Source organism: Pinus tabuliformis, chromosome 5_2 (genome assembly GCF_031772625.1).
Source record: "Pinus tabuliformis cultivar Carrire ecotype Pingquan chromosome 5_2, CPIR1, whole genome shotgun sequence".
Lineage (NCBI taxonomy): Eukaryota > Viridiplantae > Streptophyta > Pinopsida > Pinales > Pinaceae > Pinus > Pinus tabuliformis.
In genome coordinates this window covers 745219334-745363512 of record NC_142306.1, presented here as the reverse complement: position 1 = coordinate 745363512, position 144179 = coordinate 745219334, and the positions used below count along the sequence as shown (strand labels likewise).

The 144179-nt window shown below is 38.3% G+C and overlaps 1 protein-coding gene across 1 annotated transcript; it reads left to right on the top strand.

Annotated features, from left to right (window-relative positions):
- The first annotated feature begins 26425 nt into the window (after window positions 1–26425).
- On the top strand, window positions 26426–123295 carry LOC149161383 (bifunctional nitrilase/nitrile hydratase NIT4A-like). Its single transcript, XM_089436981.1, has 5 exons — window positions 26426–27043; window positions 45427–45606; window positions 86883–87176; window positions 122199–122480; window positions 122776–123295. The coding sequence occupies exons 1-5, from the start codon at window positions 26920–26922 to the stop codon at window positions 122919–122921; spliced, it is 1026 nt and encodes a 341-aa protein (XP_089293107.1). The 5' UTR covers window positions 26426–26919; the 3' UTR covers window positions 122922–123295.
- The last annotated feature ends 20884 nt before the right edge of the window (window positions 123296–144179 follow it).

Sequence of the window (144179 nt, the reverse complement as noted above, 5' to 3'; positions counted from 1 at the left end):
CAGCCATGTATTCTGCCTCTGCCGAGCTGAGTGAAACCAACCTCTATTTCCTTATGTACCAAGAAATTGTCGTTGACCCAAGGTTGAAAATCCCTCCTGATGTGCTCTTCCAATCTGATGGACTCCCTACCCAATCTGCATTAGTGAAGCCTTGTAGCTTCACTCCCTCTGTTTTTCTATACCATAATCCATACTAACATGTGCCTCTGAGGTATCTCAATACATGCTTTGTCGCCTTCCAAAACATCTTGGTAGGTTGAACCATTGCTTGACTCAACTGGTTCACCGCATAGCACAAATCTGGTCGTGTGTTCATTAAGTACATCAATGAACCCACAAGCTGCTTGTACACATTAGCCTCTACCACTTCTCTTGAAGTAGCAACCTCCTTCCTCTAGTTACCTGCTAGCGGAGTCTGCATGGGCTTGCACTTCTCCATGTGGAATCTCCTGAGTATCTCGTTGGAATACTTGCCTTGAGACACAAACAACTCCCCATCCTTCTGCCACACTTCCATGCCAAGGAAGTAATGCATGAGACCCATGTATTTCATCTTGAATTCTCTTGCAAGGTCCTCCTTGCAGGACACAATCAACTGATCATCACCAGTCAATATGAGATCATCAACATAAAGTACGATGATCAATAGATTACCTTTCACCACGATGTGGTACAGGTTCGCATCCGCTTCACTCTTTATGAAGCCCAACCCGATGAAGTAGTTGTCTATCCTAGTGTACCAAGCATGAAGTGCTTGCTTCAGCCCATACAAAAATCTCTTGAGTCAGCACACATGCGACTCACGATCGAAGGTCTCAAAACTTTCTGGCTCCTCTATGTACACCTCTTCCTCAATCTGGCCATTAAGGAATGCAATCTTCACATCTATCTGATGGATCTTCCAACCCATCTGTGTTGATAATGCCAACATAGATCTGATAGATGAGTACCTTGCGACAGGAGAAAAAGTCTCATCATAGTCAATCCCCTCGACCTGTGAAAAGCCACGGGCAACAAATCTTGCCTTATGCTTCTCCACACTACCATCAACAGCTTGCTTTACCTTGTAAAGCCAATGGGAACTCACAACTAACTTGTTCTCCGGTCTCGGAACCACGTCCCAAACATTGTTATGAACTATGGAGTCATACTCCTCCACCATAGCATCAACCCAAATCGGTTGTTGCACTGCTTCCTCAAAGGAAGATGGCTTGGTATCAACATATTCCCCAACAAGGGCCATGTATCCAGTGTACCTCTCAAGTGACCTCCTCTGTCTGCACTGAGAAGATGGTGCTCCCACATCCTCTCTCACATCCTCCAACAATTTGTCAGCTTCTCTTGTGCACTTCCATCCATCTCTGAAAGACTCTACTTGAGTGGATGTCTCCACTCCTAGAACCTCTGCATGCGGCTACTCCACATCAATCTGAGGCTCCTCCTCCTTAGGAACCAACAGTTCCTCCACAGCCTGTAGTTGGATCTCCCTCTCAAGGGAAACTCGCACGGCCTTCTGCTCATCAAACTTGAGATCTCTACGAACCACTATCCTCCGACTGGTAGGCAAGTACACCCGATAGTTGTGAGGTGTATCAGTGTACCCCACAAATATCCCCAAATCTGTTGTTAGCTCAAGCTTCTTCCGTGCATCCTTTGTCACATGGAAATATACCAATGAGCCAAAGATCCTGAAGTGACCCACATCTGGTATCTTACCGGAGAAAGCTTCCTCTAGTGTCTTCATCCCAAGTATGTGATGCAGGCTTCTATTCTGCAAATAGATTGTTGTGTTGCATGCCTCAGCCCACAAGTGAAGTGGTAGGCCTTGGTCATGCAACATTTCCCGTGCTAACCCTACAATAGTTCTGTTCTTCCTCTCAGCCACCCCATTCATTTGAGGGTTATGAGGTGCCATCAACTCTCGTTTAATTTCTTCCGCTGCACAGAAGTCCTTAAACTCTTGAGAGACATATTCTCCACTGTTGTCACTTCTCAAGGCCTTGATCTTCTTCCCTGACTCTTTGTTGACCAAAGCTTTGAACTTACAAAACTTTGTGAAGGTTTGGTCCTTCTTTTGCATGAAATAAATCCGGCATTTACGAGAATAGTCATCAATGAAAATCACATAATACCTTTGCTTCGTTGTGGATGTCGTCGAGAATGGTCCACACAAATCAATATGAACTCGCTCTAAGATAGACTCTGCTCGACTGTCTCGATCATGAAAGGAAGACTTGGTGTACTTTCCCAAGGTACAACCTTTGCATGTGTCAACTTGCTCAAGTTTACCTTTGGGAAGTCATGTAGATATCTGTTGCATTATCTTCAAAGCCCCATGATGCAAATGACCCAACCGCCTGTGCCACAACTCGCCAATGTCTTGGCTTTGCACCAATTCTACTTTCGTACTCAATGTTGCACAATCATCTACCTCTAGTTTATAGAGATTCTTCACCCGAATCCCTATCCTCTTGGTCTAACTTGTGGCTATGTGTCTTAGGAATGCCTTTCCTTTACTGAAGACAACATCATAGCCTTTGTCCTCCAACATCGCGACCGATACCAAGTTCTTCTTCAGTCCAGGCACATACATCACATCTGTCAAGGTGAGAGGAGCTCCATGCTCCCTCTGAAAAGCAATCGTGCCCACTCCTGAAACACTATACCTTCCGTCGTCACCCATCTCTATGCGCATCTTGAGGTCTTTCTCCTCCAAGGCACTGAATAAATTTTTATCACCGGTCATGTGGAATGAGGCTCCACTGTCAAGATACTAGACACAACCCATCATCGATGACACCATGCATGTGATGAGGGTAAATTCCATTTCAAACTAAGAGGCTAATGCCTCACCTTCCGATCCTTCCGAGGATCCCTTCTTGGACTTCTTCGATGGGAAATTAGTCACATAATGTCCCATATTGTGACAATTAAAGCATCTTACTTTAGACATGTCACCCTTCTTCCCTCCATGAGAAGAATTCGATTTGAAATGGGAAGCCTTCCCCTTCCCTTTCCTTGCCTTAATTGCTAAGGCCAAATTTTCTTCATCAACGTTCTTGGATGAAGAACCATCTCGTGTGCTCCCCCTGATCTCCTCCTGCATAAGATCCGACCATAGTCGTTCCCAATCCGGCAGTTTCTCCCTTCCATTCACAGAGTCTTGGTAGATATTCCAACTCTTTGGAAGGCCAAGGAGAGTGAGGCTCACCATATCATCATTGGCAGTAGTTATTCCCACACTGTCAAGCTCATCTCTGCAGGTGGTGAGCTTGTTCATATATGTGGAAATAATATCACCCTTCTCCATCCTGATTCTTCAAAGCTTATCCTTGAGCGCCAATTTCCTCTGGTCGCTACTGTTCTGGTAGAGGTCCTTCAATGTCTTCCACATTGAAAATGGAGTATCCTTCCCATGGAGACTCGAGACAATATGGTCTCGAACTCCCTCAAGTATGATCTATCTCGCCTTTGCCACAAACTTCTTCCATTCAGCCAACTCTTGTGCATTAGTTGAAGCTGACTTTGGGATTTCTTGATCAATGAATTCCTTCAAGCCATTATCTTCTAATACAACCTCCATTCTTTCTTTCCATGCCATGTAATTTGAGCTACCTTCCAAGGCATACTCAAGTCTCAAGCCATAGAATGCCATTAGCCAACCTTGAAGTATGATATGAATTCGATTTGCACCTGCAACCCCAAACTTCAAACTTCGAATTCTCTTCTCAGTATACTATTCACAGCTCTGATACCATGTAGAAAATCTGTGATAGGTTAACCCGATAATGCAATATAAATCAAAGAAGAATATTATAACCTACTTCTACTATCAATTTGCGGAAGCTTAAAGATCGAGTTGAACAATATAACCAGAAGAAGAAGAATCAATGGCACAATACACATGAAAATACTTTGGGGAAAGTATCAGATATAAACCCCACACTATTGTATCATACATGGTGGGAATACATAGGAATTATACAAAATCTTAGCTCTCACAGCTAGCCAGCTCTCAGTACAATCCTCACAGATGCTCACAGGCAATCTTGGCTTCTCTCCAGCCTTCCTCTTTGCCCTCCAAGCTCCTATTTCCTTGCGTTGTTCCTTGTCGATGATTAGCCTATTACCAAGTGGAAAAAGAAGCCTTCAAAACTATGCAATCCTCAAGTATGAATCCTTGACTGCATGCATGAGTTTTCTCCATGAGAAAACACATGCAACTGATAGTATAATGTCCTTGAACATTAATCTCAACTGGGTCTTTCTCGGAATGGACATGCATGAGTTTCTGATGAGGGAAACTTCAGTTAACTAGAATAGCATTAGTTGAGTGCATTAATGCATCAACTGACTGTTAACTCACTATTAGTTCCTCAAATAGTTTGGAACTAATTTAACTAGACTTAAATCAGTAAACTGAGTTAACTAATTACAACTCAAATATAGCTCAATATTATCTCCTTAATTTAAGGGATAACTCTTGCATGACTTCAAAAAAACTTCTAACCTCAATTTATCCAACCAATTAATTTAAAATAAATTAATTACTTATTTCCAAGTAGTTGTTAAGACTAAATTCGATTTTAATTCATAATTTAATTCAAGGACAAGTTAAATTGGAATATTCTTGTTGCCATATTTCAACAAAAATCTTCTCAATGGTTTCTCTTAAGGCACCCTCTTTAAGGAGGATCTTCTTCATAACACTATGGATGGGGCAGTTATGAATCTTCAATTATTGAAAGGCTTGCAATATTCCTTTCCTAAGCAAGAAGTAGTCTTTGAAGAAGGGCATATGCTTGAACATGATTATTGGTTCTATGACCCAAACCCCATGAAAAATCTTTACTCAATAGTTTTATTGGGGTGAAGGATAACCCCTCTTGCCCTTTCCTCCTGTAAGGGAGGCATGGGGGTGGGATTTGATCCACTTATGTGTGCATGGGTCACGAAACCACTTAATATGGTCTCTCGATTAAGCCCTCATGGGAATTAAAACTTTCCTAATGGTGAAAAATTATATTTTACATCTAATTTGAGCCCACATTATATTATTATTATTATTTTAATTTTTCACCTACCTGTTCAGTACAACAACTTTCTCATATTGGGCGGTAGAAAGCTTATTGGTGCAATAAAATAGTTTTTGTTATACCCATCCACATACAATCTCCATACATATAGTCCATTTGTCATCAACCAATTAACTCCTCTCTCTTTTTTTGAAATTTTGGTGTGAATTGATGAAATCAATGACTAGGGAAAACTTATACTTGAATGACATGGGGTTGATTTTGTTTGCTGCCACTAGAACCTCGAGGTGTGCCCATGAGACTTTAATCACGACACACAAAGCTAGTCGAAGTTTGTACTAACAATGTCACAAGTAACACTTTGATATTACACCCTATTACAAAATAAAACTATACCCAAGAGAGTTGACTCTTAATCATGCAACTTTTATTTATTTAGCTTTCCCCTAAGTTCCTTTTTAACAGTGAATTTCCTTTTTAAGTTTTTTCATTTATAATAAATTTATTATCATAATTAATACTTTTATCATCAACATCTTATTATTATACCTACCGCAGGTATTGTTTATTTTACTTATCGTAGGCAGTGTATAACACATTCAATTTTTTGCTTAACTAGTTATTAGTTTGTTTTGACAAAAGAAATTTGCAATATTCTCCATAGTTTAACATTACAATGCGAATTTTATTAATTTTTAATAATTTTTTAATTTATTTATTTTAAATTTGATTGGTTCACATCTTATTTTGTAATCATTACATGTGTACATGATACTTGATCATCCAAGTTTTAATGATGTGTAAATTGTGACTTTGATGCCAGTTAATCAAGAGTACAAAGATGATCATACCTATGCTGAGAAGGTTGTTGCATAGATGAAAGTAGCTAACCAAACTTGGTTTCTTCATTTATGAACGATATTGATGATACCAATAATGAGTTTCGTAAGTCTTGATTGTTTGGACTACGAACTGGTCTGCAAAGTTCTATCCCATCACTATTCTAAAAACTAGGAGCATGTCCATTATGCACCCCTCAACACATCACATGGACCATGCCATGTATATTGTTCGGCCGCATTCCATCTCACCACAATTACGTGAGGTCATTGTTATACGAATTGTTTCCACGAGTTGCATGTCACGTGATCCTTTTCCAGCATGCCAACCATCGAGTTAGGGTTCCTAGTGGCGTTATAAGTGGGTTACTTTGATGGGTTGGGTTGATTGAATGATGCTCATGACCCTTTGAACCTTTTGGTTGATAGTCCCTCCTTTAACCTTCATCATTTGACATTGTGAACGAGTGTTTAGTTTTGCTTACAACGATCTAGGGTTATTCTGTAATTTTTCTTCAAGCCCTATACAAAACCTTAACACCACACCTTTTAACTGTGTGTTGTGGGTTTAATCATCATAGTGTTGTGGGTTTTCAAACCCTTTTTCCCTTTTATCCTGAGATAATGGTTTCTACTGTAATTCCCTACTTAACCTTATCATGCAAATTTTACTAGTGTTTAAATTACTTTAGAATATTGACTTATAATTATCAAGAAATATTGGTACATACCTACTGTAGGTTTTAACCCCGTATAGAAATTACCTACATACGATTTCTAAAAACATAGAAAATAAACAATGCGAGAGCATAACACATAAAACAAATATACACAAAGATTTTCCCTTGGATCCCAAAACCGGGACTACCATCTTGATTTTTCATTATGTTCCTTTCAATGTTATAATACATATTTATACATGCCGAAGCATCCAATACCATGGACCGAAAACCATCACGTCGAAAAAACATGTGCGAAAATCATGCACAAAACCATAAGTGGGTCCACCCAACGTAACAGAGGGTCCAAAACCAAAATTTTCTGGAGCGTTGCCCTGGACCCCATAAAGTGGGGTTACCGTACACCTCAAACCCCTTGTGACCACCCCCCCCGCTACACAATCGGCGCAACGAAGGGGGGCTCCGCTCCACCTCTAACCCCCCAGTTAACTACATGGGCTAGTCGTGAAAAGAATATAACACAACCCAACAGTACCTACAATGGTGAAATTGTAAATTTATTACTGATATAAATTTTGTTATTATTCAATTCCTAACTTACCTCCTCAAATTTAAATTTTGATAGGATATGGTCTCCTTCCATTTATTCCAATTTAAATATTCATATCTCATCCCCAAAATGTCCTTTCAAATTTACTTGGGAGAATACATGGTCCTCTCCAATTAATTACCAAATTATATATTCATATCTCATCCCCAAAATGTCCTCTCAAATTTACTTGGGAAAAGACATGGTCCTCTCCAATTAATTACCAAATTATATATTCATATCTTATCCCCAAAATGTCCTATCAAATTTACTTGGGAGAAGACATGGTTCTCTCCAATTAATTACCAAAATATATATTCATATCTCATCCCCAAAATTTCCTATCAAATTTACTTGGGAGAAGACATGGTCCTCTCCAATTAATTACCAAATTATATATTCATATCTCATCCCCAAAATGTCCTCTCAAATTTACTTGGGAGAAGATAAATCAAATGTAAGGATGAGGGGGTAGTTATGACATTAATGAGAGGTGGTTAAGGTGGAGAAGAGAGGGGGGCATAAAAGGGGAAGGATGAGGGGAGGAGAGGGGATCATTGGGTGTTGCTTTTGGTTTTGGTTTGGTTGTGGTTTTGGAGGATTTGTTTTGAGAGTAAGGTGGGGAAGAGGGAAGGGAGAGAAGGAGAGTATTGTTTATCTTGGACACGCCACATCTGGTTGGACTTGGGCTCGGAGGGCTAGAGAACTTGTGGAGGTTTCCTGGGCTAGGAAATACTTCCTAGTTGGTTGGGAGGTAAATCCGGTCAGTAGTCAAGAGGAGCATCCCAGCAGAATTAGGAGCTCAGGGGCATCTCGACCAGGCTATCAAAACAGGTATTTGAACAATTCAAAATGGCGAGGAAGCGAAGAAATCAAGGTCAGGGAGAGTCATCACAAGGACCTCCTACAAATAACCCATTACCTTCACCGGAATTGACTCTCATCTTGCGTTCCCTAGAAGCAATTGATGAGACTTTAAAAGGGCGCCAAACGAATGAAGTGGAAGTGGAGCACCCTCCATTAGGGTTAGGAAATCTTGAGGGATCAAAAGACTCTGATAGAGGACCTCCAATCGAGGACATTACTAGCGAGCTCCAAAAGATTAAGCTCCTGGAGTTTGCAGGAGGTCGTGCTAGTGAAGGTGCATAAGCCTGGTTAGAAGGAATGAGAAGGTGTTTCACACTAAGGGATTATAATTCCAATTCAAAAGCTAAAATAACAATATTCCAAACTTAGGGATAGTGCTCTGAATTGGTGGGGTAACTTAGAGCGTCAACTACACCTCACTCCGGACATAGTTACTTGGGAGTTATTTGAGGAAAGATTCAGGAAAAAGTACCTACCAACATATTATGAAGAACAACAGGTAGGATGATCCGGATTTAAACAGGAATGCAACAAATTACAGAGATAACCATAAATACAGAGATGCAATAGCCATAAACACATAGATGCAGCGGAAATAATGCTTCATTTCATTAATGGAAAATACTGAAATATGCTTACAACCAGAAACGGAAATAAACCAGCTAGGGCGATGGTAGCTTATCTCTGAGAAGAGATGTGCGGCTACATGCCTCTGAACTGTTCCGAACTGCGTTACAATGAGGCTCGAAGGCCTATTTATTGTTGAGAAACAATGGAAAACCCTTCACATTCCAAAACCTAACCCTAGAAGATGAAACGCCAAATTGTGGGCCCCGTTTGGGTAAATTGGTACATCAATTTCACGGGGTCGTAACTTTGGCATACGATCTCTGTTTGACGCGCACAATGGCTCGTTAGAAAGATCTATCCGAGTACTACCACTTTGGGAGGCAACATCGGTCCATGGACCCATGTTGCCCCAAATTCCCAAAAAACGTCGTTTAGGGCCTCAAAACGGCTCCGGAAGTTCAGGACCCGAAAAACTGCTAAAAATAGTAAACTGTGCTACAATTTAGGAAACTGAAAGAGCTGAAAGAGACAGTTGTGGGGGTCCAAATGGGATAGGTGGGTGGCCACCAACATCCACCTGGATCATTCCTCCCCCCTTAGGAAGCAATGGTCCCCATTGCGTTGAGTTCCTCCTTGAGATGAGGAAGCTTCTGCTGAGCTGGGTCTCTGGTGAGCTGTTCTGCACTCTCTGATGTGACCAGAAATGGTGGGAAGCATGGTCGACGATGGTCCACATTGAACACTCGGTGCAAGCCAAGGAATGGAAGAATGTTGTGCTTCGAAGCATTGTTGCCCGTAGCCTTGGTACTGGTGTAAGGACCATGTCGGAGTTGCCTGAGTTTCTGATGGGTTCTGGTAAGGCGTTCTCTCTGCAGATGTAACCAAACTTTGTCGTCCACCTGAAACTTGTGTGGTACCCCTGTGGGTGAGGAGAAGTTGTTCCTGTGTTCTGTCATGACCGTATCCCTTTGTTGCTGCTGCTGCTTGGAGGAACCCTTTGCAATGGTCATGGATGTAGCAACGATCTTCCCCTTACTTTGGGAGTGAACCAGACAGATGAATTTCCTGGTCTGTGATATGAGCTTGCTGCCTTTCTTAGCAGTGATCAAAGATGTGGCAGTAGGTGGGGCTACCTCTGGTATCCTGTATAGTGATTTACTCAAAGAAATAATGACAGCACGAGGCCTTGACTCATACACAGCATGTCGCCTCCACAAGTATGGCTGGCCTAATAATACATCACAAACATCCAGAGGTGTAACATCACACAATACCTCGTCTGTGAATGGTTTGATGCTGTAGGGAAGGCGGAACTGCTGGCGAACTTTGAGATCTCGTCCTTCATGAAGCCACCCGATACTGTACGGCTGTGGGTGTGGTGTAGTCGATAGGCCCAACCGCTTCACGACCTCTGCTGAAATGAGGTTCTTTTGGCTGCCACTGTCGACAATGAATTGCAGCGGCGAACCCTTCACCCACATCTGTGAGTGGAAAAGACGCTCCCCTTCCTCTGGATTTTCGAGCTCATCTCTCTGGATCTTGGCGGTGGCAACAGTGGCGCTGGGATCCGCATCAATGATCTGCTTCCCTTTGCCATTCCCCTTGTCGGGTTCTGGCTCAGGGTCAGAACATGCATCTGATTCAGAAGCCTTCAACTCAGCCACCAGTGACTTCTTGGTCCGACACTCACTTGTGTTATGAGTGGGACTCTTGTGGAACTCACACCACTTTCCTGTGTCCTTCTTCAGCTTCGTGGTGTTGTTCTTTTCTTGCGGCTTCGACGGGTTGTCTTGGGCCACCCCACCTTGGCTTTGTCCTTTGGGCTTCAGATTTGCAGATCCAAAGTCTCGCTTCTTCTGTTTGAACTTTTGCTCGATTTTGACAGCGTATCGGTATGCTGTGCCGAGTGAGGGGATGTTCAAGAACCCCATCTCTTCCTGGATGTATCTGTGTAGGCAGCCACGGTATTTGAGTACCAGATGCAGCTCAGAATCTTTGATACCCAACTGTGTGCGAAGGGTATGAAAAATGTTTGTGAACTCTGGCACATCTTGGTCTCGTCCCTGCCGCAGTGTGGTCCATTTGATGTATTTGTCCTCATAGCTTCCGACAGGGTAGTACTGCTCCTTGATGGCATCCCGGAAGTCATTCCAAGTGGGTGCGGCTGAAAATAATGAGCGTGTACTTTCATCCTTCTGCTCGCAGTAGGTTTCCCACTAGTCCTTGACGTGGGGGGCTGCTTTGAGAAGAGCGAAAACAATCTTTTCCCGACTTGAAAATTCGTGAACAGAAAAATACCCATCTAGCAGATTGAACCATTTATCTACGGCATCTGCGTCTATTTGACCCTCGAAGATGGGGATTTCAAAATTAACTTGTACCTTAAACGGTGTGGCGTTTCCAGAGTCGTTGTTGGAAGCCGATACGTCGCCTCTGGGTAGCTGCTGAAGGATCTGCGCAAAGCTATCCATCATCGCGTTCCTTTGCCGCTCGAGGGCTTCTTCGAGCAAGATTTTGATAGGATCTCCTGCCCCCTCGTCTTTCTTCTCGTCCGCCATGGGAGGCCGTCGGGATTTGCGAGGCTGGTCTTGTAAAGGTTCGACCAGTTCAAGCCCTAACTCCTTATATCCCGACCTCGTTGGGGACATGCAAAGAAAAACAGAGAAAAAGCAGACCGCTCTGATACCACTGATCCGGATTTAAACAGGAACGCAACAAATTACAGAGATAACCATAAATACAGAGATGCAATAGCCATAAACACATAGATGCAGCGGAAATAATGCTTCATTTCATTAATGGAAAATACTGAAATATGCTTACAACCAGAAACGGAAATAAACCAGCTAGGGCGATGGTAGCTTATCTCTGAGAAGAGATGTGCGGCTACATGCCTCTGAACTGTTCCGAACTGTGTTACAATGAGGCTCGAAGGCCTATTTATTGTTGAGAAACAATGGAAAACCCTTCACATTCCAAAACCTAACCCTAGAAGATGAAACGCCAAATTGTGGGCCCCGTTTGGGTAAATTGGTACATCAATTTCCCGGGGTCGTAACTTTGGCATACGATCTCCATTTGACGCGCACAATAGCTCGTTAGAAAGATCTATCCGAGTACTACCACTTTGGGAAGCAACATCGGTCCATGGACCCATGTTGCCCCAGATTCCCAAAAAAACGTCGTTTAGGGCCTCAAAACGGCTCCGGAAGTTCAGGACCCGAAAAACTGCTAAAAATAGTAAACTGTGCTACAATTTAGGAAACTGAACGAGCTGAAAGAGACAGTTGTGGGGGTCCAAATGGGATAGGTGGGTGGCCACCAACATCCACCTGGATCATAGGAGCCTTTCATGCCTTGGTACAGGGAAATCGTACAGTATAAGAATATGAAATTAGATTCATGGAATTGGTCAAGTATGTCTCCTACATGGATACTGACCAACACTAAGCAGATTGTTTTATTTATGGATTGAACCCTAGGATTAGGGCAATGGCACAGATGTGGAAAAAAATCTCATTTGTAGAAGTTGTGGAACAAGCTCGTTATGTCAAAGAACACTTAGACTTAAGGGGTGGAAACAAAACCATTTTTCCATGACAACCAAGGTTTATGGGGAAGGCCCCTCGTACCTTCCCTAGGGGAGGAAGTTTGAGGCCACCACCATATGGAAACAGGGTTGTACCTGGAGCACCGACAACGAGGATTTCAATGGTTACTAGTGTCGCTTCACTCGCAGCTTCAAGGGCGAGTCCAAATCAAGGTCATACACGAGGAGAAACAAGTAGGGGCAGGGGTCCCAAGGGAAGGAACTCTTTCCAAAGAACTCCACAACATTTGGTTCAAGGTCTACTACGCATCAATCGTTGGGGATGAGAGGGACCTCATTACCAACGTGACTGCCCTGAGTTACAAGCTGGTAACAACCGTAGAAGGAAAAGCACCAATGGGGGGGGCAAGTAGCCACCATCGAATCTATGTAGCCGTTGATAACTAGCAAGTTGAACACCAGTCTACCGTGGTAGAAACGTCAGGTATGATAAACAAAGTAAAAGTTAAAATTTTGTTTGATTCAGGTGCTACAGATAGTTTCATTTCATCAGTTGCATTAGAAAAATGTGGGTTGGTAGCCTATGAGCACGATGACTTTAAGCAAGTTGAGATGGCTTCTGGGATAAAACAAGCAGTATGACCTAGTGTTGACCAATGTCAGGTAAACCTCAGGTTGTGTATGACTAAGTTGAAGGCATACGTCACAACATTGGGGACATATGATGTAATTATTGGAATGGACTAGCTAGAAGCTCGTCGAGCTTTGGTAGACTATTTCAAGAAGAAGGTGATTTGTTTAGATGATGAAGGTAGGCCAATTGAGATGTTTGGAATCAAGAGAGGAGTGTCACTATGATTCATATCCATGATGAAGGTAAAACATTGTCTCCAACAAGGTTGCAAGCTATATATGGTCGAGGTTGTAAGTGACCAGAAAGGACCCTCCCTAAATCAACACCTAAATTTGTCAGAATTCAAGGATGTTTTTCCTAAGGAATTGCCTGGATTACCTCCTGTAAGGGAGGTTGATTTCACAATTGACCTAAAACCTGGTGTAGAACCAATATCTAAGACACCCTATAGGGTGATAACTCCAGAACTTTGTGAGTTGCAGATGCAGTTAAAGGAGCTCTTAGACTTGGGATTTATTAGACCTAGTATTTTTCCTTGGGGTGCACCAATTATTTTTGTTAAGAGCTCCTATGAATAGATTATAGGGACTTGAAGAAATCCACAATTATGAATAGGTACCTGATACCTCGAATAGATGACCTATTTGATCAAATGAAGGGAGCCACGATTTTCTCAAAGATCAATCTATGATCTGGATACAACCAGTTGAAGATTAAGGAAGAGGACATCTCAAAAACTACATTTCGAACTCAGTTTGGGCACTACGAGTTCGTAGTTGCTCCATTTGGTTTGACCAATGCACCAAAAATATTCATGAGCGTCATGAATGGTGTGTTTTGGAAGTATTTGGACCAATTTGTGCAAGTCTTTCTGGACGACATTCTTGTGTATTCCAAGAATGAAAAGGAGCATGAAAAGCACCTAAGGGTTGTATTGACTTGCTTAAGGGAAAGTCAATTGTATGGAAAATTGTCAAAATGTTCCTTCTTTTAGAAGAAGGTTCATTACCTTGGGCACATCATTTCAGGAGAAGGGATTTCAGTTGACCCAGAAAAGGTGAAGGCCATAATGGATTGGCCAGTACCAAAAAATGCTCATGAGGTACGTAGTTTTATGGGGCTAACAGGGTATTATTGCAGGTTTTTAGAAGGGTTTTCGAGGATTGCAAAACCCATCACCATATTATAGCGAAAGTGGGTTAGGTATGAACGAGCATATGAATGCGACATTGCATTCACAGAACTAAAGAGGTTACTAACTAGTGCACTGATCCTTCGAGTATCGAACATGGAAAAAGACTTCACTATCTGCACCGATGCTTCAAAGCAAGGATTGGGTGTAGTATTGATGCAAGAAGGCGGAGTAATAGCTTACGCATCTAGAAAATTGAAGAAACACAAAGAGTTGTATGCTACCCATGACTTAGAATTAGCAGCAGTGATGTTAGCTTTGAAACTGTGGAGACACTACCTCGTTGGGAGAAGATTTGAGTTAAGAACAGATCATCAAAGCCTGAAGCATCTCTTCACTCAAAGGGGTTTGAATGCTAGACAAAGGCGGTGGAGCGAATTCATGAGTGAGTATGATTTTGAGATCTCATACATCAAGGGAAAGGAGAATGTAGTGGCTAATGCACTATGCAGGAGACCACGAACCTTCTCGCTAGTAGCCTAAAAGTTAAATTTAAGGGAACGTGTGTTAGAGAAACTCTTTGAATATGGTTGGTATCTAAAGGTTATCTCAATAGTCCAAAGTGGGAAGCAGATAGAACCAAAGTTTGAGGGATATGTCCTTGAACCAGATAGAGTATTGAGGTTTCAAGGGAGAATGTACATACCTAAGGAAGGGGGTATAAGAAGGACCATCCTCGAAGAGTCACATAGAGCACTCTATTATGCACATCCTGGAGCAAAGAAGATGTATGCGAACACGAAGAAACTCTTCTTTTGGGCAGGCATGAAGCACGACATAGTCTAATTTGTCGCCAAATGTCTTGAATGTCAATGAGTGAAGGTTGATCATCGCCATCCAGCAGGACTCCTACAACCTCATGACATCCCTATGTCTAAATGGGAGGTAATTTCCATGTACTTTGTTGTGGGTTTGCCACTCACGTCACAGAGGCACAATGCTATATTGGTTATAGTTGATAAATTGACCAAAAGTGCCCATTTCATTCCAGTAAGAGACACTTACAATGTTACTGATGTGGCATGAGTTTTTATAAGTGAAGTTATTCGACTACATGGGTTACCCATAAAGATCATTTATGATAGAGACTCTCGATTTACATCTAGGTTTTGGACAAGTTTGTAGTCAGCACTAGGGACTCAGTTGAACTTGAGCACTGCATATCATCCAAAATAGATGGGCAGAATGAAAGAGTAAATCAGGTTATGGAAGACATGCTTAGGATGTACGTCATGGATAATCAGACTCAGTGGGAAAGGTACTTACCATTGGTAGAGTTTGCCTATAATAACAGTTACCACAGTTCAATCAGGATGCCTCCTTATCAAGCTCTATATGGAAGGCCATGTAGGATGCCGTTGAGTTGGGAAAAGTTGGAGGACCGAGTAATAGTTGGGCCAGAATTAGTTCAAGAAATGGAGGAACAGGTAAAGCAGATTCGACAAAGGTTAAAGGAAGCACAAGATAGACAGAAGAGTTATGTTGATTCACATAGGATTGATCGTAGTTATGAAGTAGGGGACCAAGTTTTTATTTGTATCCGACCCAACAAAAGCACCATTCGGTTTGGGAAGGGGACGAAGTTGTCACCTCAGTTCGTAGGACCTTTTAGGATCAAGGAGAAGATTGGACTAGTTGCCTATTGTCTTGTACTACCACCCCATTTGCATAAAACTCATGATGTTTTTCATGTATCTATTTTACGAAATTATGTTTCTGATGAATCTCAAAAACTGGATTGGAGGGAACTACAGGTCTCGGACATGGGAACCATAGTGGTCGAACCATTATGCATATTGGACCGTAGGGTTCGACAACTCAGACGTCGCATGGTGGACCAAGTTAAGGTCCAGTGGGACAAGTATAGCCCATGATCTACTACTTGGGAGGATGTAGAGACTATACATCGTGACTACCTCTCACTGTTTGAGCATCTGTGATGCCCATTTTTGACTTAGACAACTACCTATGCTAAGGTTCTATTTTGCAGTTCCATGTTATTTATTTATGAACGTTATGTAATATTGATGCATTTAGTTGGACACATGAAACTACTTATATAAATCATTGATGGATTTAGTATTGATGATGGAAATGTTTGATGTATGACCTAATGTATGAATCACTTGGTGATGAATTATCTAGTGCGTGACTTATCAGAATTATTGTTTTTTCATGTATGGCTCAAATGGATTTGATTTATTTAATGAATGACTTAGTGAAATTATGGTTTATTTCCAGTATGAACTACAAGATTGACATGTGGATACTAGACTTAATAACACGATGTTTAAGATCGCTTTTCTATATATCTTGTTGTTATATAAATGCATGAATGAGAGCTAACCCACATATTGGAAAGAACTATATGATAGCCAAGATCTACTCTTCCATTGGGGGAAGATCGAGACATCTCATGGGGAAAGGTATAATGTACATTGTTCTATTACATTTTGTATCTACTGGATATGCACTCTTATGACATGGGTAAAATGTGAATGGAAGGTGACAAGACTACCTGACTAGATTATTCGATGAGAGTATTGTTTATCTTGGACACACTACATCTGGTTGGACTTGGGCTCGGAGAGCTAGGGAACCTGTGTTGGTTTCCTGGGCTAGGAAATACTTCCTAGTTGGCTGGGAGGTAAATCCAGTCGGTAGTCAAGAGGAGCATCCTAGCAGGATCAGGAGCTCAGGGGCATCTCAACTAGGCTATCAAAACAGATATTCCTCTATTTATAGATTGCTCATATAAGTGATTGAAATGAAATGCTCACTATTTAATTGTAGGAAATAAATTTTAATGGTAAATTATCATCGATTAAATGTTTAGTTAGAAATAAATTATTTCCCGTTTTATTGTATTTGAAATTTGAGAAATTTAGTTCTATTATACGACCCTAGGATGGAGCCTTACATCTACGGTACTAGAACGCTCAATTTCAGGTAAGTACGTTGTCAACTTGTTTCTTTTGGAGTTAGCTACAAATTCCTTGTCTCTTTAGGCACAAGGCTAATAGTATTTTTTGTCCTTGTTGAGCAAGTTCTCTGAATTTTTTCTTCATTTTGTTTACTTGTGATATTACTGTGAAACCCCTTCCAACTATAAAATAACCAATTGCCCTAGAACAAAATTCTTTTGCTCAGATTTTGCATCCAGGTCACAAGCTTCTTCAGGGTTAGGGATATTTTCATTACTTGAATTATAAGCATTTATGGTAGTTCTTCAGGCTTATATAGGGTTCGTCAAGGCCATATATTTGGAGGATTATACATGTAACTTTCCATAACAAATCCTTTGGTTCTTTAACTGTGGAGATTTTCTCTTATTTTTTAGGTTTTCGTACCCATGTCGAGTAACTATCTTCTTCTTTTCAACATGTGAGTGATACGACTCAACTGTCAGAGCCCCCTAGCCCTTTTTTTGGTGCTAATAAATCTTACGCAATGATATGCTGTTGTGAAAGGCATCAAATCCTCTAACCCATCACAACTATACAAAAACTTGTATCATCGCAAGTAGCACCAAGGAATTCTCATGTTCTAGCAAAATATCCATATGAACATCTATAGATGTATGTATCCATATTAAGCCACTAAACATCTGCTTGAGAGCTCATATTAATATTTAGTTTATGTATGTGTGCTTGCTATAACCATATGCACTGAAAGTAAGATTTTTATTTCTTTTATTGTAATATAAAGTAAGCTTATATTTTTGTTTCCTTTTTTTTCAAATCAGGCAGTGATATATCATAATCAAAGTCTTTGATTAACCAATGTACTACTAGCAACACACTTATATACTACAAGTGTTATGTTCATTGAGTACTAGTTTTCTATATCTATATCTTTTTGTATTTATCTTTCTGAATGAGATAACATCATGCTAATGGAAAAATCAAACACTAATGTGTAAGTTATTCATTGAATCCAATTAGACAATTGTGTGATTACTCACCAAATCCAATTGGACAATTGTGTGATCAATGAAGTAAAGAGATTTTTTACTTTGAGAGAGGTTTTTCTTTTTTTTTTCTTTTTCTCATAAGACAAGTAGTTGTAGTAAAACATTGCAAAGTAATTTTCATTTTGGTGCATGTTTTTTTAACAATTTTTTTTAATAAATCTATTGTTTTTAGTAAGTGAAGTAGTGGTAGTCAATAACTCGTGGACCTAAGTCCCCTCATCACTCTCAAATTCTAATGAACCATATGTCAAAGACCTTACGATTAAATGTTTCTTTATCCCCATTGCAAACGTCGAGAAGTGAAATTTAGCAAGGTTGAATATGCATATATTTCAAGGTTGTTATCTTCATTTTCTGGTTTATAAAGTCAAATATTAACATCAAATGCTCAAAGGTGTGTTTTTTTTAGTTTCCAGTATGGGATAATTAATGAATACATCCAATTCTAGGCAACTTGACTAAAGTGAAAATGATGCTTTAGCTGAATCTCCTGCAATATATTAATGTTATATGTAATGTAGGTACCACCACTTGTGTGTTTATGTCTAGAAAGCGACATGACAAATCCATATCTAACCTTGGCTTGGGATTTTTTCATTCCTCTTTTTGGACACTTATGTAATTTAATATATTTTATTTTGCTTTATATACAACTTTGGAATCAATATATACGACTTTGCTTTATATGTAATTTGATTTTATATATGTATTTTAAATTTAAAATAATAATTATTAAGTACAAATTTATTTCTTTTGTTTATATACTTGTCCTATACACTTGTATGCCATATTTAATGCAATGGTCGAGTTTTCTTCAAAGTATATTTAATATTATATGATGTTTTTATAGGTCACATTAAAGTAGAGAAGACTCTAATCACATTATATATATAAAAGTTAGGATAGTGAAAGGGCCATTTCAATAGTTGGTTTTCAATGTGGTTGTGAATGTAAAGGACTACTCACACTCATTATATATATATAAGTTGGGATATTCCAAGGGGTCACTTTCATAGTTAGTTTCAATGTTATTGTGTATATAAAGACTCTAATCATGTTATATCTATAAAAGTCAGGAATAATCAAGGTTTTCAATATTAGTGTAGTTATTTTATTTTTTAATTAAGGAAGATTTTCCAAAAAAATCACAATGCCAATATTTGGTCAAGGCCTTTGGAACCAGTCAGTGTGGTTCATCTTCAGAATAAGATGAAGAGACAGATCTCAGAGGAAGGTTAAATAGGAAGATAGGTCATCCTAAGGGCTAGAGGAAAATGGTTAAATTTGACCAAGGAGGGAAATTAATATATTTAAGCAATTTATTTATTTATTATTATTCTTATTCTTATTTTTTTTAACCAAACGACTATATTTGACTAGGGTAGGCAATTCTAATTTGTTTAATTATTTAATTTCCCTGATTAAGTAATTTATTTATGCATTATTTTATTGTTATTGAATAATTGTTTATATGGTAATGAATTGGAAAAATAAAGATTAAAACTAATAACTAAAAAATAAAATAACTAAATCAATAAATAAATAAATATAAAGAGTGGAAAAAAAGAAAAAAAAGAAAAAGTAATAATCAAATTATTTAATGAACACCTTCTCTTCTTTATTTTTTTTTAACAACACCTTCTCTTCTAATTTCTATTTTTTCCCTTATTAATAATTTATTTAATTTTTTTACATCCTTAATATTTTTTTACATATTCCTCTTTTTTTTTACACGTTATCTTTTGTTTTCATTCCCTTGTTAAAATTCAATTATTGGTTTATTAATTACTTAATTAAAAAAATAAATAAAGAAGAGAAGGGGTTAAAATAAATAAATAAAGAAGAGAAGGTGTTCATTAAATAATTTGATTATTACTTTTAAATGAACACCTTCTCTTTTATTTATTTATTTATTTTTTCACTCTTTATATTTATTTATTTATTGATTTAGATATTTTATTTTTTAGTTATTAGTTTTAATCCTTATTTTTCCAATTCATTACCATATAAACAATTATTCAATAACAATAAAATAATGCATGCATAAATTAGTTAATCAGGTAAATTAAATAATTAAACAAATTAGAATTGCCTACCCTAGTCAAATATAGTTGTTTGGTTAAAAAAAATTTAAAATAATAATAATAATAATAATAAATTAATTAATTAATAAATTGTTTACATATATTAATTTCTCTCCTTGGTCAAATTTAATCGTTTTCCTCTAGTGGTTAGGATGACCTATCTTCCTATTTAACCTTCCTCTGAGATCTGTCTCCTCATCTTATCCTGAAGATGAACCACACTAAATGGTTCCTCTAGTGGTTAGGATGACCTATCTTCCTATTTAACCTTCCTCTGAGATCTGTCTCCTCATCTTATCCTGAAGATGAACCACACTAAATGGTTCTAAAGGCATCGACCAAATATTGGCAATGTGATTTTTTGCGAAAATCTTCGTTAATTAATAAATTATGGATCATAAAAGCTTGAATTCGAATATTTTATTTTTATTTATAAGTTATTTTATGTTAGATAAGTTGTATTTGTTCATATTAATATGATAGTTTTCAATGTTAGTATAGTTTTTTTTAAGATAAAATGCGTTTGTTCACATTAATAAGTTATTAGGAATGTGATTCTTAATTATATGTATTTTTAAAGTTTTATACAAAATTTCTTTTAGAAAATGATGATGCAAAATAGATCTTAATTTCCATCATCAATCTCACAACAAGGCTAGATTAGATGAAGTACCTTTTGCATTTTAAGAAATAAGAAAATGGGTAAACCATTTTAATCAAATCTATAACATGGAGGCTAGATTAGATGAAGTACCTTTTGCATTTTAAGAAATAAGAAAATGGGTAAACCATTTTAATCAAATCTATAACATGGAGGCTAGATTAAATGAAGTACCTTTTGCATTTTAAGAAATAAGAAAATGGGTAAACCATTTTAATCAAACCTTAACATGGAATCATTAACGTAGGGAAGATGAAAAGTGGTGGTTTGAGAAACAAATCAAGTTCACAGTAAGGTTATATCCAAAATTATTATGACTACATTTAATGGTAGGATGATTGAATAATTAGTTATTAAAATATTTTATTTACTAACCTCAAATAAGTATAAAATAATAAAGATAATAAATACATCAAAAGCTATTACATTCTTTTGCCTAAATGTAGTTGTATTCTTGTCGTAAATGTAGTTGTATTCTTGTTGTAAGATAGGATATATGCAATTTTAGTTTTTTTATTATTATTTTTTACTTTAATTTAACTATATTTAAATTAAGCGAGACAAAGTAGCTACTATTGTTTATTGTTTGTTACCTTGTTTGAAGTTTATTTTTTTCCATAGAATATTTTAATAAAAGATTAAATTTATTTAAATGTAATTGCTTTGTTTTACTTTTCAATTTAATTAAAAAATATGATTTACACAAATGTCATTAAATTCTTATTGCTTTATATTGTTTATTATACTTTTGTAGAAATAAGTCTTTCACATTAATTACGTTGTTAGGATTTGGTCGACGTTTCAAACCAACCAACTAATGTGGTTCATCCTAGGGCAAGGTGAGAAATCCATTGATCATAAGGAATAAATAGTAAGGATGCAACATTGCCCAGAGTTAGAAATCCATTGATCATAAGGAATAAATAGTAAGGATGTAACATTGCCCAGAGTTAGCCATTAGAAATTAGTTGTTGGTGAATTAGTTAGTAGGTAAAGAAATTTATTATTTTGGAATTAGGGGTGAGGAAAAATATTCTATATTTAGTTAAAAATAGCTATTAAGGAATAATTAAATATAAAAATAATATTTCAATATTATTGATTGATGTAGAAATAGTTTATACCATCTTATTTGTTATGGGTTGACTTATTCATAATAGAAAACTAGTTGTTAGGAAAATATATTTAATCCCAAAATAATTCATTCATTATTAAAAACATTAATTTCAATATTAAGATTATTTAATAATAATATCATGTTTATATTAACTGATAGAGGGATACTTAAATCTCTCAAAAAGGGAATCCAAGATAAATTAAAACAAATTAGAGTGAAATGATAACAGGAAAATATTTAAAGTGAAGCAACCAAAAAAAAAAAAATCAACCAAAATAAAAATATAAAAAAAATAAAATGTAAATATATATATAGGGAGAGAGAGAGAGAAAATAAAAGAATATAAAAATAGAAAAATTTGGATAATAATAGAAATAAAAATAGGGATAAAAAAGATAAAAAAGAATGATGAGTTATGATGAGAGAGCTGGAATCCAGCTCTTACTCAATTTCCAACCATCATCCCTATTAAGATTTCTGGTGTGCATTTCGATCTCAATTTCCTCTCTAAGCTTCCTCTGGTGGAAATGATTTATATTAGCCATAACTTTGGATGCATCCATAACTTTGGATTCATCAATGCAGACATGGTGCTTCGATTTTTCTGCATGCTCAGCTAAAGCTGATGAGCGAGAGCAATTGTGTTTGATGTATGCTGCATGCTCATTGATCCTCTGTTTAATAGATCTACTTGTTTCTCCAATGTAGGGGATACCACAGGAGTAGGGAACAAGGTAGACACCTTTCGAGTCTTTAGGGTCAATAGGGTCTTTAAGAGATCTCAAAGAATTTTTAAAAATTCTTTGAGATCTCTTAAAGACCCTATTGACCCTAAAGACTCGAAAGGTGTCTACCTTGTTCCCTACTCCTGTGGTATCCCCTACATTGGAGAAACAAGTAGATCTATTAAACAGAGGATCAATGAGAATGCAACAGACATCAGACACAATCCTCCCGCTCATCAACCTTAGCTGAGCATGCAGAAAAATCGAAGCACCATGTCTGCATTGAAGAATCCAAAGTTATCGCTAAGATAGATCACTTCCACCACAGGAATCTTAGGGAGGGGATTGAGATCGAAAGACACGTCAAAAATCTTAATAGGGATGATGGTTGGAAATTGAGTAAGAGGAGGATTCCAGCTCTCACATCATAACTTAATTTTTTTTTTTATTATCCAAAATTTTCTATTTTTATATTCTTTTATTATATATATATATATTAACTTTTTATTTATATATATATATATATATTAATTTTATATATATGTATATATTTTGTTATTTTTTTTACATTTATATATATATATATATAATTTTTTTTTTTTTGCTTCACTTTAAATATTTTTTTGTTATCCTTTGACTATGATTTGTTTTAATTTATCTTGGATTCCCTTTTTGAGAGATTTAAGCATCCCTCTATGAGTTAATATAAACATGATATTATTATTAAATAATCTTAATATTGAAATTAATGTTTTTAATAATGAATGAATTATTTTGGGATTACATATATTCTCATGAGAGCTAGTTTTCTATTATGAATAAGTCAACCCATAACAAATAAGATGGTATAAACTATTTCTACATCAATCAATTATATTGAAATATCATTTTTATATTTAATTATCCCTTAACAACTATTTTTAACTAAATACAATATTTTTCGTCACCTCTAATTCTAAAATAATAAATTTCTTTACCTACTAACTAATTCACTAACAGCTAATTTCTAATGGCTAACTCCAGGCAATTCCTTATGATCAATGTTGAAAAGTGTGCAACAAGAAGTGCTTGTTGAGAATGCAACAAGATGATGGAGCTTAGTGGAAAGGAGTCGCCTTCACTAAGTGGGTCCGCAGGCAAATTATGGTGCAAAGTCTATTTTTGGATCACAGCAAGAGTGATCACACCAGGAGCGATCACAGCAGGAGCGATCACCGTAGGAGTGATCACATCAGGAGTGATCAGTGTCTATTTTAGACTGCTAGTCAAAAATAGAAAAGTCAAATATTATTGTCTCATAATAATATTTAGACTATAAACTTTATCTTATCCTCTTGGAGCACTTCAGGTTGAGCTACAGATGTGGCACATGCAGCTGTCATAAGGAAATACGTTTTCTTTATGAGTCAGTTGAACTATTGCATGCAGGACATCAGTTAGAACTCATGTGGTTGAGTTCTGTGGAGTTGGATGAGCAGTTAACGGAGTTGTGTTCAGTTTGACTTAGTTGAACTAGTTGTATTTAGTCTAACTGATCAATAGACTAAGTGATGAGTTGTGTGAATTAGTTATTAATTAATTCACTGATTATTAGCTCATAATGCAACTGAAGAATACATCAGTTAACTCAGTGCATGTAGAGTTCAGTGGAGACAGGTGTTAGAGGTTGAGATTGCTATCAGTTGTGCATGAGATTTTGCACATGCATAGGATTGAGTTATGCCAATGATCTCTGCGTAGTGTGGGCCAATACCAAGTGAAATATAGCTTGTGCTCACGTGATTTACAGTGTGGGTGATTTTCACAAGGTAAATAGGAGTTTGGATCAGCCATTCTCATTCATTTTCTTGCAGGATTGTGCAGTGGAGGCATGCAAAGCAGCGGAGGAGATTTGAACTTGTGACTTGTTCGGATCTGAGCTAGTTTTGTGTGTAACAGGTGGAGATAGTACTGAGTAATTGTGAGGAGTATTGTACTATGTATTGTTACATGTTCTCAATCATTATAATATACATATAGTGTGGGGTTTTCAGCTGTATGCTTTCCCATGGTTACATATTGTGTTAATGTGCGCATGCGATTGATGTTTCATTGTTTTTAATGCTGCTAAATTGATGATCAACGTAGAGGAGGTTATGTATTATGCATGTATTCCGCAATAGTGTATAATCGGGATAATCTTTGTGAATAAGTGTTTATTATTCAAAATTTCTACAATCAATGGATTTCTCACCTTGTCCTGAGGATGAACCATATTAGTTGGTTCGAAACGTGAACCAAATCCTAACAAAGTGATGAACCATATTAGTTGGTTCGAGACGTGAACCAAATCCTAACAAAGTGATTAATCCAAATCCTAAAGTGATTAATCCAAATCCTAACAAAGTGATTAATTTGAAAAACTTATTTCTACATTATGGATCACAAAAATCTTAGATCTAATATTATTCTTTTCTTATTATATTTATTATACATTTTCTTATTACATGTTTGTTATTTTAATATGTATATTTAACTCTTATATATATTATACATAATAATTGAAAATAAATATAACATGACACTCTTATTTGATGTCTCTTTGTATTTATTTATTTATCATTTAATTTATTTACCTAAACTAATCTTACTTATACTAAATTTAATAAAAAAATCCTTTTAAACCAATAAAAATACATATATCATAAAACGAACTTCCAAAAATTTATTTAATTTATTTTTAAAATATTTTTATTTTTTTTTTTTAAAATGGGAGGGGCTAGTTCCCTTAAGAAGCATTTATGGGCCCTCTTTTTTTTACATTATATGTGTCAGAACAAGCTGACAGCCATCACATCAGGACTTTTCACATTACAACCACATATAGAGAAATATATGCTGCAGCGCAGCTGGAATATATGAGGATCAAACGTATATCGGGATCTAAAGTTGGTGGGGTGCGAGCCATCCGACTGCCCAACCAACAAGCCATGCACTCGCGTGCAATTTTATTTACCATTATTATTTTTATAATTTTTCTGAAAATATTTCATATAAATCAGGAATCACATAAGCCTTTGTTTTAATAAATTATTAATATTTGAAAATTGAGTTGTCTTTAGAGACTTTTTGGAAGCTTTTCCAGTAGGTTTTCCTTGTCTAATTTCTTTAAAATTCGGCACGAATTTATTGAAATCACAAGTTTAACGGGTAACCCCTGCAGAATCTAAGTGCCTTCAAAATTTTTGATGGTGCTGAATCCATATACAATCAAAAAACCAATTTAAATAATACAAATCAAAATTTCACTTCAAAATCTAAAAATATCAAATTCTAAACAACTCCTTTAAAAATTATTAATCATATTAAAATTTACATTTCAAATTGAATTCCAACTCTATTTGTATTTTTTTTATAAGTATATCACATTACAAAATTATAAAAAATTCAAATAAAAAATAAATTAGTTTTTTTTAAACATATTATTAATATTTAAAAAATGTTAATCCATATTAAAATTTACATTTTGAATCGAATTTCAACTCTATTTGCTTTTTAAAAGGGAGTTGTCTATAATGCAACTTTTTGGAGATTCCGACAGAATAAATTGAGGTTAAATCTTGATTTGTTGCAGTTAAAATGATTTTTTAACTGCATATTTGGATTCAGCACCCTGAAAAACTCGTGGGACGCTTTGATTGCAGAAACTAGCTATCAAACTTGCAATTCCAATAAATTGCTGTCGGATTTTGACCGAAAAAACTCACCGGAAAAACTTCCAAAAAATCATATTATACCACTCCTTTTTAAAGTAATAATACATTACAAAATGAGTAAAAATTCAAATAAAAAAAATATTACACATCACTTTCACTATCAGAACTTATACTCTCAACGGGACTCCCAACTAAACAATGCATTTTAAAACAGATGATGTGTTTCACCTGGCATTTCAGGTTACAGAAGAGCCAATGCATTTTAAAACAGATGATGTGTTTCACCTGGCATTTCAGGTTACAGAAGAGTCATCGAGGAGATTAAGCAAAACAGTACAGCAGGGTCGGATGTGATGATGCAGTGGAATGAATCCATGATTCTATTTTTATATTAGCGGTCCCACTTCATTGCCGTGGTGATTCTAATAGCAGATGCATGAGAAGTTACCACAACTGGCCCAGATTCAGAGTCAGGTTCGATACTAATTCATTCCTGGACGTGGACGAGTGAGCTCGGTGTGGGCTGTGGAAAATGACAGAAAATTAGAAAAAAGAACAGCAGATTTCATCCTGGACCACGAACAAAAGGATACACAAAATGAAAATGGGAGAGGAAGATGGTATATATCTGGGTGAGGTCTGCCACAAGAAGAATTATCATCTTCTTGTGAGTAGTATAATCGTAATTATTATCATCTTCAGCAGCAATGTCTATGACAAGCATCCCCGAAGTGGAAGTTGAAATGGGCTCGGCATCGCCTAACGCCAGGACTGTTCGAGCCAGCGTTGTTCAGGCCTCCACTGTCTTCTACGACACTCCTGCTACTCTCGGTATGTTTTCGTATCTATGTTACAAATTAGTCTGTGATAAGCCTAATTTAGAGTGCCCAGAGATTTTAATGTGGTAGAAAATATTCCAAGATGCAAACATGGTGTATCTGACAGTCTATTATCCTGTTTATTGTCAACATGTCCCATGGGCAAAATTTTACTACGAAAGTGATTCCTGTGGCAAGATGCCTCATGGGCAAAATTCTACTGCGAAATCAGTCAGACAGCTTAGACATCAGAGTTCCTTACTGATTACCAGCCTGAGTATTATCAGAAATCTTTCCTTGTAGTTGGAGATAAGACTTGTTTTCTTTTCTTTTTCTTTTCGTAAGTGAACCATTTATGTCGGCAGAGCCTGGAAAGGGTGCACTGACAATCAAACCTGAGCAGTTGTGTTTCTCTCACCAATCTACCACTAGACGACAGCCCAACCAACATACTTTTGTATCTTTTATTGTCTTCATTGTAGAGAGATGAAAGCTACAAAATGGCTTCATACAAATCTATCTTTCAAAATTTAGATGCAATTAATACCTATTTTGTTTAAAGCTCGGGTTTCTTTCCTCAAAACTGACATATAGATATTGACATAACTGCTGGCCGAGGAAAACTTCACATTGCCACCATACAAGTTTTGGGTTTCCTTAGGACATTATTTCATCTCGCAAAATCTTCTTGTGCTATTGCCATTTCCTCTAGCAAAATCTGTGTCAATTTTGACTTCTGTGATCGCTATATTTTTCTGTACATGCCTGCAGCCAGACAATCCTTTTTGGCACAGGTCTGCACATGGATACAGAGTCGTAAATGTGTATACGATTTCTGGCTGATATCCGTACTTTTCAGTCTGCAACAGGCTTTTTCTGCTCTTAGTTTCTATAATTCTATTTAGCCAATGTTCAAATCTTAGGTCATACATATTGGTACAAAATTCCTGGAATTTCATTTCTTGTGCTCTGATACCATGTTAAATTTACAAGAGAGGAGAGAGCAAGACAGGAGAGAGGAATATTGAAGGGGAAGAGATTATTGTCATGTGAATTTGCATACATGAACATGACAATCTCTCCTACTCATTTGCTCAATGCTGTGGTTTTCATAATTGCTGACCTAATAATGATTACTTGATTGACTATATTAAATAAACACGTTCCGTTAATGACGGACATCACTTAACACTAAATGTTTCTGTAATGTAATCTTATAGCCTAAGCAGCTAATACCTAAAGGTTAACACTAAATGTTTCAATAACATAATTTTATAGCCTAAGCGCCCAATACCTAAGGGCTAACACTAAATGGACATCAACACTAACACGGGTAACTGTAAAACTGCCAGTGGCAAACCAGAAAACCGATACTCGTTTGAACTTGATATAGTCATCATACTTGTGAGTACTCATTAATATTCATAAGAAAGGGGAGTATTGATTGGCCAATATGCTGTCAATGTGAGATGGTTGAGTATTGAGCTGATTACTTGACCCATGGGCTTTATTTCCATATTTGCAAGTATGACAATTATGCTTAGAACTGATGCTGTGTGACAGGTTCTAATGGATGACGTTGCCTCCTTGACACTGTTCTCTTTAAATGCCATTTTGGAAAAAGGATCATTTGCAAATTGTCCATTTAAAGTGTTTTTGCCATATTTTTGAATAATGACCCAATTTTGAGAGAGCTAACTTGTACAGCCTTTCTCTCAGCACCTGTAGCACTTCAAGATGTGAAATTTGGAGCTGTAACACCCCTGATCGATCATCTTTCCCATGGTGGTGATCTTCATTTGATTAGACCTCTCAATCTCCAAATCATGCCCCTTCTACAGTGCCTTGCAACCGTGTGTTGCTACAGTCTTCCAATGTATCTTTACTTGGCTATGAAGGACCAGCATGTCTCTTCGCTGCCCAAGCATCCCTTATCACTGATCAGATAGATAGGCTGACTTAATTTTTTTTGTTATTTGAGGACCTGGTTCAAAACTATTATGTTTTTATTGCTGTTAAATCTCAATTCAAAGAGAGTTGGTGAAGTATTTTGTGCAGCACTAGGGACACTAAGGATCTATTCCCTTGGCTACCATTTTGGCAAACAAGTTTGTTATTTTTTGACATCAATTGGAAGGTACTTTTTGACATTAAAAAGGAAGGTATTTGAATATTTAAGGGGGTAAACATTTTTTGGAGTGAAATAGTTTTTCCCAGTTCCACTTTTATTTATAGAGCTCGTGGTAAGTTAAGATAATTTATTAGTGTCCAACAAGTGACCATAAAGTGGGTCCATGGGATTCAAAAGTACACCCTTTGTGAATAAACAATGGGAGTGCAAAAGCAACTTCTATCACTACTCTAGTAAAAGCAGAGAATAAGCAAGCTAATTAATCAATAGAAATGCAAAAATATCACAGATACAAAACGACAAGATCAAAACCATGCCAAGAATACGATGTTGCTCTCAAAGCATGCTGGGACACAAAGTAGAGTGTGTAGAGGAAGAGGATGGCTCCCAATTTGAGTCATCGATGACTGTGAGGGGACCAATGTATTGCCTGATGATGTCCTTTGATGAATATCTATTGCTGAGAGGGCATGGTCATGTAATGTTGGAGGAGCCCTGGATTGATGAGGTCCATCTCTCCTAAAATCCAAGGTTGAGGTGAAGAATCTCTAAATTGAAGATCAATAGCAGGGGGGAGTCTGGAGAACAGTACTCTATGTAGATTTATATAGGACTTGGGACTTTGGGACCTCCTAGAGTTGATTTGTTTGGTGGTCTAGTGGGATATGTACTGGGATATAGAATAGGAGTTTGTCAATAGGCGCTCCTAGAACTTGGTCCTCTGAAGGTGGCAGGGTTGACAAATCCTCTTGGGGTGGGGAATGTGGTGACCTGTCTCAACTTTCAGCCCGAAGCTGATGGGAGCTCTATTTGAACTGGCAAAGGGGGATGCTGAGGATGCGCGTCCAATGTCTACATGAGGTATACTCAGGTCTAACAATCATACTATCAATCTTGGAGGCTTCTAGCTAGAATTTTCTTCGAGTTAATTTTAGCAAGAGCTATCTTGGGAGAAAGATAGCAATTTTGGAAAAGCAACTCTCTTATTTTTATCAGCCTTTAGGTTTAAAACACATCCACAAGCACAAGTAAGCAAGAGAGCAGATCATTAGTGCCAAGTTCTTCATCCTTCTCTTGCTATTGAATCTTCTTGTCGACGAGTCTTACAGTCTGAGTTTGAGAGCATCAGCTAGATATCTTTGTCAATCAACCAGGCCTTGAGCAGCGATTTTCAGGCTATGTTCTCTTCACTTCCTTGGTGCAAGCTTTGATTTGATTTGTATCAAAGCTTTGTATCTTACGACTCTGATTAATGAAAGCGAGTTTGTTTGATTTATGAGGTTGTTTACTATTAAGAATTTCTTTGTGTCTTTCTTTGCTTTAATGTCTCATCCTGGGGATTTTAATTAGCAAGACTTACTTTGTGATTAGGTCATTGATTTTCTTCTTTTCTCTCCTCTCTCATCACCCATCGAACTTGATACTAGTCACTTGTATATTTTAGAACATCTTTTTGTTATAATGATGGTCATATTTACATGTAGTCCTTTATGGCTAAGTGGCCTCTTTACTGTATCACTAGGTTATGGCTTAAGATCTGTTATGAAACCAGCTCAAGAAAAGATAGAAAGGAAAGATCAACGCCTTAGAATTCAGCCTCTTCGAGGGGGCAACCTCCTTTACATTACATAAATGAAAAATTCTTGGATGATACAAATGACAAAACCTCCTTTCTATATATAGGAGTCTAAGGAGTCACAATATAATCCAGTCGACCTAACAATAATAATATAAAGCCACAAAAATAACAATAGAGGGATTCTATGGGGCACAGAAATAACAATATGGGGGTAATAGGGGCACAACAATATAAATAAGGGGTATAACTACAATAGTAATGGGGTAATCACTAGTATTATAGGGACCCAACATGCCCCTCTCCTTCAAAAAAGTGTTGTCCTCAACGCTTGAGCAGTTCTGGATACTTCTGCATAAAATTCTCATCCTCCCATGTGGAATCTTCAGCGGATAAGTTCTTCCACTTGATAAGATACTCTGAAATTGATCGATTTCGTAGCTGTCGAGTTCTTGTTTCTGTGACTGCTTCCGGTTCCAATATAATTTTTCCTTCCTCGTCAAGTTCTGGCAATATTGTTTGAACTGGGAGCTTGTCGCCTATAACCTTCTTTAAACATGAAACATGGAAAACTGGGTGCAATCGAGAAGCTGCAGGAAGCTCCAATTTGTATGCCATAGTACCAATCTTTTGCAACACCTTGTACGGACCATAATACTTTGGTGATAATTTATTATCCTTCTTAGCTTGCTTTAGGGACATTTGCTTATATGGTTGTAGCCGTAGGAATACCCAATCACCTACATCAAAACTTCTTTCACTGCGATGTTGATCTGCCTGTTGTTTCATTCTATTTTGTGCCAACACGAGGTTATCCTTTAAGAGTTGGAGGACTTGTTGTTGATGTTCGATGTGATGTTCCACTGCCTGAACCTTAGAATTTTCTCTTAAATATGATGTGATGGATGGTGGTTGATACCCATAAAGTGCCATAAATGGGGTCATTTTTGTTGCTGTATGGAAGGAAGTGTTATACCACCATTCAGCCAGAGGCAACCATTTGACCCATTGTGTCTGTTTATCAGATACAAAGCAACGAAGATATCCTTCCAAACATTTGTTTACTATCTCAGTTTGCCCATCAGATTGAGGATGATAAGATGAGCTATGAGCTAACTGAGTACCAAGACAAGAAAATAATTCTGTCCAAAAATTTCCAGTGAAAATGGGATCTCTGTCACTTACAATAATCTTTGGGTTTCCATGTAGCTTTTGAACTGTTTCCATAAATGCAGTAGAAACTGTACTGGCTTTAAATGGATGTGATAATGCACAAAAGTGTGCATACTTGGTAAGTCTGTCAACTACCACCATGATGACACTCTTTCCCTCAGACTTGGGTAAACCTGTGATAAAATCCATTGAAACCTCCTCCCAACGTTGGCTTGGAATGGATAAAGGTTGTAATAGACCCGGTGTCTTAATTGTTTCAACTTTATTTTGTTGGCAAACCAAACATTCCGCCACAAACTTTTGAATATCTGATTTAAGGCCATCCCAAAAAAATTCCTTCTTAACCCTGTGGTAAGTTTTTAAAAATCCTGAGTGCCCTCCTAAGGGAGAAGTGTGCAATTCCATAAGAATCTTTTGTTTTAGCTGGGAATTCTTACAGAGGTATAAGCGATCTTTGTACCATAACGAATCATTTTTCCAGCTAAATGTATCAGAAGTACTGGAATCTTGTTGTAGCTTTCGAATAAGTGCCCACACTTCTTCGTCATTCTTCCATTCCTCCCTTGCTTCGTTTATCCAATCTGGTTGGATAATAGAAATGGCACACAACAATGCTTCCACATCCTCATCCTTTCTTGAGAGTGCATCTGCCACCACATTTTGCTTCCCTTTTTTGTAGATGATTTCAAAGTCATAACCCAACATCTTTGTGACCCACTTTTGTTGCTCTTCAGAGGATAATCTTTGTTCTAAAAAGTATTTAAGGCTATCATGATCCGTTTTTACCTTGAAGTGTCTTCCCATTAGGTAGGGTCGCCATTTCTTAAGTGCATGGAGTATTGCCAACATTTCCTTCTCATAAATAGCTTTGCTTAAAAACTTTCCCTTGATTGGACGACTTTCAAAAGCAATGGGTCTTTCATCTTGCATTAGAACAGCACCAATTCCATTTCCTGAAGCATCACATTCCACAATAAAGGTTTTTGTGAAGTCCGGTGTAGCTAAGACCGGTGCTTGGCACATTGCCTCTTTAAGATGTTCAAAGGCCTTTGTTGCTTCCGGAGTCCATGAAAATGAATCTTTCTTCAATAATGTTGTTAGAGGTGCTGCTATTCTCCCATAATTCTTAACAAACTTGCGATAATACCCTGTCAACCCAAGAAATCCTCGCAGATGCTTTATGGATGTGGGGATTTTCCATTCCTTAATGGCTTTAATTTTGCTAGGGTCTACCTTAACTCCTTCATGAGATACAATATGACCCAAATATTCCACCTCCTGGACTCCAAAGAAACATTTGGATCTTTTTGCATATAATTGTTTCTCCTCCAATAGTTGTAGCACCCTGTCAACATGTTCAACATGATCCTTCCAAGACTTGCTGTAGATTAGTATATCATCAAAAAATACTAACACAAATTTTCTAAGGAATGGTTTGAAAATTGAATTCATCAAACCTTGAAATGTTGAAGGTGCATTGGTAAGGCCAAAAGGCATGACCAAAAATTCATAATGACCCTCATGAGTTCTAAATGCCGTTTTCGGAATGTCTTCAATCTTCATTCTGATTTGATGATATCCCGAACGAAGATCCAACTTGGTGAAGTAAATTGATCCATGCAATTCATCCAGTAATTCATCAATGACAGGAATGGGGAACTTATCTTTAATAGTGAGCTTGTTGAGCTCCCTATAATCTGGACACATGCGCCATGATCCATCCTTCTTGTGCACCAATACTACTGGAGCTGAGAAAGAACTTTGACTCGGTTGAATTATACCAGCCTCTAGCATTTCTGCAACCATACGTTCAATTTCACTTTTTTGGACATAGGGATATCTGTACGGCCTGATGTTTGGAGGAACACTTCCTGGAATCAGATGAATAGCATGATCATGATCACGCATAGGTGGGAGACCTTTGGGAGTCTCAAATACCTTGGAATGATTGTCCAGGACTTTTTGGAGATCTGGAGAAATAGATGATTCCAATGTGGAAACATCTAGCGAACATAATTGTGCAATTACACCTCTTTGCTCCTTTTTTAGAAGCTTTGTCATGCCATTAGAGCTGATTATCTTTCCTGGTTTCCCTGCAATACCCCTTAATTCAACTTCCTTTCCTTCCACAGAAAATTTCATGAAAAGTTCTTGAAAATTAAAAGCTATTGTACCCAAGGATTGTAGCCATTGGACTCCTAGTACAACATCAGCACCTCCCATTGGAATGGAAAGCATTGGGCTAGTCAATACATATTCTCCCATGGATAGCTTGATATTATGGCACTTTCCAGAACAATTTATTGTTCCTCCATTTGCAATCATCACTTGACACTCTGGTGCTGGATATAGGAAGCAATTCAATTCTTTTGCTACCCTACAATGAATAAAATTGTGGGTGCTTCCTGAATCAATCAACACTATTACCTTTTTCTTCTTGATTTGTCCTTCTATCTTGATGGTTTGAGGAGTGGTAATTCCCGCCAATGCATTACAAGATATGGTCGGATTTATTTGTTCTTCATCTAGGCTTTGTTCCTGGAATATATCCTCTTCTTTTGACCTTTCTTGCTCCTTTTCTTCTTCCTCTTCACAATCTATGTAGAATAATTTCTTCTCAGCACACTTATGACCTTTTGTGTATTTGCTATCACAATTGTAACAAAGCCCTTTTGCTCTTTTTTCTTCCAATTGTTGTGGTGTCAACCTTGTAGGTTGTGGAAGACTATGGGCAACAACACTTCCGTCTTTATAGTTGTGAATGGTATGCTTCCTAGTTGCCATAATTTTGCTTTCCATTTTTCTTGCTAACCTGAATGCCTTCTCTAATGAATCAGGTTCCCAAAGGCGCACATCATGTTGGATATTATCCTTTAAAGACCCTATGAACACATCAATCCTATGCTCCTCTGGAATATCTTTTACCCTTATGTTCAATTTTTGGAACTCCTCAATGTGCTCCATTATTGAACCCTTTTGTTTGAGACTTATCAATTGGCTAAAAAAAGTGTTGCTTTTTGTATCCTCATAATGTGCTATCAATTCTTCCGTAAAAATTGCCCAAGTGATAAATTGTTTACGAGAACAAAGCCATTGATACCATACAAACTGATTTGGTTCCAAATATAAAGTTGCCATACGTACCTTTTGTGTGTTTTGCACATTATTGAGATCGAAGAATTGCTCCATCTGTAATATCCATGTGGCGGGATCCTTGCCATCAAACTTCCTCATATCGATTTTTGGAATATGGTGGGTCTTCGATCCAACATTAGAGTCTATGGAATCATGATTAACATTTCTTTTGTTCTCATCATGAGTTTCCTTTACTACCTTTTCACCATTAGTAAGTATTTCTTGTAGAAAATTTGTCAAATCTGTCTTCAAATCTGCCATGTCTGTCTTCAAATCTGTCCTTAAATCTGTCTTCAGATCATCCATCTTAGCTTCCATGCCCTTTATCTTAGATTCCACGCCATTTATCTTAGATTCCACGCCATTTATCTTAGCTTCTGTTAGCTTTTGTGAGCGTGACATTTGTTGCACTTGTTCTTGTAATTTTGATATATCATGTAGCATTTCTTCCTCTTCTTCATGAGTCATGCTAGAGCTTTCAGGTTCCTTACTAGGTGTTTGCATTTTCTTTCCTCGGGGCATCAGTTACCGATAATAATGCTTTACTATGCCCTTTGAATTCCTTCAAACCAAGCTTATACAAAAATAAAAAAAAAAACTACACACCTTTTTTCACTTTGTAGAAGCCTGATATTGAATCTGATGTATCTCTGTAATTTCGAATCATCCAGTTCTGAAATTGTGACCTGTAGTAGCCTTCTATGTCCTCTTTCCAATGCCACAAGTCTGATCCAAATTGGATTCTCCAAGGAAGAGTTATGCAAATCTCCCACAGTGACTTGATTATAGACTATTTCAGTAGAGCGAACTTGTATGAAGTGCCACGTGTCACTGTTTCAACCTTTGACTCTGAAAAATATATAAAAGAAACTACAGTCCGTCCTCTTTCTGTACCTTCTTACGAAATTTCAATCCGATGCTCAGAAGAAAGTTATGACGATTTTCCCCAGGTCACCTGTTTTGAATGTAATTCAGGAGTCTGCAAAAAGACCAACTTCCTCAGATCATATCTCCGAAAATATCGCGCAAAAAGCTCTGAAATTCGGACCCAAGGTTCAGCGCGATTTCTTCTCAAATGGGTTTTTTTTGCGACTTCTGAAACGTCACAGAAAAAAAGTTATAGCGAAAATGCCACGATGACCTGTTTGGAGCAGCGAAACCCTAGAATCCAAAGCTCTGATACCAAATGTTATGAAACCAGCTCAAGAAAAGATAGAAAAGAAAGATCAACGCCTTAGAATTCAGCCTCTTCGAGGGGGCAACCTCCTTTACATTACATAAATGAACAATTCTTGGATGATACAAATGACAAAACCTCCTTTCTATATATAGGAGTCTAAGGAGTCACAATATAATCCAGCCGACCTAACAATAACAAAAATAACAATAGAGGGATTCTATGGGGCACAGAAATAACAATATGGGGGTAATAGGGGCACAACAATATAAATAAGGGGTATAACTACAATAGTAATGGGGTAATCACTAGTATTATAGGGACCCAACAAGATCTAACCTAGTTTACATAATTTTACATTATTTCAGGTGATCAAGGTTAGCTACGCATTTATATGAGCTCATAACACCCTCACGGAGATGCCCCACCTCACAAGTTGTGTATAAATATACAACTCATGCCTCATTTGTAATGTCATTGCTTTATCTTTCACTTGAACATTTAGTCTATGGGCATAATATCTCTCTTGTTCATGGTTTCACGTTCTCTCTTTTTTGAGTGCTTCTATTGGTATGGTTTGCTCTTGATTAGTGTTGTTATACATTTGAAGTGTTTACTTGTTTGGATTATTATTTGCTGAATTTATTACCATAGATCAATGACTTCAACATGGTATCAGAGCCAATGTGTCACTTCCTTCCTTATCCAGTGCTGTCGTCATGGCTATATCTGGTCTAAAACTAGGATTTTCAACACCTTTTGGGACAATAAGAAATTACTACGGCTTTTTTCACCAACACCCTCCTCCTCGTAGTTTTTGGGTCTTTTCAACAAAGGTAAGGGAATTCTTTGCAGATTTGTGCCTCTTTTAGGGCAATGCTCTCTTCTTTTTCCCCCTTTCTAGTCTAAATTTTACGTTTCTCCAGGTATCACGGATCTGAAGCTAGTTTTTTTTTTCCCAGCTTTGTTTTAGGATAGCAACAATATTTAGGGTTTTTAAAAACTCTCTTCACCACCAATGCCCTTCCCTTATTGTGATTTTTTTTGGTTTTCGGATCTCCAACAGATTTAAGGGATTGTTTTTACATATTGATGCTCTTTGAGGGCAGTGCATGCTATCTTTTTCTCTATTTCAGCCAAAATCCACTGTTGTTTTTTGGAACAATGATGGAAATAGGTATTATGTAGTTTTCTCCTTTTTTTGAAGACATTTGTTGGTGGGATTATCATTGCTGAATCGAGAGTTTAGAAAATCCTCTTTAGCACCTCTAGGGGTCTCCACCTCTCATATTTGTGTTGGAGAATTGCTTGGTGGCAAAATTTCTGGGTTATACAATCTACTTGGGAGACTATTGACTAGTGGAATTAGCTGATTTCTCCAGCTATCACGGATCTGAAGCTAGGTTTTTTTTTTTTCCAGCTTTGTTTTAGGATAGCAACAATATATAGGGTTTTTAAAAACTCTCTTCACCACCAATGCCCTTCTCTTATTGTGATTTTTTTTTCTGTTTTTGGATTTCCAGCAGATTTGAGGGATTGTTTTTACATATTGATGCTCTTTGAAGGCAGTGCATGCTATCTTTCTCTCTATTTCAGCCAAAATCCACTGTTGTTTTTTGGAACAATGATGGAATTAGGTATTATGTAGTTTTCTCCCTTTTTTTGAAGACATTTGTTGGTGGGATTATCATTGCTGAATCGAGAGTTTAGAAAATCCTCTTTAGCACCTCTTGGGGCCTACACCTCTCATATTTGTGTTGGAGAATTGCTTGGTGGCAAAATTTCTGGGTTATACAATCGACTTGAGAGACTATTGACTAGTGGCATTAGCTGATCTGTAAATTGTTGTGGATATTCCACTGTACAATTCTTCGCAACAAATCTACTAAAATATATTAGAAAATCCTAAATTCACACTATGAGGGTTTATTTTCCCTTAGATTTATCGATCAATTAATCACTGTTTATGGTGTGTGCTTGCAAATTACAATTGTGTAGAAAATAGAGAACAACGAAATAAAACTCACAAACCACAAATTAACCAAAGATATAACTTGGAAATCCCTTTCTGGAGAAAACCTAGTTGGAAGGTGAGGCTGCTTTGCTCTCTTTCACTCAATGGAAAATGGAAGCAAGTACATAGAAGTTAGGCTTGTGGACCGTGGGCTACTGTAGTGCACAAATCCTTTCTATTTTCTCTCTCCCTATTCACTCACGGCTACTCTGCTCATTTATGGGACAAAATGCACTTGAATAGAATGGACCCCTTTTTACTCCTAGTGGCCTAGTTATAACATAGCCCGATAGCCTCCTAGTGGTTAAGGTTGCCTCCATCAACTCTTAATCAATGTTACAATATTGACTCTTCTAGAGTTTTCTTCATCATTATCACGTGTCTAGCTCCTTTACCATAAATAATGGGGGTTGATGTGACATCCTCTCAAACCATTGTGGAAAAATCTGGAAGGTCAACTTTCGAGTGACATAACTTTTGCACACAGACTCTGTTTTAAGTGAATTTTGCGCCATTGGAAAGATATATGTGTAGAATAACGTGAAAAGGTGTTGTGCTTAAGCAACAAAATTTTATCACCCCCACCCAAAAAATTAAAAAAATGCCATTTGATGCCTCAAACTGCGTTTGAAAGGTTTCTAACCCCAAATCACCAAAGAGGGTCCCGCTGGTTAAAATGGTCCCGTGAGCTGATTCCTCCACTTTTTCCACTCTGAAAGCATCAAGATGGATGCCAGATAAGATAATGATCTAATCAAGATCATTAGCCCTAAAGGTTGTGGAACGATGGTTTTTGGATCATATTTATTGTAGGATTTTGAACCCTTTTACATACCTTTAGTGGGCTCTCATGAAGTTTTCATGGAGACTTCTTTTGCTAGATAGATGGACTATTTCTTCAACATACATATAGTGGTGTACTTTGTCAATCAAGATGAACCAAATTCATAAGCAAACTTGGTTTATCATATTCAAAGGCAAGTTGGATTGTACTGGATCCTTGGTATTCAACTCCACCTTATATGTCCTTTCTTACTTTGTCGATCAAGTTGAACTAAATTCATAAGAAAATTGGGTTTATCACATTCAAAGACAAGTTGGGTTGTACTGGATTCTTGATATGTGACTCTACGTTATATGTCCTTTCTATTTTAGGGGTTGGTACCTGTTAATTTTAGATAACAATGGTATGTTCTATGCTTAAGACAATTTACTTCAATGTTCCTTTAGCAACACAATGACATATTTCAATTATATCCAGTAGCAATCACATTAACTTATCAACATTGATAGTAAATACAGATAGACATAAAATCATATGCAGAAGGCAAGCCAAGACAAGAGGACACATGATGTGGCGGATGCTAGGGACAAACCCCAATGTGGAGGAACCCTTTGATCAAATCTTCTTATTATTCTTCAATAGTTCAGTAGAGAGAGTACAAATTTCATAAATACAAGCCCAAAACAGATCTTTTAAATCAGCAGTCAAATCAGCCCTAACCAGAAAGTCAACTGTGGTCAAAGCTGCCCCAAAACATCCTCCAAACAGCAGTCCAATTTGGCCTTCTAGTAGAGTCAAAGTCAACCCAAATTCTTCGGTCAAACCTAGTCAAAGGAGAGAGAAAAACTGCCGCAATTTTTTGCAGTCAAACCTGAAGTCAACACTGGTCAACCTATCCCAAACTTCTTGATTTCTGTTCCAATAAATGCGGCCTAGAGAAATCAAACTTTTGGCCCAAAAACCGAGGTCAATGTTGGTGAAATCACCCTTGGTTAATGTTGGTCAATGCCCTGAAAGCTTCAACCTGTTTTGCCCAGAAAAACTTGGCCTCCTGCCACACGTTCAAAGAAGAGAAAGAGAGTTGCCTGCTACACGTGCAAAGAAAAGAGAAAGACCCCCAAACTGTCGAACCAAATAAGAGAGAGAAGATGATGTGATGAGTGATGTCCACATGAGGAAAATGTCCCCTCTATTTATACACTTCGTTGAGGGTGAAGAGACACATCTATTGGGTTTCATGAGCCTACATTTGATTGTGGCCAACCTTGGCAATTTGTCCAAAAGAGAGATGAATTCATAATTCCATTTTTTCTTGTTAGAATGAGATGATCTTTATATCAAAATTGTACCTCTCCAAAAGAGGAATCCAATGCAATAATCATCTCCATCATATGAGTTGTCCTAAGGTGGAAGTTGGGCCTAGTTGCCAATTTTAACTGTACCTTTCTATTGGATGTAATTGTTGGTGATGCAAGAGCTACCCTAGGCTTCTATAGTGAATCATAGTGCCTCTCGCAAGGATATGAATGCTTGTTTGCAAAGTGAGACCCCTCTCAACTGCTTTGATGTGATTTCCATGTCATAGGTTTGTGGGATCTGTCCCACTATTTATTAATGACTATGAATATTCTTCTTGGCTTCTTTAAGTAAATCAACTTGTTTGTGTGAATCTTTATCTTCCATATTGTGATACCTGTCCTTCTTGGAAATATTACATGCAAGATTGTTCTCTTGGTTTCTCTTGGATGTACTTTCAATGTTTGCTTCAGTCTCATGAATAGATTGTGCTCCCTAATACTCCTATCTGACCAACCTAGATTAGTGACTCTTATTGATATTTGTAGCTCAGGCAAGTACGTCTACACAAGACTTGTGTCTAGGCATGCAAAATTCACACACATTCTCATTAGAACACTTGCTCAAGTGTGAGCAAGTTGCTAATGTAACTTAACCTAAATCTAGCTTTAGGAAAAAGCACAAATTAGTTTGTTGGCTTATTGAGCTAAAAGAATCTTAGGAAAAGTAAAGTAATTTACTTTAGTGACTTCGTTTTGATCTTAGTCGTTGATCTCAAGTGAGGTGAGATCTACTCGACCGCTAATCACTTTGAGATTATGGTTAGGGTTAGGGATTTAGCTCGATGAAAAGTTATAAAACCAAGGATGAAGAGAGGAGAAAGACACACTACAACAACGTAAGATTGAGAGAGGCATCTCAATGAGCAATGTGCTAGGTCCAAAGGAGTACAAAGACGCTGGATATCAAAATCTGTACAAAAGATCGAGCACCGTTCTATGGCAGATTTGTCGGATCAAATCTAGGTTATTTGTATTCCGTATTTGCTCAGTTGTGCCATTATCCCAAGACGAAAGCCCATGTAAGTTTGGATTTTGTTCTAATGTAAAACTTGTTGGGCAGAATCTTTGGTTGTTGTTTTATGAGATCAATTATTTAAATTTGCTTCCGCTGAATTTACGTTAGGAACCTAGCTGTATATTTAATCATTAGATTAGTTTTTTGCTAGGAATTAAGTACCAAGCACTTGGTTTGTAGGAAATCTAAGATGGTGTCAGAGCTAAAACCCTGAAGAAAATCAATCTCGGAATGGAAAAAGCGAGGTTCATATAGGGTCACCATGGCTAGGTTTGGTTGCAATTGTAGGAGGAGGATTTTCTTTTTTTTTGAGGGGTTGCTTGGCCACGCGCATAGTAAGTCGCCAAACTATGGTGGAGCACGACGCAGGTGAAAGGTTGCTCAATTGAAATGAGGAATTGGTGCCGGCAGCAAAGGAGACATAAGGCAACAATAGAAGAAAGTCACTGCAGGTTCACGTAGACCTGGGCTGAGCGGCATAACTGTGTCACAAAAGTGGATGACAAATCACAGTGACTCGGCTGAAGAAGCTGTGGCTGTCACTGGTGGCGGTAGAGGTGAAGGTCGGGGGTTGAGAGATATTGAGTCAACGTATCAGCCACTGGACTTGCAACAAGGAACAAGAGTGTACTAGCACATTTTAATGGCCAACAATTGTAGAGACACAACACTTGGGTGACAACTGCTGGTCTGGGTCAGCCACTAAGAGAATTGACGTAGAAACATGAGTTGGTTGGGGCTGAGGAAGTAGCAAACAAGTGCAAGGGGACACGGGATTGAAGCTGATAACCACTATATATGAAGACTAATGTATTTGACCAAGTAAATATTATTTCAACATCCTCCTTGAGTATGCACTCGAGTAAGATAAATTGGCTGAATATTACAAAAAAGCCACCCTCAATAATTAGGTAGGATTAGAAACAACCAATCTTTGACAACATCTTGAACATTGCAAGGTCAAAAGAAGCTTGAAGTAGGAAGGCCATTGAAATCATAGCCGTGAAGAAACAAAAAATTCTTTGCCCCAATTGGTGAAGTGGACAAATATTTCCATCATTGAGCATAGGCACAAACGAACGAGAGTATGAAGATAATTCTTTACCTCATTTAGCTTGTGAAAATAATTCTTCCATTACCTGATTCCTGTAGCTGTAATGAGCAGGAGGGAGGTTTCTTTGGAATCCTGTATTTTCCTGGGATAAGTCCACTGTAGGTTAATTATGGCAGTTTTGTTGGCATGACATAAATCTGTGAATCAGTGAAAGGACCAGCACCTGCAAGGACGATTGTACTGAATTAGCTGAGTGTACAGATGGTAAACAGTAGAATGTGATGGCAGTATATTACTGATCAAGAGCTGGAAAGTGATATGAAGAGTAGTATCTGAATTTTAGTTTTGAAAGAAGCTGAAACAGCAGCCACAGGACTGAACATTTTATTAGTTCTGGTGTTGAAATGGAATTGGACAGTGGTTGCCAGTGGGTATAACTATAGTAGAGCATTTCCTATCACTAAATCAGCATTGAAATGAATAAGTTTGGCTGAGTTATTGGTTGTTTTCAAATGACATGATAAAGGTTTAACATTCAGCAGAAATAGTAAGTGAAATAGTCCTGTGTGGACGAGACAAATAATCAGCAAAATCAACTCTAACTGTAGCGAGTTCTATGACAGAACCAGAGAGCAAGTGAAGGTCACTGTTGATTGAGCATGCTTGGAGACAGTACTTGTAGGTGTTAGAGAGCACAGTTGGTTGCTTTACCCTGTATCATCCCTGCATAAGGGTTGATGTGAGCTTGGCTTGCTTTCCACACTCACAGTCAAGCAAATGGTGAAAATCCCTATCTGTGTTGAATATAGTAAAACGGAGATCGATGGCTGTTTTTAAATGATGAAGGAGAAAGCACAGGCTAACTTGCTTTGCTTGGTTACACAGAAAGCGAAAAAGGCTGCAAGGAAAAGCTGCTGTTCTCTGATCTGCATCAAATTGTTACCCAAAACAACAGTCTACTTTGCCATAAAAATGCATCCAAACAGCAGGAAAAGTCTTTCAAACAGCAGTCAAAATTGGAAACAGGAGTTTGACATAGGGAAAAGTCATAAAAAACAGAAAACTGTAAAAAGGATGCTTTTAGCGTGCAGGCAGAGTTCTTTTTTGCTTTGACATGCTTTGTTTCCTTTTCCTTCAAAAGTTAGGGTGAGTTGGTATGGAAGAGAAGCCTTTCCTATATATGCAGATTGGAGAAACAGTGTGAGGCTTGGACACTTTGATCCTGAGACAGTGTCATTGCAGTGGAATTATCTTCACTTTTCCACCCACCAGGCTTTGAAAGTTTGACCATCACCTTCATTGCAGGCAAGAAAATCAAGGTTAGCCTGTCACCTATCATTCACAATGATGTAGACAATCCCTTGCATAATAGGTGATCTAATACAGTTATGTTTTCATATAGTGACAGACTTCTGAAGACATACATTGAAAACATAATTTTTACTATTGGAACCTGAAGGATTGGCGTCCTATATCTGTCAAGTTGGTGCTTGACTGAGAGGATTGGTGTCCTTACCAAGATTGGAGTCTTGGGAAGTTGTTCAAGCTTGGAGCCTTGAAATATTTTTACAAGTTGGAGCTTTTCATCATTGTATTAGGGGATTGGTGTCCTCAAAACTATTATTAATAAAAAAATATTTCTTGTTTCCTATCTTCTGGTTGATAAATTGTGAAAAATCTTAATTGGTATTAATAACAATTGTAAAAGAAATACTGATTCACCCCCCTCTCAGTATTTCCAACAATTAATGTGTCTTCCTAGGCCAAAAGATAAATGCCTAGGAAGCACTTCATTGGTACCATTTTTTCTCAACAATCTGTCCCACACCACAACCATATACATATATTCTAACTGCCTTCATGCTCTTTACATGTCCATCTAATGCCTTATACACACTTTGGGTAAAGCCTAGTTGTTTAACTAATTCTATCCTTTGACCATTAATGTGTCGACTTCACAATAAATGCTCAATTACACCAAAAATTGGAAAAATTTGATGACCAGGCCAAAATCCCATACAACAAACAATAAACTGATTATCACTGATCAGAATGAGAGTTTCAAGAAGGTGATTCGCTCTTTGTATGCCTTCAGCTATTAAACATTTATCCTTTAAACAAGGAGGAATTATAAGTCAGCACCAGAATTTTATGACTCTTAAACCAAATTCAAAAAAGAAACAAGGCTGCTTATGCTTTAAACTCTCTGGACAAAAACCCAGTCCATGCCATATTACATGTATCATGCTTGAAAATATTTTTGGAAAGTATTTCTCGATGCAATTACTACAGACAGTTTCTAGTTCCTGCTGAAGAAGGCAAACTCATCCTTGAATCTGAAGGCATTCTATTAACATGTACAAAATTATTATGATTCAGATGAATGACACGCCATCTCATTAAGTGAAAGCACTTACCAGTTCTCGACGCTTCATGGGAAAGTGATGCATCTAAAAATACATACCCTTCTCTTCCTATGCTTTGAGAACAAAGCATTTTAAGGGGAAGGGCTTGTCATATATGTATCTAATAACCTACTAATAAAAGGAGTCAGGGATGGTCATTGTGACCTCTTCTCTTCACAAGTATACATGATCCTAGATATTTTATATCGTAATCGCCTTCACCTTTTATTTTTAGCTTAATATATATTATACTTTTCCTTCAATTTGGTGTCTGACAGATTATTGGGCAATGTTAATGTTATTGAAGAGTTCATTTGAGCAGGTTAGTTTTATTCTAGGTACTGACATGAACGTGGCATTGTAATGTGTATGATGTCTATAATTGTTGATGTTGAGAACGAAAGTGGCAGCCTCTTTGTATCCAGATTTGTATGTTTTAATTAATGGTTTGAAACATGAGTTAATATAACTTTATGATTATCCATCTTTAAGCTCTGTGTCTGTACTGCTTTGGACATTTTGTTCAATTGACTGGCTCACTGAATTTTGTTGTTGTCTCTCATCTTTTGAGCAGATAAAGCTGAAAGATTGATAGCAGAAGGTGCTGCTTGTGGGTCACAGTTGTTTGTGTTTCCCGAAGCTTTTATCGGTGGCTATCCTCGAGGTTCTAGTTTTGGTGTTGTAATGGATATTATATCTTTGAAGGGTCGAGAGGAGTTTCGTAAATACCATGCTTCTGCTATTGATGTGCCAGGTACATATTCTCTCTTCCTTCTTGCCCAAAGTGGAGGTTGGCTTACTACTTGCCTCAATTGTGTCATTAGAATTATCTAAGTTGGAGAGAGGTGGATCCACACTCATATAATGTATGTTCTCTAAGTGCTACTCGTCTTTCTTTATTATATATTTAATCAATAAGATACATAAGGTTATGTGCTACAACTTAGTTCCCTCCTCTTGTCCAATCAAGTGTGCTGGAGAGTTATGATGGTAGTGTGCTAGAGAGAGAATAACCCAAAGTAGAAGTGTGCTACCTAAGAGATGCACAAGTGGTCATAACAGAAAAAGATAGGTGCTTTTAGGCATAAACCTAAGTTGCATGAAACGCTGAAACATTTCGGAGTTTCCGAAACGGGTACGTTTAGAAATATCATCTCCAAAAAATGTAAATGTCAGCTGAAACACTGACTAAAACATCATATATATATATATATATATATATAAAGTTATAAATAAGTTAATAACACATTATCTTGCAAGTAAAAAGGGAATGAGACCCATAGATGACAATTTAGAAGGAAAACCAAGTCTATATTAACTCTCATAGATGATTACATGATGGTGGAGTTTCGGTCGAGTTACGGCCGAGTTTCAGAGTTTCGGGTACGGGTATCGAAACGCCGGGTTCTTAGAAGTTTCATGCAACATAGGCATAAACCACTATGTAAGAGATATCATGAAGATCACAAGATGATACAATGCAAATGAAAGTTCAGGTGTCTTTATACAGAGCTCAAGTAGGGCGTTACCACCAAGAGGGTTTAATGAGCCATTGAGCCTACATGTACAAGTTTGACTAGTTTGGTCGTAGCCACACCCTAGAATTATAATAAATGATAATGAATGATCAAAGGATGGCCTTAGCCATGATTGCAAATACATTCATAACACGTGAGTGTTTCATAGCCACATGTGAATATTACACCCATAATCCAACATTAATGGGCTCCTTGGAAGTTGGAACTCTTAAGCTATGTTTGTAAATGCTTTAACACAAGGAACAAACATAATATAGTTATGTTCAAGTTACTTAGTACAAAACTTTCAAAACTAAGCTGACCACTCTTAAAACTTCTACAAGGCATATTGTGTGGGTCCTACACCCAACATCAGTGGATACACATGAGGTTTCAAAATATTTGTAGAACATGTTTTCTCTATGTTTCTTTTTATTTGAACCGTTCTACAGCTAGAAAGAATAGAAATTTACTCCAAACACAATCTTTTATGATACTTGTTGACCCTGCCACCTACACCTACCTACAGTTAGTGAGAAAAGCCTTTAACCCCACAAGGTGTGGTTGGTGGCAAGAAACTAAGAGAAGAGGCTATCACCTATTCCCAACTCTCTCTGTTTAAGCTATCTTCTAGGCTAGCTATGGGCGGTAGTCCCTGAAGGAAAACTAAGTTAGAGATGTGAATTTTCTAGGAGAATGTTAAAATGAAGTGGAATACTTTCTTAAGATTACAAGCAAATATGATGTGAGCAATATGAAATGAAATAACCATTAACAACCATCAACACATGAGATAAGCATAAGCATATGAAAGACCAATGCCTTTTAAAGTATTGCTAAAAAATGAAAGATATTTGCTTAATATAAATGAATTGGTTTCAAATAAAGCACAAGTAATCCTGAAAGTGAAACAAGAAAATGTTAGCACAATGAAATAATCAATACAAGATATAAGGATGCCTTCAAATATATATGATCAATTGCTAAATCAAAACATACAAGGATATCTTGCAAAAGGAAAACAATTAGTATTCTACTTGCAAAATATAGATGAAATAATGCTTGCCAAAAAAAAGTATTCAATTCAACAATGACAAGTAAAATGATCGATTGCAAGTAAAACCATGAGATGTGTTAAAATGAAATGCACCTATACTAGATTTGGATGCAATTATCTTGGTTATTTTTAATCTAAAATGCCTAATCTAGGTGAGAAGTCCTCCTCTTGAGCTCTTACCAAAGGGTAAAAATTTGGGTGACTATAAGAAAGAGGGGGCGAGGGCACAAAGGTGTCATTAACGATACCTGTCCCTCGAGTCTTATGAGCCATCTTGTGCCTTCGTTCCTACAAGGGGACAAACCACCTTCATAACTGCGGGGTCACAACACTTTTATCTTACTTCATACCAAATGGAAAAACTTTCCAAGAAAGTATTTTTTTCCCTATGATTTCTATCAACCAAGCTTATGCTTGGAGGTTGATTTTAAATGTGCAACTAAGTTAAGATGCCTGCTATGATGTGCAAGTAAATTTGAAAGTGCTATGTAAAAGATAGAGATGCTTTAAACACAAGATTGCATAAGCTTTATAACATGTAAAATTAAGAAATGAAAGTATTTTCTTTGACTTATGATAAATTGATGATCCACCAAAAGCAAACTTGAAACTTAGGAACAATTGTTTTTGCATGTAAAATAAATGACAATGGCTGTGAAAAGTAAACTCAAGATTGTACTCAATTAGCTTGGCAAAAGAAAGAATGAAACTTCAACTCGAGAGATTTGCTTGACATAAAGTAAATGTTTGCTTTGAAAAGTAAAATTGCCCAAATACAAGATACATCAAAATTTAAGATGTGAATTTGTTGCAAAGTAATGAAGCATAAATGGACTTTAGACAATGCTCAAGCTAAATATATCAAGTTAAAGAGATTGCTTGCATGAAAATAAATTGCTATGAAATAAAAATTGTAGATTGTAACTTGTAGCAATTGATGCAAATAGTGCAAGCAAAATAGTAGTGACTTTAGCAAAGTAAATGAGATTGTATGGTTGTGTTAATTAGCAAATTAGAGCATGCATGTAAGAGAAATGAAATACAAGAATCAACAAGTCAACCACAAGTCCTCTCCCAAAGTGGAGAGATGGGGATGCCAATGGGTAGAACCCACGCTCCCAAAATCAGAAACTTTATTAATTTACAAGAGGCAAGAGACCATGAAGCCTCCTCCAAACACAAGGAACTTTTTTTTATAATGAAACCTTCAAAATATAGACTTTTCTCTGATGAGTTATTTCTGCATTGGAGGCCAAAGAAGGGCACAAGAAAATTCAATATTTTTACAAGAAGATAAGAGAGGCTAAGCCTCTTTGAGCCCACGACCAAGAGAGAGAAATGCAGCCCCAAATGGAACTCAACCTTGCTAAAGAAGAGTTCTCAATGCCCACGGCCAAGAGAGAGAGAATTGATCTTGATTTGAGAGCCCAAGGTCTTGCACACACTTGTTAATAGTTTCAAAGACAAATCCCGCACATTGTCACAAGAAATAAATTAGAGAAGGCTGGCAAAACAAACCAAGTATCAAGTCAATTTTTTTTTACAAAGTATGTGTACAATATAATCTACAAAGGCTAAGCTAAAGAGTATAAATAAACTCTCATTTTTGCCTAGCCATGATTTAGCTCTAAAATAACAACATATTAGCAAATGAAACACAATATTTGATAAATAAATATTGAATTATGAAACAAGAGATATGAGACCAAAACTAAAAAGAAAGCCATGCAACACAAATTTGAATGATAAAACTTTGACAATTGACAAATGTGGGTTCTCCTTGAGTACTTTCAAGAGTGGGTTGGTTCGCCCAAGAACTTCCCCTCACGCTTGAAGCTTGATCAAAGAAAGATTTAGCTCTAAAATAACAGCATATTAGCAAATGAAACACAATATTTGAAAAATAAATATTGAATTATGAAACAAGAGATATGAGACCAAAACTAAAAGGAAATCCATGCAACACAAATTTGAATGATAAAACTTTGACAATTGACAAATGTGGGTTCTTCTTGAGCACTTTCAAGAGTGAGTTGGTTCGCCCAAGAACTTCCCCTCACGCTTGAAGCTTGATCAAAGAAAGATTTGCTACACAACTTCACATGAACAAAATCCAAATGGGCTAAATCAAATGCAATGTAGAGAAAATTCTAGAGATATATATAACTTCTACTAAAACATTTCTCTATCTAGAGCAAGTAAATAATCCTTATGCTAATATGAGATAACTACATATCAACATAACTTGAAAAGTATCATGGAAATAATAGCATAATGAATCGAGTATAAATATAAGAGAAAGAATATCAAGAAGTTACCATACACAAGGAGAAGAACACCTCAAATGTAACCACAAAGTCTTTTGTATTAATTTGCAAAGAGAGCACAATCCAACATTGTATCCTTAAGCACAATAGCTCGTATTCCAAATTACATAGTGAAAGAACAAAACTCTTATTATATAGAAGCTTGGGAGCCAATTCCAAGGCAAAGGGTGTGTTGTCGCGCGAATTGACACGACAACGCTCAGACCGGGGGCTGTCACTCTGATCCCCGATCCCTCCGTTTAAGCCTGTCTCCCGCGGCTAAGGGGGGTAGTCCCTGTGAGATGATGAGGCCAACTGTCGACCAGTTGGTTGGGAGACACGAGACACGATTAAGATAAGCACTAAAAAGATTTAATTAATTGAGCAGACCAGTGCCTTAAGAGATTGCGGATAAGACGATTACTTGTTAAATGATATAAAAACATGGACCATGAACAACGATCATCTATCATCAGCTAGAATCAGCTAAATCACAATGCTCTTAGAATGACAAAAATGATATCCAGCAATTGAAAATTTAAAAAGATGAATGCTTTAAACCACCACGAATCATAAACCATTAACCAGATATCAACTTCGCATCTCGACTTGAAAATTCAGATCTCAGCGTGAAAGATAATAATTCCCGAAAAATAACTGGATCTGACAAAGAAAAAATTTTACAAAATTTTTCGAAATTTTTTTTTTTTTTTATTTTAAAACAAAATTTAAAAAATGAAATCTAAAAATTAGTCTAAAACTAAACTATTTAAAAAAAATAAAACTAAATCTAAATAAATCTTTTTATTTTTTACTTTTCATAAAAAAAAAAAAAAAAAACTAAATTAAAAGCCAAATAAGATAAAACCTAAACTAAAAAAAAATTAAAATCTAAGTTACATCTACGTTAATTCAAATTAAAAACTAAAATTAAAACTTTAAAACAAAACTATAAAATTTTTTAAATCTAAATCTAAAATCTAAAGAAAATAAACCAAAATCTAAAATCGTAACTATGCAAAAAAAAACACTGAACTAAATTAAAAAAATAAATTAAAATCTACAAAAAAGAAGTAACTCTAAACTATGGTCACGGATGCATATATATATATATATATATATATTTTTGATTTTTATTAAAAACAAAACTTTAAAAAAAATAACCTACGTCTAAATACGTGAAACGCATCAGAACAAAAATGCGAGATGTAACATGGGAACCCTAGCCGTAACAGTTGAATGCTATGACAGAATCGCTTCAGAAGTAATTCAAATGAGGGCACAGACGCAGAGATTTGAGAATCGATTTACCTGATACCGAATGATTGGAGATTACCTGAGGACATAGCAGAATGGATACCTGGTTTCCACGATTTGGCAGCGAAAATGATTTTTTTTTTGCAGGTTATTTTGACGGCGTGGAATGAATCAATTTTTTTACCTGCGTGACTGCTGAGCTGACGGATCTCTGGTGCTGTCAGTTTGAAAACGATGCTGGAGTAATCTTTTTAAACACAGTTAGTGCACAGCTGCGATGATGGCTCAGCTATGTATCAAGAAAATCGAAACGCAGAACGAGCATGGCATATCGAAAATACACCAGAAACGCAGGCATATGCATCATATTAAATCTGATAAAACGAATTACCTGAGCATATTCTGATTTTGGAACGAGCTCCTTACCTGGCTGCCGACGCATTTACAAGATCTACGCTAAAACAATGCTTGACAGGAACCGGCGTATAACTGAGCACTGAGACTATTACCCTTGAGCTGTAAATCGTTGAAGCTTATGATAACGGTTGCGTAAGAAAGGATACGATGAATCCTGGATCACCGAATCGCTGCCATTCTCATTTGAACGCAGAGCTGAGGGTTTTCGATCAGAACACTTAAACCGTAATACGATCCAACCGATGAAGAAAAGAGGCACCGTGACCCTGCAAAATTTCTTCCTTCAGATCTTATCTGTAACCTGCAAGAGAAAGAGAACTTAAGATGGAGTATGCCGGAAGCTAACCTAAAAACCCTAAGCCCTAATAAAAACTGTACAAAACAAGAAATTTGGAACCCTGGATTAGCTGATTAATGTACAAACTTGGCCCCTTAACAGCCAGATTCGGCAATGAGCACGAAAAACATTTCAAAGAACAGAAATTTCAGATCGTCACTGTGAAAAACTTCAGAAAATATCTCATGCAAATTAAAAAAGATAAACTGAATGATAAACCCAGGATCAAATCCAACTGGGCTCAGCAGAAAATGCTTGCGGGAGTTGGCCGGTTCAGCCGAGAACTTCCCCGAACGCCCACAAAATTTCCTTTAATGATGTTTTCTGCACAACTCAAAACAACTGTCAATAAAGAGGGCAAAAATGCTGCTAGATCTCAGGAAGTAATGGAGATACCTGCCATTACTTCAGAAACCCTAACAGCACCCAAACCCCAGCAAGTGAACAAGATACCTGTGCTCACAATGCTCTACAAAAAGCTATTATTAACGGCTGAAAATAACATATGCAGAAAATGAAACAATCTCACAGCATTTTAAGAGAGTAACACCAGCAAGATTTGGACCCCAAAGTCTTCTTTTATTAACCAGAAATCAGATTACACGAGAGCTTTTTCAGTACCGACTCACAGATCCAACTGATCTGAAATGACTCCTAGCACCCTATTTAAAGGAAATGATCCCAACGGCTAGTTCGAGTGATCCATGTAGAAATGATCTCGACCGTTGATGAGGATCAAGACATCTCTTGATCTCATCCGTCAATTTATTCACTTAATTTTTTATTATTATTATTATTATTATTTTTTTTTTTTTTAAATTCTTTATTTAAATTTTTAAATTTCTTAGTTTTTATTTATTTTATTATTTTATTTCATTTTTTAAATGGATCATCGAACCAAAACCTTTGGAAACATCACCTAGGACCTAGGACTTAGGACTCACGAGGGGATTTAAAACATTTTTCGACCCTCAAGACACATTACATCATGACTTTTACAACTTACATCTCAAGGGGACAAGCCCACTTAACACAGACCCTCATAACTCACCCAGTTCTGCGACACAACTATAATCTAGCAGATTAACATACTAGGATTCACCTAAAGTTCTAATGACAAAATCCATCCCGGCTTTGGGGTCAGGTTTGAAGGAAAACTCTGCCGATCCATGGATCGGTGAGACGAAAAACCTTCCGGGACATAGATTATCATAGAAAGTTAGGTCCACTTAGGCAATTTTACATACATGACTCTGATCTGCTTAGATTATTTAAAATTCATACATGCAGACTGGGTTTACAATTAGATTGATCAAGCTGCTGATGACTGCTGGATGGTACGAACACGCTGATCAGGTGCTGCCCCTTTCTTGCAAAGAAAAAGGGGGTGTACTGCATGGGTAGTTGACCGGTAGAGGTCAACATCTGGCTCTACTTGGGGACACGTTGCTGCTTGCAGGAATGTGAGAATCCAGAATCTGCATCCATACAACACAAAAATAAGTAGCGTCCATCCAAAAATCATCATATACTTTAAGCACAGGAAAGAAAAAAGCTCTTCATTTATTAACTATCTAAAGCAGAAATGAAAATGCGGAAAAACAAGGAGTAGGGTTAGAAATACGATACAAAAGATGCCCCATGGCATCAGATGTGTTCAATAAAGTGCATACTGAGCATTTGCCTGCTTTCAGGCAAATCTGTCGGCTGCTTGTCGGATGTACCATGTCCAATTCTGCATAAGGTAGGACTTTTTCCTATCCGAAAATCAAGCTGCTCACGGCCGTCTGATGCGTCAAATCTTCTTCTCTTTTTCTTTCTCTTACGCTTTTTCTTTCTGGCAGGTTCAATTACTGATGACCTGGAACTTTCTGTTTCAAAACTATCAGATGAAGTATGCGTGATATGTCTTTCTTTAGCCCGCATCTGATCTTTATCAATCTTAAGTCTGTCCGGATCACCTTCAATTAACCATCTTTCAATCGAATCAATAACCTCCTCATAATAAGCTGGAGCTTGTTGCAACAAATGAGAAGGCTCCTGATCTGTTGATGTTCCCTGGTTTCTCTCATTTTCCAATTGCTGAAACCTTTGAACCTGTATTTTAAATGCATCTATCTGACTAGAGTGTTCAACCTTTATAGCTCTGATTTGTCTGGCATGATGTTCTTCCATGTCTTTTATCACTTTATTGTTCTTTTCCTTTATGTCTATCAAGTAATGCTGCATGAAATTTATTTCTTCTTTATGATTCGCTTGTATGTCAGCCAACTGATTATTATGATTGAACGTCATGATAGTCATTTCCTCTTCCATAGTTAGTAACTTGTTTTGCATAGAGTCAATTTCCCTATCATGATCAACTTTCATGGTCACCATATTTTCCTCTAAGACTGACATCTTTCTTTGCATGATTCTAATTTCTGTTTCATAATTAGTTTTTATGGCCTCAATTTCTTTAGCATGGTGACTTTGCGTGACCTCAATCTCCCTGTTACGTTTTTCCAGGTGGGTGCATAAAGTTTTCACATCATTGACATAATTAGTTTGATTGATTTCCATATTTCTCACCAGCATCATTAGATCTCGTAAAATTTGCTTTTGCTCTTCCCTTTCATTGTCATTTGTCTCTGATTTTTCACTATCATGAACTTGATCTGCAATATTTCCGGTGGATGACACATTCTGACATGATGAATCGTCTTGGGATCTTTCAGCTGGACCTCTTATCAAATTACTTTCATTCTGTTGCACAATTTTAGAGGTGGAAGGCACGCTGTTTGGACTATCATATCTATCTTTAAAAGCATTGAGAATGTCTTGTAAAGAAGTGAAGAAATCATTAGGAAAATTATTAAACCAATTCAAGGCATCACCCTCTAAAGAATGGACAAATAGACGCATCTTGAAATCTTCATGATTATATTGAGGAAATCTACAATATAAGATCATTACACAAGTAAACCTGTTTAAATGCTGTCCAACAGTGACCGAATCACCACCCGATAACTTAAATAATTTACCAACGGCCTCTTTCGGAAGATCATGGAGATTATCAGTAAAATGACATGGTTTAAATGAATAATCCATGATGAACAATGAGGGATCAAAAGGATGATAGAACTAGATGCCTGCTCAAGAAAATCAAGAGATGAAAACAGTGGAGTCGCCACTTGAACAATGAATCTGATTCTAGGATCCAAAAGGTAACCACAAGCAAATATGAGGAAAGCTTCTTGTCTGGGAAAAATGAGAAAAGTGGAGTCGCCACCCAAACAAGAAACACACCGAAGAGACACTGATAAGGCAAAAGATCCAAATGATTACCCCAAAGGTTGAATCTGCCAGCTCAACTGAGAGATGAGAGATGAGAAGATGAATGCCGATGAAACACCAGGGACAGAAAAACTCTATCCCCGGCAACGGCGCCAAAAAATGTTGGCGTTGCCGGGCCAGATGAAGAGATAAGAAATGAGAAAAATGATTTGTCGTTTGAAACACCGAGAAAAAGTGTCCCCGGCAACGACGCCAAAAAATGTTGGCGTTGCCGGCTCAAACGAATGATAGACAGATGAACGATGAATGATGAAAAGATGTTGAAACACCAAGGACAAAAACTCTATCCCCGGCAACGGCGCCAAAAAATGTTGGCGTTGCCGGGCCAGATGAAAAGATAAAAATGAGAAGGAAGACTGTCGTTGGAACGCCGAGAAAACAATTTCCCCGGCAACGGCGCCAAAAAATGTTGTCGCGCGAATTGACACGACAACGCTCAGACTGGGGGCTGTCACTCTGATCCCCGATCCCTCCGTTTAAGCCTGTCTCCCGCGGCTAAGGGGGGTAGTCCCTGTGAGATGATGAGGCCAACTGTCGACCAGTTGGTTGGGAGACACGAGACACGATTAAGATAAGCACTAAAAAGATTTAATTAATTGAGCAGACCAGTGCCTTAAGAGATTGCGGATAAGACGATTACTTGTTAAATGATATAAAAACATGGACCATGAACAACGATCATCTATCATCAGCTAAATCACAATGCTCTTAGAATGACAAAAATGATATCCAGCAATTGAAAATTTAAAAAGATGAATGCTTTAAACCACCACGAATCATAAACCATTAACCAGATATCAACTTCGCATCTCGACTTGAAAATTCAGATCTCAGCGTGAAAGATAATAATTCCCGAAAAATAACTGGATCTGACAAAGAAAAAATTTTACAAAATTTTTCGAAATTTTTTTATTTATTTTTATTTTTTTATTTTAAAACAAAATTTAAAAAATGAAATCTAAAAATTAGTCTAAAACTAAACTATTTAAAAAAAATAAAACTAAATCTAAATAAATCTTTTTATTTTTTACTTTTCATAAAAAAAAAAACTAAATTAAAAGCCAAATAAGATAAAACCTAAACTAAAAAAAAATTAAAATCTAAGTTACATCTACGTTAATTCAAATTAAAAACTAAAATTAAAACTTTAAAACAAAACTATAAAAATTTTTAAATCTAAATCTAAAATCTAAAGAAAATAAACCAAAATCTAAAATCGTAACTATGCAAAAAAAACTAAACTAAATTAAAAAAATAAATTAAAATCTAAATTACAATCTACAAAAAAGAACTAACTCTAAACTATGGTCACGGATGCATATATATATATATATATATTTTTTTATTTTTATTAAAAACAAAACTTAAAAAAAAATAACCTACGTCTAAATACGTGAAACGCATCAAAACAAAAATGCGAGATGTAACATGGGAACCCTAGCCGTAACAGTTGAATGCTATGACGGAATCGCTTCAGAAGTAATTCAAATGAGGGCACAGACGCAGAGATTTGAGAATCGATTTACCTGATACCGAATGATTGGAGATTACCTGAGGACGTAGCAAAATGGATACCTGGTTACCACGATTTGGCAGCGAAAATGAATTTTTTTTTTGCAGGTTATTTTGACGGCGTGGAATGAATCGATTTTTTTACCTGCGTGACCGCTGAGCCGACGGATCTCTGGTGCTGTCAGTTTGAAAACGATGCTGGAGTAATCTTTTTTAACACAGTTAGTGCACAGCTGCGATGATGGCTCAGCTATGTATCAAGAAAATCAAAACGTAGAACGAGCATGGCATATCGAAAATACACCAGAAACGCAGGCATATGCATCATATTAAATTTGATAAAACGAATTACCTGAGCATATTCTGATTTTGGAACGAGCTCCTTACCTGGCTGCCGACGCATTTACAAGATCTACGCTAAAACAATGCTTGACAGGAACCGGCGTATAACTGAGCACTGAGACTATTACCCTTGAGCTGTAAATCGTTGAAGCTTATGATAACGGTTGCGTAAGAAAGGATACGATGAATCCTGGATCACCGAATCGCTGCCATTCTCATTTGAACGTAGAGCTGAGGGTTTTCGATCAGAACAATTAAACCGTAATACGATCCAACCGATGAAGAAAAGAGGCACCGTGACCCTGCAAAATTTCTTCCTTCAGATCTTATCTGTAACCTGCAAGAGAAAGAGAACTTAAGATGGAGTATGCCGGAAGCTAACCTAAAAACCCTAAGCCCTAATAAAAACTGTACAAAACAAGAAATTTGGAACCCTAGATCAGCTGATTAATGTACAAACTTGGCCCCTTAATAGCCAGATTCGGCAATGAGCACGAAAAACATTTCAAAGAACAGAAATTTCAGATCGTCACTGTGAAAAACTTCAGAAAATATCTCATGCAAATTAAAAAAGATAAACTGAATGATAAACCCAGGATCAAATCCAACTGGGCTCAGCAGAAAATGCTTGCGGGAGTTGGCTGGTTCAGCCGAGAACTTCCCCGAACGCCCACAAAATTTCCTTCAATGATGTTTTCTGCACAACTCAAAACAACTGTCAATAAAGAGGGCAAAAATGCTGCTAGATCTCAGGAAGTAATGGAGATACTTGCCATTACTTCAGAAACCCTAACAACACCCAAACCCCAGCAAGTGAACAAGATACCTGTGCTCACAATGCTCTACAAAAAGCTATTATTAACGGCTGAAAATAACATATGCAGAAAATGAAACAATCTCACAGCATTTTAAGAGAGTAACACCAGCAAGATTTGGACCCCAAAGTCTTCTTTTATTAACCAGAAATCAGATTACACGAGAGCTTTTTCCAGTACCAGACTCATAGATCCAACTGATCTGAAATGACTCCTAGCACCCTATTTAAAGGAAATGATCCCAACGACTAGTTCGAGTGATCCATGTAGAAATGATCTCGACCGTTGATGAGGATCAAGACATCTCTTGATCTCATCCGTCGATTTATTCACTTAATTTTTTATTATTATTTTTTAATTTTTTTTTTTTTTTTTTTAAATTCTTTATTTAAATTTTTAAATTTCTTAGTTTTTATTTATTTTATTATTTTATTTCATTTTTTAAATGGATCATCGAACCAAAACCTTTGGAAACATCACCTAGGACCTAGGACTTAGGACTCACGAGGGGATTTAAAACATTTTTCGACCCTCAAGACACATTACATCATGACTTTTACAACTTACATCTCAAGGGGACAAGCCCACTTAACACAGACCCTCATAACTCACCCAGTTCTGCGACACAACTATAATCTAGCAGATTAACATACTAGGATTCACCTAAAGTTCTAATGACAAAATCCATCCCGGCTTTGGGGTCAGGTTTGAAGGAAAACTCTGCCGATCCATGGATCGGTGAGACGAAAAACCTTCCGGGACATAGATTATCATAGAAAGTTAGGTCCACCTAGGCAATTTTACATACATGACTCTGATCTGCTTAGATTATTTACAATTCATACATGCAGACTGGGTTTACAATTAGATTGGTCAAGCTGCTGATGACTGCTGGATGGCACGGACACGCTGATCAGGTGCTGCCCCTTTCTTGCAAAGAAAAAGGGGGTGTACTGCATGGGTAGTTGACCGGTAGAGGTCAACAGGGTGACAATGCCAAAACAAATGAATGACAACCCTAAAGCACCTTCATGCAAATTCGAATTTCCCAAGTGACATCAAGAATCTGCCAAGCAAAATCAAATTCTATGATGAAATGGCAAGTGTATATGGGTGGGAACCAATGTGGTGACAATTTCCCACAAAAATCTCCACCAAATAGTCTCCCAAATCCTTCCAAATGTGCATTAACTCCACAAATTCGAATTTTCCAAGTAAGTAGCTTCCTCATTTATTGCCAGGAATTCGATTTCCTTGACGACATGTCCTTTCCTTGATTTTAGGAGTCCACATCATCTTGGGACTTCACTTTAATTCCATGATTTTCCACCTCATTTTCACATCATTTAGCATGCATGGATATTTATTTTTCTCCATTCATCTAATTTTTGGTTTAATTTATTGCCACTTTTTCCACTAAATTTAGGAAAAGTGGGTTTGAGGGTCTAGAACACATTTTAACTCTTCAAAGTGTGTCTTAGTAGAAAGTTGAGGGTGAGAGGCGCAATTTTTGTTACTAATACCCCATACAATTTCTCTAGACATCACTTTTTATATTTCATATACAATTTTTATTCAAATTTACGCCCTGCTGGAAATTTAAAAAATAAAAAAATGACCCCCTAGACCTAATCATATACCATAATTTTTTTGTGTGAGTATGGTAATATACATTGACTTTAGACACTAGGACTCACCCAAGGTCTCACCATCAAGTCGTACTCCAACTTTGGGATTTACTTGAAGGAAAAAACTCAATTAATTATTAAGTCCTGGTAGGGAGATGATAATTAACCAAGTGAAAAAAACCTCCTAGAGTAATACTCACTTGATGATAAGGTCCCAGGCTACCCAAGCCTGTTAAATGACTCGACTCCTCATATTGGTATCACTTTTGCATTGTCCCTGCAAGGATTGTGGAATTTGAGTACAACAAAAAATGATAAGAAGAAGAAGTAGAGTTTAGATGATCTCTGATGGCACAAGCAACCTTAGGTACATCCTTGGGCATGGAATCTTAAAAAAATCTACAGGTGCCACTCTAGTGGTCAACAATGTGAAAATTCCTAGACTTGAAGGAACCTCTAATGCAGCAAATTTGAATCTACTTCACCTGCTTGATCTTTAAATTATATTCATCAAGTTATTTTTCTGAATACTGAAACAATTTATTTTTGCAACCTACACTAATTAAAATTTAAATATTTGATCTCATGAAACAAAAAACAGAGCAAAGAACAAGATACATAGGACACACTTATTTTTGGACACAATAGTCCCCGGAAAAACCCAATGCGGTAAAACTGGTGCAACAACTCTGATGGTTTTATTATTATGTAGGAGAAATATCTGAATACAAATCTAGGATGCTCATCTAGCAATCCTTTACAGAGAATATACTAGCGGAAAATCTGAGTGAGTTTTACCTCACTTCTCCCGGTAGAATTTCGACTGATCCGGCATAACACTGGCTAACCCCAGCTATTTCTGCGTCACCTCTTTTTCCCTCTATGTCAGCTTTCCTGGCAGTTCCGGCAGTTCCGGACAGTTTCGGCTGTTTCTGTTGGAGATCAGATGCACAACAAACATAAAAGCATATACACAGCCATAAAATTCATGCACATGCAACACAGGAATTAACGTGGTTCACCCAACCAATCTGGGCTACGTCCACACAACATAGGCATCGGCAACCTTATTAATCAAATCAGGAGATTACAAAATGAAATCCTCACAAAACTCTCACCCTCATAGCAAACAATCCGAATGGTTGCTTGTTATATAGCAAAGAGAATCTAACAACCTCATTAACTCACTCACATCAAATATAGGAGGCATTAATCATCTCCCAACAACCTGGAGCTAATCTAGGAACTGAATTTCTATTGTTGTCACCTACAGAGATTTTTGCCTATTTTACTCCAAACAGAAAATCTCAACAATCTCCACCTTGACAACAATTAGCCTGATGCCCTGTTATTATTATTTTATCTTTTCTGCAAGCCAAGAGAAGCCAAACACCAGCGTAGCTTCTCTAACAAAACTGGTTTCGTGAACATGTCTGCACAATTTTCCTTTGTATGCACCTTTTCAAGAGAGACTCCCCTTTCAGTGATAACCTGTCTTACAAAATGGTACTTGATCGGTATATGCTTTGATTTACTATGATAGGCCGGATTCTTAGCCAAATGTATTGCACTTTGACTATCACAAAGTAACCTGATGTTGTCCTGTAACCTACCAAACTCACCAAGCAAACCTTTCAACCATACTGCCTCTTTGCAAGCATGCGAAGCAACAATGTATTCTGCTTCAGTAGTGGATAAAGCAACAATGTTTTGTAGCTTTGACATCCAGCTAATAGCTCCACCTGCAAGAGTAAAGACATACCCTGAAGTTGACCTTCTCTTATCCAAATCACCTGCAAAATCAGAATCAACATACCCGCAAACAGATTCACTACCCTTATTGTAAGTGATACAATAACTACTTGTGCCTCTCAAATACCGAAGCACCCATTTCACTGCTGACCAGTGTTCTTTACCCGGATTTGCCATGTACCTGCTGACAACCCCAACTGCATGTGAAATATCTGGTCGAGTACAAACCATCGCATACATTAAACACCCTACTACATTGGCATACGGAATTCGAGACATATAATCCTTTTCTTCATCTGTATTAGGACATAAACTCGAAGAAAGTTTAAAATGGGAAGCTAAAACTGACACAGGCTTCACATTATTCATACCAAACCTCAAAAGTATTTTCTCAACATACTTCTGTTGTGATAGCCACAGCTTACCATTACTCCTGTCTTTGAAAATCTCCATGCCCGAAATCTGTCTTGCTGCTCCTAGATCTTTCATATCAAATGTCCTTTCCATCTGAGCCTTCAACCTGTTGATTTCTTCTATGCTTTTGCTTGCTAAAAGCATATCGTCAACATACAATACCAAGATAATGAATATGCCATTATTCAACTGTTTAAAATAAACACAATGATCATATTCACTTCTAACATATTTCTGACTCAACATGAAAGAATCAAACTTCTTATACCACTGCCGAGGCGACTGCTTCAGGCCATATAATGACTTCTTGAGCTTGCAGACAAATTTCTCATTGCGATGGTGAACAAACCCTTCCGGTTGTTCCATATATATTTCCTCATCTAAGTCACCATGTAGAAATGCAGTCTTAACATCTAACTGCTGCAACTCTAAATCAAGCAAAGCCACTAATGCTAACACAATTCTAATTGAAACAATTTTAACCACTGGTGAAAAAATCTCATGAAAGTCAATACCGGCTTTCTGAGAAAACCCTTTTGCAACCAGCCGTGCTTTGTACCTGTCTTCCGTGTCATTCACACCTCGTTTCAGCTTGAAAACCCATTTACACCCCACAGTTTTCCTGCCTTTCGGAAGCTCAACCAGATCCCATGTACCGTTCTTACTTAAGGCCATCATTTCGTCCTTCATGGCTGCTTTCCACTTGTCACTATTTGAACCTTCTACAACTTCTTGATAACACAAAGGTTCATCATCATTAGCGGTCAAAGCAACTGAAGTAACATGATCATCATACCTTCTCGGAGGGCGTTTGATCCTTGTAGACCTCCTTAAGAAAGTTTCTGGTGCTTCCACAATTGGCTGTCTATCATCTGTAGGAACTTCTTCATGATCGCCATCTGAGACCTGTTCATGACCTCCATCTGAACCCTGTTCATAATCTGATTCTAAAACTTGTTCATGACTAGAATCTGAACTATGGTCGTTATGAGTATCATTAGAAATGCTGTCAAACTGAATGTGCTGGAAATCAAATACATCATCCTGTTTCAATCTACTATCTACTTCTAACTGTACAAGAGAGGATTCATTAAACTTTACATCTCTGTTGATGATGATTTTGCGGGTAGTAGGATCCCACAATCTATATCCCTTTGTTCCATCACCATACCCAACAAAGACATACCTTTTCGATTTCGGATCTAATTTAGTTCGCTGATTTTTAGGGACTAGAGCATATGCATCACAACCAAACACTCTGAGTTTAGAATAGTCACAAGGGTGTCCTTTCCATACCTCTTGCTGAATCTTGCAGCCTATCGCCGTTGATGGAGATCGATTTATCACATAACAAGCTGTTGCCACTGCTTCAGTCCACAACTCCTTTTGCAACCTGACGTTACTCAGCATACACCTTGCTCTCTCTAGAAGAGTCCTGTTCATGCGTTCAGCAACTCCATTCTGCTGAGGAGTATAAACCGTGGTCTTATGTCTCTCGATCCCTGCATCCTTGCAATAGCTGTCAAACTCCTTGGAGGTAAACTCACCACCATTGTCAGTTCTTAAACATTTTATAGTTCTACCAGTGCTGTTTTCTACCAATGCTCTAAACTGCTTGAAAACTGTAAAAACATCAGACTTCCTTTTCAACATGTAGACCCACACTTTCCTAGAAAAGTCATCAATAAACGATACAAAATATGACGAGCCACCATATGACGCTGTAGGGGCTGGACCCCAAACATCTGAATGGATATAATCAAGTATTCCTTTACTAGTATGTTTGCCTGTTTTAAATTTTTGTTTACTTTGTTTTCCAAACAAGCAATGTTTATAGAAATCTAACTTTCCAGATCTTAGATTAGGAAGTAACTTGCGGTCAGCCAAAATTTTCAACCCTCGTTCGCTCATATGGCCCAACCTTTGATGCCATAGGCGAATGGAACTACTGTCCTGTTCAGACACCGACACATGATCTGACCCAGTTCTACCTTCTAATTGAAAAAGATTTCCTACCTTCTTAGCCTTCATCACTAGTAAAATACCTTTATAGATTTTCATAACTCCACCTTGAATTACAGTTTTATATCCATTCGTATCCAGTGCTCCTAATGAAATTAGATTTTTTCTTAGATCTGGTACATGTCTCACATCAGTTAACAATTTGGTTGTGCCATCAAACATTTGCAGTTGTATACTTCCTATCCCAACAATACTGCAAGTGACATCATTACCCATGTACATGACTCCATCATCAACTGATTTATATGTCTTAAACCAATCTTTATGAATACACATGTGGTTAGATGCCCCGGAATCTAACAACCAATGTTGATCATGGTTTGAAACATTAACAGACAATACCTCATCACTCATACCTGAACCAGATACTGAACCTGTATCTGTGGTGTTGGCTTCCGTCTTTTCTGTCGAAGAGCCTTCTTTAGCAGCCTGCTTTCGCTTCCAGCAATCCTTTTTCAGATGTCCAGTCTTGCCACAATGCCAACACTTCACCTTTGTCTTCTTTCCTTTGGACTTTGAACGAGAGTTGCTATGCTTTCCCCCGGAGTGTGTCTCTCTTGAGCGACCTCTGGCCATCATTACCTCTGACTTAGAGGTGTCTGCATTCGACCTCTTCCTCGTCTCCTCAGACAACAAGGCTCCAGCAACATCGTCAAACTCAAGAATGTCTGCTGTACTAAAGCTTATGGAAGTAACAAAGTGATCCCAGGATTCGGGCAATGAACACAATAGAGTTATTGCCTTATCCTCTGAATCAAATTTCACATCTAGACTGTCTAATTGCACCAGTAAGGTATTAAAAACATTCAGGTGATCAGTGATCGAGGTACCTTCTTTCATCTGCAAACCGTAAAGCTGCCGTTTCAGGAGAATCCGATTTGTCAAGGATTTTGTCATATACAGCTTCTCCAACTTCGTCCACAAACCAGCTACAGTCTTCTCTGACACGATGTTAAATAAAACATCATCAGCCAAACATAACCGAATTCCGCTCAAGGCTCTGCCATCCAATTCATTCCACTCATCATATGTCACGGGGGAAGGCAGTTTGGACCTGCCCAACAATGCCTTTGCCACGCCCTGCTGTACCAGCAGATCATGCATTTTTACCTTCCAGATCTCGAAATTATTTTTGCCATTAAACTTCTCGATTTCGAACCGGGCACTTTGAGTTTTCGCCATTTGTATCAACAAAAAACACAATAATCTCCAATATCCAACTTTAAATACCAGCAATAAAAAAAAAAAACTGCCTATGCCTTTCTGCCTTTGCCTTAAAAAAAAACTGCCCTTTGCACTTATATTACTTTGATGTCTTTAATTTTTTTTTATATTTGGAATCTTTACCAATTCAACGATCTTTAAATACCATATGAATAAAGAATAAGTTCAAATGAGTTTCATCTCTGCTCATGTCTTGACCATATAATTGAGACTTCATTGTGTTCCTGGTATTTATAAGATATTCCATGAAAACTGAGTTGAAAGAAAACAAGATTAACTACCAGCACGCTTAGTTGATAGAAACAAAAATAAAATGTCACCAGCCCTGAATTTATTTACAGCATACACATAACTCGCCGCGCAATGTATATCCGGCGAAAAAAAAAAAAAAAAACAATCTCCACGCAGGTTATAACATATCCACGCTGCTCCGTTATGGGGTGTTACTTCATCGTTTAATGCCTCCACAACAAAAGTTTTTATATATCTATGTCACGTGGTCATTAACATGCAGCCAACGTAATTTAAAAACAATAATATATAATCTCACCACTCGCAGTTTATAAATACATACCCACGCTGTAGATCCACGCCGTTTTGAAATATATATCAACGCAGGTTATAGATATTCCTCCATAAAAATGGTGTAAATCGTGCCGCGTAGCTCCTCCAGCAACGTGCCAACGTGCCACGCCGTTCTGGTGACGTTGTTTGTAATTCCGTTATGTGCCAACAACACCTTGGAATCCACACACAGATGCACCGCAATTAAAATAAAAACACATACGCAGCAAATCCAGTAATACGATCCACGCATGACCATTCCATACACGCACGCAGTCAACTCATTTAACACGCACGCACTCCAGCAAAACCAGGTAACACCTTCCCGCTCCAGCGCTCCACGTTATGCAGATCACTTACACACACACAGCGCCTCCAGGCAGCACCTCCAGGCAACAAATAAACGACCTCAGCTCCACCTCCAGTATGCAAGTCCAATCTTGTCTCCAACATGCTCTGATACCAATTGTTGGAGATCAGATGCACAACAAACATAAAAGCATATACACAGCCATAAAATTCATGCACAGGCAACACAGGAATTAACGTGGTTCACCCAACCAATCTGGGCTACGTCCACACAACATAGGCATCGACAACCTTATTAATCAAATCAGGAGATTACAAAATGAAATCCTCACAAAACTCTCACCCTCATAGCAAACAATCCGAATGATTGCCTGTTATATAGCAAAGAGAATCTAACAACCTCATTAACTCACTCACATCAAATATAGGAGGCATTAATCATCTCCCAACAACCTGGAGCTAATCTAGGAACTGAATTTCTATTGTTGTCACCTACAGAGATTTTTGCCTATTTTACTCCAAACAGAAAATCTCAACAGTTTCCGGCAATTTCGGCTGTTCCTGACACTTCCGTCTTTTGCCCCCTCTGTGTCAGCTTTCCCAGTAGTTCCGACAGTTCCCAGCAGTGCCGGCTTTGCCCCTCCGCGTCAGCTTTCCCGGCTGTTCCAGGTATTCCCGACAGTTTCGACTTTTGCCCTTTGTGTCAATTTTCCCGGCTGTTTCGGTAGTTCCTGGCAGTTCTGGATTCTGCGTGTTAGACAACTTTTCTACGTCAGCTCTTCTGGCTATTGCGCTGCCTCTCTGCAAGCTCTCTCCGCCTCTCTATTAGTATTCTTCGAAAAGTCCTTCCGGATTCTCACTGCCCCTATCCCCAATTGATTTCCTCTTGAGAATTTCTCACCTCAGAAAATCGATTTCCTCAATCTCTGTGTGTGTGTTTCCAAATGAACCCCAAGCCTCCATTTTATACTTTTCCTGTTGAGTCTTCAATGGCCGAGATTAAGTCTCTAATCAACGACTAAGATTAAAACATGATTTGATCTGCCTTTTAGATCATTCTCACCCATATTTTGATTAATACCCATTAATATTTTAATTTCCATAAGTTTAGACTTAGGAATTCTATTAAAAATATTAATTATTTTAATAAAAATAATCCGGATGGAATTTCACCAAATGGTTTCTGGGTTCTTTAAAACTCACGTGCCTTAGCCTCTCCACCAATTTTCAAGGTTAGAGCACTTCGAATGCTACCAAAAACTAACACTCCCTTTTAGTGAGGAAAGTGCTTTAGCAACAATGTCCACCTGCACGCTGCTCTGTTTCTGAAGTACCTCCTTTCTGCACTGTTGCTGTCACCAACACTGTGCTGCTGCTGCTGCTGATTCTGACCCTTTGAATCTTCTGCATTGTTGCTGAACTCCTGCACTATGCCAACTACACTGCTGCCAACTTTGCTTTGCGCTGATCAGTCTTTGTTCCCCAGCTACTGCATCTGTCCTCCAAACACTCCACTGCATCATCTGACACTAAGTCCATCTTGCTACTGCTGAATCTTGGGCTCCCGTAGCAAGGAATTGATCCAAGAGGTGGACTCCTCAAGGATCTTGCCCATCTGTAGCTCTTTCGAACTACAACTCTAAATCTCCCCACCTCCCTCTTGGAGATGCGGTTGCCATCTTTGCCAAATGTTGAATGACCTCCTCTCTCCTCTGCACAACACTAGACCGACCTACGCACTCCCTGCTGGAGCTTGTAGATCTGCCCCTCTCCACTGTTGTTCAACAAGTGAAGATTCAGACTCCTTGGCTGGAAGTCCTCTGAGGAGAAAATTCCCCTTCTATGTGTTTTGCTCTTTTCCGACATATTTCTGCCCCTGTAGAAACTGCGCCCTTCAAGCACTGCGCTGAGGCTTTGCGTCACTCCCTCTGCCTCTGCAAACTCACGAATTGGAAATCGTACCTCTCTGTCATCTCACTCAGAGAGAGATTTCCTCGGATTTGCTTCCCAACAAGGACTACGCAATCCCTTCAAGGGGATTCGAATTGTTGCTAAGTGCAGCTTTCGGCCTCACTGCTCAACATTGGATCTGCTCTTTTTGTTTCAAAATCAATCCTCTAATACCATGTGAAAATTCCTAGACTCGAAGGAACCCCTATTGCAGCAAATCTGAATCTACTTCACCTACTTGATTTTTAAATTACATTCATCAAGTTATTCTTCTGAATACTGAAGCAAATTACTTCTGCAACCTACACTAATTAAATATTTGATCTCATGAAACAGAAAACAGAGCAAAGAACAAGATACATAGGACACACTTATTTTTGGACACGATAGTCCCCAGGAAAACCCAATGCGGGAAAATCGGTGCAACAACTCTGAGGGTTTTATCATTATGCAGGAGAAATATTTGAATACAAATCTAGGATGCTCAGCTAGCAATATTTTATAGAGAAAATACTGGCGGAAAATCAGAGTGAGTTTTACTTCACTTCATCAGGCAGAATTCTGGTTGATCCGGTACAAGACTAGCTAACCTCGACTATTTCTGCGTCACCTCTTCTGCCCTCTGCGTCAGCTTTCTCGACTGTTCCGGACAGTTGCAGTTGTTCTCAGCAGTTCCGACTTCTGCCCTCTGTGTCAGCTTTCCTGATAGTTCCTAGCAGTGCCGGTTTCTACCCTATGCGTCAGCTTTCCTGATTGTTCCGACAATTCCCGATAGTTCCAGCTGTTCTCGGCAGTTTCGGCTTCTTCCCTTTGCGTCAACTTTCCCGGCAGTTCTGGCAGTTCTAGCAGTTCCTGATAGTTCTGGATTCTGTGTGGTAGACAACTTTTATGCATCAGCTCTCACGGCTATTGCGTTGCCTCTCTGCAAGCTCTCTCTGCCTCTCTGTCAGTATTCTTTAGAAAGTCCTTCTCTCGGATTCTCATTGCCCATCTTTTGCAAGATATCCCCAATTGATTTCCTCTTGAGAACTTCTCACCTCAGAAAATCGATTTCCTCAGTCTCTCTGTGTGTGTTTCCAAATGAACCCCAAGCCTCTATTTTATACTTTTCCTGTTGAGTCTTCAATGGCCGAGATTAAGTCTCTAATCAACGACTAAGATTAAAACATGACTTGATCCGCCTTCTAGATCATTCTCACCCATACTTTGGTTAATACCTATTAATATTTTAATTTCCCTAAGTTCAGAATTAGGAACTCCATTAAAAATATTAATTATTTTAATAAAATATAATCCGGGTGGAATTTCATCAAACGGTTTCTGGGTTCTTTAGAACTAATGTGCCTTAGCCTCTTCGCCAATTTTCAAGGCTAGAGCACTTCTGATGCTACCAAAAACTAACAAACAATACCTATGTCAAATAGTTGCATGGTCAACATTTATGATGTAATACTTTGTCCTTTTTGAGGCACCATATAAGTCAGGGTAGATGTTCTTGTGTTGTCTCCCTTCCAAAAAGGGGGGAACATTTCATAGCCATAAACTTCTCTCTTATTTAACATCTTAGACATTTTTTTGAAAGTATTTCCTTTAAACTCGAGAAGCATTACAACTGGCCTGAAGGCATTATGATTGGCTCGAAGTGGCCAGGTACCACAAGTGGCTCGTATGTGCAGGTGAAATGGTGAGTCAACTATAACAAGCACTTCCATCTAGGTAAGCTGCCTCAATAATAGGGGTACTATTCCATCAAGTCTACCCATGATTTGCAACTGGCTTCAACTGCTGACTCCAATTTCCAGAGGAGTTGAACCATGGTGGGTGGGCTAACATACCATGATACCACAATCTTCTCTGCCGACCACAATGACATTGAAAAACTTGGTCATTTTGATTTGGTCTTTTATAAAGAAACAAATTTATGAACTCCGTGATAAAGTTTACAGATCACAATCTTTTGCCGATGAATAAGAATTTTCAGCTTCAACTGATGGGCTGTATTATGCTAGAAGCTATAGAGGTGAATGTTTGTAGGAAGGAGAAGATTCTTTTTCTAGATAGTCATGATTCAGGAATATTTCCAATTAGATGATATGTGCTACGTTCCATCCTCATAATCTGGATTCTGATCACTCCCAAGATCCATCTAATCAAGAAAGAATACATTAATCAGGGAATGGTTATCAGAGAACTAAATAATTTTCTCTTTATGGAACTAATGACTAGGGGGCCCATCTTCCCTCACTTATGAAGCCCTTGACATAAAGGTCATTTTTCTTTATTATATTTAATTTAATTTTTTAATTTTAATTTATTTTTAAATTGTTTTTGATAAGAATTTGTTTTTGTAATTATATATAAAGCTCCTCAAAAGATAGAATCTAGTACATATCCATTTCTTCGCCAAAGCCTGGGCTTCCAGACCAGTATGGAGATATGGTTTTGCATATACGACCATGACAAACTAAAACAACCAAAACAAAAATTCTATCCTCCTAATATACAGTTTGAGCGTAACAACTGATATAAAAAAAACAAATATAGTACAAAGCATAAATGTATGAGTAAATTCCAGTCTGGGATGAGCCATTAATTAGGGCTTGTGTAAGGATCCCTCCCATCCGGGAGAATAATTTGGAGGGGAACAACAATAAGTGGAAGATAAGGTTCCACCAATTGACATTAATTAGAATTGCCTTCTTCTATCATTTTCAGAGCCTTGAAAGACTTTGATGAGGATAGAAAATTGATGATGGTTTGGTTGGCTTACCAATCTACTACTTTGCTAAGTGAATTTCTCACATGTCCAAATCAAAATGATTCAAAGCAGTTCAAACCCTGCATCAATATATTCTGCTTACAATGCCCCATGACAGACTCTGAATCTTACCGTTCATATGGTCAATAAATTGCTTTCACTCTGTTCAAAGACAACTTTCTTAAAACTGAGTTTGAGGGCATTAGTCAATTCCAAAGTGAGAGCTTCAAACTTTTCTTAGTTGTTAGATTTGTGGGTCCTGTTATTATAAAATCTAGTGCCTCATGCAATGCCTCACTAAGAACTCTAGATTTAAGAGCAACAATGGGATCAATCACCACTGTCAACTTAGCAATTGTTCTCCCCTATTTTATGGTTGAATATTATCCCCACAAGGGAGGCTTCCCCAGCAGATCTTACAGATTAGATAAGCAAGTGTTCCGAAGATAAATACTTTCGTAGGGTTCTGCTAACAAAATCACCCAAGTTTAATATTCAGTAAGTGAGGTTTCATATGAGATGAGATGTAATTAAAGTAAAGAGTTCAAAAGACCCTATGGCTAAATCTAGAGGGCTTAGTAAGTTGTGGAGAGGTTCAAAGAGGTTCCAAAACACATGCTATCTTTAAATTACCAATTACTGTTATAAACTAGGGCTTCTAGCAACACAATTACAACATGCAAAATTTACAACAACAATAAGAAAAATAGCCTGAAATTGATAATAACAAGCTGAATCAAAAGGTTATTTAAAGAATAAACTAATAAGTAGATTACAACAAATTTCTATGGCTGAAAACACAAAACAACAATAAAAACCCTAGATTTCAGCAGTAATTAATCTCCAAAAATGTGTTACGAATGATACTTATGATTTTCTAATTTAGTACATGCAAAGTCTAACCCTAGGAATCTAGGGTCCAAGGTAATTTATGCTATAAATTACAAATTTGTGGTAACGTAACCCTAATTTACCCTAAAAAACATAAAAAAATAAATTTAGGGTTCTAAATTTTGTTATTTTAGGATGATTGATAGAATAGTCGTCTAGATCCTTTCTCAATCAAGGGGCCAATGGAGTCTAAGGTAAGGTCTGGGAAGAGGACTAATGGAATGACTTATCAGAGAGAGGAAAAGCTGCAATGAGGTGTCTCTACTCCACAAACCCTAGTGATTTTCAATCAAATTGGAGAATGCTGTACTCAGGTTTTTTGATGGAAACTTGATGATAATCTTGTAAAGGAGATGTTAAAGCCATAAAATATTCAATACACTGTATGGAAATTTCAATGAAAACCTAATTCTACAACCAATACAAGATGGAACAAGATACTTACAATAAATTTGCAAAAATCACCACAGATTCACCATTCATCATCCAATCACAATATCCTCCCCAAGAAAATTTGCTCATTTAATTCTTCATAATGACCAAGAGAAAAGAGACAACTAGTTTGTGAAACTCTGCCAAAGAGGAGACCATACAGTTAGGGGGAGCTTGGGATCATTCTTGCAGAAGCTATCCGTGAAAGGGCCCTATGAAATCCTTGATGAGTCACTCATGGACAATCATCCTTTGATAGATCATCTCTCGGGAGAAACTCCATTGAAGAACATGATCCCTTACTCATCCGATGGACTATTGTTGAAGATTTCTTCCATTTGATCACAAAGCAAGCAATATTTCTTGAGATAAAGGAGTTTATAAAGGTAGGGTGAGTTGGTTCATCACATGAAGAAATGTAAACACATCTATCATGGACCACATTGCCAGAAGGAAGAGCACCATAACAGGGGGAGCAACATACCTATGAAGAACTATTATTGATGAAGAAAATATGATGAAGAGAAGCATCTTAATAGGGGAGTACTTGGGCACCCCGTTTTCCATTGATGTCAAAGGGGGAGAAAATGTTGGAAGGGCAAGAATATTGCCATCAATGACAAAGGGGGAGATTGTTAGTCAAGGTTGTCATTGATGTCAATATGGCATTGGCCGAGATGGCAAATATTCTTGAGATGCCTAATGAATATCATGAAACCCTAGAATGAGATGATAAGGTTGAAGACAATAGATGCCTGGTTCCAGATGATGATGTCATAACTCTTGTTTGATAAGAATGCCGTCAATTAATATGTCGAGTCACTAATGAAGAAGTCTTAAGAAGTGCCAGGTGCCAAGTGTCAATCATATGCCTTGATTGATGATCTAGAAGCCCTTGATGACATATGAAGTACTACACTTGATGATGTCATACACTTGATGAATGACCACACTTGATGATGGTCTTGATGACATGATTGGAAAATTGCCTTGGAGCTCTCCTAATGGGAAATTTATGTTGCACTATGACTTATCACTGCACAAGTATATAATGACATTGTTGGGGATACAGGATGATACACTCATGTTGGATACATTCATGATGACATTATTGGATACACTCATGATGTCACTCATAATAATATTGTTGAGCCAAACAATGACGAAGCCATGATGTCCCAAACAATAGAAAAGCCTTGCTGTCCTAATCACCTTCTGCACATAAAAAATTCAAGGACAGTTACAAAGAAAAATAAATTTTGGCATCTTGGAGGTAGCCTATCAACATGGGTCCTATACCATCCTGTAGAGTATATTTTTTCCTTTCTAATGAGCCCTTATTTGTCCCGAAACTCCCAGTAGTTTGTGAGATATTGAATTTTTAATCTATGAAAAATATAATTAATGTTGAGCCGACCTATGCTCAAAGACACAAGTTGGCCTCCATACTTAGATGTGTCTTTTCGTTTTGGCTTGCAAAATACCACTATTTATAAGGTTTCGGAGCTCATTCTTTTTCCATTAATTTGGTCATCCAAGACAGAATATGAGCCTCAGTTCACAGCTCATGAACAAGGAAGATAAGGCACATAATTGAAGAAAATAAGCAAGGGTTAGGACAACACCTTCAGGACAGCATTAAAATTCTTATGAACTAACTGTGCTCGGACAGAAGTATACCCTTGCTGTATTTCTTGACCTCGGACTGCAGCTACAGTGGCTCGGTGCTTGGATTGGTGATGTGACTACACTCAATTGTGGTAAAAAATCCAGTTCGGATTGGGTTATATGAAACTGTGGCTTAGACTGTAAGCAAGATCCTCAGACCTTGTAATCATTTACTGCAAACTGTGATCAGTACCTCCACTTGTAGCTCGGACTATGTATGCACAATGGCTTGAACAAGGTGTTGATCGTAGCTTGGACTAAGGTGCAGACAATGGCTCGGACAAAGGTGCAGCAGTGTTGATTGGTGCAACAACAAAGGATTGTAGTGTCTCATCTGATCGACTGTGACTGTGGTGCAGTATACCTATCTCACAGTGACTTGGATTCTTGAGCAGTGGGCAGTCAACCTATCTTGGGGTGGCTTAGACCAGTGTTGATAATATTGGTATCCTACATGCGGAGAAATGATGAACCACGTCCCACTGACATGTCAACCACCAATCGTAGGGAATGAGCATCCTACATGTGGGGAAAGGATGAACCACGTCTGACTGACATTTCAACAGATGCCTATATGCATCTCTCACTGGGGCATCCACAGAATAAGGTGAGCCACTCATCCTGCTCATATGCCATAGGAGAAGGTGAACCACTCATCCTATGCATATGTCATCAACAATAGGGGAAGGTGAACCACTCACCCTACATACATGTGTCCACAATCATAGGGGAAGGTGAACCACTCACCCTGTACACAACACACCAATTAAGGAAGGCGAACCACTCACCCTATGGTCGCTCATAGCAATAAGTACCCCAAGCCCCCAGGAGCTCCCAAAGCTCAATCTTCAACCAAGGATCCCTTCATATAGGGAATAGTGCCAAGCTGCTTTCTGAAAGTCAAGACTACATCAATGGGAGCCTCACAGCTCCATTCAGCAACATATAGATGTATATATATTAATTTACAGCAAAGATCTTGGCAGCACTAAGCAATCCCCTGCTTCTTGCATATCTTGATGAAGAAAATATTTGACTGATCTTACTCCTTCTTACCCAAGGAGATCATGGCCTAAGCTTGTCTTTCCAGGGTGCACAGTGTCCATCAGACAACCTGCTTATCATGAGATCTGTCCATTCAAACATGGCTTAAAACAGGAGTGACCTTTGCTGTACCATATATGATATGCAGTAGTATGTGAAATATCGGATTCTCAGAATCTTGTTTTGCAATATATAATGGCAGTGTGCATAAATGGCTCACTGAAGAGTTTCTTCAATAGAGTGGCTTCATAGTAACCCATGCATTCAGCTTCAATGGTGCTCTTAGAGTAACAAAATCAAGTAATATAACATCACTCTGCTAACTGAGACAGTATCAGAATATTCATGGAGTCTCATATTGTGGCAGCATATTTTTGATCATAACAAGTGGCAAGCAGTTATCAATAAATGAGGCACAAGAAAACCAGGGATCAACGGTTTCTCCATTTCATCAGGTTTTGAAAGTCTTGTAACAGACATCATTAAAACTGTATTTTAATCATTGCACCCTCTAAATATGGGAAAGTGACCTTGCCCAAGTCATAGCTACTTTTTCCTGTCATTCTGCTTTGGGTTCATGAGCCATAGTCATCTATACAGTTTTACCGAGGATTTTATGGCTCTCTCTGAAGCCTTGCTTCAGATAGTTATGCAGAGATCATCAATTTGATCCTCATCTTTAAAATGAGACTTTGCAATCGAGTTAGAGAATTTCAGAAATGTTTTTCTTCAGATCAGAGAGAAAATCATCTTTATGGTTCTATTACAACCAGGCTGAAGAAGTCCTTTCAATTATCCAGCTGCTTTACGACGGCTATTAATCCATTGTGCAAAGGTCCAACCATCCTCCTTCAAAGATTCAAGATCAGGGCCTTCTCAGTTTCCTTATTTAATGAGGAGGCTGCTGTAAGGGTCAGGTCCTGATTCCTTTTAAGATAAGGTATTTTCAACATTGTTCAGATTGCAACCTTCATCATTATTTTCTTTCTAGGATTCTGAACTATTGACATGCTTCAGGACTAAACTGGGAGATCATAGATTTATCCAACTTCTAGAGAGGACCTAGAGTCGCCTTGCTTCCGTTGATTCAGAGTCGTATCTTGTCATTTACATCATACTTAACATTTTCTGCCACACTCTGGAATCTAAATAGTTCAAAAAGAATCCAAGCTATGCATGCCATGAAATATTGTAGATATGGCGATGGAACTCTTGTTGGAAAACTGATTTCTGCTTCAAGATTCTGATACTTGTTACTAGCAGAAGCCTAAAATCAGCGACAAGCCAGTGGATGATTCATCTAACTCCTTGGATTTATGATGAGAAGAAATCTCTGACATAAGGATATTGGTGACATCATAATCTCTCAGCAATGATGCAAAGCAAACCGACTGTTCATCAAGACCTGACAATGTGCACCTGTAACCCTTGAAGATGTCTTCTCATGCAAAATGTGCTACTAAAGGTTCCTGCCAATTATATCAATAATAGTGCTCACTAGTCTGCTGACCCGCACTTCATTCTCAGCTCGAACACATCTTTGCCACAACTATAAAATGCTGCTTCTTTTAATGAACATGTTACAGTGCTTCCAGATAAATTTCACTGTATGCCTTGAGCTTTCCTTGTATCGAAATATTCACTGATGTGAGTACATTTAATGACAACATTGTTACTGAAAATAAAAACAAATCTTGATCTGACCTCGTGTATAAATATGTATGAGGGCTGAAGACAGAGAATCTTCCTTAGTCCATACGACTCCAATTATTCTTCTCACTGTAGGTTAATCCTCATCAATGGGAGCAAAGTGATGAGCGTAGATTACTTTTATAGGAGTCTTGGCTCCTTTTACTTTGAGACATAGGCATGAATTAGATTCCTCTTGAAATGTAGTTGCCGGGCTTGAATGATCAGAATTTTGAAGGATAGCTAGGACCTTGTGCTCAGAAGGTTATGAGAAGATTCTTGCTTACAATGCCCTAAAATCGATATAGGATTAATTGATGACACAGATGAAATTCATAATTTTTTTGTCATGCTGTTCAGAATTGGAAAATATACATGTTCAGATTATGTGTCACAAAGATGATAATTGTACATTCCTTCTTAAAAAAAACCTCTAATATATAAGAGACTTCCAGAGGTCCGATTCGTTTCACTGTGGAGTTCGCTTTTTATAATTTATAAACAGAAACCTCAGAACTGACCCTTCTTCTATCTGTTGATTCCAAGGTATCTAAGATATGTTGTAAGTCTTGGTCATCTTCACAAGACATCCTACAATATTCAATCTGATCATCAACATTTTGTTCATACCAATACTGGAAAAACCAGTATTGCGAACATCTCGATAACATCCCGATTTTATGTCGAAATCACGATTTTTTGGCCTAGCCGATGTTTGCCGATTTTTAAAATATTTTTATGGTATCTTAATTTTGCCGATGTTTGCCGATATTTTCCTGATTTTTACGATTTTTTTGGTTTTTCGGACCCTTGTCGATTTTATCCCGATGCTGATGTTTGCAACATTGGGAAAAACTGCCTTCTAGGACAAGGACACACCCTTGTTCGCCCGGGCTAATAATTTGAGTCGCAGTGACTAGAGAAGAGGGTCCTTTCTAGACCTCTCAGCCTACTTACCAGACCTCCTCAACCAGCTGTATCTATAGTTTTCCCTGTAACCCTGAACCGGGATCCAAACCATACTAAAACGTAAAAAAAACACTGCTCCAGGTTCTGTCAAATATTTATGCCGCAGCGGGTAATCAAGACCACATAGATCAAATCTTCTAATCAGAAATATTAATGAATATGACAACCTTCGCAGATGATTGGACAGTCTTCAAAAAACACCCTTCGTATCCACCTTAAAGACTGTCACCTTAATTTCCAGCGAAGTGTTTTAAAGGCAACCAGAAGTTCTCCTCAAGTTACACGATCAATCTTAAGATCATATTCAAAGGAGGGAGAAATCACCATTGCAATCATACAAATTCCCTCAGAGCTGCCTGTAATATGCGCCAACAAAATCCTACCAAAACCCATGAAGATATGCCCAGAACTATTCTCGATCTCCATGAAGTTTAAGTGATGATTCCACAGGTCCAAAGGATTTCAGGGAGGATGAAATTGTCTTCCAAAATAACTAACTGATCTTGATGAGGCCAAGGGATAGTAAGGTTTGATGCCTTGGTCCCTTGCAGTCTTTATTCCAGGCTTTTATATCCTTTTTTCTTTTCAAATGGAGTGCAATATCATCATAACAAATCTCTTCTTTTAGGCCAAGAAGCACATAAGACCTTTTGAAATGGAGGCTAGATTTGGTGTCCAAAAATCCGGTCTTCTCGTGTAATTCAATTTTGCAAACAGGCTTACTGTACGAGACATTTTGTTCTAGTATCCGAGAGTTGCAGTCATCCTCCTGAAAAAGTCTCCCAAACAAATCTTGCTTGGGCTTGACCTCTCCTTAGCTTTTGATACCATGTTAAATTTAGGTTAACACGTTCTTGCTTAGTTACTTCAAATACCATATTAGCCCATTTGTTAGTCCATTACACTTTAATTATCACTGAATCATTATCACATGGATAGCAACTTAAGAAAGAACATATACGATCGAATCAGAAGACAAGTCAAGGCAAGAGAACACAAGTATATGGCTCAAGCTAGGGAAAAACCCGACGGGGAAAACCCTTCATCAACTCTTCCTATTATTAAAATCAAATGTTCAGAAGAGAAAAAGAGAGTACAATAAGAATGACTTGCCAATTTGTAACAATTAATCTGCAATTCTGATCACGTGTAAGGGTTTGCTATCAGCCGGTTACAACCCTCTTTTCTTCACTCCCAGACCTCCTTAATCACTGTGGTTTTCCTTCAATTATTTCTGTTCTTCTTCGCTACCAACTTAGGCTAGAATTTAGCCCTCCATGTCATACACCTATCTGATCAGGAGAAAGTTAGAAACAGACTTGCAGCCTACCAGTAGCCCATAATGCTTTACGACCTTTCTGTTCCAAGACAATCAGGCCTGCGGCCCACCTGTGGCTCCAATCAATGAATGCGACTAGCTGTAGGAGTGTCCCTTATCCAAGGATTATGCCAAAACATCACCCAGATCAGTCCTCAAGCCTGCGACTAGCAACCAACTCTTAACTCGGACCTGTGGAAGATAAATAGACCCAAACAGTTTGATCTCCAATCTTCTCCAATCTGTGGCTGCTTCAGAAGAATTTCCCAGGTCATTTGATGTTTTTAAAATGAGGGAGAAGGCTCCTCTTTATATGCAATCCGATGGGGTTGAAGAGACGTGACTTTTGGGCTTATTGAGCCGACATATAGGTGAGGTTGACCTAGTTAATTTTACATGATAGAATCATAAATTCAAAATCACGCTTCTCCTTAACCAAATTTGATGATCTTTAGGTCAATTTTGGTCCTCTCGAAAAGAGGAATTTAATGCTACAATTATCTTCCCCAGAGGAGCTGTCCAAAGTGGAATTTGGCCCTAGTTACCAAATTCTAACACAAGTACACCCAAAATTATAGAAGCATGAAGTTAGCCATATCAAAATCTTATAACAACGAAAGCATTTACAAACATAATTAGCAAGAGACTATACTTCAATACTTCAACTTCTTGCCCAGGTTTTGTTACAAACCCTAAATCACATCCACAACTCATCAAGATATTATATCTAGGGTTTCAATATTCTTTCAACGACAAGTTCCTTCATATAGCAAACCGTAGAAGCAAATCAAATCAATGAATCTAACAACTTTCAAAATTCATGTTTTAGACTCTTCACTAAGATTTCATACATGAGCTTCAATCAATCAAAACCAATCACAACTTAATTAGCATCATGACTAACATATATTAGGGTTTGATGTAAACCCTAGATTTCCATCTTCAAATTCTTAGCAATCACTATATAGATTCATCAATTCCAGACGATTATTCATACTAGAGAATTTTAACTATTATGAGGGTTTAGCTGCTAAACCCTAGACTTTCCAAACAACATCATCCTAGACCATCAAACATTGACTAGGGCAAACCCTAGGACTCATGACCATTAATACTTAGGTCAACACATATATCTAGGAATTCATAAGCATATCATAAGCACATCATATGTTAGGCAATATTAATATTTTAGACATATATCAACCTAGATCAAGCTAGGGTATCAACTAGTGGACACATACATAGGGTTTCATTCCTAGGACTCTAAATACATAACAAAGTTTTTGCTTATAGACCCAACCAAACCCTAAAGATCTAGGGTTTAATAGCAAAGCAAACCCTACCAATGTTACTTGGGAGCGGGGAGCGGGAGCGACCATTTTCAGAAGCTCCCGGTTTGGGAGCGAATCGGGGAGCGATTTTTTAAAAATATATATATTTTTATATTTTTTAATTTTTGATACATATATGTCAACAAAAACATGTAGAATGATGAAATAGACATAAAAAACATAAAAAAACATAGATTGAACCATTGTTTTACGAAACGGCCGGGTTGACTCCGAAACGGCCGTTTCGTTCCGGGTCACCCAAAAAAATTTCAACTCGGCCCTATGACCCGGTCAACCCGGCCGGGTCACGTCAAAAAACGGCCGTACCGTTTGGAACCCGCTGGGCAGCGTTTTAACTTAAAAAAAATTAATTTTTTGCTGATTTTTGGCTGATTTAGTTAGGGTTTGTGGACATGAAAAGGTTTATGTGATTAGTTAAATGCATTTGGGGTCCATTTCCCCCTCCCAAACTCTATTTAAGGGGCCCCTTGTCTGGCTCTGCCTCTGATGATGATGATCCAGAGATTGGTCGAGATGATCTTGGCTCCTCTGGCAGTAGCCAGTAGCTACTAGCCTCCTTGGTTATTTGTATTTTGTTTTGACTCTTGAGTCTTTGATCATGTATGACAGACTACAGTTGACTATGTATTTACTATTGCCATTGGCCCTTGGGTACACCGTACCATTTTGATATAATGGATTGGTTCATGAGCCTACTTTGATCATATGTTGTCTTCCATGTATATTATAATGTTGTGTGTTTGGAAACTTGAATGAAAATATTTAAAATTATGTTTTTTTATAAAAAAAATAAATATTTAATGTATTTTTTACAACGACCGAGTCATTGAAATCGAGCCGGCCGAGTCATTGCCGTTTCCGTTTCCGTTTCCGAGTCGATCCTCGGCCGAGTCCGAATCCGAGTCCGTTTTGTAAAACATTGGATTGAACCATATAACAACAATCATCTAGAAGTTATAATCTTCATCAACCACGTCCGCAAGTTAGTAACATAGTAACATACAACATATTGAGTCTCATGATTCATCAATCTTAAAGTTTCAAGCTTTTAAAATTCAATATATAACATTTATCATCATTGATCACCAAAGTTGTACTTGTAAGCTAAGTGTAACCATTACAACAAATAATATCTAACATGAAATGAAATGTTATAAAATGAAATGAAATGAAACAACTTTCAACTTTCATGAAGCATCATATTCATAATTCATTACTAATGAGTTATAATTGCCAACTTCAAACTTAAATTGTCATATATTGTTAAAAAAATATCATAATAAATATGAAAGAGTCAATAGTTATAAAAGCTACTAGAAACTAGAAAAGAGAAGTAAATCTATTATCTATTTCTTATGCTTGGGCCTCTTGCCACCACGAAAAATGTCTAATTTTTTAGTCTTGTTGCAAAATCAGGATCTTTGTCATTAATATCACCCTCCAAGCATTAATATCCAGAGGTATCTTTGTCATTACCTTTGTATCTGTATAGGGATCTTTGTCATTAATATCACCCTCTAAGCATTAACATAAGATAGAAAAAGCATAGCATGTCAAGTCAAGATTTTGTTTGAGTGATGCGTACATTTTTAGAAGGGTCATGATAGAGGAGTTCGACAACCAATGTCACTAACATCAAGGTACATAGAGGGATTGGTACTCTTGATTAAATATGAGTTCCATACCCTAATACATGACAAAATTCAATGGAAACATTGCAATCCCCCAATCCTGAAATCCTGAAAAACTGATAAGTCTGCTGGATTTTGAATGAAATCTAAAATTCTACTTTCTCCATATGAAATCCAATGAGGACGAAACCACTCTCAAACATCCTGAGTCATTTCATGGTAATGTTAAAAATTTAAGTAAAAGGATGAAAATGAAAATTAAAGAAAATGTCACTTTTACTTTAAGAATTTAACATTACCATGAATAGCATATCAATACTAGGGCCTAGACTTGATCATTAAGTTGCCCCACTCAAAAACTATTTGTTTCTTTCAAAAAAAATTGCATTTCGAACATTACTACAAAAAAAAAAAATGCAAAAAAGGCAAAACGCTCCCGAAAACGCTCCCGAAAAGGCAGGGAGCGAAATTTTTTTTAGGGAGCGCGCTCCCGAAATCGCTCCCTTTTCGGGAGCGATTTCGGGAGCGCGCTCTCGACCCGCTCCCGAGTCGCTCCCGCCCGGAGCGCGGATTGGGAGCGGGATCGAGGGGGGGGGGGGGCGCTCCCCCGCAACACTGAACCCTACAATACCAAAATTTTTAAAGGTTCGGGGTCTTTGACACATATCATTCAACCCTAACAGTTAAGATTTCATGATCATACTGATATCCCAAGCATTACATCATCAACAAAAACTTCAAATAGCATTTTACAATAACCCTAAGTAGTTTTAAGGTTTTAGACATTAACATTAGCATACCCTTAGGTTAGGGTTTTCCGGAGAACCTGTCTAAGGTTCTATAAAATCAATTAAGGATGTAGAGGGGTAGATTTATCGAGACATGAATCTCCGTAAACAAGAATCTCTATGATTCAAGATAGTTAGAGATAATGATGTTAGTAATGTAATGCAAACTTCAAAAATAAGATAAAGAGAATTTTATAAGATATACAAACATACTTGGAGATGTTTCTTGACAAACTTGGTAAGGATTCATTGAAGTGTTTTCTTTGTACCAGGCCAAGATCCTGTAATACATACTTACAAGCAAACCATGTGATACGTAGAACATGATTTAATTTCTTAAGTTAGATTTTCTACATAATCATGGAGGAGGGAATCTTATGATAAGTTGGTCATTCTTTCAAACATCAATAGGACCTTTTATTTGACATCCTAGATTACATGTAAACCCTAGAAGATAAGGATTTAAGGTTCTTAATATGTTAACTAGAAAGTGCACTCTAAATCCTAGACTAGTTAGAAACAAGGATTATATGGACCATTAGTGATAATAGAAATTCAAATGCTTATTATGAGCATACGTACCTTGTGAATTACATACCCCTCTGATTTGTGCAATTTTGACAATAGTTACTTGATTTACATTAAGCTGGTCCCTTGTGCTTGAATTCAGATTCTTGATATATATGTGCCAAGTTATGTATCTTCAACGAGTAGAAGACATAATATTTTTCACTGCTTTGACCTTATCATTGTAACACCACCGAGACCTTATTAAAAGCACCAAACTGATGTCACTGTGATACTACTGAACTGAGGTCATTGTGATGGCTCTAAACTGAAGTCACTGTAGTGGCACTGAATTTCATTGGCACCCAAACTGTGATACTGAAGTAGCACCAAATCACCTTGTAATATCACCGAAATTGTGGTTACTGTGGAGGTACTGAACTGTGGTAATACCAAATCTATAGTAGCACCAAAATGTAGTTAGCTTATCCTTGTAGTGCCACCAAAACTCGGAAGTGCCTTTTTCGAATTTCTGAGTATGTGATGCGAAGTCCTCACTCTTGTAACAACATTGAACCTTTCTTACAGTGATATCACTACTGTGATAGAACCGAGTCTCATACGCTGTATTAGCATCACTGAAATAGCACTGAGTTGAGGTCACGAGTTGATATGGTGATTGAGATAGCACCGAGATACTAAAGAACATAGACTTCCTATATGTAACAACACTGAGATATAACCAAACTGTATTCATTGTAAGAGCCCTGAAACTATGATTGTTATGAAGTTTATCCATTCATCATTTCAGCAACCAATCTGAGCTTCTTCACAAGACTGTCTTTCTGTCATTGCATCGAGAATACTTTTGTGATAACCAAACTTTAATTCAGAGTTATTCCGAGCTTGTCACCTTGAGGGATCCTCCTTTTTCTACAAGGTGTTTTTAATATGGTGAATGAACTAGCTTACCGTAATCAACTATCCATTCTTTCAAGATATGTTCTTGATCTTAATTTTCAATGCAAACAGATCCTTTTACTGAGAATACTTCAAAGGTATATAGGTGATCTTCAAACTGCCTTTGACCTTGACCATACCTCTGATACCATGTTGGGAAATCCTTAAGTTTGGCAGTTAAACGATTTCCCTTATTATGACATTAACTTGTGATTTTCTTGTTATTATTATTAAATCCTTTGATTTATCTTTTATTATCATCAAGACTAATGCCAAACAATAAATAGAAGAAGACACAAGATGTAGGCACGCTGCCAGGGAAAAATGCCCCTCGAGGGGAAAACCAGTCACAAATTCTTCCTTCAGTAGATTCAAAAGATGAAACAACCAAGACCCTTACAACTCGACCAAGACATCCTCCATCAAGTCATCCTTTTAGCTGTGAGAGCACTGATTTCTTATCACTGTGAGACTTTGTCACTGTAGCACCGAAACCATCTTGTAATAGCACCAACCTGTGATAGCACTGAAACACCAAATTGTGCCTTACAGCAAAATCATTTATGTGCCTAATCCGGGCTTATGTAGACTGAACTTCTCACTGTGATAACCGAACTTGTACTTCTGTAATTTATGCGAGCTTCTGTTGTGGGTAATGCGAAAACCTTAGCCTGGTATATATATTTCTGTGCCTAATTCGAGCTTCTGTAGACCGAACTTCTCACTGTAATAACCAAACTTCTGAGATAACCGAACTTTTCACTGTGATAACCGAACTTGTACTTCTGTAATTTAGGTGAGCTTCTGTTGTGGGTAATGCGAAAACCTTAGCCTGGTATATATAGTAGTTTGTCCATAAATGAGCCGACATGATATTTTTGAAGAGCAGTGTCACTTAGTTTGAGCCAACATGAGTTCCCTCGAGGGTTGCTGACTTGATGAGGATTCTTTGAAGCCAACAACAAGGAGATCTTGATGGAGGAAGAAGAGTTCTCAAACAAAAATTGACTTTGACAATTATCCTAAAGCCTTGAATGGAGGCTTGACCTATGACATTTGACCCAAGCATGAAACCCATGCTTTAATAAGTCAAATAAATAATAATAATATACTTTTCACTTTCTTTCAACAAATATATTACGTTTGACTCAAGTACAATAATGAAGACCAAACCTAGTTACATTTTTCAACAAAACCCAGTCAATGACTCTTCCTTAAATAGTTTCACGAGATGATCCAAGACTTCTTGACCTAGACATAGACTTCCTCCAATCACCAAGTCAACCCTTCCTTTCTTCTGCAGATGATAATCTTCCAACAACAACTTCGACCTAGTACTTCGATCTTGAAGTAGTAGAATTTCGACCTCTCCAGTAGCAGAACTTCGACCTCTCCAACAACAGAACTTCGACCTCTCTAGCAGCAGAACTTCGACCCCAGCAGTAGCCCAGTAACTTCGCACAAGAGAGAGAGATAGCCTAGAAAATTTGATCTTGTCCTTCTCCTGCAATTCTCCTTCTTCTCTAGTAACTTCACACTTTTTCTGCTCCTCCTTGTTGTGTATCGAACTTGTTGAGTGAGTGAGCAAATGGATCGAACTTGGTGTGGAGGTAAGGGCCGACTTGGTGTGGAGGTGACAAGTGACTTATTTTACTCAATAATAATTCTCTTTACATGATTCAAAAGCCCAAGAAGGGTCTCATTAAATGGACAGTGACTCTAATGACTTAATATAAAACCTAGAAGTCCTCAATGGGGGCTTTGTCCTAAAACATGATGACCCAAGCATGAAACCCATGCTTTAATAATTCATAATAATAATAATAATAATTTTTTTCTTTATTTATTTTGATAAATACATTTCATTATGACTCAAATACAATTATGAAGACCGAACCTAGTTACATTCTTCAACACATGGCTAGTGGACAGTAGAGCATCTAGTCACAAGACAGGAATGAGGTCAGTGGTCCATAGTGTTTCAGAGACAGGCTCAGGCTTCCATGTGAGTTGTGGAGCTAGCACCACGCATGCAGTGAAGGGGGTTGGATGTGTCAGATTCCAACTAGAGTCAGGAGGATTTTTGGAGGTGACAAGGATGTTATTTGTTCCAGGGTTGATGGTACACATGCTCTCAGTATCAACCTTAGAGGATGATGGATATAGAGTTTTTTTCTAGGATGGACAAGTGCTTTTATATTTAGAGGGAGCAACCTTGGATGTAGCGGTAGCGGTTGGCATCAGACAGGGGCAGTCATACAAGTTGTTGGGACAACTTGTGGGTATATCCAAGGGGATTTTGGATACATGAACAATGTCAATGATTGAGAGGGAGTTGGTGGCAAGGAAGAGTGTTTATTCAGGAACTACCAAGACCCTCAGTTGGAATGATATGACATTGTTAGATGCTTAGGAGCAAGATCTTAGGAGCATGGTTGAAAGGAACAGGTCTTCAGATTAGATTCTGAAGTAGGTAGCAGGGAAGTCTTCTAGTTTAGAGGGAGCAGCTACAGTAGTGGATAATGTGGTGGTGTTGGAGATAGATCCAGGTGGAGGAGGTTCTTCTAGAAGTATCTCCCTCGCTAAGAGAGAGTGTTGAGTTTTGTAGCTCGGAAGGTACTTCTAGTCTTGTGTCTTGACTAGAAGGACCTTAATTTGCCTCTGTAGGAGCTCGCGTGCGACATGCAGAGTGTGCAAGTGAGTTTCTTTATACTTCCCAAGTGTTTTCTTTATACTCTAGAAACGCATTACAACTAGCCCAAAGGCATTGCAACTGGCCCAAAAAAAGGTTGGGCATCACTAGCAGTCCTTTTGCATGTGAAATTGGCTCTCAACGGGCGAGCCGTGAGCCATGGAACTCAAGAACTTCTGTTCCCCTATGCTGTTGCAACAAGGGGTTACTATTTCATCAAATTCACCAAGGACTTGTATCGAGCCCCACCTCTTTGTCACTGTCTTTGGGTAATTGAACCTTGGTGGGTAGCCTAACATGCCACCATCTTCATCACTGAATCATGACTCCAATGACCAAGAATACATTTACTGGTAATGTTTCTTTTTGTAATTTGTTTATAGAGTACCATAATTGCAAATTTGCAAATATGTGGAATGTTTTGAATGTTTAAATTTGTTTACACATATTGCCAAAGTAATTTTTCTGGGGTAATTTCTGCTCTTCTGAATAGTGAAAGCAACAGACATGTTGAAAAAGATATGATCTTAATGTGCTGATTGTGTTTTCCATCTACACTCTCTGATATACAGGTCCAGAAGTGGAGAGGATAGCAGCTGTAGCTGCAAAATATAAAGTGCATGTAGTAATGGGAGTGATAGAGCGAGCAGGTTTCACACTGTATTGCACAGTTCTTTTCTTTGATCCTCAAGGAAGATTCCTAGGGAAGCACCGTAAACTGATGCCAACATCTTTGGAGCGTCTGATTTGGGGTTTTGGTGATGGATCCACCTTGCCTGTGTATGACACTTCAATTGGGCGTCTGGGTGCAGTCCTATGCTGGGAAAACCGAATGCCTCTTTTGAGAACAGCTATGTATGCTAAAGGTAAACTGCAAAACCAGTCTCAGTTAGTTGCAATTTGAATTTTCATAAAATATTAACAATTTTTTGGTGATTAATAAGAATATCTTTCTAAACAACAAGAGTTTCACTTGCAAACTAATATCCATGGGTTAAAGACATATGAATAAGGAACTGAGTAATGTTATGAGAAAACCATACCATGGATGATGCATTTCTATTTATTCTCCTTCCTCCAAGGGGAAAATAAAAAAAAATGTAATTTATGTAATAAGGTCACTCACAGTTAGCATAATGTATTATAAATTAAAAGCTTTGATGTTTTAACTTGATTTACAACATTGATTATTATTTTTTTTGCTTGTCATATATATGAATGACACAGCCAAATGCTTTCTATCTTTGGGATTATGTTATCATTGGAGGACAAGCTGAGTCACGTGTTTCAACTTTCAATAATCTTTACATTATTTCATTACTATACAAGAAATTTTGTTGTTAGCTTAGAATTTGCATCAGTTCCAGCTCATTTGTATACTGGAAATATTAAATGCATATTTAGTTTAGATGCTGTTGCTGCTTACTAAAGAGGTTCCAGATAGAGCTAGGGATGTAATTCTTTATTCTTACACTTCTATATTGCTTTATTTGATGACATGCAGAACAGTTAGAAGTTGAGTGCATATTCCTTGCCTAATTAATAGGGAAAAATTGTAATGTACACATGTATACATCAACATTTTACACTTTGGATGGGTACTTAGGAATATGTATTTTGTATTTACTATTTAGTAACTAATTAGTAATTTTAACTACTAACAATCTCCTCCCTGTTAAATGTAAAAACTTCTATTATTGCTGGAAAATAACGATGTTATACCAAGTTCATATGAGGTGTCCTACCAGCTTAGAATAGTATTATTAGAAGCTTATTTGGTATGCAGGATTCCTTGTTTATTTGAACTACTAGTAACAAAATGGGTTTGAGTATGCCATTTGTTACTTCCCAAATCTCCCCTCAAGATATTTAAATTCCCAAAACTAAGTGCAAATCTAGAAGCACTTAGGAAGGTTGCCCGTTGTCACTACAACTCTTCCTTTCACTTTAGGTTCGCTCTCCTCTGACACAAAGGGGAATCTTGTGTTCCTGTTGCTTTAGGTTGGATCTTCTCTGACACAAGGGTGGGATCCTTAGAAAAGTTGTAAGATAAACTTTAGAAATATATGGGATGGTGGACCAAAACCAATGCCTTTTCAGTTGGGTGATGGAGTCAAGATCTATGAACAGAAGAATTTGAATATTACAAAGAAGACATAATTAAGATGTTCCCTGATGTGATGATTAGGCCAAGACAGATTTTTGGGTTATTCAAGAATAAGTGAGAGCCCTTACACTAGATGCACCATCACAACCATAAATTTATGGCAAAAAGAAAATGAAACCATAACATGAATTCAAAAATGAAGTAGATAAGGTGGGACAACCTTCTATTGAATGAACAGCCCAACAGTACATCATATCTCCAAATCCTGATTTCATCACAAGATTATAAGGGTCTGACAGAGGGCTACGAACGAGCACCCCCCCTCGAATCTGTGAAAATTCCTACACTCAAGGAATCCCTACTGCAGCAAATCTGAATCTACTTCACCTATTTGATTTTAATATACATTATCAAGTTATTCTCTGAATACTGAAGCAAATTACTTCTGCAGCCTACACTTCTTTAATATTTGAATACATGAAACATAAAACTGAGCAAAGAACAAGATACATAGGACAAAATAGTCCCCGGAAAAACCCAATGCGGGAAAACCAGTGCAGCAACTCTGAGGGTTTTTTATTATTAAGCAGTAATTATGAATACAAATGTTGGATGCCCTCGCGACAATCCAATGACATAGAAAATACAATGGCGGAAACTGAGTGAGTTTTACCTCACTTCACTCCGCAAATTCCGGTTGATCTAGCAGCAACACTGGCTAACTACAACTACCTTTGGGTTGGCCCTGTGTTAGCCTTACAGGCTCTACGTCAGCTCTGCGTTGTCTCTTCTGCCTACTGCGTCAACCTTCTTGGCTGTTCCTGTAGTTCCCCGACAGTTCTGACTTTCTGCATGAGGGCAGCATTAGCTTCTGCGTTGGCCCTTCTGGCTTTGTGTCAGGTCTATGTGGGCCCAGATTGGCCCAACGTTAGTCCTTCTGGCTACTGCGCTGCCTCCACTAGCTTCTCTATCTTTTTCTGTTAGTACTCCCGAACTATCCCTACCCCTTTGTTGCAGAATGATCACTTAGTTCGAAATTCTCAGCTTCCAAACCCCAGAAAGCGAACTCTAGATCATTTCGTTGTCTCCATGTGTGTTTCTAAATGAACCCCAAGCCTCCTTCTTATGCTTTTCTTGTTGAGACTTCAACGACCGAAATTAAGTCTCTAATCAATGGCTAAGATTAAAACTTGTCTTGATCTTCCTTCTAGATCATTCTCACCCATATTTTGATTAATACCCATTAATATTTTAATTTTCCTAAGTTTAGACTTAGGAACCCCATTAAAAATATTAATTATTTTAATAAAATACAATCCAGGTGGAATTTCACCAAAAGGTTTCTGGGTTATTTAGAACTCATGTGCCTTAGCCTCTCCACCAATTTTCATGGCTAGAGCACATCCGATGCTACCAAAAACTAACATAATGTGCTCCCGAAGCGTGCTCTGAGAGGGAGCGACCCAGGAGCGCACTCCCGAAATCTAGTGCAAATTTTGACGCTGCTACAATGCATTAATTGTAGGTATGACATGCTCGAATTTCTAGGAGAAATTTACGGGTCTGTGGCTCGATTTTTGGGGCAAAAGAAGTTTGTTAGAGGCTCGAAAATCTAGGAGAAAATTCAAGTACAAGGGTGTGAAAATTGATCTAGAATTACTAGTCTAATATCATGAATTTCATGGGTACACAATTAGCTTGTGGCACAATTTTCAAGGGCTAAATATTCTGACAAAGGGACGCGGGGGAGCCCCTCCCTTGTCAAATCCGATCCCGAAGCGCGCTCCCTCAAAAAAAATTGCTCCCTAGCTTTTTCACATTTATTTTCACAAAGATGTTCCATTTGTAATTTTTTTTCAAAGAAACAAGAGTTTTTGAGTAGGCAACCTAATATTCAAGCCGATGGCCCTAGTATTGATATGCAATTCATGGCATTGTGACATTTTTAAAGTAAAGGTGACATTCTCCTTTATCTTTCATTTTCCATCCTTTTACTTAAATTTTTAACAATACCATGCAATGACTCGGGATGTTTGAAAGTGGTTTCGACCTCAATGGATTTCATATGGAGAAAGCAAAATTTTAGATCTCATTCAAAATCCAACAGACTTATCAGTTTTTCAGGATTTTAGGATTGGGGGGATTGCAATGTTTCCATTGGATTTTGTCATGTACTCACATGGAACTCGTATTTAATCAAGAGCACCAAGCCCTCTATGTACCTTCATGTTAGTGACATTGGTTGTCGAACTCCTCTATCATGACCCTACTAAAAATGTACACATCACTCAAGCAAAATTTCGACTTGACATGCTATGTTTTTTCTATCTTGTGTTAATTGCGTAGAGGGTGATATTAATGACAAAGATCCCAAGATAGGCAATGATTTTAATGATATGTAGGTATTTGTTGTAGCATGATTTTTTTGGATGCTTGAGGCCATCTAGAGCCTATTTGTTGATGTATTTTTCGGTTTAAAGATAGATTGCACTTGATGCTATTTTGGTTATGTGCACCCTTACATGCTATATAAATGAGAACTTCTAACTTGTGGACATGTGGTTGGTGAAGATTATAACTTCTATATGATTGATTTTATATGGCTTAATACATGTTTTAATGCTTTTTATATCTAATTCATCATTCTACATGCTTTTGTTAACATATATGCATCAAATTATATAAAAATTTGATCCCGATTCGCTCCCGACCTGGGAGCTTTTGAAAATATCACTCCTTGCTCCCGCTCCCAAGCAAATTTGCAATAGCACGAAAATCGAGGATAGAGATTACTGGACAATGGCACAAATTTCCAGATAGTGTCATGATTCTCTAAGAGATGGGCCGAATTCCAATGAGGAAGATAAGCACCCTCGTGATGTATTTAATGTTGTAAAAATTCTCTGAGATAAGCAAATCAATTTCTTCTTCCAACTAGTTATCCCTTTGTGGATTTTCCAAGGTTTGGTTAACCAAATATCAGAGTCCAAATTGTGTTTATGTTTGTGAAATTTATCGGTTGAAAGTGAAAGATCAATGATAGATTCTAGTGTTTTAATTGCTTTTATATTTAAGTTTGAATATCAACAATTAACCATGGGGTTTGAGCATTAAACTTGATGTGCAAAACAACTTCAAACCGGGTCGGGCTATAGGACACAACTTTTCTACATGGTATCAGAGCACCAAGAGAACCTACATGGCTGATAAAGTGTGACCAACAAGCATAAAAATACCTATATACCTAGAGATTTGTGGTTGAGAGGGAGAGTGTTTGCTCATTTTCAGTGTTGCGAAGTTGTTTTGGTTGAGAGGGTCAGATGGCTATTGCTTTGAGGGAGATAAGCACCCTCGTGTTGTATTTAATGTTGTAAAAATTCTCTGAGATAAGCAAATAAATTTTTTCTTCCAACTAGTTATCCCTTTGTGGATTTTCCAAGGTTTGGTTAACCAAATATTAGAGTCCAAATTGTGTTTATGTTTGTGAAATTTATCAGTTGAAAGTGAAAGATCGGTGATAGCTTCTAGTGTTTTAATTGCTTTTATATTTAAGTTTGAATATCAACAATTAACCATGGGGTTTGAGCATTAAACTTGATGTGCAAAACAACTTCAAACCGGGTCGGGCTATAGGACACAACTTTTCTACATGGTATTAGAGCACCAAGAGAACCTACATGGCTGATAAAGTGTGACCAACAAGCATAAAAATACCTATATACCCAAATATTTGTGGTTGAGAGGGAGAGTGTTTGCTCATTTTCAGTGTTGCGAAGATGTGTTGGTTGAGAGGGTCAGATGGCTATTGGTTTGAGGGTGGAGAATAGGTTGAGTGGGGCTGAAAATTTTGGTCCCTGGAAGGAGAGGATAGTCTTGTTGCTTGAGGAGTTTGAGTTGTGGGATATTGTCGAGAGTGCAGTACAACCACCTATTGTTCTTGTTCAGTTGGCAGAATTCAACAAGCGCAGTGTCAAGGCTAAGAGGATCCTTCCTTGATGCAATTAAAGACCACCTTATACCTCATGTATTAGGGAAGAAGCCTTCTTAGGAGATGTGTGGTTCCTTGATAAAATTTTAGCAGAGCACTAATGAGAATAGGAAGATGGTGTTACATGAGAAACTAAGAAACACCAAGATGACCAAGATTGACACAGTTACCTCATAACTTACCAAGATCACACAGGTGAGAGATAAGTTGGCTATAGTAGGAGAGACTCTCCCTACCAGTTGGTCAGGACGACATTGAATGGTTTTCCCAAGAAGTGGGATGCATTTATTGATGGCATTGTGGTTAGAGAGCACCTTCCATATTGGAGGAGGAGGTTCGATGATTTCATCTAGGAGGAGACCAGTGGCAGCCACGTGGTGGGGTTGATGAGGAGGAGAATGTTGCCCTCGTAGCTAAGGGAAAGAAGAAACCCAAGAAGGGGTTTCGTAGTGGGTGCAAGGCTGCAAGAAGAAGGGGAAGAAGAAACCCAAGAAGGGGTTTCGTAGTGGGTGCAAGGCTGCAAGAAGAAGGGGAAGAAGAAGGGTGTTGTAGCATCAAGCGAGGTGGATGAGTTTGCCACTAGATTTGACATAGAGTTTTCTTTAGTAGTGAGTCTTGCCACTAGTGTTACATCTTCTAGTGTTTAGTGAGCTTCACCATAATTGGCATTGTTTCCTCCACTTTGACTATGTGACTTCATATCTTTCTCTCCATTATCAGAATTATCCATTTTCACTTCTCTTTTATCATCAAAGTCAGAATTAGTGATCTTCACATCTTCATCATCTTCCTTATTATCGATTTCCTTTTGACATGCTTTAACTTCTGCACATGTTTTTTCTAAATGCTAAAATGCTTCTTGAATTTTATTAAATTGCTCAACGCAATCAGGACGAGAATGTAATGGCACATTGTGCTGTGAACAACGTTCAAAGACTCGCATCACTATATTGTGTTCCATGGCTCTGATACCGTTGAAGCATAAAAACTTTTAGCTTGTAGACTTGAATGTAAAAATACACGAGGTATTGTTTCTTCCAGTTTCCTTGTAGACTTGAAACAATAAGCGAGTAGCCACCAATATCCACCTGGATCAATCCTGCCCCCTTAGGAAGAAATGGTCCCCATTGTGTTGAGTGCCTCCATGAGATGGGGAAATTTCTACTGAACTTGGTCCTTGGTGAGCCACTTGCCTTGGTGCAGGAGTTGGCCAGCTTTGACAACCCGATACAGTTGGATCTTTTGCTGGCGAGTGTTCTTGATTTGCGTGTCCATGATCTGATCAGTTGTGGCCTGTTCCAAGCAGTCTGGGTTTAGCTCTGTTGGTGATCTGTTTTGCAATGTTTGATGTGTCCAGTAATGGTGGAAAGTATTGTCGAAGGCAGTCCACATTGAACACTGGGTGCATGCCAAGGAATGGGGGAATGCTGAGCTCAAAAGCATTGTCTCCCACAACCTTGGTGATGGTGTAAGGCCCATATCAGAGTGGTTTGAGCTTCCAATGGGCTCTGGTAAGGCATTCTTTCTGCAAATATAACCAAACTTTGTTGCTCCCCTGAAACTTGTGTGGCAAACGATGTTGATCATGTCACTGTTTGTACTTGGCATTGGACTTCTCTAAGATGTCATGAACCTGTTGGTGGATGTGTTGAATGTGTTCAATGAAGATGGTAGGTTTGTTAGCTTCAGACAGGACATGAACTGAATCTGTTTGAGTAGATGCAAGTGGTATGGCAACATCAATGGGACATAGTGGCTGGAATCCCAACCCCACCTGAAAGGGGCTGTGGCTAGTTGAGTTGTGGAGAGCTTTGTTGTAGTTTTGTTGGACATAGGGGAGGCTTTCATCCCATGTGCATGGATGCTTCAAGTTGTACATGCGCAGGATGTGCACGATCATCCTATTGACGACCTCTGTTTGGCCATAAGTTTGGGGGTGGAAGGTCGTGGACTTAGTGAGCTTGGTATCCAACAACGACCAGAGGCTTGACTAGAATGTACTTAGGAACCTGCTGTCCTAATTTGAGATAATGGACTGTGGGATCCCAAAGTGTACCCATACTCGTTCAAAGAAGAGTTTGACAGTAGTTTCTACCGTGATACTCTTATTGAAGGCCACTAGAATGGCCATCTTAGAGAATATGTCGACGACCACGAAAACGCAGTCATTGATATGCTTGGTAGAAGGAAGGCCCGACATGTAATCCATGGAGATGGATTCCTAGAGCCGTCTAAGAGTAGGCAAAGGAGTATACAAGCCTTGCTTCTTGATTGTAGCTTTGGCAATGGCGCAGACAGTGCAAGATTTGATGTACTTCCCAACATCTTGTCACAGGTTCGACCAATAAAAGTACTTTTGCAGCATTGCCACTATTTTCTACCGCAAAATGTCTAGCGACCCGATTGTAGTGCACCTCCAAAGTCATCTTGGTGCACTTGCTTGAAGGAACACAGAGGTGTTGGAGGTGGCATAACGGTGCGTCCTGGAGGTGGAAGTCTGGAACTTGCTTGCCCTCCAGGAGAATCTGGTATGTGGTGCCAAATTTTGGATCACTCTTGTACAATGTGGTCAATCCGAAGTCTCGTGTCCACAAGAGTCAAACATAGTGGTCAGTGCCATAACCGACAGTCAGCTGAGGCAGTGTACAACATTATTGTGTTGCCCTTCTTGTACTTGATGTTTAAATGGAACTGTTGCAGATATGTGGACCATTTTCGATGACGATCGTTTTGCAACTTTCCTTGTGTCTGTATGAGCTGCAGGGGTTGGTGGTTTGTGTAGATGATTGTTTCCTTCCCCAGAATGTAATGCTTCTATTGTCGATGACCTGCACAATGGAATACATCTCTGTCATAGGTGGGATGCTTTCAAATTGTATTTGAAAGTGTCTTACTGTGATATACCACCAAATCGCCCTGCTGGGTAAGAATTGTACCAATAGCATAGTCAGAGGCATCTATCTCAATTTCAAATGGTTGCTGCAGGTCTGGTAATGCGAGCATTGGCATAGAGCAAAGATGATTCTTCAACTCGATAAACACCTTTTGTTGGGATTCAGACCAAAAGAACTTTGCTTTTGCTCCGCCCTTGGTTACTTGACTCAAAGGCCGAGTGATATGAGAGAATCCCAACATGAACCTACAATAGAAATTGGCAAGACCCAGAGTTCTGTTAGAGTGGTTGGGGCTGGCCATTTTTGAATAACTTGTATCTTGGTTGGGTCCACATGCACACCCCACTCATCAATGATGTACCCCAATTATTGAACTTGGGTCATACCAAAAGTGCACCTCTCCAAATTGACACACAATTTGTGTTGTCACAGAGTTTGGAGGACTTGTCGAATATGATGTAGGTGAACATTAGGATGTTGTATAAATACACTACCACGAATGAGTTGGTGAAGGGACGCAAGATGTCATCTATCAACCTCATGAAGGTTGTGGGGGCATTTGTCAACCTAAAAGGCATGACCAGCCCATTCGAAAAGGCTCTCATTGGATTTGAAGGTAGTCTTCCACACATCGGAGGGTTTGATTACCGAACTTCAAGTAAATATTGCTGAAATATTTGGCCCCCTTGAGCTGGTCCAAAAGGTCATCAATCCGTGGGATTGGATACCTATTCCAAACAATAATCTTATTCAATGCTCAATGGTCAATACAGATCCTTCAGGTTTCGTCCTTCTTCTATACCAACACGATTGGGCTCCCACAGGGTGATGAACTTGGCCCGATTTTCCCTTTCTGCGTCAACTCTTGAATTTGCCTCTTGATTTCATCATTTTCCAAAATAGAGTGTCGGTAGATTGGTCCATTGGGTAGTGGTGCGTCCGGGGTCAGATCGATGGAATGCGTGACGTGACAGTGTAGGGGTACCCTTGTGGGTGAGGTGAAGATGTCCCTATACTCCTCCACGACCTTGTCCATTTGCTACTGTCGTGCAGAGGAGCCCTGTCTGGAGGTTGTGGATGTGGCCACAATCTTCTTCTTGCCTTGACTAGAAAATCATAAGGACGACAAATTTCCTGGTCTGGGAAATGATCTTACTACATTGCTTTGTAGAGATCAAAGAGATGGCGGTAGGCGGTGCCACGTCTGGTATCCTGTATAGCTTATTACCCAAAGTAATAATAACAGTGTGAGGCCTAGACTCATACACAACATGATGCTTCCACAAGTATGGTTGGCCTAATAATACATCTCAAACTTCAAGAGGAGCAACATCACACAATACCTCATTCGTGAAGGGCTTGATGCTGTAGGGAAGGCGACATTGCTGGCTGACGCAAAGATCTCGTCCTTGGTGAAGCCACCCGATAGTGTAGGACTATAGGTGTAGTGTGGTCGGTAGGCCCAACTGCTTCACGACTTATGCTAAAATGAGGTTCTTTCAGTTCTTGTTGTCGACAATGCACTGCAACAGAGAACCCTTCACCCACATCTGTGAGTGGAAGAGATGCTCCCCCTCCTCTGGATTTTCGGGCTCAACCTTCTGAATCTTGGTGGTGGCAATGGTGGCACTGGGCTCCACATCAATAATCTGCTTCCCTTTTTCATTCCCCTTGTTGGGTTCTGACTCGAACTCAGAACATGCATATGACTCAGAAGCCTTCAGCGCAGTCGCCAATGACTGCTTGGTTTGACATTCACTTGTGTTGTGGGTGGGGCTCTTATGGAATCCGCACCATTTTCATGTGTCCTTCTTTGTCTTCATGGTGTTGTTGCGGCTTCGATGAGTTGTCTTGCGTTACCCCGCCTTAGTTTTATCCTTTGTTCTATGGTTTGGGGGCGCTTTTCCCTTGCTTCGGATTCGCAGATCCAAAGTCTCGCTTCTTATGTTTAAATTTTTGTTTGATCTTGACAACATATCGATAGGCGGCGCCAAGCGAGGAGATTTCCAAGAACCCCATATCGTCCTGAATGTACTTGTGTAGACATCCGCGGTACTCGAGTACTAGCTGTTGCTCAGAATCCTTGATACCCAACTTCGTGGAAAGGGTATGAAAAATATTCATGATTCCCTCTCGTCTATCTTCTTACAGTAGGTTTGCCAGTCCTTGACGTGGGGGACGACTTTGAGGAGTGCAAAAGTAATCTTTTCCCTATTGGAAAAATCATGAATCGAAAAATATCGTTCCAACATATTTAACCATTTATCTACAACATCTGCATCTATCTGGCCTTCAAATATGGGAATATCAAAGTTGAATTTTACCTTAAACAGAGTGGCATCCCCAGAGCGGCTGCTGGATGAATATGCGTTGCTTGTGGGTAGCTGCTGAAGGATTTGGGCAAAGTTGTCCATCATCGTTTTCCTTTGTCACTCGAGGGCTTCTTCGAGCAATATTTTGAAAGGATTTCCTGCTTGCCCGTCTTTCTTTTCTTTCGCCATGGGAGGTCGTCGGGGTTGGCAAGGCCGATCTTGCAAAAGTTCAACCAGTTCGAGCCCTAACTTAATATACCCCAACCTTGGTGGGGACATGCACAGAAAAATAAAGAAAGAGCAGACCGCTCTGATAACATTGATCTGGATTTATGAAGAAACGAAATGAAATACAACTATAAACATAAACACAAAGATGTAGCAAAAACATAACTCCAATTCATTAATAACAAAGTACTGAAAATTGTTTACATGCAAAATGGAAATAAACTAGCTCAGGCAATGGTAGCTTATCTCTGAGAAGAGATGTGGCGGCTACATGTCTTCTAAACTGTGTTACAATGAGGCTCGAAGGCCTATTTACTATTGAGAAACAATGAGACATCCTAAACATCCAAAAACATAACCCTAGGAGATGAAGGACCAAAACTGTGGGCCCCGTTGAGGTAAATTGGTACATCAACTTCTCGGGGCCGTAACTTTGGCATACGATCTTCATTTGACACGCACGATACCTCGTTAGAAAGATCTATTCAAGGATGACAACTTTCGACTGTAAGCTTGTTTTGCAAAAAACATCATTTAAGGCCTCAAAATGGCTCCAGAAGTTTAGGACACGAAAGACTGCCAAAAATAGTAACTGTGCTACAATTAAGGAAACTGGAAGAAACAATGGTAGGGGGTCCAAGTGGAATAGGTAGGTGGCCACCAATATCCACCTGGATCAGTGGCAAAGAGGAAGAATAGGGCCATCAGGGCAGTGAGAGCCATGTTACATAATCAGAGGCTACCTCTCGTTTTATGGGTTACGGCTTGTAACGTTGTGGTATATCTACAGAATAAGAGTCCATAGAGTGTGTTGGGGAGTAAGACTCCTGAGGAGGCTTTTTCTGGGAAAAGGCTTGGGATTGGTCACTTTAGGATTTTTGGGTGCCTTATTCACTTGTCATTGAAGAGAAGCGGACAAAGTTGGAACCCACCACAAAGAAGGGCATCTTTGTGGGTTACAACAAGACCTCCAAGGCCTATCCCATATATATATATATATATATATATCCCTGTCGAAAGGAAATTAGTTCTGAGGCGGGATGTGATGTTTGAGGAGAGGGCCTTGAGGAGGTCACAGGATGATGATCATGTAGAGCAGTAGGCTCCTCAATAGGCGAGTACACCACAAGTTTCATGATCTTCAAGAGGTTCATAGGGGTTAAGAGAATCATCTACTTCTAGGGTGACAGGTTCAAAGAATTCAAGATCACAGGGCACAAATTCCCAGAATATAGGTTCACTACAGGCCACATGAGCACCCTCATTAGGATTACCGAGTCCATGAGAGGATATTCCCACAATAGTTTAGGAGGATACTTCAAGGAAGAGGAAGCCAAGATAGCTTTATGAGACCCTAAAGCAAGCATAGGAGTTAGTGGGAAGACCTAAGTGGTCAGTTAGGGAGAACAAACCACTAAAGAGGCTAGGTGGCTATGTGGCTTGTGTTGTAGAGAGGGAACCATCTAACTATGAGGAGGCTACGAGTCAGCAGATCTAGAGGGATGGCATGGTGGAAGAAAATACCTCTATCATGAAGAATGATGTTTAGGAGATAGTGCCGAGACTTAAGGGGAAGTCAACATTTACAAGATCAATCATGTTGTGGATGGCAGCCTGGAGAAGTTCAAAGCTTGATTTGTGGCACTGGGGTTCTCACAGGTAGTGGGAGTTGATTATGAAGAGACCTTCGCACCAGTGGCTCGATACACCTCAATTTGAGCAATGATCTCCAATGTTGTAGAGATGGGGTGGAAGATCCACTAGATGGATGTGGAGACCAACTTTCTCAATGGAGTCATATTGGAGGAGGCTTATATTGAGCAACCATAGGGATTTGAGGTGAATGTGAGAAAGTCTCTTGTATGCATGTTTAAGAAAGCCTTATTTGGTCTGAAGCAGGCTTCGAGAGCATGGTACTTGAGGATTAGCACTGTTATTTTTGGACAATTGTCCCTGGAAAAACCCAATGTGGGAAAATTGGTGCAGCCAATGAGGGTTCAAAAATTCGGAGTACAATCTATGGATGCCCAACTAGCAATCCAATCTAGCAAAATAAAATTGAGGCAAATACCTCAACACCACAACTGATTCTGCTCCGAAAACTTGCCAAACTGGGTTGTGCGAAATGCCCCTTCATGAGCCTTTGCGCAGTGCTTGCATAGGCTCTATCTGCTCTGCCTGCGGAACTCATCGAATCTTGCAACTCTGCCTGTCTCTACCTCAAAAAGTGACTTGCTTGGTCTCCTGGAATTTGTCTCGGCCCTCAACCACTGAATCGACTCCTCCTTGGGTTGAATTGAACTCTCCCCAGAAACCCTCTGCGCAGGCCTTGTGTAGCTCCTTGAGGAAATCTCGTCCCTATCTCAGCTAATTCTTCTGGAACCAGAAATATCTTCTGAAGATCTGCTACTCTGCCCCTCTGCCACCTACTACTCGATCACTGGCTCAATCTCACTGTTGAATCACTTGCTACTGGAAAATCAATCTGCCTTGATCACTGAGTATTTGCAACTGGTGTGTTATCCATCTACCCCATCGACCTCCTCTTATAATCTCCAGTTGAGTCTTCAACGACCACGATTAAATCCTAATCGATGGCTGAGATCATCTCTAAGTCGATCCATGTGAGTTTCTAGAGAATTCTCACATTTCTCAATTAATTTATATTAATTAATCGATTTCCCTAAGTTAGACTTAAGCATTTTTTAATTATCGACTAATTAATTTAATTGAGTTGTTTCTAGGTGCAATTTCCAGAAGCAATTTATGGGTTCTGAAGAACTCATGTGTTTTAGCCTCTCCATGAAGTTTGAGACTAGAACACCATCCGATGCTACAAAAAATAACGCACCCCAACTTGTTTCCTCTAAAAAGATATGTGATGAAAACCACACATTTGTCACTCATGCCACGTTGCAAATATGAGGGTAACACTGGATCCAACTTGGGGACATGTACTATTTAAAAAAGAGTGTGTGAGGACCCCAAAATCTCTAATGTACCTATCGAGAAGACTCTCCAAGCAAATGGAATATAGCCATGTGGCGGAATGGATCCATGTCTAATCCCTAAGCACCACATCCAAATGTTGATACAATTTATTACATCACAATTGACTTTATAAGAAAGAAAGGCATAAGCAAACAATGCTAAACATATATGAAATGAAATATATGTTCATGCTAGAGAGCTTATTCTTCTACCATAATGCTTTGAAGAGCTTATTTCTCCTACTACTCTAACCTAAGAAAGTACAAGAGCTAGGTGAAATCATAGAGCCAATGTAACTGTTACCCATCTGTTTTGCTGGGTAAAACAATGGGTTTGTAAGGTTTCGTGGAACTCATGTTTTCCATTAGTAGTCGTGCATGCAAAACCAATGCTATTAAGACCAAATTTTGTTTTATTGAATAAAATACTTGTGAACAATCACTGTGTTGACGAATTGCCCAGTAAGGAAAATGTTTTGAGAATGGTATATGCAGAGGGGCATTGATGGAGAGCTTAAAATGTTGGATTATGACTTTGAAATGATCTATGAAAAGGGAAAACAAAATATAGTGGCAGATGCACTCTCAAGGAAATAGGAAGACACAAATGGTTTACTATGTGCTATTTCCATTCCATAATCTAATTGGGTGGAAGAACCAAGGATAGTGTTAATTTTTCACAATGTTCTATGTTGAAACAATCACTTTAACAATTTCTTATTTTAGTAGCAGCCACTTTTCCAATTTAGTTTCAATCACCCAATAACAATAAGCAATTGTAGATAGAACAATAAAAAATATGCACAATAGAAGACAACCAAGATCAATGAGACACAGAGATTTAGGTCAAAGACCAGGGAAAAATCCCACAAGGGGGAAAACCCAACCAGATTCTTCTTCTATTAGATGTTCATCAAATGTTCAATAGAGATATATAGTCCAAGTACATTCAACAAGTCAAAGTCAAATCCTTGACTATCCAAGTCAACAATCCAATAACCAATCAAAGATGAGCATAAAAGTCAAATCTGGTCAACTACCAATCCTGCAATTTTCTAGCTTTGTCAAAGTCAAAGTCATTAGTAGTAAATGCATCCTTAACTACTCCAAGGTCAATGATCAAAATAACTTCAAATGGTTCGGTTAACTAGTCAAAGAATGCAACCTCTTTTCCTCAGTTGAACTTGGTCAAAACAAATCCAAAATTCCTACAACAGTTTGGTCAAAGTCAACAGTTGGCTTGTGGTCAACCCTAGCCTCAGATCTATAGTCAAAGATGGTCAATGTGCCCAGAAAACTTAGGTCAACAACTCAGTCAATGCAGCCTTCTAGAATGGATCCAAAATCAGTCAAACCAAGTCAAGTCAAATCACCCACAGTCAACGTTGGTTAAAGATGCAAAAAACAGAGATTTCATCTCAATCAAACATAATTTCTCTCTCCTCTCACACGTCTGAACTTGGGCTTGCAATTTTTAGATGAGATTGAATCAAATGAAGAAGATTGATGTGTGATGATGCTATCTCCAAGTGATGTCAACCTTGTTTAATTTATATATGGTTTAGGAGGTCAAATTTCTCCTCTTAGGTTGACTTGACAAATTTGAGTTGACTTGGACTAGTAATAAAAATAATATTTTTCATGTGTAAAAATTAACTTTTCCAAGTGCAAGTGGGGTCTCCTTAGGGTTCATTGGGCTTCACTAATGAAAGATACATGAGAATGTCACTTTTACGTTAAGAATTTAACATTACCATGAAATGCTTAATAATACAAGGCCATAGGCTTGAATATTAGGCTAACCCCACTCAAAAATTCCGTTTTTTCTTTAAAAAAATGTGTTGCAAACATCTTTGATCAACTTAGGCGGAACTGGCTGGTTCGGTGTCGAACCGTCCATTTCTGATTTTGAACCTCGAATCGAACCAGTTTGGTCCCCAAACTGGTCAAACCAGCCAATTCCATCGCTTCTGGTCCGATTTTGATAACATTGGGTACTACAAGTCTCTGGGCAACAAAACAACGATAACATGGGGATATTTTTGACATGCATTACGTCAAAACTAGCCTATAGGAGGAGAGGAACGAAACCAATGTTTCAGTTTCTTAGGTACATCGAGGGCATTAGAGATGCTCCACTTGGGCATGATGAGGTGGCATTGACCATGATAATGTGGTAATATAGTGGACTTTTGGAGCCAATAGGGCTTATGAGAAGTTACAGCTAAGTAGTACCCTAATCAAGTGGAACACTCTTGATGCATAGGCGAATTGAAATCAAAATGTAGGGGAACTAATATTTGTTGCAAGTCAAAGGAAACATCTTCAACTAGTTCAAGTTCTAAGAGAATCAAGTTGAATTCTATGGTCAAGTCGAGTTACTATTTAATATGAGTGGAAAGTTGAGATCTTCTAGTGGAATGTTGGGGTAGAATTAACTACTATTCTTCATCTTTGGGTTGTTGGACTCTCTTTTGTTGTGTGAGTCAAATAAAACTCCTTTAGTGGGCAAACATCATGCAAAAATATTTCTCTCAACAGGTTGACTTAGTCTAGAACTTGTGGATGACAAGTCAAATAATATTTTTTTAATGGAAAAATGAAACTAGTCATTAGCAAAGAAAACTATAAATTGATAGCTCCTCCACCATTTGAGGTTGTTGACTGTGAGATCATTTGATGCCATACAATAAAGAAACCATTTCCAAAGATACTATTGTATTGAGTTGATTATTTTATGCTTTTTCTTCTTAACTTTGCCTATAATTTGTGTTTTAGAGAGCTAACTTGTAGGTACATTTTGATTATTAGAATATTACTATAGTGATACATTGAGGGACGGACTGCCATGTGGAAGGGAAGATCTAGGCCCAAAGCCTTCACCTCACCCTTAGTTAGTATTAAGAATACACTTTCCATGTGTTGGACGAGCTCTTAGGGTGAATGTTTGACTAGATTGTTCGTATACTCAGAGTTAAATACTCCAAAAGACTTGGATTATGAAGATCTCCATTGAAGATACAAGAATATATAGTAAAATGTATGAATGAGAATAATGTTACAAATGAGAGTGAGGGTCTGCTTATATACCCTAGGTAGGTGTCCCCTTATGAATGGTCATGTCCTTAGGTACATACCTCTTCATTAACTTATTACTAATTAATCATTATTTATGGTGTTTATTATTATTTATATTTACATTATTTATATCTATATTTTATTCATAACATTACCTTCCTCTTCAAAAAGCTTTGTTCTCAAAGCTTGCCGATGAAAAAACTTGATCTCTTTTTTCTGTTTCGAACGTCTTCTCATCTCGAACTTGTCATCTTCGTTGATACAAGTTGATATGATGCTCTGAGTGATAAACAAAATTGTTGGAATGAGAATGGATCAGACCATCCTAAATTAATCCTTTGTGGAATCTTGCTGTTGCTAGAAACTAGTGATGAATTGTTATCACCGGATTGAATTGTGCAAACTTCAGAGTTTTTCAGAACATAAGTTTGTTGTTTATGTTTTGAGTGATACGAATTCGTAAATTGATTGAGATGTCTATTCTTGTGATTCAGATGTAGACAAGGAGTTCTTTTGGTTTGTCCTTTCCTTATCATTTGTGTGGCGAGATTTCGATTTATTTCAAATCTTGATGTAGTCGAGTTGGTTACAAAACCTTCACTTGGGTTTTTCATTCTGAATATGTTTTTACTTCAACTGGGTTGTCATCTTCTTGAGTTCTGATATTGATTGGATCAATATTCATTCCTCTTTCTTCAACTTGGTCAAGATGTCTAGAGGCTTCGATATGTTTTGTGTTGAGTTCTTCTAGTTTGCTTTTCAACATTTTCTTGTTATTTTTAAGTTTCTTAATTTGTGTTAATAATTTCTCATTGTAGCTCTTGAGGTGAGTAAGTTCTTCATTTTTGTTAGTGGTGATTTTTTCAATTTCCCTTTGCATATTATGTATTACTTTTTTACTTTCTTGAGAAATTACTTTTGGGATATCTTGCATATATTATAGTGTTATGGAATCTGGCTTCATTGTAACATCTTGTATTGTTATCCTTTTCTTTTTGTATGAAAATGTAAAAAAAATTCTTCATATTTAGGATAAAAGATGATTCGATGCAGGGCGAACCTAGAATTATATCACTATTGTTGCAAAATAAGGTTTTAACGATGAATTGTGCGACAAAAGTATAGTCTCCAATACTTAGTTGTAGATTGCTTGTGGTATTGTTTGTCACTTGTGTCAACAAAATACGTTTCAATTATATTTGATTCAGGAATCACTAATTGATTAGTACATTCAATATTAACATAATTATTATTTTGAGTAGGATTAATAGAGATGATAGCATCATTTCCTGCAATTGATCATTTGATTTTAAATAGCGCACTGACATATATATTAAAAGTTTTAGGAAATCTTTATTACTAGTTTCCATTTTTCTTTTTCGGGATGCTTGGGTTTTAAGAGTAACCCTTTTTTTTTAACTTTAAAATAATACTTTTTAGGTATTATTTATAATACTTCTTCTTTTTTATAAATGTAATAATACCCTTTTTTGTAACTTGTACTTTTGAATTTACAAACCCTTTAAATCAACGTGAACTTTAAAAAGTAAACCTTTTATAGCTTTTCACCTTTTTTCCACTTTATATAAAGTATTTTTTTTTTAATAATTACTTCTATAATTCCTTAATTTATTTTATTTATGAAATTCACTTAGCCTTAGTATTTTTTTTTAAATATCACTTCACTCCTTTATATAATACCAAAAATTTTCTTTGATATTAAGGCTCACTTCAATTAATATTGTGTACTCCTTTTATTCCACCATAACCCTCATTTCTATATTTTGACTTGAGGTTTCGAAACTTTCACTTTTATTTATGTATTATAACTTGGAACACCTTTTATCGACTTTTTAATTACCTCCACTTAAAAAAAATTGACTTCTCGAATTTCCTTAATAAGGTCGCGACTATTTCCTGACCACTGTTCAACGACAATGAATAACCTTTGGCAATGTACAGATTTCACCTTGCGTTTTTAATTCCCTTTTCAATGTGTAATATATATCGTTACACCTTTACCATACTACGTGTGATTATATGCGGCGTTTGGAAATGAGAAACGACGGTCAAGAGTCAATGACTGTCAGATGACGAGGTACACAGAGACACGATGACTAGTTGTGACGGTTGAGCAGGCAGTGAGAGAATCAATCAATGACCGCCAGTGAAGACAGTAAAAACGTAGCAGGGGAATGACCGAGGCAGAGGCTGTAAGAAGAATTGCAATGCGTTGGACGATGTTGTGGCGGTGGAACAACGGAACAAGCAGACGCTACAACTAGGTATGTTTAGGCAACGATGGAATGAGCAACGATTGACGGGATATCTGAACTGTCGCTGTGGCTGATACAAATGGCGGCCATGCGAAGTGGTCAGAGAGCATCTGGTGGCAACGACTGTGTAATGGCGGAGGCAGTTGGTCTATGTAAGGGGTGGATGGTGGTTGTGGCGGCGGTCACAGATTGGACAACAGTTGGCAGCAGGGAGAATCATCCAAAGTGGCGGCGTAAAGAAATTGAAAGGGGATCCGAGAAGTTCTTTGGTGGCTGTGGTCGTCTACGTTGCACCAACGGTTGACCAGTCGTATGGGAGGCGACAAGTACGAGGGCCAGGTAATTTTGAATTTTTTTTTTTGATTTTTGATTTTTTAATAATATTGTTTTTCTTTTTACAAAACATTTCTTTATATATGTACATATATATTTTTGAATATAACCTTCTTTAAGTTTTTTTCCCTTTATAACTTTTTTTTATATTATTTTTCCATATATATATATGTATATTTTTTTTAAACTTCTTTTTTTCTTTTTGTTTCCGACTATAAATATGGAATCTTTTTTATTTTTTTTATTTATGGCCAAGGGCCAATTGGCAAAAATTGAGAAACTCTAGAAACTGTGCAGCGAAACGCTTGAATTGCAATAGCAATAATGTTGACGAAGAGTAGATGGCCAAAAGCTGGATCGGACTGGCTGTATGTAGCGGTTGAGCAGCCAAAGGATCGAACAACTCTGATACCAATGTAATGAACAAAGTTCGTATACTCAAAGGAATGCTCTAATACCAATGTAGCGAAAAAAGTTCGTATACTCAGAGATAAATACGCCAGAGGACTTGGAATATGAAGATCTTCATTGAAGATACAAGAGTATATATTAAAATGTATGAATGAGAATGACGTTACGAATGAGAGTGAGGGCCTGCTTAAGATCCCTAAACTAAGTAATGATATTTATTATTATTTATATCTATATATTATTCATAACAAATTGTAGACTATTAATCCTATCGTTGTAGGGCATCTCGAACGAGTAGATCCTCCTAGTGGGATTGAATTTCTTGCAGGTTGTTCTTGACTAAGTGAAACACTGAGATGCTCAAGAAATCAAGTTGATCATAATATTCTAGCAACCATGGATCAAATTCAATTTGCAAAAATCTTCATACCTGTTAAAATTGGGAACTAGGGCCAAATTCCACTTTGGACAATTCATTTGATGGAGATGATGATTGCATTGAATTCCTCTTTTCAAGAGGACCAAAATTGATTTAAAGATCATCTAATTTGGACAAGCGGAAGTGTGATTTTGAATTTATGCCCACACATGTGCCAATTGTTCAAGTTGGCCTCATCAACATGTAGGCTTAAGAAGCTCAATGGATTTGTCTCTTCACCCACAACGAATTGTATAAATACAAGTGACCTCTCACCTCATTTGGCATCTTCATCACCCACATTCTCTCTCCTTCTCTCATTAGTTCGCACTACATTGGGCACTCTTCTCTCTCACACGTGTGGATCAAGGAGGACAAAATTTCAGGCTGAATTACAGGGCTGAAAATCACAAAAAATTCTGCAGTTTGACCAGTGTTACCAGCATTGATCGTGACCTTCCAAGCATCATTTGACTTTGATTTTCTACGGTTATTTTTGTCTCACTAGGCCGCATCTTTTGGCATAGAAACCGAGGCATTCTGTCCACTTTGACTGCAGACCAAAATTATAGGTTGATTGCAGGGTTGACTAAGTTTGAAAGCAGATTCCGTGGTTGTTTTGTGTTGAATTTGACTACTGCTGGAGGCTGAGTTTGACTGGGGAAGACCAAGTTGTTTTGAGGATAATTTATTGTTGTTTTGACCAGTGTTGACTTTCTGGTTAGGGATGAAGTTTGACTGCAGTTGACTGCTGAAATTGACAGGGCTGTTTTGACTTTGAATTGGGCAAGTCAGTTTGACTTCTTGTCTCACAGATTGTCTAGGCAGCGCGACAATGCTCAGACTGGGGGCTGTCACCCTGATCCCCAATCTCTTTGTTTAAGCCGTCTCCCTGTAGCAGGCTAAGCGGGGTAGATCCTATGAGATAAAGGAAGACCAACTGGGAACCAGCTGGGTTGGGAGACACAGCGAGGCAAAAATAAGCACTTGATCGATTTTAGCATTTGATTAGATCTTTAAATGCTTAAGACCAGTGCCTTATGGAGTTAATGAAAACCAAGTAATTAATTAGTTGTTGCTGCTTATGAAGTAATTTAACAATTGCTTGAAAATATTTACAAAATATCCAACATGTAACGAGCATTATATAATCCAAGCAATGATTAATTTCACCAGATGCAAGATATTCAAAAGATGCACAAAGCTTTAGCAATTAAACTTCCAAAGATCAAATGCTTTAAATAACCATAAAATTTAAATGCTAACTAGTTACCACTTTCTTTTTTTTTCCCCTGGGAAAAAATCGTAACTAGTTACCACTTTCATATTGTTAATCTTTAGATAAAATTTAAGTGCGTTTGACTATATAAAAATGACAAACATTAATCCCATACTTAAATTATTTTAGCCTTAGCGAAAAGGATACACCCAAAATTATAAATGCGACAAATCGTTGAGTGAATATGCCAAGACTAAATGTGACAAAAATGTTTCGACACAATTAAATTTTTTATTTTTATTTTTTATGATTTTTTCTTTATCAAAATAAACCAAAGTATCTAAATCTAAACTAAAAGAAAATGAAATTTAAAACAAACACTAAATATATACAGATGAAATGAAATTTAAAACTAAAGGAAATTTGCTAAAATCTAAATGAAACAGAAAAAATCAATACCTTTTTTTTTTTATTTTTAAATTTTTTTTATTTATTATATATTTTTTATGATTTATTTTAAGATCAAAAAAGAAAACAAAAACTGAACTTAAATATATCTCTAGAACTAAAGTCTAAGCCTAAAGAATTATATACACTCTAACTCCTAAATAAATACAAAAGAACTAAACTAAAGCTAAACCCTACGCATGCATAGATAAAAAAAAATCGAATGTTTGTTTGGTGTTGCTACATAGGTAATCGACAGGAGGAGGGCAGCGATGGCAGCTTTGACAAGTTTGCAGGTTAGCGTGGGGGTTCCGGAGAGCGGACGAGCAATGGCAGCAAGCAGCCAAGAGGGGACAGCAGGTCAGCATTGATGGAGGCAACGTACAGGTGGAATGGATGAACTGATGAACGCAGTGGACGTAGAGAAGAAAGATGCGTGGAACAACAGAGAAGAATGGGATAGCAGAGGCTGCGGATTGGACGGTGAGGGTTAGAGACGAGGAGAGCGTGGCAAAGAGACTGCGTGAGGGCCGAAAGGAGTGAATATGAGGAGTCCTGGAGGGAGTTGCGGCTAGGTGAAGGAGTGGCCAGCGTGAAAATGACAAAGAGACAAGGATGCAGGTTTGGGAAACGACAGAAGGGAGGCACGTAGAGGGATGAGGACCGCAGGGAAGATAGGAGACTCGGGTTGCCAGAGGGAGCTGCAGGAGAGTGAGGGTGAAGCGGAGTCTTGGCTGCGTGGAGCTAGACGAGGGATTGAGCTGTGGGTAGAATGAGAAAGCAACCTTGAGGCAAAACGCGTGAATAACAATGAAAGCCGACGTCCGGAGGAAGAGCAGGACGACAACTAAGGGATGCAACTTGTTTGCAGGTAGAGATACCCGATGGGTAGGTCGATGGCTTGGGATGAGAACTGCAACAGAATGGGGAAGTGATAAAGTGACAAGGCTGTGACAGGATTGGCTTGGGCAGCGTGGATGAGGATTTGCTACGGGGGAAATGCAGATGGGCAACAACAGATGGCAGCGCTGTGGGGTCTATGAAAATTGGAGCAGATAGCAGGGCTGGGGCCCTAAACAAAATTTCGAAATGCACAGCGAAATCCCACCAGGCAGCTAGCAACTAAAGAAAATACTTTCCAGAGACCCTAATAAAATTATTTGGGCCACTTAACTTTAGCTTTGTTGATGAAAACCCTCTCAAAGTCTTCCAGATCTGAAAATGACTGAAGTTGAAACCCTCAGACAACAAAACAGTGCCCCTGTAAAAACTGGTTGTGAGGCAAGATTTTACCCCCCAGGGCCTAGATCTGGCTTCCAACAAGAATCTCTTCCTCAAATCAGCAACCTGCAAAAATTGAAAACCCAGAGGCAAAATATGCAAGGAGAAAACCCAAAATTTAACTAAATAATTACAGTATTCACAAACTAACGATTCTAAGTAGCCAGATTTGTCAATAATCCACAAAATATTTTTTTTTTTAAATTTTAGATTTAGTATGAGGTGCTTCAGAAAACCCTTCATGCATTCACCAGAAATTTTTTAATGATAAGCCTGGGATCAAAACCAGTTGGGCTCTTCAGAAAACGCCCTTTCGGGAGTTGGCTGGTTCAGCAGAGAACTTCCCCGAATGCCCGATAAATTCAAAATCAAAGATATCCTTCACAACTTAATTCAACCATTAACAAAGAGGGAGAAAACGATACTAAAATCCAAATCTAATGGAGATACCTGCCATCATATTCAGAAATTTAATTACCATTCAAACCCTAGCGACTAAACAAGATACCTGTGTTTAAAACCACTCTTCATAAATCTATCATCAATGGTTGAAATTAAAATCATGCACAAAAATAAAACATCTTACAACATTTCTGAAAGAGTAACACCAGCAAAATTTCAACCCCAAAGTCTTTCTTTATTGCATATGAAAAATGACTACAAGAGAGCTTTCTTTAGCACAAGGCTCACAAATCGAATGATCTCAAATGACCCCTGACACCCTATTTAAAGGAAAATTTTCCAGCGGCTAGTTCTAGTGATCCATGTCAAAGTGATCTCGACTGTCGATGAGGATCAAAATCTCTTTTAATCTCATCCATCGAAATTCTAAATGCATTTTAATATATTATAAATTAGAATTTTGCATTTATTTCCTCAAAACTTTGACTTTTTATTATTTTATTTTTTTTAATTTTATTATTATTTTATTATTATTTATTATTTTTATTGGACCCTCGAACTTAGCCTTTGGAAAAAATTACCTAGGACCTAGGACTTAGGACTTATGAGGGGATAAAACATTTTCCAACCCTCAAGACACTTTACATCATGATTTTTACATTTTTACATCTCAAGGGGGAAAACCCATTTGGCATAGACCCTCATAGACCACCCAGTTCTGCAACACAAATATAATCTAGCAGATCAAGCAATTTGTAATAACCTAACCAAATAGTTAGGATTATTCCAAATCACTTTTACATAGACTCGATCTAATACACTAGGACTCCCCTGAGATTCTAATGATAAAATCCATTCCGGCTTTGGAGTTAGGCTGAAGGAAAACTTTGCTGACCATGGGTTGGTGAGACAAAAAACCTTTCGGAACGTAGATCATCACTAGAAGATTAGGTTTACTTAGGAAAATACATACATGACACAGATCTGCTAAGATTATTTGCAATTTACACATGCATATTGGGTTTACAACATAACATGATCGGGCTGATGATGATAGTCGAATGGCATGGACACGTCAATCAGGTGCTATCCCTTTTGCGATAAAAAAGGGGGTGTCTTGCTATGAGTCGTTGACACGTAGTGGTCAACATGACTATTGTACTCTCTCTCTACATAATAATAAGAAAAATTGGTCAAAGGGTTTTCCCCACATTGGGGTTTTTTCCTTGGCATCTGCCAAATCTTATGTCCTCTTGTCTTGGCTTGTCTTTTGCATTTTGTTTCATGTTCTATCTACTTTTACTGCTAATATGATTAATGGTTAATGTGATTGCTACTGGAAATTGCTAATGGGCTCCTTAAGAAACATTGAAGCAATTGTGCTAAGCATAGAACATACCATTGTTAACTAAAATTTAACATGGTATTAGAGCACAGGTGAAGACAAAGCCCAAGCAAGAGAGAAAAAAAATCACTAAGGGAGATCTGATAGACAAGATTATTGCACTAGCCTCAATGGCTACTACATCTTACTTCAAATTTGAGGTTAAGCTCAAGTACAAATTTGACAATCATGCATGGAAGATGACTTTGGATTTGACTTTGGAAGAGCATGATGCCATGGACTATGTGCAAGGACGAGTGGTAGAGCCTGCTAAAAGAATTATCATAAACTCCATTCAAAACCATTTGGTTGCCTATATTTCTGATTTGGTAACATCTAAGCAGATGTATGATAAATTGGTTGGGTTGTTCAAATTAAACAGTGCAAATCAAATCCTCTTTCTCAATAACAAGTTGAAGGACATCAAGATGGATAAAGGGGAGTCTATCCACTCTTTCTTTATGAAAATAACACAAATCAAGAATGACCTACTATCTATTGGAGAAGTTATTGATGACAGGGAGCTCACCCTCATTGCACTTGGAGGTCTTTCAATAACATGGGATGTGTTTAACACCACCATTCTCAACAATGACAGGACTCCTAGTTTCGATGAATTATGGGCTAGATGCACTCAAGAAGAGACGAGGATGATGAAGAGAGACAAGCCTTCAGATGGAAATGAACCCACTGCTTTCTCCGCTCATGCTAAGAGGAAAAATAATGTTGGTCCAAGAAGACAAGGTCAAGGATTCAAAGACGAAGGAAAAGAAAGGTGCTACAATTGTAACATGTTCGACCACTATGCTAGAGATTGTCCTCACAAGAAGGATTCTTCAAGGGATGACGAAAACAACAACAACAGTTTCAAAGGCAATGGCAATCAAAGGAACAACAGGTTCAACAATAAAGGAAAGAGGAATTCTCCTGCTACTCGATATGGAAATGGTCGACCTCCCAAAAGAGCGAGAAATTCTAGGTATAAGTAAAGTAATGTTGTATAAAAACAAAAGGAGTTTTATCTTATTTTTGCTCTATCTAATGTCTCTCCTCCAGATACTTTGGATCATTGGTTGATTGATAGTGAAGCTTCAAGGCACTTCACTAGGTAGAAGGAGGCCCTCTCAAATTTGATTGAAAAGAAGACTAATTTGGAGATCATACTTGGATATAATGCCACCTATCCCTTGAAAGTGATAGGTACTATTACTCTTCACTTGAATCAAGGTCAAACCATTCGTCTACAAGAAGTATTGTATGTATCCAATTTGAAGAACCTGGTGTCTAATTCTGTGATGGAAGATAAAGGCTTCAAGGTAGCATTCATTAATGGAAAGGTACGTATTTGGCAAAGAAACCCTAAAGATGCATTCACACTTGGATTTAGGGTTGATGGTCTCTATCAAGTTGGAGGAAGTCCTTTAGCAGCCTTGACTTGCGATACTTCTTTTCAATCTGAATTATGGCACCAAAGATTTTTTCACCTTCATCACAAAGCCTTACCTGGGGTAAGGAAGATGGTCATAGGTATGCCCATGAATCATGAAGGAGTTTGTCAGGGTTGTGCATCTGGGAAACTTACAAGGGGACCATTCCCTTCAATTGAAAGCCAAACTACCAATATTCTTCAATTGGTCCATTCTGACCTATTTGGTATGTTGCTCGTAACATCATTCGGAGGATACTTATACTATACAATTTTTGTGGATGACTTCTCTTGCAAAACATGGATCTATTTCTTGAAGAAGAAGGATGAAGTGTTCTTATGGTTCCGTTATTTCAAAGCCTTGGTGGAGAATCAAATAGGGAAGAAGATCAAAATATTGAGGACCGACAATGGAACCGAATATGAATCAAATGAATTTAATGACTTTTGCAGAGAGGCTGGCATTAAGAGGGAGACAACTGTTCCATACACTCCTGAGCAAAATGGAGTTGTTGAAAGGAAGAATTGAACAATCATGGAAGCCACCCGTGCCATGCTCCATGATCAAGGTCTACCGAAGTTCTTATGGGGAGAAGTTGCCAACACTGCCGTGTATGTTCAAAATAGGAGCTTGCATCAAGCACTGGATTTCAAGACACCCAAAGAAGTTTTCACTGGTAAGAAACCTAATGTTTCTCATTTTAGAATATTTGGTTGTCCCGTGTATTTTCATGTGCCTAAAGAGAAAAGAAACAAGTTGGAAGCATTTGGGAAGAAAGGTACATTTGTGGGCTACAGTGAAAATTTAAAGGCATATAGAATCTATGTGCCTAGTCAATGAGATGTGGAAGTAAGCCATGATGTCACCTTCGATGAAGACATTGCCCTTGGGAAAGCCAAAGATCTTCCCATTCCAAGGAATGACAATGATGATGCAGTAGAAAAGTAGGATGAACCTCTGACAGATGAGCCTATGCTTGATGGATCCCATTGATCCACCTCCTAATGACCCCTATACCTCAAGGAAAAGACCTTTGTGGCTTAAAGATACTCTCGAAGATGCCGAAAGGCATATTGCTCCAAGAGTGACATTTCATGAAAGTAAGATGCTAAATAGGTATCAAGGGTACTTAGCTGCTATGAGTACTATTATTCAAACTAAGCCATGTACGTTCGAAGAATCCATAAAGAACATAGTCTGGAAGGATGCAATGAATGAGGAATATAAATCTATCTTGAAGAATGATGTTTGAGACGTGGTGCCTAGACCCAAGGACAAGTCCTTGGTCACCTCTAAATGGATTTACAAAATAAAACATGGAGCAGATGGGAGTGCTAAGAAATATAAGGCCAAATTTGTTGCTCGAGGCTTCTCTCAAAATGAAGGATTGGACAATGACGAGATATTTGCACCAGTTGCCCGATATATCACTATCTGATTTGTTATTGCTCCCGCGCCTCTCAAGGATGGAGCCTACATCAAATGGACGTTAAGACTGCTTTCTTGCATGACTCTCTTAAGGAGGAAGTCTACTTGGAATAATCTCAGGGATTCGAAGTTCAAGATCGAAGGACACACATATGCAGGTTGAAGAAGGCCCTCTATGGGTTGAAGCAATCTCCTAGGGCTTGGTATGAGAGGATTGATAGCTACCTTATGAAGTTGGGATTTACAAGGAGCGATGTTGATCCTAACCTATACTTCAAGGTTGAAAAGGACATGCCTCTCATTTTGGTCCTTTATGTGGATGATTTTTTTCTAATAGGTGTAGACCCTCTCATTTATCAATGCAAGAGGGAGTTGGTCTCCGAGTTTGAGATGAAGGACCTAGCACTGATGCACTACTTCCTAGGCCTGGAAGTCTGGCAAAACTTAGGTGAGATTTTCCTTTCTTAAGAAAAATACATTGTGAAGTTGCTTGAGAGATGTGGGATGGTGGATTGCAACTCTGTGTCTACTCCGATGGAACTCAACTTGAAGAAGCTATGTGGGAGTGTTGTTGGGCCCGAATTGGCAAACCCTTCTGAATACAGACAACTTGTGGGGGCCCTAATGTTCTTGGTGAACTCCCATCCTAACATATGCTTCGCTGTGAATACGTTGAGTCAATTTATGGTCGATCCTCATCACATACATTGGATTGCTGCTAAGAATCTCCTGAGATATCTCCGTAACACAATCAACTATGGACTGAGATACACCGTTGGAAATTTGAGACTACATGGATATACTGATGTTGTCTGGGTTGGCAGTGTGGTGGATGTTAAAAGCACATCTGGATGTTGCTTCTCATTCGGGTCTGCTTCAGTTTCTTGGATGAGCAGGAAGTAAAAATCGGTTGCCCTAAGCACCGCCGAGGCTGAATACATTGCAGCGAGTATGGCTTGTTGTGAGGTTGTTTGGTTGAGGAAGCTATTTAGTGAGCTATTTGAGCATGTGCTGGATACCACCATGATCTTCTACGACAACCAGAGTGGGATTCACCTTTCAAAGAATATCGTGTTCCACGACTGCTCCAATCACATTGATATCAGGTACATATTTATCCGAGAAATGGTACAACGGGGAGCAATAAGGCTCCAACACATTAGGACTGATGAGCAGGTCGCAGACATCCTCACGAAGCCCTTAGGGAAGGTCAAATTCTTAGCCTTTCGAGAGAGACTTGGAGTTGTGGAAAGACCCCCTCCCATGAGGGTCCCGCTTGAGTTGGACACTGAGCTCTACAAGCTCCTGGGGGCTTGGGGTACTTCTTGGAGCTATGAGCGACCATAGGGGGAGTGGTTCACCTTCCACTATGATACCCCATGATGGTTGACACGTGTGTAGGGTGAGTGGTTCACCTTCCCCTACGTATGATGAGTCATGACACGTGTGTAGGGTGGGTGGTTCACCTTCCCCTATGATTGACATATGGATAGGATGAGTGGTTCACCTTCTCCTATGGCATATGAGCAAGATGAGTGGTTCACCTTTTCCTGCTGATGCCTCGGCATACGTCCTACCCATGTAGTCCGGGACTCATGGGAAGTACCTCTCATCTAGCCAATGAGTTGGGAAAAGTGAATAGGAACCATAGCACTATTGGTGGACGCATCGTGTACTGTCGTACTCCCTATGTCTAGGATGCATTGTGTTCAACAACTTGATCTGGGATCAAGTCTGATTAAGGTTCTACCTATGGACTAACTTTTGTCAGTGGAGAGTGGTAAGGTTTTGTGACTCACTCTCGATTGAAATTGCTTCATTATTCATATTAGTGTTTAGCAAAGTAGAGATGAGATGAGATATAGAGATGGTACATGACTACAGGAGGGAATGATGATCGATGATGGATGGATTGGCAGGTGGAATTCTCTCTAGTTGAGAGGGAGTGTTAAAATAGGCAACTAGGGCCAAATTCCACTTTGGACAACTCATTTGATGGAGATGATAATTGCATTGAATTCCTCTTTTCGATAGGACCAAAATTGATCTAAAGATTATCTAATTTGGACAAGCGGAAGTGTGATTTTGAATTTATGCCCACATGTGCAAATTGTTCAGGTCAGCCTCATCAACATGTAGACTCAAGAAGCCCAATGGACGTGTCTCTTCACCCACAACGAATTGTATAAATACAAGTGATCTCTCACCTCATTTGGCATCTTCATCACTCACACATTCTCTCTCCTTCTCTCATTGGTTTGTACTACATTGGGCACTCTTTTCTCTCACACGCGTGGATCAAGGAGGATGAAATTTCAGGGCCAAAAATCATAGGAAATTCTTTAGTTTGACCAATGTTGACCGTGACCTTGCAGGCATCATTTGACTTCGATTTTTTGGGGTTATTTTGTCTTAGCAAGCCACATCTTTTGGCACAAAACCGAGGCATTTTGTGCACTTTGACCTCAGACCAAAATTACAGGTTGACCAAGTTTGAACGCAAACTCTGAGATTGTTTTGGGCTGAATTTGACCATTGCTGGAGGCCGAATTTGACTGGGGAAGACCGAGTTGTTTTGAGGATAATTTATTGTTGTTTTTACCAACATTGACTTTTTGGTTAGGGCTGAAGTTTGACTATAGAAATTGACAGTTTTGTTTTGACTTTGAATTGTGCAAGTCAATTTGACTATTGTACTCTCTCTCTCTGCTGAAAATTTTGATATAATAATAAGAAAAATTTATCAAAGGGTTTTCCCCATATTAGGGTATTTTCCATGGCATCCGCCAAATTTGGTGTCCTCTTGTCTTGGCTTGTCTTCTGCATTTTGTTTCATGTTCTATCTACTTTTATTGTCAATGTGATTACTGGTTAATGTGATTGCTACTGGAAATTGCTATTGGGCTGCTTAAGGAACATTCAAGTAATTGTGCTAAGCGTAGAACATACCATTGTTAACTAAAATTTAACAATACCTCATAGATGAATGGAGTGGAGTGGATTCACGAGGGTGAACCTCCATTACCTTCACAATATTGCTTGCTTCACACTACATGCAATAAGTCTTCAAGATATGCAAGGAAAAGGGCTTCTTCATGGACTCGTTAGATAAAGCAAATATCTTCAAGTAAAACCCTTATCAAAGAATGTAGTTAATCTACAAATATTTAGGAAATTGGTATTTGTCATTCGAAATGTCGCCAAAATGTTAGCTCTTAGGTTCCTTCTTGGTGCAAAAGTCCCTAAGTACACATTCTAAAATCCCCAAGGCAACTTAGGCAAGTTACATGTTGTCACCTCAATAGCCTTGCCTTTCTCACTTTAGACTTAAATGAATGCTAGCCCAAGGCAGGGCTTCCTTATAAATCACCTAAGCTCAATGTGTGTAGTATGAAGTGGGAGAAAGCAAGAACTTAGCAATAGAAAACAAAAGGAAATGTGTGCTTGAGATTTTGTATTTTTGGGGTGGTGGATGAAAGAGAAGATCAATGTCTTTGTTTGTTTGGTCTATAGGTCATGGATGCAATTGTAGAGTGTTGTTCTTAATGAATATTAGGGTATCGTAGGAAGCCAATGTGACATGCCCAACAACAGCCCCAATATAGTCACTAAGATCACAAGTTTGATAGGTGGGAAGGTTTTTCTAAATCCTCTTGTCAATACAATTCTAAGGGTGGCCCCTAGCAAAGATTATCTACAGCTGCGTTGATTTAATGAGATCAAGTAAGCAACACAAAAAGAATTTAGGAGTACCCAACCGTCTTCAACGTGGCAACATTATTCCTCTATGGTCTTTGAATTGACTCTAACATCCACAAACCTACAAAACAAAGATTCCAATGGCGTTCCTAGAATGAGATTGCCACACATATAACAAATTTATACATACAATACACACAAAGCTTGGACAAAGATGAGTCAATTCTATTTTGTAGCTTGGGAGCTCTTTCACTCACACCTTACAAATGGAGAGATAAAACTCTTATATAGGTTTAAGCTCCATCCCCCTTTACAATAAACAATAAGTTGTTTTCCTAGATCCACTAATCTCTCCAAGGAATAACAATAAAATGCTTCTTTCAAAAACTTGATTACTCAAAGTAGCAATAAGTTTGTTGAGTTCTACATTTTCCTCCAAGAGGTTATAATAAAACACTCAAGGAAAACAAATACAATGAAGCAAGTAACTAACTTCAATAGACATGTCATACGATAATATAATAATGGAGTTAGTTCTAACTTCTAATAGTGTCCAATAATAAAGCTAAGTAGTGGGGTGCCTCTTTTAGTTGAGGCGTGGACCATGTAACAACCTCCAAAAATAGTATATAGATGTTTATTTACATGTGTGCCCTCCAAGAGATGTATCCACATATGAACTAAGCATGAAACAACATGGACAATGTACAAAATGACCTCAATATGTGGACAATTGCTTCATGAATAAATCCATCAAGATATGTGCTAATATCTAACTCTATCCACAAGTTTGGTCTCCATGACCAAGTTGTCTTGTGAAATGTGACGAGGAATGTGCACATAATCTTGATGTGGTACATGCCATCATCCAAGGTAGAAGCAGCGATCAAAGATCAAATAGATATCCTCAATATGTGGATGCCCTAAACAAATGGCATTGAGATGCGTGCAAATAGTCTCCTCAGGTGGACATCCTCATCATGATCAGAGAAAAGAGTGTAATAGATGCCACAAAAGGTGGAATGCTCAAGTGAAGTGGATCATAAGATATCCAAGATCCAACCTCCAAGTATAAGAACCCTCAAAAGATGTGCAAGAATTCCTCCAATAAACATGTGTGGCTCCATAAAACCATTAAAGAATGTGTAAAGGCATTTTAGGACCCTCATAATGTGGCACCTGTAGCTCCAAAGTATAATTAATCAAGTGTAGCTCCATCAAGTGTGACCATGAAAAATTGATATGAATGAAGGGGATCCACCGCATAATCTACTGAATCGACATCTCATGCAACATAATGGTGAAGTAAGAAGATAAAAATTATGAATAGAAGGTCCATCTGTTAAATTATGCAACTAGGGTCAAATTCCACTTTGGACAGCTCATTTGATGGAGATAATTATAGCATTAAATTCCTCTTTTCGAGAGGACCAAAATCGACCTAAAGATCACTCAAATCGGACAAGGAGAAGTGTGTTTTTGAATTAAAGCCCACACGTGCAAATTGTCAAGGTTGGCTTCAACATCATGTAGGCTCATGAAGCCCAAACGACATGTCTTTTCACCCTCATCGATTCATATAAATACAAGAGACCTTTGACCTCTTTTGGCATTTCATCATCTCACATCACATCTTCTCTAGGCTCATGAAGCCCAAACGACATGTCTTTTCACCCTCATCGATTCATATAAATACAAGAGACCTTTGACCTCTTTTGGCATTTCATCATCTCACATCACATCTTCTCTCTCCTATTCCTATTGGTTCGTACAACTCAAATTGGAAGGATTTCTCTCTCATGCCATGGACAGGTGGCTGTTATTGGGTCGAGTTGCAGGACAGTTGCAGGTCTGTTGCAGGGTATTGACCAGCATTGACAGGGTGAAGTTGACCTCATTTGACTGTGGTTTTGGGTGGAAAAGTTCGATTTTTGCAGGCCGCATTGAAGGACACACAAATCGAGGAATTCTGAGCAGTTTGACTGACGTTGACTTTCTGGTTTGACCACAGAAAATTGCAGACTGTGACAGCTTTCTCTCTCTTTTGACCGAGTTTGACTGAGGTTTTGAGGACTGTTTTGGGCAGATTTTGACCAGCATTTGAGGCTGAGTTTGACTGAAGTAGACTGAGCTCCTAAAGGACTGTGTTGACCGTTGACTGCAGACTGGTTAGGGCTGACTGCACTGCTGTTGACTTGGGTAGATTACAGGAAGATCAGATTTGACCATTGTTGACTTCATCTCTTTGTCTCTGGTTTGGATAGTTGTTTTGATATTGGATATTGACATTGGATATTGGCTAGTCAAAGTTTGACTTTGACTCTTGGATGATGTACTCTCTCTGCTGAACATTTGAAGACAATCTAATAGAAGAAGATTTGCAAGGGTTTTCCCTTAGTGGGGTTTTTCCCTTGTCATTGACCAAATATTGTGTCTCGTCTCTTGGCTGTCTTTCATTGTGCATTTGTTTAATTGTTCTATCTACTATTGCTCTACTGTCATTGGATAATTGAAGAAGTGGAATTGTTAAATTGGATGTTATTGGATATTGTTGAAGTAATAGTTGCAGCATAGAACAAATTGATGAAAAATTAACGCCATCAACATCACAAAATGTTACCCTTGAAAACTTGTCATGTGATGAAAATCACACATATACTACTCATGCAAATTTGAGGAGCAGCAATCGGTAATGTCTCACAATCTACCTTTTTGTCAAATATTTATCCATGTTGGATTATATATGATACATATACACAAACAAGCGTGAAGTGTTGATATGAGCGAAATCCCACCTAGGGATATAACACTTTATTAATAACCCCTACAATACATTACATAGATAACAACCACAAGCTAAAAAGGGCTTACATGGTGTCACTTTTATACTGTTGGTACACTGGTTGAGTCATGTTAGATTAACCTTAGGAAAGTCATATAGATTATAAGGCCACATTGCACTGCAACCCTTCCTAGAAGATAGTGTTTTTTATGGATGTATCCTGGTTCCTCATAGTCTTCAGTTTTCAGGAGTTCAAATGGTCAAATCTGCATTGGCGAACTGCTCTTTGACATCTTATGTTTTCAAACTGTGCTGTAGTTAAGTTTTTTTTTATTTGTAATATTATTTGGTAAGTTTGGTATTGGTGAGGCTAGCCGCTACATCATGGTCATGTCCAAGAATAGGGCGGGGGATTGAACCGATGACTTAACATCTAGAAGTGCCTTAACAGCGAACCCTATCACCGTCTATCCAAGACCCTGTGGACGTGCTGTAGTTAAGCAGTGTGTATACTTGTCTTTTATTTTTCAAATATTTGAAATCGAGCTCACTCGTCGAATTAATGGGAACAATTAAGACTGGCATCTTGGCTTTTGCTGTTTTGAGGTGACATTAACAACTTTTTAAAATTAGAATGTATAACATCATAAAAGGATTCCGGTTCTTTAATCCTGTTAAGGTGCCTGTCAATTTGTTACGTCTTTAGTGATTGTTTGTTCAGGGCACCTCACTGGAGGTCATGAAATCATCTTAATTCATACTTACGTTGTATTTGTTTGTACAGGGGTGGAACTTTATTGTGCACCAACTGCTGATGCAAGAGAATCATGGCAAATATCAATGCGTCATATAGGTCTGGAGGGTGGATGTTTTGTGCTGTCAGCTAATCAGTTTTGCAAAAGAAAAGACTTACCTCCTCCACCAGAGTATGTCTTTGGAGGTTCAGAGGAGAATATGTCTCCAGAGAGTGTTGTATGTGCAGGTGGAAGTGTTATCATTTCTCCTTCTGGTACTGTATTGGCAGGGCCCAATTTTGAAGGGGAGGGTCTAATTACTGCAGATCTCGGTAAAACTACCTAAAAACACCATATAGTCTAGAAGAATATCTTCATAAAACAGTAGTGCGTTTCAGGTTACTTTCATCCACGTGGACCAGAAAACCATAGAAGTCTTCTTTTCATGACTATTTTAGAGAAATTAGTTTATTGCTTGTAATAAGATTATCATGGCTCATGTATCATAGGCAGTTTGGCCGACTGACATGTTTCTAGTCAATACCATTACGAGCATGAAAATATAGGACGATGTATTTGCTGCTTTATAGTGAAATTAAATTCTGAATTTTGTTTTCTTCACTGCAGATTTGGGTGAAATTGCACGAGCAAAATTTGATTTTGATGTTGTTGGGCACTATTCAAGACCTGATGTGTTGAAATTGATGGTGAATGAATCTCCAAATAATCCTGCCACATTTTCTTCAGGGACCATACACTCAGATGCTGCCTGAATGGATTTCAGAATTGCCATAATGGTCAACTATTCTACCATATGGCATGATGGACAAGCTTGAGCATGACTAGAAGGACCAATTTGTTATTAAGAACCGTTATTTAAGTACCTAAAATATAGAACTACAGAGTGTATTTTCTGTAAAATTTATCTTTGATGACCGTAAAGAACAATTTGCTATTGAGAAATCAAGGAAACATATATTTAAGTATTCAAAATATAGAACTACAGACACCGTAGCTTTTGTAGTAATTTATATTTGCATATAGCAAAAGTTAGACATTATTTTATTGAAAAGGAGAAAAAACAAAGAATATTGTGGTTATAGATGTCTGTTTTTGTTTAATAGGCAGAGATTACTTGAATAAAAATATATATTTGCATATAGCAAATGTTAGACATTATTCTATTGAAAAGGAGAAAAAACAAAGAATATTGTGGTTATTGATCTCTGTTTTTGTTTAATAGGCAGAGACTATTTGAATATTAGACCTTTAAATAATATGGATATTTAAGAAGCTTTTTATGAGCCTAATCTCTTGTTGAAAACAGTGTTATAAGGACCGAAGTAGACCGGCCGGTTCAGACCGGTCTGACCTTTTTGAGGCAAAAACTGGTTCGAACTGGTGACTTGAACTGTTTTTGTCCGGTTTGATATGGTAAAGCCACGTAGAACGCGACAAGTGGGGCCTGTTTTTCTTTTTTTCTTTTAATGTTTATCTTAGTTGGGCACTAGCCTAGAATGGGTGCCTAATATTCAGGCAAATGACCCTACTATCGCTATGCATTTCATGGTAATGTTAAATTCTTAAAGTTAAATGCATTTTCATCCTTTCACTTAAATTTTTAACATTACCATGAAATGGCTCACGATGTTTGAGAGTGATTTTGACCCCATTGGATTTCATACAGAGAAAATAGAATTTTAGATCTCACTCAAAATCTAGTAGACTTAACAATTTTCTAAGATTTCAAGATTGGGGCGATTGCAATGCCACATTGGATTTTCTCATGTGCGAGGGTATGGAACTAGTATTTAATCAAGAGCACCAAACCCTCTATGTACCTTGATGTTAGTGACATTGGTTGTTGAACCCCTCTATCATGAGCTTACCTAAACAAATACCCATCACTCAAACAAAATCTTGACATGCCATGATTTTTCTATCTTATTTTAATGTTTAGAGGGTGATATTGATGACAAAGATCCCAATATAGGCAGTGATTTTGATGATATGCAAGTATTTGTTGTCACATTGTTTTCTTTTGATGTTAGAGGCCATGTGGAGCTTGTTCGCTGATGTATTTTTGGTTTAGAGATGGATTGTACTCGATGCTATTTTGGTTATGTGCACCCTTACATGCTATTAAATGGGAACTTTTGCTTATTTGTGTATAAAAGGTTCGGATTCATATGGATTCACATGAATATATATGTTTCTTTAAAATTTGAATATTTTATGTGGTTTTGGTTCACTGTTTTTTTGGTCTGGTTTTTTTACTGATTTTCATATGGTTTTGACTGGTTCACGGTCTGGGGGGTCTACTGGTTCAATAACTAGTCCAGTTTTGATAACTTGGTTGCAAATAACCGACTTCACGTTACATGCCATTTACTTCTTTGACTTCATGTTTTTCCATTTATTTGATCAAATTGAAACTAAGTCTAACAGAGCACGATATATGTTGTTTTAATGTTTATGTATTATTTTTCTCAATTATTGCAACACTATCATCATAAAGAGCCCACTTGGACCTCCCAAGCCATATCAAGAATGTCGATGTCTAATAAGCGTGGGATTGTATTTGAGCCATGATCTTCTCAAATTTACAACAATAAAAGATGTCATTAATGGTGCCAATTTTCACTCGCATTAGGATTATTAGGACAATTTTTATCCTTTCAAGCATATGTTCTCTAGATCTTAACTACTTATTAGAACTTTTCAAAGATGAGAACCTGTCTTCTTAGGAATGATAAGCCTAGAAACAATCTCTACCCACTCTCACACAAGGTTTGTTGCTACCTTGCTAGCACCATAAAATAATCTGCACGAAAGTTACATCAACAACTTCAGTATAATTGATAACCCTCATCCAGCAAACCCTTGCAAGGGAAGAGCAGGCTTGCTAGGGTTTGACCTTGGGCGACTGTCACAACAATTGCTCCAAGTTGTTGTTGGATGACAGCTTGCTGGACTATGTATTGGAACTCATATCTCCATAGATATAAGGTTTCCTTGTACTTTCATTTTAACACAAGCTCTAGAGTAGTGAATTGTCAAATCCCCTTAACTGATTTCTAGTGGGATATGTTGATCCAATCATAAGGTAATTATGATACATGATGTTTTTTTACCTACATTAAAAAATTGTGTGGCTTAGTATCATATTTTTTAATTTTTTGTAGAGATGATCCACAAGCACCATCCTTTCTCTTAGCCTTTTAATTTGGTTGAGAACCTCTGGTCCATAAAATAGGTCTACTCTTTCTCAGTATCTAGCTAAATGGAAAAATGTAAAGGGCATGCCTATTTAAATGTGCCTAAAATCACATTGGCACCATCTGAACTTAACATGCCTTAATTACTTGGTTCTCTCTCTTTAGTTATATATCCATTTGACAATGGTCTCCAGTATTAGAAATTTTACTTCCTAAGCTTTAAACATATCCCTTTCCAAAGCTTTTAATTGACTTTGGAATCTATATTAGTCCTTTGATTTTACTCCACCTATACTTGAAAATATTTGAGAGGTAATGATATTCTCAATGTTTTTTTATTTTTGATTTAATTTGCATGGAATGTATTATATGCTAATTTGGTGTGTCTATCCATAGTACTTAATTTTTAATCATTCTATTATTTTTGTCTTGGGTAATCAAGTCCATAGATACACCCATTTGTATGATGTGTGCAAGGGTATAAGGCCTTTGGTAAGATTGTTCTTTTTCTAATTTACATTAGCGTTCAAGGTTACTTTATTGTGTTAACACTGTGTTTGGATGTGCTACGTGGAACAAATGTTGCATAATGTGTGGATGATCCATTGTAATGTGACAACACCCTTGGTGTAGGGAGTTATCCTGCATTGTCACAACAATTGCTCCAAGTTGTTGGTCGACCACAACTTGGTGGACTATGTATTGGAACTTACATCTCCATAGATGTAAGGTTTCCATGTACTTTCATTTTAAAACAAGCTCTAAAATAGTGAACTATCAAATCTCCTTAATTGATTTCTAGTGGGATTTTTTGTTCTAGTCATAAGGTAATTATTGGGAATACTTAGAGGGGGGGTGCATATTTCTTAGCAATTAATAACTTATTAATCATTTTCAAAGCATTAGTTAATCTTCAACATCAATTCAAAATGGTAAATGAGCAATAGACAATGAACACAAGAATTTTTAGGTGGAAAACCCCCTCCGAGAAAAAACCACCGAATGTTTTTCTAATGATTTTGTGAGTACATAAAAAATGCTTCAACTCCAAATGAATGGGAAGACCCAACTCCTTATTACTCTAGAGAAGCGTTCAATTTTCCAGCTCCAATTGGAATACCACTCCAATCCCTTGGTTTTGTCAGCAGTTAGATGAAAGGATGTTCCAACACCCTAGCAAGCTCCAACTCACCCTAGCACCACCCTCCCACCCTGAAGTGTTTTAAGGATCCAACTTGAAGGTGACTTCAATCACTTGCCTAGCACCACCCCACCTCCCTGAGAATGATAATAAATCAGATCAATTATTGTGGGCTCTTGTACCAGGGACAATGACCCAATTTTACAATGAGCTTTTCTAATAATATTACAAAGAAATCCCAACAAAACCCAAAAACTCTTACTAGTTTATTGCCCAATCATGTTGTACCCAATGTTGCTCAACTGTTCCTTTGTTCAAATCCTTGTTTGCATTGATGAATCAGTTTTGCTTCAACCCTCACTGAATAATTACTCACTTATGCTTATATGCTTGAGCATTGTGCTAGTGCCAAAATTCTTCTATCTACAAATAGGCTACAAAATGATGGAGATGATCCATGTTGCCTCCATTTCTTCAATGAAACCCCAATGTTTGCTACAAAGCCCTTTGATGATGTTCAATAATTACGATTTCCTATTGATGGAGTGCAACTGTACTTTTGACTTTTGATTTAGATCTTGCAATTGTTTATTGCAAATTGATGACTTTGAGAAGCATTACCAATACATATATTGTACTTTCACTTGCTTGTTTGTGGACCAATGAGAGGTCACTAGCCACTTGACCATTGTAGGATCCCTTTAAGGTTAGTTGAACATTGTAACTGAATTGATTTGATGCTTCAATCAATCTTCTTATAATGTTAGCAAGCATAACATGTCAAGCTTCTTAAGTCTTCAGCCCAAACTAGCTTCGCATCAATTGTAAGAAAATTATGTTGATGCTACAAGGGTTAGTCTCAGACAAAACCACAATCCTTCTAGAACTAGCTGCTTGTAGAGTCGGCTTTAAGGTCTTTAGTCAAGTTGTCTTACTTCAGGGTGACTTCAAATCAAATGCTTCAGGTATATATATATATAGTGTTTCAACTTTTGATGCACATCAGATTTCAGTGGTGTTGAAACATACCTCAGTTGATCTTAATAGGTCGAGTACTACAACTATTTAAGCCAAAACATGTTCTTTAAGATCACAGACTTTTGAAGTGTTACAAGCTCATCTATTTCAGAGACAAATTATCGTACTTTATGCAAAGATCAGATGATGTAGGCTTATTGAGGAAACCTTAGGCTGAATTTCAGGATGATGCAACACACCTTGTCTCTTCATGTGCCAAAAACAACAAATGACAAGCCTTAACTGCAATCCACAATTGAAATGAGTCAATCATTGTTCCAACCACCCTTTTATCCTCTTCAAAATTATTCGAACTCTTCACAGTCTTTTGATCTAATAGTGATGACCACAGGGCTACAAGATTCTTCAATGGATTTTGAAGGCTCGGTCTACTTTTGAATCAAGGTCAAGTGACCTGCTTGGTTTGTATCAAAAACAACTTCCCTTTCCTGAAGTGATACATGTTTACTTAGAGTTTAGAGGGCCGAAAGTACAAAATACTAGTTATAGACCTTCGATCTTCACCTTTCAAAATAGTTTTTCAACAAAATTTTAATCTTTGTGCACAAAGATGTTGACCTTGAGAGGGTCGAATCTTAGAAATAAAAGACATGGTTGCTTCAGATCCAAACAAAACCCTTTGAAGCCACTGTCAACATAAATAGATTGAATGCACCAACAATATTAACTTTTGTTGGTCTATAATGATAAGCCTTGCTAAAAATTCATTGCCCTAGAAGGCCAAAGACATCCTTCCTAGAGTAAAATCAGCAATCACCCAAGTACCAAACCAAAACAAATGCAAAACAAAACTCCCAAAACCCTATCTTTTGATCTTTCGTTATCTCCACAGGGGCCGAGTTAGATTTCAGAAATCAATTGATTCAAAAGACGTTCATTTCATGCTTACTTCGATGATAGATCAAGTGCCCTTTTTATAGATTTGGGAGGGGCTTCAAGAGATGAGCTGTTGTATGGATTAAAGGAGGGAAATCCTCCTTTTTAAAATTAAATTCCATTTTAGATGAAGCCCAAGGATGTAGCTGTTACCTTTTAGGAGTTAGGATTTGTTTTTTTTTTTTGAAGTCATGGTCCTCATGAAGTTTTAAAAAACCTTCAAGAATAAGTTGATCCTCAAATTTAGGAAAGCCCAACTCCCTTGATGTGAAAGATATGTTGGCCAATAGAGGATTGCGACATCATCTCCTTGTGGGGTTTTTGCCCACAAATTTGGTCCTTCAACTTTAAACAAGCATAACTTAGAAACCGCGAGGCTTCTCGTGGTGCACCACATACCACCAGAATCAGTTCGACAAGGAAAATCCGTCAAGGATGATCTCGACACGAAAAACCATGAATTATCATGTCATATTAGTTGACAAAAGGTGGGGCATCTTCTGGTGCTGCTTGGTTGACATCAATGACAACCATATATTAAAAATATCCCCCTTCGACATTGATGGAAACACATGCACTCCCCCTACGATCACTACTCCCCCTAACTCCGCGCCTTTGATCTTCCTGACATGCTTTCTCTCACCCCTTGACATCAATGGAAAAGGGTGACTCCCCTTGACGATCTGCCTATTGCTGTGGACCTGTAACTTCCCTCCACTCCCCCTGTTTGATTGGCCAAGTAAAGAGCATTTCAATGTGCACTTGGGAGAATCCCAAGTTTTTGATGAAGATACTCAAACGTCTCATGCGGTAATGGTTTGGTGAAGATGTTAGCTATTTGTTCCTTTGTCCCAATATATTCCACTTTGATGTTCCTCTCTACAACCTGCTCTCTAACAAAGTGATACTTGATATGAATGTATTTTTTTTGAATGCATGACAAGATTCTTGGAGATTCTAATGGTGATGGTGGAATGGGCTCATCAAACATTATCTGAAGATCCTGCAATGTTTGTTTCATCCAGAGGACCTGAATACAATCAGTTGTTGCTACTATATATCATGCTTCTACTGTGGATAGAGAGATTGAATACTGCTTCTTGCTCAACCATGATACAAGACAACCACCTAGGTAGAAAGATGCTCCATTGGTGCCTTTGCGATCGATAACGCTTCCTGCCCAATCTGCATCTCTATAAGTTGTGATACTTAATTCATTTCCTTTTGGATACCATAAGCCAAAATTTGTTGTTCCCTTGAGATATCGAAAGATTCTCTTCACTACAACAACATAGGATTCTTTTGGTGCTGCTTGGAAACATGCTACCTGTCTAATTGCTTGCATCACATTTGGCTTGAAAATTGTCACATATAGAAGACTACCAATCATAGATCTATACATTCTTTGGTTTGCATCCTTGGATAAGTCATCCATGCTCAACTTGCAACCTGTCACCATTGGGGTGTTGACTGGTTTGCAATCTTCCATCTAAAATCTCTTCAACATTTCTTTAATATACTTGGTTTGACAGATGAATATGCCCTTATCTTCCTAAGATATTTGAAGTCTCGAGAAGAAGTTCAATTCACCAAGCAATGGCATCTCAAAATCACTTTACATATCTGCTGCAAAATTCTTGCTTAACCTGCCATCATCGCTGCAAAAAATGATGTCATCCACATGTTCTTCAATGATGGTTAAACCATCGTGCTCAACCTTTACATAAAGGTTGATATCAACATTTCCTCTTTTAAACCCTTGTTTCTACTAGTACCTGTCAAGATCAGCATACCAAGCTCTAGGGGCCTATTTGAGACCATATACTGCTTTCTTTAACTTGCAAATATAATCTTTCTTGTCAGTAAGCAGGAATCCCTCAGGTTGTTTTATGTATACATCTTGTTCTAATTCTCCATTCAGAAAAGATGATTTTACGTTCATCTAATATACTTTGATCTTCCTCAAACATGCATAGGCCAAGAAAATTTTGATGGCTTCCATTCTGGCAATAGGATATTTTTTTTTTTGAAATCTATTCCTTTAACCTATGCATATCATTTGTATACCAATATTTCCTTGTTCCTGGTAACTTGTACATCCTCATTTAGCATGTTCCTGAAAACCCATTTTGTGCCTATGACATTTTTGTCCTTTGGTTGTGGAACCAATTCCTAAGTATCATTCTTTTCAATTTGATCCAACTCTTCATTCATAGTTTCTACCCAATGTTCATCGTGACTAGCGTCTTCAAAGCTACTACGCTCAAATGTGGCCAAGAGCACAAGATGGGCTTGTTCTGGCATGTGTAGCTATTAGTTTCTTCTGAGACCTATGCCTTCATTGATGTCCCCAATTATCTGATTTGAAGGATGGTTCTTTTGATACCATTTCTTGGGATCCTTCGAAGGTGTATGTTGGTCGTTTATTTTCTCTTCCTAGTTTTCATTTGTTTCCTCATTTGTTTGCACTTGCTCTAAAGCATCCTCTTTGACCCTTTCTAGTTGTGCCTTGTGTCTTTGCTTCTGCTGAATATAAGCTTCCTTGTTCAATTTTTGGTCCACGAGCTTCATCAAACATTACATTGATGCTTTCAACTATCTGGTTGAGTCTTTAATTATAACATATGTATGCTTTTCTTTGTGTGAATAGCCAATAAATATGCCTTCATCTACCTGTGAGTCAAATTTTCCTATCTTCTGGTCTTCCCTTTTAATGTAGCATTTACTTCCAAAAACTTGAAAATGTTTGACATTCGTTGGTCTTCCCCTCCATAGTTCATATGGAGTCTTATCACAGTTTCTCCTAAGAAATCCGCTGTTCAAAATGTCCATTGTTGTATCAACTCCCTAAACCCAAAATTGGTTGTCCAATTTTGAATCATTCAACATTGTTTTTTTTTGTAAACTTGGTGGTGCTTCCTCTGTTTATATTAGCTATTCAAAATCATAACTTCCATTTGCTCCAGGTGGCTTACTTTCCCGAAGGAAACCAGATAGCCACCTGTCTGCATTAAACCCTGTCCAAAATTTGAAAAGGTCTTTCTCTATCCATCTAGCAACATTGTCTTTACTGTCTATACTACTGTTCAAATTAAACAAGTAAAAGTTGTTCATCAAAATTTTATCAGAAATGTACTGGACTTCTACTTCAATCCTTGTCCGAGGATATTACTAGGGCTGGCACTTTGGCACTGGAGCCAAGCATCTTGCTCCTCTTCATGTCTTGTAGTGTTTTCTCAATTCTTCCCAAAGCCAAGTTGTTTCTATAAGTTTGTATCTGGACTGTTGCAATTTCCCTGAGGAGTTCTACCCTGACAGGATCCTTTTCCTTGGTGTCCTCCTTTACCTCTGGTCCTCTGCTAATTGTTTTTTCCCAATTAAGGGTCATGGCTCGTGCCACCATGTTCTTCATGACCCAATACTGTTGTATTGTCTGTCTGAAGAGGGAGTGTCGTCCTCGAGAGTTCCCTGGATATGGAACCATACTCTCCCACTCCATGGGGATTTCTTGGTTCCTTATATTTTCATTTAGTTATCGCTCCCATCCAACAATTTGGGCTTTGATGTCCGGCAAGTTCCCTGCCATGTAGGCATTAATGAGGGTTTTTATATGTTCACGACCTGACTTTCTCCCTTTTTTCCTTTGCTCTTTGTTCAAGCTGCTTGCTCCCTCTGCCATCTTTTTGTCTCTCTTGCCCTTCTTGGTCACCATGTTGTTTGCGTGCTTGCTGCTGGCTGCTTATTTTTGTTCACTGTCTTCCTCACTGTGATGGGCGTGGTGTGAGGTGAGACCTATCACATAACCATTACGATTATCAGTTTGATAATAATAAAACAAAACAATTTCCCTTTTACCTGTGTCCCTTTTGTTATCCCTTTCAGTGCCGGAACTTGTGCTCTTTGAGATTTCTTTTAGAATTTCCCCAATCCTCTCATAGCTATGGGTTCTTTCCATTCTTACTGCTCTTGAAGTTTTTCCCTCATGGCAACAAACGTCACGCAAACAACCTGTCTGAGGCATCCGCTTAGGTTCGCCTCTAGGGTAGGTTGGTTTGTTGTTTCTTGCATCGCAGGGAGTCTTGGTCATGGATATGTTTTCCCTCATAATGCTGACCCTATGTTTTTCCACCCCTAGAGGTCTTATGTTTCCCTGTTTCCCTCTTTTCTCGGTTCTACTTGCTCTCCGAGGTTTTTCCTTTTTTTCTTCTGGTTTTCTCTTAGAGTTCCCAATAGGGATCATTATAGTCTCGCTCTTCCTTGTTTCGTTTCGAGAATTTGCCGTGGTGGAAACCTTTCCCTTCCTGGAATCTATTCCCTCCCTTCCTAGCTTACTCCCCAGGATTTTCATTGCCCATTCTACAGTTTTCGGCCAACCAGGATCCCAGGAGTTCCTGGGTGCCTCCCTACCAGACTCATACCTTCTCCTAAACAAATTTCCTAGATTAATGCATAAATTCATCCTATGCCTTACGAAGCTAGGGGCTAGAGGATAAACATACCAACTTACAGGATTGGCTTCGCTTCCGTCCGCAGGCTGCAACGTCGTTCTTCAGCCACCTTTCCTCTCTCCGGTTCTTGTCTCCTTCCTCTGCATGTGTTTGTCTATGGCCTGTTTTCCCTTATGATTTATTCCCCTCCCCTTTCTGTCTTTTTTGTTTGCTGCCACATGTCTATCATCATTCCCTGCACTAATCCCTACGCCGTCACCTTGGAATGGTGACCCTCCGTCCTGACTTCCACCTCCTTGCATTAACCCTCACTTTCTCCCGGCTGCTCTTGCCGTATGATCACGTCCCTAGCCATGCCACTTGCTGGTGTCCTTCTGCCCGCCCTCCTACTGACCCCCCTGCCATCTTCGTTGCCCTCCTTATTCGTCTCCACCCTCCTTCTCTCGGGGGTTGTTCCTTCTCTACCCTGCTCGTCCACTTGCCTTCGCCCCTGTCCTCTCACTCCATTTCCCTCGCCTGTCCTTTCACACACTTGGATGCTTCCTCCCCCTTCCCGGTCCCATCTCCCCAGTCCCTCTTCCTCCCTTGTGTTACACCCCGATCGGGGGATCCCCTCCCCTTCCTTGTCTTGTTCCAGGATTTTTACTAAGTTTTCCATCTCCTCCATCTGATGTAGCTCTTCCTCGTTTATGTCTACAGTTCTTCCTACATGGCTGCTTCCCCAATTTGCCAGGTTGTCAGCTACCGCATTGCCTTTCCTTCGTATGTGTGTGGGGAGGATGTAGTCTATCTGTCTGGTTAGTTTACCAATCTCCTGTACCAGCCATGCAGTTCTCCAACTTCAGCTAATCTTCTCCCATTGAGTTCCTCGCAGTAGCATTTTGACTATTTCGATCGCCATTTTCGAATCGCCTTCAACTTGTAACTTTTGATATTTCTCTCTTATTGCGATTTCCAGCCCTTTTTTAAGGGCATGAAGCTCTACTTCATTATTTGTCATGTTGCCACAGTCCATCGCATAGATTCTGAGTGTCCTCCCCCTGTCGTCTCTGAATACTCCTCCTGTCCCTGCCTCGCCAGGATTCCCTTTAGCAGCGCCGTCAAAGTTTAGTTTGATGAAATCCTTCTGTGGTCTTCTGAATTGGTTAACATCCTCCTCTTTATTGGTTTGGTGCTTCCTAGAAGGCTTATGCATCATGCTTGGTTTTAGATTCATGCAGGTCATTATCTTTGCTTCCTTCGGGTTATTTTTCCAATCCTCCTCGAACCAATTCTTTGTAAGAATAGTCTCTCTGATGTTTTGGATTATTTGGTTCCATTTTCTTGTTTTTGTTCTACCTTCATCCTTGAAGATCAGTGTGTTTCATTCTTTCCATATATTCCACAAGATAAATCCAAGCGAGAATCTCTAGGCTCGCTTTAGGATCTTGTTTTGGTACGGTTTTTTCCTCCAGTTCTCTATTGTTGTTTGCATGTTGTTTGGATTCCTATCACTAATTTCAAAAAGTTGTTGGTGTTGTTTCCACAGGTTATCGCTGAAATTGCAAGCATTGGTAAGGTGCTCCATTGTTTCTTCCTGTTCTCGACAGAGGACACATATCAAAGGGCCTTGCATTCCTTTTCTTGGTAGCTGGTCCCATGTTAATACTCGCCCATGGCTCAGGATCCAGACGAAGAAGGCTATCTTCGGCCATGTTTTTACTTTCCATATGCTTTCCCATTTATTTATTTCTAGATGTCTATTGTGTTCTACTTTTAATTGGTAGCCTTCTCCTATTGTAAACATTCCTTTGATTCTGTGGCCCCATCTTAGGATGTCCGATCCTTCTTTTATCGCTATTTTCCTTGTTGCCATTTCCTTGTCATAAAGCTCCCATTGGGGTATTTCTGGTGCTTCTGGCCAATCCTGTTGTTGTTTCCACTTTCTCCAGTATCCTTCTGGTTCCAAGCACCAGTAGTTTTGTACTGTGTTGCCCCCGTGGAGGTTGGTGAATTGGTGGATTTCTGCTAGTTGCGGTTGGTTGTTGAGTTTTCCCCTCTGTTGCCACGCTTCTTCCCAGAAGTTGGCTTTGTCCCCTCCTCTGACTTCCCAAAAGCTATGGTTGTTGATCAGATCCCTGTTGGCACTAGCTAGATTCCAAATTGCAGAGCCTTTCTTATCATTTTGGCTTCTCTCTTATCGTTTTGGCTTCTCAGCTTTCCTTCGAGGGACCTGGGCATATCATATTTTCTCTCCCATAGTTTTTTCCAAAGATCTACCCCTCCCTGTATCCATCTCCACCACAAATTTTCTCCCATTACCTAATTCAGGATGTAGGGGTCATGGAATCCAAGGCCTCCTTCTTTTAGGGATCTGCTGAGCCAGCTCTAGGATAGGAGCGCCCATTTTTTTGTTGTACTGGGTCCTTGCCATAAGAATTTTTTGAACATGTCTACCATTTTCTAGCAGACTGTTTTAGGGGTCGCTTGGCTGGTTGGTATATCGAGATGGACTGTAGTACTGATTTTAGCAGTATTATGCGACTTGGGATGTTCAACGTTCTGAATGTCCAGTTTTGCATTTTCCATTGGATCTTTCCCATCAAGGTTTTCCAATTGGCCACTCTGTTCTGCTAGTCATTTAGCTGGATACCTAGATACTTTGTGGGGAAATTCCCTATTCTGAATCCCATGGATCTTGCTAGGAAAGCTTGGGAGGGTGCTGGGGTGTTGAAGAAATATATATCCGACTTCTCTTTGTTTATCTTTGTCCCAGAGGCACTTGTGAAGTCTGTGAGAATTTCCATTATTTTCCTGGCTTCCTTGAGCGTTGCCTATCTGTATAACATTACGTCGTCTACAAATTGTTGGTGGGTTAGTGGAAGGTCATTCCCCCAGAGTCTTAGGCCCGTATATTGTTCGCTGTAGACTTTTTCTTTGATGTATCTTCCTAGACCTTCTGCTGCAAGGATAAACAAGAAGGGCGATAATGGGTCACCTTGCCTGAGCCCTCTGGTAGCATTGAAAGCTTCTGTAGGGGATCCGTTAAGCAGAATTGACAAAACTGGAGTGGTTACCATTGACATTACCCAACTTATCCATCTTTCATTGAAGCTGAATGCCTTTAATATTTTTTGGAGATACTCCCAGTTCAGTCTATCGTAGGCTTTGGCCAAATCTAATTTTACCAGCATCCCTTTGGTTTTTGATTTTTTTAAGGAGTGGATTGCTTCTTGTGCCATCACTATGCCGTCTGTTATTTTTCTGCGTTTGACAAACCCCGGCTACTCTTGGGATATCAAGCGAGGTAGTATGGGTTTCAGTCGATTAACCATTATTGTAGCTAAGATTTTGTATATGACATTGCAGAGAGCTATTGGTCGGAACCCTTGTGGTTCTTCCGAGTGCTCTATCTTCGGGATCAGGGCTAGGAATGTTGAGTTCAGGGCCAGGTGCATTCTTTTGGTGCATCTAGATTCCTCTACTAATTTCACTAAGTCTTCACTCATGAAGGTCCAAGTCGCTTGGAAGAATTCTACAGTAAATCCATCAGGCCCTGGTGCTTTGTTCTTCGCCATATTTTTAATTACCTCTTCCACCTCCGCTTTAGATATTACTCTTAGTAGAGCCAGGTTCTGATCTCTACTTACTAGATTAGGGATATGTTGACTAATTTTGTGAATGTTATCCTCCCTTCTAATATTTGGTTCTGTCAGAAGCCCTTTGAAATGTTGAACTAGCAGATTCTCCATTTCTTCCTTTTGAGTGAGCTGATTGCCTTGCTGGTCCATTAGGGAGAATATTTTGTTCTGTTGTCTATGTTGTACCATTGCTTTATGGAAGAACTTCGTATTTCTTTCTCCTTCTTTTAACCATTGGATTCTTGATTTTTGTTTCCAAAGGATTTCCTCTTGTTGTCTCCTTTCCTCCAATTTTTTTATCAACAGTCCCTCCTCTTCTACAAGCTCTTCACTTTCTCCCTCGATAATTTGTTGTTGTATGTGCTTCATCTTTATCTGAAGTATCTCTTGTTCCTTCTGTATGTTCCCAAATTATTCTTTGTTCCACTTCTTGATCCTCCCTTTTAGGTATTTTAGTCTGAGTTGAAAGGTGTGCATTTGGTTTCTTCCTTCTATCACATTCTTAGTCCCTTTCCACCATTCCTTCATTTTATCTATAAAGGTAGTTTCTCTTAGCCAGAAAGCCTCGAACCTAAAGGGTCTATTCTAGTTCTTTTGGTTCATTGCGATTTCAAGTTTAATAGGCCAGTGATCTAACCCTAAACACAAAAGGATTGTTGCTTCATAGAATATATCTTTGCCAATGAAGTGTTCTGTTGCTAAGAATCTATCTAGCCTAGAGGCTATCTGTCTGCTTCCTCCCCTTCTATTGTTCCACATATATTTTCCATTTATGGTTGGGATATCTACCAATTTTAGTTCTTCTTGAAGATCCCTGAACCTCTCCATCTTCGACTCTTCTCTTTGCAAACCTCCTTTTTTCTCCTCTATTGATGTTGTCAAATTGAAGTCCCCTGCTATTAGCCAAAGTTTCTCCTCATGGAGTTTTCCTAGCTATTGTATTTGAAGGAGGAAGTTTCATTTTTCCACTAGAATATGAGGAACATATAATGCAGAGACTAGAAACCATTCTTTGTTTCTGATTAACTAGAATCGCCCTGTGAGGATTATTTTCATGCCCACCCAGTAATCTATTGTGATCTCTGCTGGGTTCCACAGTATTGCTATGCCTCCCACACTGCCTTTCGCATCTATAGTCATGCATTCGTACTTTGGTTTTATTTTATTTAGGATTTCCTCCATTCTCCCTCCTATGATTTTTGTTTCTTGTATCAGCATGAGTTGAGGTTTTTCTTTTCTTAGCCTATCTGTTAAGTGTCTGTTTGCATTTACTATTAAGGCCTCTTATATTCCAGGATGTGATTATCATTGGGTTACTTGGTTAATTTGGTGGAATACCGCCGATAACCGTACTACCCTCCCTGTATTTACTAGCTTTTCTCCCATAATCTGTATAGATTCCTCTAGGTTTCTTCGGCCTCTTTTATTTCCGCCTTTCATTTTGTTAGGGTAGTCTTGTGTGCTGTCCTGTTGGAGCCCTAGTTGTTTTGCCATCTCCACCTTCCCCTGCCCCTGTTTCACTTGATACTGCTGGAATGTTTCTCTGTATAGTCATTTTTGGTCTTCTGGAATGAATCATTCATCTAGATGTCTCTATTCATTCAATAGTTTCCTCAGAACCTCTTCTTCCATGCTTAGTTCTTCTCCCCTACTTGTATCTATTTCCATTGTAGTGTTATCCATCTTCTCCCTGTCTTCCTTCTCCTCCTTCTCTGTCGGCTCGCTTTGGGCTTTCCTCTTAGGTTTTAGTTTACCTTGGCTTGAGCTGCTTTCCTTTCCTTTTCCCCCTTGATAGTCCATTGTTTGGGCCTCATTGTTTTCTTCTTCTTCTTCTTGTAGTACTGCAAAGTTGTTTGTTATGCTGGGTTGGGCTTGTTGTTCTTTGCCCCCCCCATTGGTATTCTCTCTTGCTTGTCTTCTTTTGCTTTTTATTTCTTGAAACCCGTCCTTGTCTTCTTGATTTTTCCTTTGTTGTTTATGCCTGTACTTTTCCTCTTCTATATTTAGTGGGAACTCCTTAAATAGGTGGCCATACTCATGACATCTTCTACATTTGAATGGAATATGTTCATAGTCTAGGGTTTGCTACCAGACCTCTTCATGATATTCTAGTCCTACTATGTTTGGGATGGGGTTAGCTATATTCTTGTAAACACATATTCTAGCATATGAGGTATATATTCCTTTTTTTGTTGTTTTTGATATTTTGACAAATCTACCTACTATGTTTCTTATGCCCTCTAGAATCTCTGGGTCTCAGAAGTCCATTGGGAGGCCAAATAACCTAACCCACACCGGGGCTGCCAAAATTTTTTCCTTGTCTGGGTCATAACATTCTTCCCAGTATCTCATAAATAATCCAACATTATAATGAAAGTAAGGACCATTTTCAAATACTTTTTCTTTGTCTTGCAGGTTCGAGAATATTACTGTGAAGAAGCCTCTTGCTCCCAGCTTTAGCTCGATATGGCCTCGGGGTTGCCATTTTTGCTAATCCATTTGGTGAGGTCCTTTTCTGTCGGCCATACTCCAATGAACTTGCATATAAGCACATGGTATTTCATATAACTTCTGTATCTCTCTAGTTTGTTCATTGATATGATGAATCTTGGTTTCTCTGTCACACATGGTAAACATTTACCTCTGTTGTCGGTCTGCCATCTTGCTCCGAGCACTGGTCCTGGCTTTCTTGTTTCTCCCTCCTACTTTTGGTTACAGGTATTCTGGCATTCCCCTACCGTCGCATCTCGATAGGAGGGGATATCTCCCCCCATCTCCTCCTTTGCCATTCTCCTCTAATTCCTAGTGTCTGGGTCCACTGCTTTTCAACATTTTGCTGTTTTTTGGGGTAAAGTATTGCCTAGCTCATGGCCGCCTGACCATTAGTGTTGTAGAGCTTTTTTTCCTCCAGACAAGTTCACAATCTGAATCATTCAACATTGTTAAGTCCATCTCTTCTACAGTTATATTTTTCCTTTCGAAAACTCCATTTTGTTGTGGTGTCCTAGCTGTTGAGAACTTCCTTTTTATTACATGTTCCTCACATAAATGTTGAGATGCTTTGGATGTCAATCATCCACTGTTATCCTATCTCAAACATTTAATCTTCGAATCAATTTCATTTTCAACCATTTCCTTGTAGATTTTGAAACATTCAAATGCGTTAGAATTTTTCTTCAAGAAGTTAACTATTTTCATCCTGGTATAGTAATCAATAATTAACATGAAGTATTGTTCACTATTCAGTGCTTTTGTCTTCATCGGACCACATAGATCAATGTGTATCCATTCCAATGGTTTTGTTGTAGAATGTTCTTTCATCTTGAATTCAACTCTTGTCTCTTTTCCATATGCCTACAATGTTTACATATGGCACTGGTTGGTTTCAAAATTTGCGGCATTTCTCTAATAGCCTCCTTTTTACCAATTTTGATAAGGTTTTCAAAGTTTATGTGTCCCATTCGTTAGTGCCAGAGCCAACTTTCATCTTCTCTTTCCAAGAAACAACCTTTAGCAGTCTCATCCAAAGTATATATGTCGTTTGGAGTCATAGGTGTAGTAGCCACCAGTTGGTCAATTTTCTCTCTTTTTATTTCACCTTTAATTGAGTCGAAGAGCAACATATGTCCCTGATCACACATTTTACTTACACTCAACAGAATATGATTCATATCTTTCAATGAGAAGCACATCCTCTGTTGTAGAATCCTTGTTTCAAAGCTTGACTGTGCCTATTCTTATAACGTTTGCAAATCCATCATTTCCAAAAGACACCATTCCATCCTTTCCTTATTTTAGAGATATAAATTTGTTCTTGTCGTTGGTCATATGCGTTGAGCACCCACTATAACATACCACACATTCTTCTTGCGTTGAGATTTTATGGCAAGTATGCATCTTCAATTTCTTCCTACAAATGGTCTGAAAATGGGGCAATTAGGAGTTCTTGTCTAACTTATAAGAACCTCTCCCACTTCCAAAGCTTAAATATTCCCAAGTCTTATTGATTAACCAGTGCGGAATTAAATATGTGCTTGGAAATAATGGGTGTATGCTTATGTTTGTTTAAACTGTTTATGTGTTGTAAATGATTTTGTTTAAAATAATATAAAGCATATAATAGTGAACATTGTAGCAACAAGCATCACACATAAGACAACAAATTAATGTGGATTTCATCCAAAATTCTTGGGCTACATCTCCTTGAGCTCTAGTCAACTCGACTAGGCTCTTTGGGATTATGGTAAAGTCCTTTTACAAGCTCCCTGGCTCAACTCCATTGGTTTTACATAGAAACCATGGGTTTAGACACCATTTCATCCATGTCTCTTGAAGCTCTTGGCTTTCTGGCTCAGCTCTGGCTCTCTTTGCCTTTGCTTCCTGCTTTGGCTTAGCTTTATGCGCTCCTATCTCAGCACCGCTTCTCTGTCTCTATCATCCCGTGGCTTTTAAGCCAATCAATGTTGTCCATTCATTTCCTCTTCTGGGCTCTCTGGCTCCTGGCCTCTGTCCGCTCGAATCCCCCTCTGAGTGTTAGCAATCATTTCTAAACGCCTTCAGGGATGGTGGCCACCTGTTTTGTAACGGAAGGAACCATCGGCGCTTGAAATCCCCCAGAAACAGTCATTCCCTGTTTACATAGAGAAACACTATAAAACACAGGAAAATCTGTCGAAACACAGCCTATCGGACTTCAAATTATATTGCATCCACCCTAATATTGCATCGGGTCCGCCTTTGGCCGCTATCACGCTCTCGACCATTGATCTACGGGATATCTGATCCAATGGTCACCATGCAGTTTTGGGCCGCTTAGGAGTATGGGGGTTACCCACCCGAAAAGGTGGTTTCCCTATTCCTTCGCCAAGCCACGTGTCGTTCATTGCGTGGGATCGAGTGGAGCCAGCCCAAAACCATTTTCCACTTGAGGTCCGCCCGAATTCCGCCTTTATGGAACTCAAAACAAATCTTGCTACATAAAAAACCCTTTCGGGTCCATTATATCGCCCCATTCACATTTCCTTTGTATTTATAAAAGTACATTAAAACACTGAAAAATACCGTTGAATGGATTTATGGTGAACTTCAACTAATATACATTTGCATTTATAAACCTTTTCGGGTCCGGATTCATCGCTTATCGCATCGCATATGTGTTTTGGGTAAAATCCAAAATACACGGGAAATACGTGAAAATCTGAATTCTCGGACCTGGAATTTTATACAATTGGGCTTTGAAAACTTATCGGGTCCAACCTTTTTATCGACATCGGGGGTCTTCGATCATCGATCACTGATTTTGATGATCGCAATGTCACTTGGCCCAGGGTTCTACGCATCGCCGATGCCGATTTGCCGATCCGATCATTGGCGATTGGCATATCGCATGATCGCAATCGCCAGATCCAGGGTCTCGATATTGCATATGTTTCTGCTTCCGATCCGATGTGTCGGGGATCGGCGATCAGGGGTTTCTCCCCTTTTCGCTTAAGTCCGCTCTTTTGCCCTGGTCCGATGTGATTTCCCTTTATAAGGGTTTTTGCTCATTTTTAGGGGATTTTGCCTCTTTTTCTAAGGAATAAAGGGCATCTTCTTTAAGTGATAACTTCTGCATCCTAAGTCCATTTTTGCCCATTCAAGTTGAAGTAGATTCAAAATGAAAAGATCTCTGCAATGGGGCTATGTCTAGGAACTTCCTTGGACTTTCATTTTCCTTTGTGAGGAACACTTAGACTTAGGAGTCTATCCCAAAATCCATTTTGGATAATGCCTTCCCATTAAAAGAAATTTTGGTGTCCAAAAGACTGATATACTGATCTGAATAGTATCTGAGAGTAACAACACCCTCTTCTTTCAGCCTCCACATACTTGACTTGCATAGTGCCCCTGAACCAAAGTCTCTAACCACTTCCCTTCCTGGATGGGCTGGTGTTCCCGGGAAGAATTGTCTTCCTCCATTCCTTCCTGCAGAACTTCTGCTGAAATGGTCATAGAAGGTGGTTTGAACTTCTTTGCATTGATCATTGATCCAAGGTGGCTCAAAAAAATGTGAAGTTCATCTGCTCCACAAAACTTTCATTTGTATCTTTTTGACAAGCTGTCAACAACAACAGAAATACAGACAACAATTGGATGGCCTAAACTCCTACTTCAACAAAAGAAACAAATTTCACAGCTTGTGAACACCTCCATGTCTTACATCTGCATACAAATTATGGACTAGATAACAAGCCCACAAAACATGCCTTTAAACAAATGACTCTTCAAGTCAAGCATACAAAAAAAAAAAAACCATTAAGATTATTTTCAAAAGATGAAACACTTCATTATTATCTCCATCTTGGAGACCAAGTTAACTTCTCCCACGTCAACATTGCATCACATGCATGTCAAAGCAATCAAACCTACAAGTTAATTACACGTACATGTTCAAAACAAGGAAAACATCAACATCTCTGTGTCCATGCACATCATGCTCATGCATGCATTTCATCCTTCAACTTTCACTTAAGTGCACTGTACTTTCGAAGCTGAAATGAAATATAATGTTGCAACAATAGAGTGAGTCTCCTACTTGTTAGGTTCCTATACCAATAGGTTTCATTTTTCATGATTGACTGTGGAAGGGCCAAATATGTTCATCCTTTCATGCTGCAAAGGTTCCATATTTTGTAAACAAATGAAGAAAATTAAAAATGAAAAGAGGGTATGCCCTAAAAGAATAATCAAAGGGCAAGAATAATGAATTGGTCAGAGAAAAATGATAAAGATGAACCCCAAACCAAAAGACCAGGAGAGTGGCTAGTCAAAATGCCACTACTATCTTATTTGTGCAAAGCAAGTTCACAATGTGCAAATACTGTTGCTTATCACACTTGATGGATGGCCCAACAGTTCAATCTAGACCACTCCATATTTAAATTTGCTGTTGTAGAATAGAGAATGAATATCTGTCCAAACAGTTCAAGCTTGGCAGATGAGTAGATAGGTAGAGAAAATAAGGAGCCCAACTGCTTAATCTGGGCCCTTGGAAGAGATAAGGATAGACTTAGATAGGAGGGCAGTCAAAAGAAAAGAGGAAAATCAGGGTTTGCTAGTCCAAATGCACCCAATCCAAAGGAAGAAAAAATGCTAGATGTAGGCTGGGTAGGCAGTTTGAGGTTGCAGAAACAAGTTTATGATCACTTTTTGTCTTGTCAAGAAAGACTCATCTCATCAGTGACACAAGTACCAAGACAGTTGTTTGGTTGTTGAATAGTGGAAGCATGACTAATTTCCCCTTTCATTCCCCAGAAATCATTTGCTAACATCCCCTCAAGGACCTTGGGATCTGCCCAATAGTCCAATTTCACTTCATTTTATGAGAAATGCTAAGTTGAACTCTGAGTTTACTTAGTTAAAAGAAGCCACATTTCTTGTGTAAAAATCATCACTCTATACCCCTTTAATTTCCCTATGTCTAAGTTTTTACTCTATAAACTTAGCATTTATTCATGCAGTTTCATTCCATATATTCATATTGACATCTTAACTTACTATATAGTTCCTTTATCAATATCCCCACCCCTATTTTACAAAAAACTATATAAAAATCCCAAAAAATACCTAAATATTCTTACCCTTGGCAACTATAGCCACATAACACAAGTTCAGGAAATATTAAGTCTTTTTGGGACTTTATATTAACCCT

Bases quoted from the DNA above. Each gene is read 5' to 3' on its own strand.
- LOC149161383 (XM_089436981.1), top strand. From the start codon at position 26,920: ATGTCTATGACAAGCATCCCCGAAGTGGAAGTTGAAATGGGCTCGGCA. The intron at 45,607-86,882 runs GTACATATTCTC...TCTGATATACAG, and splicing joins TTCTGCTATTGATGTGCCAG to GTCCAGAAGTGGAGAGGATA. The intron at 87,177-122,198 runs GTAAACTGCAAA...TTGTTTGTACAG, and splicing joins AACAGCTATGTATGCTAAAG to GGGTGGAACTTTATTGTGCA.